The sequence below is a fragment of the Pseudopipra pipra genome, chromosome 1 (assembly GCF_036250125.1).
Source record: "Pseudopipra pipra isolate bDixPip1 chromosome 1, bDixPip1.hap1, whole genome shotgun sequence".
Taxonomy (NCBI): Eukaryota; Metazoa; Chordata; class Aves; order Passeriformes; family Pipridae; genus Pseudopipra; species Pseudopipra pipra.
In genome coordinates this window covers 112,529,768-112,669,467 of record NC_087549.1, presented here as the reverse complement: position 1 = coordinate 112,669,467, position 139,700 = coordinate 112,529,768, and the positions used below count along the sequence as shown (strand labels likewise).

The following is a 139,700-nucleotide window of genomic DNA, read 5'->3' as shown; positions in this document are numbered from 1 at the left end:
AAAAACCTTTTGATTCCTTTTCTCATAATGACCTTGATGAATCTTAATGAACAGTATCTTTGGTTTTTGAATAAAGAAAGAAGAATAAGAAACCAGCTGCAGCCTTGTGAACCATCTGTAAGCATCCTTTCATAATCTACTCATTTTGGGAGTGGAGGGTTGTCATTTTGGGGGTTGTCATCATTTTGATGACAACACATTATTAAAAGCTGGTTTAATGATGATCTTGGGGAATCAGCTCAGCTATTTCTAGCACGTGAAGACAAAGCCTTCCATTGCTCCTGATTCGCTGTTTGTTGCATATAAATTCTTTTTTTTTTTTCTGTATCATTTGCATTCCTGAGTTCCATTCCATTTCTTCTCCCATCCAAATGTATTTGTTTTAGGGCACTTAGTTCAACCGACTGTATGGTCAGTCACCTGAATCTGCTCAGGTCAGGTGTCCATTTAAAGTGACAAGTTAGCTGGATTGCTTACCCCACAGAAAAGCATATTATTCTTATACAATCAAAGATGAACATTTTGAAATAGAAAATAAAATGTCAACCAGTCCTACACAAGTGACTAAAATGTAATGCTTGCAAAGAAAGCAAACCCTGGCTTGTGTACCATCTGCTTCTGTAAAAACAGACATACAAGATTTTTTTTCTTTCTGCAACATTTCCAAGAGCTGGGCTCTTGAACAAGCTTCTCTTCTTGTGACATTTACTGTCATGCTAAAACCATTATAGCAGCATAAGTGATATGGGCTATAAAATCCCCTAACTGCTTCAAAGTCCAAAACATTGCTTCTAAATCAGACTATGGGCAAGGTTCCCCTCCAGGCCTGCCCAGTGTCTGTGGCATGGTAACTGGTTTCATTGGTTCCTCTGCTTCAACCCAGGGGACCCATCTTAGATCCACTATTTTATATCCTTTTTTTCCTAAGCCTACCTCTTTGGCTTTTCTTCAGTTTTCTCCTCAGCCCTGTCCTCCTTTTTATAGTTCCCTTCATCTCATTCACAGTCCCACTCCCAAGGTATAGATTTAACCAGGTGCCATTTTCCCAACCTTTGCCAAGCCTGCGGAACACATATCTCTCCATCATTTTCTTTGCTGCAGCACCTTTTTCTTCTCCCCCTACAAGTATCCTTGTTCAAATGCATTTAGTGTAACTAACTGTATTGATTTGTTTTGCTTGGACAGAATCTACTCCCAACTGTCCATTGAGCTTGAATATATGGAGTTAAAAAACAATGACTAATATTGGCAGATTCATATATGAATACTAGTTGCTATGATCATCAGTGAGTTTCTAGAAACTAAAATATTATGGATATGAATAAAGTGTTTGTTACAGCCACATTTCTGCAATGCATTTATGGTATCACATTTACACAGGATACACAGCAGATACTGCCCCATTTCCCTATAAGTGACAGCAGCAACATCAGCAAAGGGGATGGATGATTATACATCCCAAGAGACCACAGAACTGCATCTGCTCCCTGTGTAATGCTCATACAGCTTTGGATGCTAGAATATCAAAAGACCTCAAAATATCCTCTGAAGAGACAGCAAAGAGTGAAACAAAGAGAAATCTTAATGTAAAAAAATGGAGGTAAAAGACACTGGTGGCTGCAATAAGATGTCTGCTTTCTTGCATGGTACTTTGCCAGTTCATAGGAACAAGATCCACCCCTCATTTCTGTGCATTCTTTGCAAGGTCCAGTAAACAAAGGGCTTCTCCTCTCCATCCTGAGCTTTCATTACCTTTTTCACTATTTGTATTGATGTCAGCAGATTGTTGTGATGCCCTTTAGCTCAACTCATCACTTCATCAATCTTCTTGGACACTTTCTTCCTGATTCTTTTCATCCATGTTGACTAAGACCCCTTCTTCAGTTTCTGCTCCCAGAGAGCTCCTATCTTCATGTCCACCTCTTCTCCTCAGGGTCAACTGTGAGAACTGGCAATGCAGGCAGAGCTGTCTACAGAATTTGGGGCCCTCTGGGCCAGCATGAGTCAGGACAGTTAAATTAAATTAAGTTTCTAGGCCATTTTTGTGACAAACATTTTATTTCAAGGGAAAAAGCACTTTTTCTATTTGTTTCAGACTAACATGCTACATATTATGTGTCCAAAGAATAGCAGCGAAACTGTTAAAGGGTCTAGAGCACAAGTCCTGTGAGGAGCAGCTGTGGAAGCTGGTTGAGTCCGCATCCCTGGAGGTATTTAAAAGATATGTAAATGCAGTGCTTAGGGACATGGTTTAGTAGAGGACTTGGCAGAGCTGAGTTAATGGTTAGACTCAATGATATTAAAGGCCTTTTCCAACCTAAGGGATTCTATGATTATGGCAGCATACAGTGTTAATTGCCAAATTTAGGAAGAGAGCTCCCTAGGCTTTCAAAAAAGGAAGTCACAAACCACATGTGAACTGTGCATTTAGAAGACTGTCAGATGTGATTCTCCTCAGAGATCAAGAGTGCAGTTTTTTGTTTGTTTTACACCGTTGCAAAACTGATTTTTAATAATCTTAAAGTATCTGCTACCCTATGGTTTTCTATCATTACTGACCAACACGCCCCCTCAAAGTAAATTCACAGCCTAAGGCATGAGAAAATCAGTTTGTGTAATGCTCCTACCTTCTCATACATTGCTCATGAGAAATTCTCTTTGTTTTGGGTAATGACTGGATATAAACATTGCTTTTTCTCTTTCAGCATTTCACTGATGGCTTCTTTGAAATACTTTAGACAGCTATTTGTTGGTTTATGTTTTTATTCCATTACTGGAGCAATAAAGCTAGTAATGTGACTTCAGTTTCTGAATCTTCTGCCTCATACATATAATTCGGTGGTAATAACAGTTTTCAGGTCCACATCATCTTGTGAAGCCTTGAAACAAATAAAAATTTAATTATAAAGCCGAACCAAAATATTTTCTAATTTTTTTATTTCCCTTCCTGAGACCTAAAGCCTTATACCTTGCTTCTCTTGTCCTAAGAATCAAGAGCTACATTAATCAATTAAAAACCCTCAGGAGCAGCCTTCCTCACATGGTTATGAGCCAGCACAAGTTGTAGGCACATAACTAGGGCATTGGCAGATTGCTGGGACAAGCAGAAAAAGACAGCCTCTTTGTCTGCTTTGTTATGCCCGAGTTTTAGAAAGCCAAACTAGCTGGTGTGGCAAGGGAGGGTGTGGGCCATCCATCCTCTGCTGCTGAAATTAGAGGCACTTTCCAGGAGTAACAGTGACTGCTCCCATCCTTCTTGCTTCCCGACCTTCAGCTGCAAGCCAAGCTCATGGAGTTTTACAGCAAACTCATTCCATTTTCTTTAGCTGTGCCTGCAAACATACGTTATGTCCTGGCATATATTCCATTGTCATAAAACTGGACACAAGAATCTGATAAAGAAATACTACTCTCTTACAAGAAATTTGCTGTTGTACTCAAAGAAATGCACCATCTCCAGTGAATGGGGATAAATTTCAGAAACTACTCCTTGGGACTTACTTAATCCTTTAAAAATTGCTATGTGAAAAACCGCGCCACATGGAATATTTCTGTGTGGTTGACAACTCTAAATGAATGTTTCACTTTTCATGGCTCAGAAGCAATTGCTGAAAAATTGCTAGATCAGAAGAAGAGATTCATCCCCTATGTTTTGTAAAAGTATGAAGCAGTCCTTGTAGCAACATTTCTGTCACCTTTTTGTGCTCTTCCAGGAACGGAACAAATTAGCTGAACAATTCTAAAATCCCTAGATAAAATCCTTTCCCTCGCAACTCCATACGGGTCAGGTTATCTCCTTGAGTAGATCTGTGGATGAAAAGAGTTCTATTAGAGCTCTTTCCAAGTTCACCTGCCAGCATTGTTATTCACTCTTGGTTTATTTTACTGACTGATTTAATATAGAAAGTTCTTTTTTTTGCTTTGTATGCACTAACATTAAACTGCAATTGTTTGGGATTGTTCATAGGCTCAGAAATGCAATTATAGCCACTGAAGTCCGTTATACAGAACGAGAAGCCTGTGGAAGAAAACAAGCAGCACATGAAGGAGTAGAATGATCCCTGCAATAGTGATTTAACAACCATTTCTAATTTGCAGACTCACCCTTATGTAGTTCCTGCTTGAAAGCAGCCTGCACTAAATAGGCTGTTTGTTTGCCAAGTGAATAAATACAGAGAGACTTAATAAAATCAGTGTTTTGATTCCAACAGATTGAAAAGCTTTTTCTTATCCAATATAAGGGAAGAGAACTTCTTGCTAACTGGAGTGCAAAGCTGGGTCTAGAGGGGTGTGAGGTACACATTAATTGAGATGTTCCTACAATCTTGACTGTGTTTCATTATCTTCATTCACTTTGATGGTCACAAGTACAGTATAATCTCTCTAGTTCATGATAATAATGATAAATAAACACCTGCTGTGAAAAATGCATCCAGTTTTTGGTATAACTCTGAATTTTCCTTTTTTTTGTTCCTTTTGTCTCAATATTGGTACCCTGACTATTTATGACCTGCAGAAGGGTACATCACACACACCATTTTAGTATTGGCTGATGGGCTTATGAACCTTTCAGGGCAGAGCCTCAGGCTTATGTGCCTTGAGTCAGCCCTGTGTGCAAGTATAAGTGCCAGAAACAATATAACATCTAAATGACAGAGGTCCTGCCTACAACTAGAGTCTGTTATGTTGGTCCTAAGCAGTCAGCCCTGTCAACCATAGGATTTTTTGCATATGCATATTAAAGCCGGATACATCAAAGGCAGCTGTTGCATTGAACAGCCACTCACAAGAGTCCTACAAACACTGTAGTTACTTGCCTGGCCATATCAGTAGTACAAGCACAAAATAAGGAGGGTGATAATTTCATATGAATGCTTTAAAAGCTGGTGTCAGTTTGGCTACGTATTTGTTTCTTTGTCTCCCCCAGTCAGTGATCTTAATGGTATCCTATCCCACCATTGTTCCTCCAAAGCCAAATCCACTTTTTGGCCCCTCAGCATGGCAGTCACCCTGCACCATCTCACCTGTCTCACTTTGCTCCTCGCTCAGCTTCTTCAGCTCTTCCCACTGATTGTGCTGTTCTGGTGAAATGGTTTTCCTCCTCGAATGAGTCACACATGTAAGACCTCTTTCCAAAATGTTTTTATCTGCCAGTGATTGCAGATTCCTTTAAATAAATTCAGGACAAAAAAATCCTCTCCTTAAAAAGGCAACTGTGTGCACTGAATACTCTGTGGCAACAGACAGGGCACTCTCCTCTGATATTCCCCCGTCATGGTCTGTCCAGCAAGCTCTCTGGGGGAGGGATTATCTCTGAAGTGGAAGGGGCATAGTGCCAAGAACAGTGGAGCCCTCATTTGGCCAGGGTACAGGATAGAACTGTGACAAAATACATTAATCATCATAAACCTGAAACGAGGCCCCATGAAACCACACATGCTTTTAGTCCAGCTGACTTCGGTTAAGATCCATGAGCACAAAAGCTGACCTCCCTGGGGTCGCTTCACATCAGTGCAAACGATTATCACCCACAGGAAAACAAATCACTTATCTATGGTTTCCAACTCATATTATTTGACAAGAATTGATTAGCTTCATTTTGTACTGAATATATATACAGCTTTTTACCTAAACCTGTATACGCAAAGATTTGCATGTGAGAGGCTGCCAGACAAGCATTTTCATTTTGACTTCTGTCTGCTGAGCAAGGTTAACTGTATTTTGGGAGTGTGCCTATGAATACTTTAGTACAGCATTTCTCAGTTTGCTTCTCTTTCTTCACTTCAATAATTCAAGCCCGCTTTCCAAGACTAATATAAAAGAACTAACAGATGTACTGGATCAGACAGAAGGTGGATGTGTCTTCTCTCTAAGCATCAGTAGGAGCAGATGTCTATGAGAAAGCTATTGGGACTGGGCTACCACACATGGGTAATTCCTCTGAAATAACCTCTCAATTGCTGCCATCTCAGACCTTAGAGACTTCTTGAGCCAGATGTCATATCCACTCTTAATAGCCCCTTGTGGACCTCTCTGCCCCTGAATGTATTTGATGGCTTTTTGAGCAAATGCTTGTGCAGCAGGCAAATCCACCAGGCGCTTGTCTGTTTCTCAAAACTTCAAACCCAGCTTGAAGGCAAGAAGGGGTCTGGTTTAATCAGCTTGGCTCTCTCAGTAACTTCCAGGCTTGCACAGAGAAACATGTCTAAAAAATGTCTTTTTTTAAAATTCTCTGAGATATGCTTAATTCTTTCCTAAACTGAGACAATTATACAGTGTATAACTGTTAGGTCATTTTGTAGGGTATCTTTATGTGTTCATACTGCTTATGATTGGGTTATTAGTTTTAGTATAATGATGAAAAATGAAAACATGAAATGCTGTAATGTTACTGCTTTAAATTCCTAAGTCTGTGTGTGTACAGCCAAATAAGACTAGAACAGCCTGGACAATAATAATTTCATATTGAACTTCAAACCCTCCTTGTGGAGTATCTGAAGGAGCCTGGTCAGAGATCATTGGACTCCAACAGCATCACAGGCAAAATCTCAGTGTGTATGTATGGTCTTTGCTTTGTCTTTTCATGAGGTGTATACAGCAGTAAAAAGAGCTTAAATGGCAGTGTGATGGGCCTTTTTGTTGAGGCTTTTTGCTGGCTCCCTACACAAGCTGAATTTCATCATTACTAAACTGTCTCATAATCAGCTTTTTTACATGGATCACTTCTACAGCTAGACCTTGGCAGAGCTTTCTGACCCAGATGTGAATTTGAAACTTCATGTCTTTTCAGGAGTCTGACTGTCATTCTTGCCCTGAACCTGATCTGTGACCCATGGGCTACCTCCTGCAGGTCCCTCTGACTACTCCTTCATGTTTGTAGCAGACCTTTAATACACACTAGATATAAGTTTGCAAGACTCTTGGACAATAAAACACATGAGAAAACTATGTGAATTAGGAGCTCTCAGGGCCAGAATTTAACAACCAACAAAAGTTGAAGTCTCAGCCTGTACAGTCTGAGAAACATAAGATTCACTTTTGCATTAATTTATATACATTTGCATGACTCTGCACAGATGTTAGAACAACCTGACCTTATGAGGAAATTGCATCCATTCCTCAGTACAGTCTCCAGCAGGAGAACTAGACCGTTAGTGCCACCTCATCCTAATAACAAACCAAAAAAAAATAGAGAGGGAAAGTTCAAACATTCAAGCAAAACCACAATGAATCCATTCTGGTCTCTTTATAAAAAGGAGCTTGCTGCTGTCACCTGGGTAGGATCAAATATTAAGAAACATTATACCTACTGCTGTCATTTGTGCCCGCAGGGGTTGTCCACATTTGTACCACTAATCACCAAAGGTGACAGACTGGAAATTAAGGGACCACTCAAATGTGAAGTGCTCTCCTGAATCGCCAGGCTCCTCAGTGAAATATATTGAGTCAGACTCAGAGGCAGCTTTCAGAAGTGAAGCCAGTGGCAATTCTCTGTAGCTGACACAATACGTATGTTTATTGAGGAAGCAAGTGGGAATAGAAGGAGTACAGCATGCTCAGGGCAAAGAAAAGTGTGTTTGTGCTCACCACATCAGACAGATTACCAAAGAATTGTTCTGTGTGAAGATATGACCTCTGTACTGCTGCCAACGGCATGGAAACATGGTATTATGAGAAGCATTAAGCACCTCGTATTTCTAAGACAAAAATGACAGAAAATACACAGCAAATTTGTTGCTCTCAGTTATTTCATCTGTTTTCACTCCTCTTGCCAAGTAATACCTGTCTCATCCCTTTTACCAGGAGACATCTCAATACACCTTCCAAATCAGTTGCAATTTTGCCTCATTTAGAGCTGGGTATGTGAAACAGAAAATATAGACAAGAAAGAATATAATATTTTCTAAAGCTTCCATTAGAATTGTTTACAGTTATTCCTGTTTTCCAGAGCAAATGGAGTTGACTTCTAGGAACTGACAGCCCACTGACAAACAGGTCTATTGAGACCATGAGAAATACTTATTCTCTTGAGGTCAGATTCTCTATTGATTCAACTCCACTGACTTTAATTGAATTCCGTAATCATAAATTTTACAGAGCTAGACTTCATAGACAAAATTAAAATTCACTCATTCTTTGCAGGTTTTTTTTCATACATTGAAGTAACAATGTGAACTGATTAGTTTATGCAACAAATTCATATACTTGTTTTTCTTTTGTGATAGCTAAAGTTGCTTCGAGATGCATTCTCTCCCTAGGGCTGGAAATGAGACACAAAAGAAGAGCCTCATGTATTCTTCTCTTCAGTCATAACATAAATGACATGCAAGGACTCTTCATAATTTGAAAATTTAATTACTCACTAGGAAACTGCTTTGTGCAGAGACTTTTAAAAAACTCTTCAAGTAAAAGTCTTTTTAAAAATCAGTTAGCTGCTAGAAGATAAAAATTTATCAATGGAATCGGTATTTTTGATCAAAACTTTCATTCAAAAACAAAAATATGCTTTTCAGCACAAATGACATTAAATCAGTCCACAGGCACAATGGTGAAAATGCAAAAATGGGCTCAGTTCAACAGGAAAGACTGAAAATGTTCCCCCAGCCCTCCTCTCTCAATAGTTAATTGCCTGTTTGTTCCAACACTGTTGTGGGAAATGGAAAGTGTGTATGTCAATCCTCACTGAAGGAGGCATGAACTGGATCTGGGTCTCTCATGTCACAGAAGAGAGCTTTTAACAGACCTTATTATTGGCAAGAAGGATAAACCACCTGCCATCTGCTTAGCTTCAAAGGGTGACTTTCCTCTGCCAGTTCTCAGAAAAAAGACCTCAATACCCATTTGCAGGAAAGAAGGACAAGCCACTCATCCTGAATGGAACAAAGTGCTTCTCTCTGACACAAAGTAAGGCTCTTCCTTCCCAGAGACAAACAGGAATTAAGACTTATTCCTCTGTATTTTCTCCTCCATTTTCCGTGGCTGACATTTATGAGGAGGATGTAATAAATCCTGTTTGAAGGCACTTCTCGCCTCCATGCCTAACGTAGAGAGCCATGGGGACTTACTAACAGCTATACTCTCCATCAGGAGATAAATGTGTGGGAGATATCTACATTCTCTGCTGGATCTGGACTTCTACCTTTAACCACTGACTGAGCAAGAACAGTAAAGCTTTTACCACAGTGTGTTGTCTCTGGATACAGGTGGTAAGGAAATAGCTATGGCAAAACCTCATTTCCTTCCCAGGGCTTGTGGTCTGGGCTCTTGGGTTAGACCGGTTTTGCCAGCTAATCCCACCCTGAAAAGCAAGATAACATGGTCTGAGCAAAGAGGAAAAAACACCTATTTTTAAATAAGTGAACAAGATTTTGTCTTCTACCAAATACTTACATTGCAAGCATTTCTTCCTAGGGTTTTTCTATGAATGCATTAGTTTTATTTCTAGATCTTCAGTACAAGACTCCATGCAGCCAGGACAGAGCTGTGCCTCTGTGAACACCTGGGAGACCAGTTATTTTATAGTCTTTGTGAATTAGAAGAAGAGTTTTAAAATGGCAGCCCCAGCTCTGTGCTTAAAATATAGCCAAGCTATTCACAACACCACCTAGATTGTGATTTGCCAGGCTGGAGATTGAAATGAGGGGAGAAAAAAGGTTAATGCATTCAAGGTGGGAAGGGCAAACACAGGTAGGATGGTGAGCCAAGCTAAGAAACAAAAAGATTTTGCTTCTTTTGAAGTAGTTTCCTTCTGGTTTTAGAATGTTAGTTAGACTGAAATGTTGGGGTCAGTTAGGAAAAAAAAAATCCTTCATATGCTCCCAACAGGTGAAAGATCTGCCACATGTCTTCCACTGAACCACTGGTGGACTCTAATTCACCTGGTGAAACTTGCTCTTAGATTCACAAATACTGAGAAACACGAGACCATATTCAGATACAAAAAGCATCCCAGAGCATCTTCCCACAGCGCTTGGAAGCTTCTGTTAACCTCCTGCCAGTGGCACTTTAAAATATAAAGTAAAACTACCCCTTCCAGGAAGAAAGAGAAGATTTAATCAGAATGGGGCCTGTTATGGAAACCAACATTGCATTAGCACAGAGACAACTACTTAAGATTTGGCAGCTTGTGATTAATATCAAATTTAGTCCAACTCCCCAGAAAGATATTTTCCAATTGATTTCTATGGGTTTTGGCTAAGGCCTGCACTACATATGCAGAGGATTGTTCCTCTCATCCTAGGCTCTCAGAAGTACTAAACAAATAGGAATGAAGTTAAAAGGGGGAAGAAAGGTCCCAGTTTTGCCCTCTTCTTCTATGGACAGGTTCAACAGGACTTTCAGGGGGTAGATAACTGTCTGATCTCTTTTAATTTGATAGGGATTTTTATAGTTTTGAGAGTAATATCATGATATATTTGAAACATCTATTCTGTCATGCCCGACTGGCTTAGTAATCATAAATAATAACTTTATTCCATTAAGAAGCTTTTGTATATACAAAAGCTGCAATTTCTGTGATTATGCACCCTTACTGTAAAAATATTGAAAAGATAAAAATCTTCTGTAGGGAAAAAGAAAAGCAAGCTGAATTTTCTGTATTGCTGCTGCTCACTGAAATTTCCTTCTGACACCAGTTCAATGGTAACAGGATTGAGCAATATGCTCCACAGGAAAAGATAACAAAAAATCGATGTCTAAGCAATTTCAGGATCATCTCTGAATTTGATGTCCAACTGATTAGTTTATATCACAATGGTTCCTCAGTCCTATTTTAAGCATCTTAGAGAAGAATGCTTTGTAACCCAGTTAAAATCCTTCCTTATCAGGCAGAAATCAATATCCAACAAGGCAGCAACAACCTCTCCCAAATTTTGTTATGCTCACTATGAGAGCACTTCAAAATATTAATCCCAGGGAACCCACTGCAAAATTGAACAGGTTTTAAATAATCCAGCATAACAAAAGGAACTTCTAACAATTCATCCAGAGAAGATATGATTACCTCTTCCTAGGAAGATGCTGGGAAGAGAAGATTGCCTATTCTTCCTTCCTTCGGACAGACTGACAAGGTCTGGGAGGCTGTGCCTGTTTGAATTGGTCTTGAGACGAGGCAACTCTCAGCACTGGTGTGTCAAGGAGGGAGGCAAGGCAAGTCGCTCTTGAGAACATGTCAGTGCTACATAGTTTGGGGTAGAAGGGATAGGGGAGTTTGTTGCTATGTTGCCTATAACTCTCCATAGTCCCTTTGACCTTCCCACAATCTCTGCTGTGGGAAATATGAGAGAATAGCTCATATATATCTCATACATATATGCATACATGCATACACACATATATTTATATATTTCATATTTTTTTTTGTCACAGACATATATATATTTTTCCTGTGTGCATTGGGTCTCCTCACTTGTGTTTTTGGAGTAGGGCTCATTGGACCGTGTTGATGCTAGACACATAGGCTTGAGTCTTCACTGTAGTGGCTGGACATATTATTAATACAGTTACAGACACCTTGAACAATGGCCAATATTGAGAAGCAGATATCAACAAGCTGCATATTGCACCCAGCTTTCTTGGATTAAATCATCCTTGACTTGACTTAATTCCCCATTATACTAATTTTTCTTAATATTTTGCTGAAGTTCACTCTGCTTCTACATACAACCTTCTGACCTTTACATTAATGACTCTCATCAGCTGGTGTTTTTTTCAGTTTAGAGCAGCTCTAGCTACCTCCATTACACTCTGCAGATCTGTATTCTAACTTACCTGTATTCTTATGTCCCTGGAGTTCATTCAGTGCACTCTTCTTGCCTAGCTGGACCTACAAAGCCTAAATGCAGTTGTGCTTCTACCTTCCAGGACCTTGTCTTCAGTACTTCAAAACATGTGTTCAGCCATTCAGAAAAATCCTCACTCTCCTTGCCTAATGCACCTGAGTGGCACACCAGCTGGCTACCAGATACTTTCCCAATCTTAGCAGAAGCCAATATAGGAAAGAAAAATGAAGGCAAACTGGAAGAGAGGGATCTGGTCTGAGTCAAGCATAAAGAAGCTCACAACAGCTTGAAAAAGAATAGAAGACATCTGCTTTGTTGATGTTTGCACAGCAAAGTGTTCACAAAGGGAATGTTTCTCATCCCTCTCCCTCTCAAAAGCAGAATAGATACGGCACTGTCCTACAAACATTGCGGGAATAAAAATGGGATTCTCCTGTCCTGATCAGCTAATAACATTTTATCTGTGGCTGCAGAAAAAAAATGAATGCTGGAAAAAGTATAGCACAAACTGAAACTTAGGGGACTTCACAATCGCTCTTGTTTAGCACCAAGTGTTTTAAATGATCCAGTGAATCACTACAATCACTCATGGAATGGGCAACTAAAGGGATGATTCTGTCATGTGTTTGAGAGATAAAAGGTACATAGATTTATCTATTTGATGTGCCAGGACAGCCAAGGAGAAATTTTGTACTGCTTAAATTAGAAACAGACAGACCCTGTTTTTTTTCCTCAATTGCAAGAGTGATTAAATTCTGAGCTAATTAAACTGGATAGTAATTACTTGCTTGTTTTAATGGGTCCTCTAAAAATTGTACCGCTGTAGTCATCATACCAGTGACTGCTTATAAAATGCTTCTCTTTTTTCCTGTTGGGGTTCAAATGGAACTCCTGGGGGCTCTGACACTTGCATCCTTTGCTGCCCAGACCCATTTCTGTTGGTAGCCAGATGCCTCTGGGCAGCAGAGAAGCTGAAAGCATCAGATAATCAGGAACAAAGAAACCTCCAGAAACCTGAAGAGAGGGAACCTCAGTGACCAAACAAAATTCTCCTGTTCAGCCAGTGAATCTGACAACATCAAGAGAAGAATATTGTCTCCAAGAGGAGGCAACTGTGCATGTCCTGGTGTAAGGTCAGTTTGTAGTTTCAACTGCTTGGCCCATGCAGCTGCAGGGCTCATGTGGGGTTGTTTAGATGGCACTACGGGCCTTCACACCCTGTGCCTGGAGCAGGGTGTCTGAGCGAGGACAGCGGAGGACCATGGCTTGCCCCTCTCCCACTGCTGCCCATCTTTGGCCTGGCTGATGACCACAGGATTGGGAGGGCAGAGGGGGAGGATACCAGCCACTTCCAGTGCGTCACCCTCTCTCCCCTCTTACAGGGAAGTGAGTAATAGTGTTTTCACACTCTCCTCTGCTTATATCCTTGCTTGCACTTCCTCTGTGAACCGTCCCACACAAAACCAGTCTTTCCTCAGGCAATACCACTCTCCCTTCAGTGGGAGTTTGAGTGGAAATGGAGCAACAATCCAGATTTGTGTTATAGCTATGGGAAAACAACTTCATCCTCATAAGAGTTTGGTTGTAACCACATTTTCATATTAGCAACCTATTTAAAGCATAAAAGGAAATGTCTGTCTTCTGGTCAGCTGTGGTATCTTAGGCTGTGTTCTAGCCAAGGAGTGCCAGATAAAGACTGTGTATTTTTCCATTAATTAAGATGCTTTAATTAATTGGGACAGCTAATTTAAATTGGCTCTAGGAGTAGGTATAGCCCTCAAGAGAGGAAAGTACAATGACTGCAGTTAATTCAGAATAGATGAGGAAAAGCTCTGATTTAGGAAAGGCATTCAATCCTAAAGACCAAAGCATCATGGGATGCACAGCTGGTCATTTAAATGCATCAGGTTTTATTTTATTTTTTTACAGATAGTGCTTGTTTGTCCTTTCAGGAGTTACAATCACAGGGTTTTTTCCCCTGTGATGTGACCCCAGCTAGATTTTTGCCTGGACAAAAAGATACTTTTACAACTCTGTATTGCCTTCATACAACGCAATAACTAGAAAGAACACCCCAGCTGTGTCTTTCCAGTTCTGCCATACTGCATTTCCCCCAGCCCTGAGACAGTCGGGTCCTTAGCAGTTCTTTCCATTACTGCCTTTTTTTCCACCACACTGAGAGACTACACCATGTGAAAAACCAACATGCTGATGGCACATACCAGGCTCACCCAGCTTGTTAGAGCATGGAGCAGGGATGAAAGATGTGATCAGAAGCTTAAAAAGGAGCAGGAGATACAGGGCTGATTCTATAAAAGATCACCTGGTTCCTGATTCAGAAATGGGCTAAGAGCCTTTCCAAGGAGGCAAGCTGAACTAAGGGTGCAGAAAACAATCAGATATATTTTCTTTCTTGCTTGCACAAGCACACGTCCTATCAACAAAGGAGGTAAGAGGGGAAAACAAGGTGTAAATTTTGATCAGCCATTGTGATTTATTCTAGCAATAGCTTTGCATTTTAAACTCCCTGATGTGTTTATTGCTGCAGGAAGAACTTGTTCTGCGGAACAGGTAAGGCTGTCTGCAGGTGCAGACAAATCTATAGATTACTGTTCTCTATATTGAAACATGCAGTAATCTGGCATGTTAGAAGGATTTTGATGCCAGATACCGAAAAGAAAGTGTTTGCTGAAGAGTGAAATGTTCCAGATAACAAAAAACCGCCAAAGCCAGGATAGAGCCCTTATCACTGGTACAGGTGTGCAGATAGCAGCTGCCTCCAAGCCCAACAAAATACAGCTATTTTAGAAATAGCAGCAGCTTCTCCTCCTTGTACAAACAGCTGCAGTTGGATGTTGTTGAGCATGCCACAACATACTTTCTTTTCCCCCACACTGACATGAATCCTTCACATAAGATATGAAGCAGGATCCCAAACCAGTGACTTGGATTTCTTGAGACTATGTTTCTTTTTTCTTTTTTTCCCCCCCAGGAAATACATTTTAAGGTTTTTGCAGATCAGCTGATCCAGTTTTCTCCAGGGAGAAAAGAACAAGAACAAGAAACTACACTTGCAAAAATCCCTGTGGGGATAGCCACTGTACATTCAAATATGAGTGTTGCATTCCCCACTTTTCACCCTGTCAAACATTGTAAATCCCTGTTAGCCCTATATGAGGTACCTCACTCACCACCTGAAGAACCCCAAATAGCTGGACGGCATCAATGTGAGGCTGACAGTTTTCACCAGATTTTTCAGTTCATCATTTTTCCAGAAAACCTGAATTTGTTTGGGTGTTTCTTTGCTCATGGGGGGTGGCTCATAGTAATCTATTGAAAAACCTGTTTGCTGCTAAATACACCAGGAAGGCCTCTTCAAGTAAACAATTAAACAATTACAATGAAAGATATTAAAATAAGGCTTCTGTGATATGATAGGATTGATTTAAGAGGGTTACAGGAAGCTGGAGCCTACTGTTCTGTGACAAATGATTTCCCTGAGAAAACTCAGTAAGTGGAACATAATCACATAATGGAATTGATCTTGAAATACCACTAGCTCCAGGGTTTGGAAATCAGCAGCCCCCAGTGACCTTGAATGTAACATCTTTATTCATGATCTAGGAAAAGAAAAGGTAAACAGCGTCAAGGATAAACCAATAGACAAGAAGGGCAATGTCAGGCTGGTTTAGTCCATGGGGAACTCAAGCAGAAAGAGATCTGATTAGAGAACTGAAGTGGGATGTTACAGGCTACATCAAAACCCAAGTCTGATGAGTCATTTAAGGGCAGGACAGAATGGAGACCTGCAGAAAGGGAGAGCAAGGCAAGCAGAAGCAGAAGTAAAACTCAGCTTATTGATGTGATTTAGGGTCACATCAGAAGCACACTTGGTGCCCACCTGACTCTAAGAGCTCTAGAAGCCCTTTGCTTCTCAAACACTGCTGCACTCAAACATCATCCCAGAGCACAAAAACCAAAAAACCAAGAGTGGAAGTGCAAACTGTGCTTTCCCACCCCCTTCATTTTGAAAAATGTTAATGCTCATCACAAGCTGTCCCCTGGGGCCACAGGTGACACCAGTTGTCCTTGAGGACAACTCTCATGGTGGCAAGCAGGTAGGAAAGTCTGCTTCTCTCCATTAAAACCAGTGTATTTGGGGCCCCAGAGACTGGCAGTGGCTGTGGCTCCAGAAGAGACTGATTTAATTCACAACTAACATGAGGACAAGGAAATGCCAGGACTCTGTGCTCATACGATGAGCAAAATCAGGAAGGCTACATTGTGGTATCCTCAGGCTTGAATTCCATGACCAAAACTGAATGGGTAACTATTGTTCTTTAAGCAGCTACAAAATCTCTGTTCCATGCTAAATAACAGCACACTATTCGTCTGGATGTGGGCTGGAAGAAGCACCACCTTTTCCCGTGTATAACAGAATGAAGAGATGGTGAATGAGGCCACAGCATTCTCAAGCAGCAGCTTTATATCCCTCCCTCAAAATGCTCCACCAAAAACACAGCTGGCAAAAAAACTTGGACCACGGTTAGTGGTACCCATGGTTTCCCAGCGTCCCCCTTACTGGAGGATGGGGAGAAGCTGCCGTCCCAGCTAAATACAGCCTGTAGGAAAATCCGGAGATGGACAAAATGAGTGATGGCTGCCTGATTTGGCTTTTCCTGCCAACCATGCCCAGCCTTACAGCCTCCCCGCATTCCCCGTGGAGCGACAGTGGCACCTGGTGGTCAGGTCACCCTCGCACTAGCCAAACTGATTTTTAATATTTTTTTGAACGCTTGGTGCAGTGGAAATGACAGAGGAGCACTTGGTAAAACGCAGTCCTGATTAACTAGATTAGTGACAACTGCTGGCTGCAATTAGTCCTGTAATGCACTATTTTCCTATGTCCCTTGTCATGCAAGTAGTGCAATTCACAACCTCTTGTTGCAGCACACCCACTGCATGAGCCTCCCTGCCTACTCATTATGCTCCTGCAAGTGGAAAGGAAGGAATGAGGACCTGTTCTAGCTTGAAGAAAATATTTATTAATTTTTCCTGACTGCTTAAAAAAAAAATAAATATTCAGGGCTTCCTATGCAGGCAGAGATAAACTAAGTCTGTTTCCAATCAGCTACCAAATGCACATCCCTAGAGATGCTTAGGCCCACATGTGCCTTGGAAGAAAATATTGTTATTGTCCTTCTGTCTGTCATTGAGACATTCTGTGCCTTGGCAGGACACGACTTCTGTAACACCCTGAACTCTGCAAACCCTGTGAATAATAGATGTGCTCTGAGGCAGAACTTCTGCCAACATTGCTCCTAACATCATTGACTCGTCTAGCAAGCTGAATTTTTGGTGCAGAAGGGCCCTTTCTGGGAGATGAACAGAAAAACAAGCCCATACAAAGCACTGAACCTGGGACAGCCTGTTACTATCGAATTAAGATCTTGCAGCTGAGGGATTTTTGTATGACTGCAGGGTGAGTGCTTCATTAGAGATCAGAGACTGAGGGATTGTCTCTTTACTTCTGACAAACATACTGGAAGCTTTTTGTAGCTGGACCCCTGTCTCTCCTTGCTGTCTAAGAGAGCTGTGCTCGAACTGCTGTCTTTCCCTGCTCAAGACTTATTTTTTGCCCAGCTGCGCCCTTTCCTAAAATTCACAGGAACATACTGTCTCAGAGAAGTGTACCTCTCTTCAGGCTTGGTAGGAGTTTCCCAATGTGTTCAGCAGCCCCTAGGATGGGCAGTGAAGGATGATACACATTCTGGTGTAGGCATACGGTGGAATAGCACGATATGTGCTTTCTTAAGAAAACAGACTACAAACTCTGGGGCTCATTAAACAAAATCCATCTCTCCATAGCTGTTGTTCTACAAAGAAATTATAACAGCAAAGATGAGGCAATTATACAGCAACTGCCACAGTGCAGAAGCCACCAGGGCTGGCTTTTCTATGGGCCAGGCCCACCTTCCCAAGCACCATAATGGCACTCAGAGAGGTATGTCCACCTGTTTGGCACTGCTCCAGCACAGGCAGCAACTGAAGAAAAGGTGACTTTATGTGACCACAGCTGTCAGTTTTAATGAAGGATGGGATCTGCAAGTACAGCCTGAGGATGGCTTCTCTAGCTTTTTTAACCTGAGATACCCACAAGGTAACAGAACAATACCAGGGATGGGGCACTCACAGCTTCTCTGGGTAACCTGTTCAAGTCCCTCATCACCCTCATGGTAAAGAATTTCTTCATAATTTCTCATCTAAACCTACTCTCAGTTTGAAGCTATTCTTCCTTGTCCTGTCACTTCATGCCCTTGTAAAAAGTTTCTTTCCATCTTTCTTGGAGGCTCCCTTCAGGTACTGGAATGCCACAATTAGGTCACCTCAAAACCTTCTCCTCTCCAGGCTGAAAAATCCCAATTCTCTCAGCCTTTCCTCGCAGGAGAGGTGCTCCATCCCTCTAATCATCTTAGTGGCTCTCCTCTGGACTCACTCCAACAGGTGAGAAAGTGAGGAAAACACTGCCAAACCCCTAACCACAGTTAAGTTCCGTGCAGCTGAGCTGGACCAGATCTTGTCACTGGTCAAAGATCTGCTTACACAGAAGAGTAGAGCAATGGTAAGCCACAGCGTGAGCTCAAACTGCTGTTGTCACACCAGTGCAATGCTCAGAGTCAACCTCTTTTTCTGACACACAGGGATTTTTCTGGTTTAGCTTATGTCATGCTAAAACGAGTTTAAAACAAGTGAAAAAACGGTGCCGCTTTTATTCCTCAACAAAAGCATCCGCACAGGCCACCAGCCTAGTGGAAGGACTGAATTAGATGTACCAGTAATTGTTACATTTCTGCCCAGAATCACTCGGTGGGGATCCGTGCCGTGTTTTGCGAGATCTGTGCAGAACTAGGAGGAATAGTACAACCAGGGCCTGTTTTGACATTCACGTCACGTGCTTCTGCAACAGTTCTAGCACTGCTCTTACAAACAGGGAAATACTACTGCCTTTTTCCATCCCAACACCTCCCAGGTCATAGCTGCCCTCAGAACTCAAGAAGGGCATCAGAGTTGCTTCTGGGAAAGGATGTGTCTATGAGACACGTTCCTGCATTTTGGCTGGTGCCACGTGATGTCTTCTGCAGGCTGAAGGTTAGCACCACAGAAATGCTTACAGACTTAGCAGTGCAAAAGGAGAAGTATCAACTTAGTTTTTGTGAAATACATGGCATTCAAATGTAAAGCCATAGGGTTAATACAGGACTGGAAAATACCATCTGGAACTGACTTTATTGAATACTTTTCCTGTGCTGAAAAAGAATAAAAGGAGAAATAAACAAGAGTGCTCTCAGCCTACAGAAGGCAAAGGGATGGGAAGAAAGCAAATGAACATTAAACTGTAAATAATACTAAATATTAAAGATAATAAAAAAACCCAGAAATGCATTGAAAAAAAGACACTGAATAGCAGAGCTGCCTAAAGACAGCAGGATACAGCCCTTTAATCTGACAGTCTACATTTGATAGTTATAACTTTCATGGGAAAAAAAATCTTAAGTTCTTGACAGACTCGAGAGACAACGTGTTTGGTGAGACACAAGTCCCTGCCAGAGGCAGATGGCAACGCAAACTGGTCTTCTGGAAGGAGACATCACTTCTGTGGTGGGAGATAGTAATGCACCCCGAGACAACAGGACACAGAAACGCCACACTGACAAATCCTCTTGACACAGCAAACTAAGAGACTTCAGTATCAGGGGAAACTATTTTGATAAAAATGTCCTGTAACCATTTGTGTTGGATCACTAGAGAGCTGCTGTCATTCAGAGGAGCTGCATGAGGGAAGTAAAACACTAAGTCATAGTACAGAAGACAGATTTGGAATGTACTTACACAAAGTTGAGCAGAAATTCAACATTTAATTGTTCCCACTGTACATTCATATACAAGATAAAAACATTGGGCGCCAGGTACAGTCTGTGCAGTACAACCCAGCATTATTCCTTTGAAACAAGATGTATTTGGCATGATTCATTAACCAGTTGTTGAAGTCTCACCTGCAAGTACTTGTAGGCCTGTAAGCAGAGTAGTTGACCTCACAAGCCAAAGTGACTAAAGCCAGCTGCACACCAGGACTGCATGCACTGGAATCTGTTTGCAAAAGCTCTTTCCCACTTTTCATGTATCCAGATTTCATACACATTAAATTTTTAGAGCCTTTTTTTTTTAATAGATCCCATACGTTTTGTCCTTCCGAGAGTTAGAAGGAGCTCAAGCAGCAAGAATCTTGTCACAGTCTGTCCGTACAGACTTGAGCTCCAGGAGATACAAGTAAAAGCAAGACACAGATACACGTCCTCCTCCTTCCAACATTTGATCTGGAGGGGGGATTCACATGACCATCCTTTCCCTTTGCCCCTTCTTCCACCTCGGATGGCACTGATCACACAGTGACATCTCAGGACCACACCAAGTGTGCAGCAGCCAGGGAGAGCTTGGGGCTGCTTCAGGATGGGCCCAAAACTCTGGCATCAGGCAGAGCCAAAAAAAAAAGGTAGGTGGACACATGCACAGACCTAGCCACTTTAATAGTTCATCTCTCCTAAATGACTGCACATTCTATAAAAACAGAATTGCAAAATAAATGATGGATATCCCTCCTGGTTGTCAGTGGGGCTGAGCCACAAGCCCCACGGGTGGCTATTCTGTCAGGCAGGGTGGGGAAGGAGGCTGGGTTTCTGCAGGACAGCGTGGTCCCTGTATTGTAGAGAAGGAACAAGCACAGCAACATCATGACACCTTGTAAAATCATTTGCATTCATTTGCATGAACATGAAATCTCTGCAGACCCCCAGACCTTGCACACTGTATTAAGCAGCTACCACCAGCTGTAACCATCTTGCAGCAAAAAGGTATAATTTCGATGAAATACTAATTGCAGAGCACATCCTACTAGGGCTCCTCAGGGAGGAGAGAAAAGCTGTGGGGGGGACTGCACACGCAGTTCATTTGCATCAGTTGCCCTTATTATTCCTCCAGGTTTTCTTTTTCTTCTTCAATATCAATTATGGCTCATGCTGTGACAACCATGGGGTGTAGAGGGAGTGATGGGAAGTCACACTGAGTGACTAGCAGACATTTCAGCAGCTTTAACTTACCCCACTGCATTTTTTCCTAATTTCTTATTTTTTACTGATTTCCCTTTTCTTTCCCTAAAAACCTAAGTCAGATATGCTCAGGAATATATTGCATCTAGGGATAAAAACGTGATGGAAACAAATTCCTGCTTTCTGTGCATCAGTAATCCTGTTGATCTTCTCCATGGACAATACACAAATAGCTGTGGATATCCAGAGCTTTCACCCATGTTTGGGAAGGTCTGGAACAGGAGGCGTACTCCTGACTGCTTACTCTGCGCAGGTTTTGTAGTTACATGCAAGGGGAAACAATGCTTCCAAATTGTTTGGGGCTTCAAACAGGTTAACACAGGTCTCACATCAGCTGCTCTGGAGATCACTTTTGACTCTAGAACTGATTTAACTCAAAAAAACCCCCAGGGTTTCATTTAACACCCTCCTCTCCTGGAGTTAATTTTCCTGAAAAAGTCATGAACCAGAAGTGTGAAATCTAGGAGCATGACCAAAGCCCAGCAGGTTTCTACTCAAATTGCTACAGGAAAGGTCCTTCACCCTGTTTTCTCAATTGGAAACTTATTTTCAAAGCAAGGTCTGCCCATAGTGACCAACTACTTTCCTACACACGTACAGCCATTTGGCCATGATTTGGACATACATCAGCAGAAAGACTTGCAAAGCTTTCCCTCCAGACCAAACTCAGTTCCATCCCATGCTGCCTTGCCATCAGACTGGCCACGCTGCACTGATGACACCAGGGAGACTCAGGCTTGAGCCCCTCCCAAGGTCATACATGCCACATGCCTCAGCAGCCCTGCCTCGGGCATTTTGTCCCTTTTCTGGCTCATAGAAAACTCTTTTTCTTCCATCTCATGTCTGTGAATATTAAAACAAAGAGAAATCTAAGTTGTGCCATCTCACAGTGCTATGGTGAGAAGCTACAGATAGTCTGATTTGTAATGAGCATTTGTAAAGATGCTTTTGCATCTTTTTAGCACCAAAAACCTATTTATTTTTTTCTCACAGTAGGTTTCAGATTTAACAGTCCCCCTTTAAAGTATGCTTTGTATACTCTGTAGACACAGGAGCCCTCATTTCTATGAGTTGTCCAGTGCTCTGCAGTAGATATTGGCCATCTCACTGCCCACTGGCTCAGGGCACACAGTCCACATTTGTGTGCTCTATCTATTACAGTTTTAATAAAGGCTTTAATAAAAAAAAACCTTAATGAAATGTGTTGGGAATCAAGGTTTATATTTTCCAGATAGTTTAAAGCCAAAGCTGACGGCAACACTGACCCACACTGGCATTGTCAGCCCTTCCAATTCAAGTCTTATGTCTATCACCCTCATGAATAGTTGAGAGGCTCAATGTTTTGTTTCCAAATTGCCGTGGGCCATGCTGGGGAAGAAAGGGACTTCAGAAGTGCAAATTGATTGACTCAGTTCGATTAAAAATAATCACCATATCTGGAGTTTACCTAGATAATTCAAATAGCATTTGAATCAAAATCTAGACACCATGCATACCAAAACCATGCTCCTGGAAATACTGGCTACTGCTCCTTTGTCATAGAATAGGTTTGGTATTCAGTACAGACTACAGAAAATGGAAACCTCAACAGATTTTAATTTGAAAAGGTCTTCTTGGGGGATTAAATACTTAGCATTGTAAGTGGCAGTGTTTTAAACTGATTCTCCTTCCATAAATGTGACTGTAATTTTGCTAACTGTCTTTCCTAATGAAGGTTTCCACATGCACAAACCCAGACACGGGATCAGGGACTCGGTCTTCTCGTTTGTCAGTCACCTGACTTAGCTCCTAACATTTAAGTCTCGGTTTCAAGAGCATGCAAAAGAACACAAGCTTGAGGAGAAAACTTTCACCTTGTTCAAAATCTACATGCTTTTCGAATGAAAAAACATCACAATTGCTGCTGAAGCTCTCGAGTGTTGAGAAAAAATGGCACTTTTTTTTTTTTTCATGCAGAATGTCAAAAGTTTCAATAATTTTAAAAGTATTATGAAAGGCTGTTTGGGGTTTTTTTAGAAGAAGGTAATTTTGAGATTAAAGAGTAACAATTGTTACATGCTTCACTATAATTCTTATGTAAGATTTTTCTGTTTAGAAAGAAATGCCCACCTCAGCTCACAAGGGACAGCTCATAGCAAGCCCAGATATGTAGCACAGTACACACTAAGGCCTGGAAAACGTGCCCACCAGCAGGGTTGGTCCCTGGGGTTTTAGGGGTCCCTCTGGAAGACTTTCCCGTGGGATCCCTGCTGTCTCACAGCTGTCCCCTGCCTCTTTTCTTGAGACCAGCAGAAACTTAGTTATCTTTGAAACCTTTTCCTTTCTGGTTGAAATTAGCCAACAGTCCAGAAGCTGATGGAAGATGAGAGAGAGACACTTCTCATGGAGTTTGCATTTCCTTAGGGAAAAGGAGCTAAAAGCATGTACCAGAAGCAGATTTTCAAAAGATAGGATTAAACTACTTCTTGTTGTAAGGAGTGAGAGTGAAGTCTTGCTGTATAGTCCTATGACCTGTGTAACCCCTCTCACTTTACAATACTTGTTCCTACATAAGAAAAATAATCCCTAAAAATGGAAAGCTGCTAGTCAGGAAGGATCAGAATCACATTTATCACTTTATGTGCTTTATGATGAATCTGCCTTGCCCAATGCCTGTGTTGGGAAAGCAAAAGCAGGGACTCAAATTAAGTGCTGCACACATCATTAAAGGAATTAGCTGCTTTCCCTTCCATATTGCATGAGCAAGGATGTGCCCAGAGAGGCTGAGCACTGTGCTGCCAGGGATCCTGTGCCAAATCCTGCAGCAGCTGCCTCTGCTCAGGAAGCCAGCTCAGGCTGAGGGCTACTTTAACAGCTTTAATGAGTGGTGCCTCACCATTAATTGTTACGCTGTTGTTCATTACAGCCTTTCATGGTGGTATTATACATATGTATGTATTGCTTCAGCAGCTCATGCTTTGGGGTAGCCAGCAATCAGGGCTCCTCCTGCCCCATTCGAGCATTGCTTATGTCAGGGAAGGAGAGGAAGTGCCTCTATGTATGGGTCTGCAGTTCTACCTGTGCACACCCCCCATCTTCTCGCCTTTTGCATGTTCCCAGCTTACTCTGCTCTGAGCACTCCCAGCTGGGAAAAGCTGCACTATTTTGCTTCTCAGTGAATGCATTTACAAATCATCACTGCTTATTTCAGAGGCAGCCAGGATGCCCATTTCAGTACCAGGGGCCGCAGGACCTGCTCGCTGATGGCATGTTCCTCCCCACAGAGGATGCTCCTCGGGAAGCAGCTGAACGGGATGTTTTCCAGCTACCTGTTTGGGCTTGCTACAAGCTGTCCCTTGTGAGCTGAGGTGGACATTTCTTTCTAAATAGAAAAATCTTACGTAGGAATTGTAATGAGGCATGTAACAATTGTTACTCTTTAATCTCAAAATGGTCTTCTTCTAAAAAAAAAACCCAAACCAGCCTTTCATAATACTTCTTAAATTACTGAAACTTTTGACATTCTGCACAAAAAAAAAAAGTGCCATTTTTTCTCAACACTCGAGAGTTTCAACAGCAGTTGAGATGTTTTTTCATTCCAAAAGCATGTAGATTTTGAACAAGGCGAAAGTTTTCTCCTCAAGCTTGTGTTCTTTTGCATGCTATTGAAATGACATACTGACAAACGAGGTGACTGACAAACGAGGACACCTAGTCCCTGAGCTCACGGCAGGGTTTGTGCGCCTCGCCCCCGCAGCCTCCACAGCACCCGCTCCGCATCCCGCGGTGCCGCGGCCGCCGGGGCACCGCTCTTCCCTGCTCCCGGATGGATGGAGGAAAGGCACCCTCCCCGTTCACGTCCCTGCCCCGCCAGGAGCCCGCATGAGGCGTTCCCGAAGCGTTCCCGAGGCGTTCCCGGCCGCTCCTGCGTCACGGCCCCGCTCGGCGGCGGAAGCCGCGAGGAAGGCGGGGCGGGAGGGCGGTGTTAAAGCGGCAGCGGGGCCGCGCTGGGCCGGGCCGATGGAGTCGGACGGCGGCGCGGAGGAGCCGGGGGGCGAGAGCAGCTATTTCCTGTACTACGCGTACGGCAGCAACCTGCTGCGGGAGCGGCTGGTGCTGCGCAACCCCTCGGCCGCGCTGTGCGCCCTGGCGCGCCTGCAGGTGCGTGCGGGGGGCGGCGGGGCGGGTGGGAGCGGGGAGCGGGAGCTGAGGAAGCCCGCATGCCCCGAGGATACCCGCATGTCCCCCTGGAGCTGCGTGTCCCCCACGGCTGCGTGGGGTCCGGTGCTGCAGCCGGCCGGTCTCTCCTGCGGGTGCAGGGGGAGCCCAGCACGGCTCAGGCGGGGGGGTCAGGATGGAGTGATGCTGGAGTGATGCCAGGCTCTTTTCGGTGGCGCCCAGCGACAGGACGGGGAGCAGTGGTCATAAGCTAAAACACAAGGAATTCCGCCTCGACATGGGGAAGAACTTTGCTTTGAGGGTGGCAGAGCACCGGAACAGGCTGCCCAGGGAGTTCCTGGAGTCTGCCTCTCTGGAGACATTCAAAACCCACCTGGACGTGTTCCTGTGCCACCTGCTCGAGATGACCCTGCCTTGGCAGGGGGGTTGGACTGGATGATCTCCAGAGGTCCCTTCCTACCCTAACGGTTCTGTCCCATCGCCCCTGACACACCTGGGGCCCGCTGCCAGGGCTGCCTGCAGCCGAAGGAGCGTTTGGGATAGTGCCACCGCTGCAGGGTTATCTGACCGGGATTAACCTTCCAGGCTGCCAGCCATTACCCTGCGTGTAAAGCACTATGGACCTGGAAACATAAAGTAACAGGAAGAAATTCTTTGCTGTGAGGGTGGTGAAGCACTGGCACAGGTTGCCCAGATAGGATGCCCTATTGCTGGCAGTGTTCAAGGCCAGGTTGGATGGGAGTCTGAGCAACCTGGTCTAGTGGGAGGTGTCGTCCCCTCCCACCCCCCGTGGCAAGGTGGTCTTTAAGGTCCCTTCCGACCCAAAGTATTCTGTGATTCAAGGTACTCAGCTGGGTTTATGGGAAAAGCTTCTGCCAGTTTTAAAAGGATGATGTTTTGTTTAAAAAAATCAAAATCTCTCCTTCGTGTCATCCAGTCTGGGTACAGGTGAGGAGCCCTCCCTTGTGAGATATATCGGGCACATGTGAGATGTCATGATTTCATCCAGCACTGCACATCTGCAGTTGACACGTTCTTATGCGCTTTAGGGCAGTTCTCCTCAGTCTGAGTTATTAAATGCTAGTGTATCAGCTTGGCTTTAGTGTAGGCTTGGAAACACGAGCTTGTGGTCATTAAGCTGTTGATACACAGACCTGTACAACTGGAAGGATCCTTGGAGGAGCAGAGCATCAATTGATACCACTTAAGGATAACTTGAAGGTTCTCTTGGGGTAGCTGGCAGGAAATAGTCTATGTTGGAGTGTATGAAGAAGTTCTGAAACCTTGTCATTAATAAACCCCCTACAGTCAGATAGTTGGTATCTCTTGGGACTGTCAGCCTGGCACGTGAGGCCTGCACCTGTAAAGCATGTGGCACTTAAAGATACCACTGAGCCAAATGTGCCAGAAGCCCAGCACCTTGCCAGATTAGACCTTGAAAGTGAGAAGGAAAGCAGGAGTATTGCACACTTATCTTTGAATAAAGGAAAGCTTCAGCTCTCCTCCTGGCTTTCAGTTCGATTTCCAGGTTACGCAGTTAGCACCTCTTGTCATGCTGCAGGTTGGCTGTTCCAGAGCAGGCAGACAGGCCCTGGTTTCTCTAGCCAGCCTTTGACCAATTGCTATGTTCCCTGCCAACACCGGGTGGCTTCACTCCCTTGCATCCAGCTGGAAAATCACTGATGCTTGGGAGTGAGGAAGTGAACAAAGGTTGGAGCTGCTTCCTATTAATTCCTCTATGGTAGTGCTACATGGGCTTAAAAAAAAAAGGAAAATCAGCCTGTAACCAGAGTACTTTGGATGCTAAACTAAAGTATTAAATTAATTTCCCTCTGGTTTTACTTTTTACAGTTTTTTTAATCTTCAGCGAAAAGCTGTTAAGAAATGGGATGTGTAGCAAGCACAGAAAGGGGTTTACACTGGTACTTAGAAGAAGGACCAATCTCTTAACCCAAGAAAGTATCTTCTGTGGGTTTTTTTCTCTCTTCCGAGCAGTGTCTACTCCTGTTGCCCACATGGTGGGGAAAAAACAAACAAACAAACAAAAAACCACCACCAACCTAGACTACTGGGAGAGTATTTGATTCTGTCCAAATATTTCCTTGGTGCTGCCCTGCATGCACTTGTCCACATCTGTAGCTTCAGTCTGTCATGTGACTGGACTATTTACTTGTGTGCAAATAACTTAGTGCATCTAAGTAAACTTTCTTCCTAGTGAAATTAGTTTAATAGGGGACATTTTATGGGGAAGGAAGATGTCTCTATTAATGGAGTAAACAGTGTGACTTGGCCAGGCTGCTGATTGTCACACACACACAAATTGATTGTGTCCTGATCAGTGCTGTTCTTCTTTGTGTAAGCCTCCAACTGCTCAATTTTTTGCAACCTTTATATATCTATTAGGATATATAACAAGAAGCTGATATGTCTCAAAGGGAATATTGATATATATATGTGTATATTTCAAATCAAAGTTATCTCCTAGCTTAAAGCATGGTGATCAAGAGAAATAAGCAAAGCTGTAGGGCTGCGTAGGTTTGGGTTTTATTTTTGTTGTTGTTCTTAGTCCTTTTTGCCCTTGCCAGATTTTGTTGTTGCAGTTAAGCAGGTAGCGTTCCTTAAAGCTTGTTGGGTTTTGATTTGGGTTGATATTTTTTTTTCCTCTTCTCTACTGCTAGGGGAGGACCTACAAATTGACTAATAAGTAGGAAAAGAAACTGAGTGTATGGAGTCAGATAGGAAATTACACTCATAAAATACAAGAATCCGTTATTCTCTTGCATATATAATAATATTGAAGTATACTTGTAAGAAAAAGTGATACTTGATTTCTAAAAGAATGTTTTCTACTTGCAAAAACCTGAATAAGCTCACTGAAGGAGGCATTTGCTTTGGCTTAAAAATACCCAAAAATGTTCCAGTTGGGTGATGAGGGATGTATGTTATAATTGGGTAATTTTATTAGTGCATGAGGACAAGTCCCAGAGCTCACCATCCTTTAGACTTCTTTTCTATTTTCCTGGATCCTGCATAATAGCATTTAAGTCTCATAAGAGCACCAAAAGCTGCAAAAAAATGGGCACCAGGTAGGCACTTTTTTTGATGGGAACAAGAAGGCAGTAGACAGTTCCCTCCTTCTGGTAAGCACATCAGCAGTCCTGTCACTGCTAACTTGGACAAAAGTCAAGCTGACATTTCTTCAGCACAGCTGTGTTTACTGGAAAATTAGGTATGTATGCTACTCTTGAGAAAGGGCTGCCTCCACTTTCTTCTCACTGCTAGAGGTTGGTTGCTGTTTAGGCCAGACAACTAGGAGGTTTGGGTGTTGATCCAGGTCTCTGCAGACCAAGCCTTTTATCAGTGGTGCTCTCTGCCTAACCTCTCTTCCCGTTGTCCCAAGGCTGCCATTTCTCATGGGGAGGTGGAAAAAGCTGACTTCAGCCCATCACAAGGTGGGAGCTGGATCATGTCCTGCCTGTCCATTCTTCCTTCTGTGGCCCCAACTGACTGCTTGTAGACTGTCCTTTAGCTGCCCTTTTCACGTCAAGAGTAGCCAACAGCCCTTAGCTTAAGTGAAAATTGATTCTCTGCGTTGGTTTCATTTGCAGGATTTTAAGCTCGAGTTTGGCCATCATCAAGGCAGGACAAGTCCTGTCTGGCATGGAGGTACAGCTACCATTGTTCAGAGCCCTGGAGACGAAGTATGGGGAATAGTGTGGAAAATGAACACTTGCAATTTAAGTTCGCTGGATAAGTAGGTGACTTAACTTTTGCTGTCTTATACTGCTTTGAATAGCGATTGAAAAGTCATAGGTAATTTTTGATAAAGAGCTGTGTGGAAGCTTTGGTGTTGGAATCAAGATGATGCTTTTGATTTTAATCTGTGAATTTCACTTGACGTGATGTGTATTGACTTCTACCACTTCTGTGATTAACATGGCTTTATTTTCAAGCTAAAGCTACTTAGGGGTGTTTTAATGAGCAGCTATGGACCTTGATTTGAAGCTGATATATTGGTCAGGCCCTTTTTAAAAAAAAAAAAAAAAACAACACAAAAAACCAACAACAAACCCTGTCTTCTCAATTTCATGCCCCTTAAATGACTCTAAACTCTGTATTTGTCCTATGTCATTTTTCCCATTGTTTTAGGGAGAATTTCCTTCCTTTAGACTGACATCAGTTTCTATCTCTATACATATGTAGACTTCAGTTATAGCAGAAAAGGAAGGAATGAGGACAAGCCTTTGCAGGAGAGAAAGAGATCTTTAATACAGGCAAAGGGACCTTTTGAGGAGGTTATTTAACATGTCATGTCTTCTAAGGACTCAAACTTCTGTGAGCTTGAGGAAGATCCAAGCAGGGAGCTGGGCTGTAATTGTTTCCCTCTTTGAATGGGAGAGCCTGCCTGCACCTTTACAATGCATGGTGGAAACTGTTCTGTCTGTGCCTGGTAATTAAGAGAAGTTTAAGGCTCCCAAAACTGAGCAAGTTGTTCCCAGGCTGAAGTGTGGAGGACCACCTGGGTAAACAAAGCAAGGAGTAGCAAGACTTCTTTCAGGGTCTCAGGCAGGACTAAGAACATAATCTCCAAAACTTTGTCTGGTGCCATGTGCTTGTTGCAGCTTTTGGGAAGTGCCTGCACAGTATGATGCTTCTGGTACACAAGGATAGTTTGTTCAGAGCAGTTCATCACTGTCAATTAATTCCAGTAGAAGTCTGGGCGAGTGAGAACAAGGAAGCAGGGCGTAGTAAACTCAGTGAAAGCACTACAGTATTACTGTTCTCCTGCCTCTGGTACTGTTGCAGTTTTGGTTATGGCTGCACTGTGCTGTGTGGACATCTGCCTACAACCCTGGCCATGAAACTTGGTTCCAATGTGCTTTTCATTGCCTACAGTGAACCTGAAATACAGAAACAGTTGCAAGGTCTGTTAGCACGTTATGGGAATGGGCAGTCTCAGCACTCTTGTTCTGGCTGAGAGTGTTAATCCCAAGCAGAGCAGGTGAGCATCTAGTTGGTGGGCAGGGCTTCACATGTCTGTGCTTTATGATCTCCTGAGTTCCCCTGCTGTTGCTTGCACTAGCACTTAACATCCTGACCCTTTTCTGCTGACCTTTACTGAAATCTCCTTATTTACTGTGCTTTCATAAAGCATAAACTTCACGAGTATGATAATCCTGTCCAACAGCATCTGCTTTTGATAGTAGCAGCCTGCTTCTTTTCCATGGGGGCAGTATTATGATTTCCAGAAGTATTTACATGCTGTTTAGAGTTGACATACTGCAGAATTGCAAATCCCTGGCATTTGTTTGACAGTGGATAAACTCTAATGCTTGCTAAGATGCTAAAGAGTTGAGTGCTGTAACATCACCAAAAGCTGCAGGATGGACACTAGCACTAAAGATTACTTTTTCCTAGCTGCCTCACTGATGCCATGGAGGTGAACTGGAAATGGAAGGAAATGGGATGTGTTCTTGGCTTTAACAATGATAGTCCAAAGCGTTCTTCTAAGGTTTGCTCCTAACCCACCTCAAATGAGCTTGCATGTGTTCTTGCTGAAGGTCTTGAGGTTCTCTGGCTGCATGCAAGCAGATATACTTGTAAGTCCTGAAGCAAGTTATTTCCTGGAATTGCCATGTGTCAAGAAAAAAGAATCACTATTGCCCCCTCCCTGCTTTTTTTTTATCCCCTAATCTCTGTAAAGAAGTCTGTGCTTTGTTATCCAGAAGCAGAGGAGGAAATGTATAACTAATGCTGCATGTAACTAATTGAAATACTAGTAAAACAATGTAACATATAGAAAACAAATATGGGAGAGGAACCTTTTGCTTAGATGGCTGAATCCTTTGGGTTCAAATGCGTTTTAGGTGCTGTCCCATGGACAGTTTTACTTTTTTTTTTTTTTTGTCCTCCATACTTCACAAATCTACAAGTTACAGACTAAATCATGACCCTTATTCCTCATAGGTCCTAGGATGTTACTTAACAGTTTTCTTGTTCTCACACAACCATGTGACTTATTTTGTAGTCTGTTGGCCTTGAATCTGCAGTTAGCTTCCAGTCTCTACTTGCACTTAACCTACTCACGTAACGTGGCCTGTGTTATGTACGTTAAATAACTTGAAATGGGAGTCAGTCTTTGAAAAAAATATGAATTGTCAAAATTATATTTGACGAGCAGGGTTAGAAACCATGCTGTGACTCCTATCTAAAGTTAATTGTGCTATAAAGTCTGTCTTGTATTGCTTAAGCTTCTTGTTTACTTCTTACTCTTTCCTCAGATTTTTAATGGTGGCTGAATGCCAATAGTTAAGGACAATAAGTAGCCTTGGTTTTGAGTTTGCTTTTGTTTTTCTAAGACAGCATGATTTTGCTAATAAAAAATAACCATGTTTTTTGCCCTGACCTATCTCATTTTTACTGTTCACGTCTTGTGCAAATTAAAGAGTATATTGGATTATTCATTGGAAAGTGCATTGCAAGAGTTGTGCAAATTTCCCCTTATTAAAATGTAACAGAATGGGCAAGATAGTTTGCAATTGTTTCTTTGTCTGAGTGGCAGGTAATGAATAATATGTGCCTGACTCATTAATTTTGGTTGTGTTTCTCTTTCAGACTACCAGTATAGAGTAATTAATTTACAAGTATTCTCTCTCTAACTTTGCAAGTGACCCACTGGTCATCTTTCTTACAGACCTGAAATGATAAAATTGAATGCTGCTGCTTCTTTATAAACTTGTTTTCGGATGTGAAACAAGTTTGCACAAAAAGTACTGAAATATGTTTTGCTTTATTTGCTTTTCTTTGTCTGTTAACAGCACAGACCAATGTCCTGCCTTAAATTCTATTATAATAAATCCATCTGTTTAATTGCACACTTTGCTTGAAAAGATGCATCAGTTACTTGGCATGAAAGGAATATATGTCCTTTACAGGCAAGAGGGAGTTGAAGATGGTTTTTATGTCCCAATAGAAGTTAATGTCTACACTCAAGCAGGAAAGGTGCTGACCTGTCGAAGCTACCAGATGAAGGACTATGTCTGTGGTCCCCCTTCTCCGCAGTATAAAAAGGTAGGTGTTGCATCACTGTAATTTTGGAAGAATGAACAGAAATTTATAATGCAGTACTTCTGTCCTATTTAACAAGTACTTTGCTTACAGTGGATGGAAGGCATGACTACTCTACTGTAAAGGTATAACAATTGGTGTGCAATGTACTACTGTAGTCGTGCTCACAGAAGATTGCTAGCTCTTAAAAGCCTAGTAAATCAGTTTGGCTTTTTGGCTTAGCTACGCCTTACATGAAGCCTCTGTTTACCTCGTGAGTTAGTTATGACTGACACAAGGATTTCTGAAGGATGTTGTTTACATATATGCAGCAATTCTCTGTGTTTGAAAAATTAATGTACTCCACTGAAAGGAAGGACAGAGGGAAGCTTCTCTGGAGAAAACCCAGCACCTGACTTGTAGTTTCAAGGACGTGGATTATCCTTACTGTCTTGTGAAGCAGTTGCTATCATTTAATACAGGAGTCCACTTGCTGCCTTTTAGCAGATGCATCATCAGTATATCGCAGGACTCCAGCAGCCTTGCAGAGCACTGCAGGGTTCCCACTTGATGGCTGGTGAGGCAGAAGTGTTTCAGCACTGTTCTGCAATAGACTGACTCTATAGAGACACATGATCCAGTCACGCAGCAGGCCTGACCTGCTTAGCTTGTGAGATCTGATGTGGGCCCTGCTTGGGTGGCATGACTGCATGTCTGAACAATGCAGCTACTGGCAATTGTAGATACATATCACTGTAGCATGTTGGCTTTTTCTACCTAAAGCAAAGAAACCGGGCTTGAGCCTGTTAAATTCCAAGTGTGCCGCCCTCTCTGAACTGAGGAACTTGCTCCTGTGAATCAGCTTCCAGGAGCATAGCTAAGGCCAGCTGCTGTGGGACTGCTGAAGAGAAACTTGCTTAGAAAGCAGGCTCTGCTATTCCACAAACCTTCTCCCTGCCAACCCACCTCTTGGCAAAACAGATCTTCAGGGATTTTCAGGAGGTTAATACATAGTCTGCTGCTGTGTGGCAGCTCTCACTGGTGCTCTGTAAGAGCAGACCTCCACTGTTGGCAACTTTATCTAGCTAAACATTCCCTCTTGCTGTTGTCAGGATCAGTTGTTAGTTCTGTTCTTACCCCACTGTCCCCAGCTTTTATTGAAGTTAACCAGGCAGGAGAGCTAAAAATTTATACAGGTGACTGCATCAGCACACAGTGACCAAACTTCATCCATCTTCTGTCGTGTGCTTTTTGTGGCAAAATTCATTCTTTCTAAACACCTCATCCTTTAAATTCATGCTGTTAAATGCAGGAAAGAGTATTTAGAATACTCAGTTCTGTATGCAAGCTTGCTGCTGTCTCCTTCAAGCCCTGGTTCCTACAACTTCCTCTTTTGCTCTCACTGTCACATCTTTTCTTCTGCACCAATACTTAAGTTTATTTTGTGTGTGGCAGGAAAGCTGCGGTAACAAACTAAGGAATCTAACAAACTAACAAAGTTAAGTGTCTGTTTCTGTTACTCCTGTACCTGTCTAGGTACTCACTGTTGTGCTGTGGATTTGAACAGCTTAGTTTTAAAAATAGCTTCAGTAATATATGCTGCTTCTCACTCAGGTGTGATACTAAGGCTGGCTAAAGGCTTAAAAAGAAGTTCTCATCCTCACTGGAAGAAAGAATGAAATAACAGAATAACAGCTTAATTGTAGAATCTTGTGCACATTAGTAACACTCCAGATTCTTAGCAATAGTACAAGCCTTTTCAGAGTAATTTTGTTCACGCTGTTCTGGTGTTCAGTGGTTTCCCAGAAGCCTTTGGCTATCCTCGGGTACAAATAGTGTTATTTGGGGGTAATTCTCTTGTTACATTCTTTCTATATGCGTAAATGTTTGGAGGAGTCTTTCTAACATTATTACTGAAGTCTTTTTTTTTTTTTCCCTTTTGATTATAGGTTATCTGCATGGGTGCAAAACAGAATGGCTTGCCAATTGATTACTTGGAGAAATTAGAAGCTATTGAAACTAATAACTATGCAGGACCGGTGCCAATAATGGAAGAGATTGAAGCTGCTATTAAAGCAGAGAAAATAAATTCTGCATAGAATACCTCTGCATTTGCTTGGCCATTCACCTTGATTTAGATACCTCTCCTCACTGTACTGATCAGCAGTTTCTTTATTTATCAAGAAAAGATGAATTTGTTGTGCATCTACAGTAAATCATTAGATATAATTTGCAGTCTGAAGACAAGCTGACATTGGTAACTTCTTTTTGTATGTATAGCTTGAGTACATGCTGAAGGTTTTGCAGATTTAGAAATTATCTTTCTGTAATTGTCATGCAGTGCTGCACACAAGTTTGTGCTTCATGTCCTGTTTACTGACCTTTTTAACTGAAAAAAGGCCATCTTGATGAGTTTTGGCACCTGTTACTTTCTGAGGAATAAGGGCTGCAGGATCAGGCCCTTTGTTTTTAAATGATGTATACACAAATATCAAGAATTTCAAAGATTTATTAGGTGTAAAGTAAACTCAAAACTCTAAACCTTTTTCTCTGCTACTTCTCTTAATGGTTTAAAGCCCAGCCTATCTGATGCTGTGGAGTTCCTGTTTATATAGTTAACCAAGAAGGAAAAAAAATATTTTTTTAACTCCTTCCATGTGTTTAAGTGTTAGTCCAAAAGGAAACTCAGGCCTGAAGACAACATTCAACAAAGGATCTGGGTCAAAGCATCATGGCATCCTCCTTTCTATGTTTAGTAATCATCATAGGTGAACTGGTTAGCTATAACCAACAGACTTATAAAGAATTCATTTTAGTTAAATATTTCCAAGTTTTCTTAAATTACCTTTTTGTACCTATCTAGGCCTTGGTGTCATGTCCAGTGAAATCAGAAAGTCTCCTGTGAGTCCTAGCACATTTGTTTTGTGGTTTTGTTTGTCTATTAAACCCCAAATGAACAGAATTTGGCTTTTTTTTTTTTTTCCTACAGCTTTGACAATCTTGTGCAAAACTGAAAGCTTTTGTAAGATACAGAGTACTTATCTTCATGGTACTTGGCAACCCCTGTAGTTAGTCTATGGGCAACAAGGAGAAACTGACAACCTGGAAGATGTCAAATCACTGAACTTTGGTTTATCTTCTCTAGGGTGTATTTTTTTCTTTTGATGTACAGAGGGATGTAAGATATAGTCATTGTCACTGTGTGACTGCTTAGATAAACAATTGATAAAGCAACAGACTGACTGTGTCTTCTCTGTATAAAATACACTTCTGCCAGGTATGTGTAAGTGCTGTCCTGATGTCATATGCCTGTTTCCAGATTTGGGCATGGTGGCTACTGTAAAACATGGTACTTTCTGTATTAGCACTGTCTAGTCTGAAACTGAGTAAATAAAACTGTGATTACCAAAACCCTCCCCTGCCTGTTCAATGCATGCTTCAAGAATATCACAGAATTGTTAGGGTTGGAAGGAACCTCTGGAGATCACCTAGTCTAACTCCCCTGCCAAGGCAGTGTAACCTAGAGCAGGTGACACAGAAATGCCACCCAGGTGTCTCTAGAGAGGGAGACCCCATGATCTCCCTGGGCAGCCTGTGCTGCATATATAAGTGAAAGCTGGTGATGTGGAGATGCAACTGAAGTCTCCCTTGTCTGTGTTTTTTTAATGGATATAATGTCAGTAGGGAGGGCAAAACTGTGTGAACACACCCCTCTGCATCAGCACCACTTCTTTTGCTTTACCCTTACGTGCTCCTTTGAGCTTTTGGACTTTTAAATGTGTGCTTCACTCTTGCAAGAAGAGGGTGCCGGAATATTATTTCTGTTTTCTTTGTGGGGAATGGGGATTGACAGAAGGTACTTAATGCCTCCTGTTGAGGAAAATGATGGGAGCTGCAGAGGGACCCCTGGCGCTTCTCTGGGCGTACGGAGGGAAGGGAGGTGTTGGCGAAGGGGAAGCCTTCGGGCCATGCCTGCGCGAGGAGGAGCCGCTTCCCGCCGGGGCGGAGAGACCGTGTGTGGGGCGGGAGTGGTGGGAAGCAGGGAAGCAGCCGTGGGCTGGCCGCCGCCCCGCTGCTCCCCGCGCCGCCGTCCCTTCGCCGCCGCGGTGAGTGCCGGGGAAGGGCCGGGGGCGCAGGAGGGTCGCTGGGCTGCGGGTCAGCGGCCGTGCCGGGACAGGGATGGAGGGTGCGAGCCCAACTTTCTGCTTTCTGTAAACCAAAGTTTGCGTTACCGCGTGAAAGGCTTGCGAGGTGGGAGGGAAAGGGCTGCGCCCCGACGGCTCCCGCTCCTGAACTGAAAATTTGAGGGATCCTTTCCGTTTCCTCCGGACGGTTCCTCCCGCGGGGGAAGGAGGCGGCAGGCAGTGTTTCGCAGGGAGCGGGGAGGGGGCACGAGGAGCAGCGCCCGCAGCAACTCGGCCAGGGGAACGACGGCTTCGTACAAAAACCCAGCAGCGCTACCTGGAATAAATGGTGTTCCAGAGGCTGGTGGGGATGTGGTGTTCCTGAGGGCTGGTGGGGAAGGGTGGCGAGATCCCACGGGCGGAGGAGGTGGGATCCTCCTGCTCTTGCGCCGCCTCGCTTTCCCCGTGAGTGACGGTAATTGGGTAAAGTAAGCCATTAACTTCCCCGAATCCATGCGCTGACTCACGCGGGAGTCGTTTAGGCTCCAGTGCTTTGAGGGAGGAGGGAGCGATTCAACTGGGCAGGGAGGTGCCCCGTGGCTGCGGGGAGCCCGTGGCATGGCCATGATTCCATCAATGCCGTGATTCCATCAATTGCAACTTTCGTGGTAGAATTCACTGCTGGTTGAATGTGAAAATAGTAAGTAACAGTAGAAAAGCGGTTCCACTTTTATAGACACCAGTGAGTTGCCCCTTCCTCCTCTATCTCTTAAAAAAAAAAATCCCCAAGAGTTCTCTGGTTAGAGAAAATTTCTTTCCTTTTTAGTAGTGGCTTCTCATTATTTATTGAAATTTTCGCACCAGAAAGGAGTTATCAGGAAACCACATAAAATCTCTTTGGCAGGGGCTTGTTAATGCATCCAAGCACTGTATATAAAGTTCTGTTTCTATACAAAGTAATCTGTTACAATATGTAGTAACAAAACCTGTGAGGGATACAAATATTTCTGTCAAAGCCTGTGCCTTTTAAAGAAGAGCTTGTCATTTTACCAGTTGGAGGCAGCAAGAATTTCTTCTTTTATATCTGTTGCTCTTCAAATACCTAGGGATGGCTACTAAAGCTTATGCTACAGTCAGAGGAGAGAGAGAGGGGAGGGAGGAAAAAACCCATTGAAAGACGCTGATCTCTGTGACCCCAGAGCAATGCAAGATCACACGAACTGTAATGGATTTACACTGACGTGATGCTAACATATGGCTCCCAGGGCCATTTATTGACGTTTAGCATCAGTGATGATAGTTACACAGAGATTGTGAACTAGGGTATGATGAGTGTGCTTTAACTCACAGAAATAGAATAATTTAAGATCAGTACAGGGACTCTGTACAAGCTCTACCAGTGCACCATTTTTACTATAAAAGTAAAAGGCTGATTTTTTAATACCCTTGGGAAATGCATTGCATTGCTTCTAATCAGAGCATGCAGACTTTTAATGTGCCCATTTGCCTCTAATCTCTTCATGTTTTACTGGTAAAAGTAAAATAGTAAAATAGCTGAAGTTCTTCTAAAAGTGAGAGCTGCTGTGTAGAAATAGATTGTGTCTTATTCAGTTGTTATAGTCAAAGACTGACTGCTGTGGCACACATGAAATAAGATGTGGAAAATCAGCCTCTCTTCTGTCTCTCCCAGTGATAGCAAAAGGTTGAGTTTAGACTGACCTGACAGAGTCCAGATTACCAAGCATGGCAAAGTCTTCATTCCTCCTCTTGCTATAATGACTCTGCAGTGGGGGAGCTGTCACTGTAAAATAGCTTTTCTCAGGAAACAAATCTGACTTGGAGACACAAAGGGCACAGACTTTCATATGAAATGGAGCACTGTTTTCATACAGCTACCTCTCAAAGAATAATTGCATTTTGAATACTGCAGACAGAAGGCTATGTCAACAGGGACTCCACTAGCCCTGGACTGGCACTGAGGTTTCTGTGTGTGTGCTTCACTGTTGTCCAGCCAGAGCTGGCTACAAGGTGCTGTGAAAATCCTGAAGATATTCCAGCTACTGGCTGCAGATACCTAGGTAAGTAGCATAGGACTTTATTTCATGTATCAATTGGAGGAACCGTTTTCATCAGAATAGCAAGACTACAGAAGAAGTATTATTAACTGAGTTTTCAGCTCTTCAGATATCTTCTAGTTTGGTCTTAAATCAACTTCTTTAAGAGAGAGTTGTTTACTAATTTGCTCCTTGTATTGCCTTTACTGCTTCATCCTACACAATCTCCTTGGGAGCAGCCAGCACAATAAGGAGTCAATTCCCTAGTTGACCCAGAAGTGGAATTGTTTTTTAGCTATTCTATAAGATCCTTCAGCCTCTTTATCTACAGCATTTACCTTTGATAAGACCTTGTTGTGATAAACCAGCATATTTTTTGCTGCCAGGGGGCTAGCAGCACTGGAAGTTGAACAAGCATAGCAGTTTTCTTAGAAGAAGAACAAGAGAGCTTTGTGAAAAGAGGATGTTAGGGGGGCAGGGCCAGGAAAGATAGAAGGTATATATGCTTGCACAATGCTGAGAATAGAGGGAACTCAGAAGGAACACTAGATAAATGTGCCAGTGCCTTCATGAAGAGGCCATCACCACTGCAGCTTATTCACATGGTTATATGAAATCTTGCTTGTAAGAAGGGGTGCTTTTACCGTACCTCTTACTGTGACAAATTTCATTTCCCTTTTTCATTTCCCTCCTTATCCCTGGCATGCCCCCTATCTTGCTTCCTCTTTGTTATTCTCAGTTAAGCAGGTTTATGATATGCATCTCTTGCCACACTTGATGTTGCTTCTCACATCACTTCAAACCCCATCAACACTTCATTTGGTCAAGGCCCTTCTTTGCCTTTGCAGCTGGTGAGTAAGCACTCTGCTCTCTGGTTCTTTTTAATCTCCTCTACTCTGTTTCCTGTCTTCTTCACCTGACCGACATTGCTGTCCTCAAAAGGGCTAACTGAATTGCCTCTCCAACATCATTGGCAGCCTCTTGAGTAAGTAATTGTTTTTTATTTTTCCTCTCAGAAGCAAGAAGTCCATTCTGTGCCCAGATTGGAGGCTTTTCCCCATGAGTGTTTCTCATGCTATCTCCCCATATTAGACCCCCTCCTCGCTCAGGTATCATCTCTCTTGTCTGTCTCCATTCTCCTTTAGGTGTTTTGCTGTTTCAGCTACTCTACCAAGCTTGCAAATCTTTCCCTTTCTCTTGCTCATTTCTCTAAATAGATGTGTTCACAAGCTATTGCTGTTAGAGCAGGTGATCTGTCCTTACCTTTTCTGAAAGCCTTAAGGTGGCTTTCAGAAAAATTATTTTATACATTTTAGCCATTTCAGAAATGGAACAGTTCCAGAAATAAGGCAGTAGTTCTCAATAGTGGATGTTCTTAGACCTTGATCGGTGCACTGATGTGTCTCACATTGGTGTATGTCTCGGTCTTTTTTAACAGCATCCCCATGACTGATGCAATATCAGTCACAAGAATTGCACTGGAATTGAATCCAGCATCTGGAGTGCCTAAGATAAGGCAAAGAATACCGTATGCACTCTGCCAAGGAAATGTTTTCAATGCCTATTTATAAGCTGCATAAGCATTTACCTTTAAACATACTAGATGTATAACCTAGCATTGTAACACCAACATATCCTTTAACAAGAGACTTAGTACTTTGTATCCTTCTGATCCCTTACTGAAAAAACTCATGTTAAAGCACTATGGAAGCTGGGACTCTTTGCAGAAAAAGAGGTGAAGCACTTGCAGATAAGCTGGAGAACTCGTGGTGTCACACATTGGCCTCATGTTTAAAAAACAAAACAAAACCCAAACAAACAAAACCAAAGAAACAAACAACCCCCTCCCAGAACACAAAAAATCAAAGAAACCCCCCAACCAAACAATAAAAACAAAACCAACAATGAAAAAAAACCACGCCCTAGCAAAACAGAATCATATATATGTCAGAAGCTTACAGTCAGTGTGCTTCTCTAAAAGAACAAGCATATTTCTTATGATGATCAGGAAGAACTTTTAGATGCTGTTGCTCCTGGAACTGCTATTGTAGAAAATTTTTGTGTTTTCTTTAGTCTGAGTAGTCTGAAGTTTCTTCATAGAGCTGATACATTTTGCTACAAACATACACATACCTGCCTCTGTTCCAGCACTGATTAAGGTGTTCAGCTGTTCATCTGATATGGCATTTTCTTAGTCTATGGATGGTGGAAATTTCCATTTTTTCTTATTAAAAAGGACTGATGAAAAGTACAATGTACTCCAGTACTGGGTGGTGTGTATTTTTGCCTTAATATTGTCACTGAAAATATCACTGAATAGGTCATTGTACACAGAATTCATATTGCTGGTTCTGACTTCCCTGCTTGGCATTTTTCCTCTTTCTCCTTTTCTCCTCAATGTTTAGCCTTACTCTCTATACATACATATACATATACATATACATATACATATACATATACATATACATATACATATACATATACATATACATATACATATACATATACATATACATATACATATACATATACATATACATATACATATACATATACATATACACACACACCTTGTTGACTGCTTTCTTGTTTCTTCACTCTCCTGCAGATCACCCTGTGTGAAAGGGAACATGCTCTGTCCTGCAGCATATGTATGCACACCCCTTCCAGCTGCAACCAGGTTTTGTACTGACTTGAACTTAGATGCAGGGCAGACATCTTTGAGATGTTCTGATCATTCTGTATTTTCCATGTTCTGTCCTGCTGCTGTATTTCTTCTTTCTTTTTTTACCCTCTTTTTAGATGGAACTGAAAGAGTGAAGAAAACACTTCTATTTGTTTTGTACACATGACAGAGCTTTGGTTCATTCTTATGGTTTTCTGAATGTTTGTCTCAGTTCTTCTCACAAAGTAGGAAGAAAGAAAATGCATTAGAATAACGTGGTCCTAGAACAGCCAAAGTAATTGGGGGATTTTGGGCAGATGCAGTATCTTGAAAGAGAAGGGTCAATATTTCTATTGCATATTTTAAGGTGACTCTGTCTCTTTAACTAAAAACCTGCAAAATCTTTAGGGTAAATGATGTTTTCAACATTGTTTGACCTTCATGGTAGAGTTCGTTCATAGAATGAACTTTCTGGAACAAAGAGATGTGCCAGCGTGGCTTCTGGGAAGCTGAGTGACTCAGAAATCGGTCTCTTCATCGGGTGGGTCATATGGATGGCGTAATGAAAGGTTGATTTGTCTGAGTAGATGCAGTCAGTTACTGAAGTGGTAAGAAAGTCAGATCACTTGGTTACATTCCATTTGTTTGAAAGAGTTTTGCCAGTTTTGGAGCTGGATGTGATCCAAAGCAGTTGTGCTGGAGGTTTGCCTGCTCTGGCAGTCTTTGGAGAGCCCAACTCTTAATGCAGTTATCTGCATCTGTGCAGGTCAGCAACCATAAGTTAGGACCTCTCAGGAATTCAGAGGAGCTAAGCTAATTTGCCTTGCAGTTGTGGGTGTAGATAGGTAGTATCACTAAAATGCAGTCTGAACATGCATAAATTGTGTTTTTCTCCAACATCAAGCAGGAGAAGCTTTACTGATGCAGACTGCAGCTTCTGATATGGAAAACCCATAGAAATGAGTTTGTTTCAGTAACAGGTCACCTAGAAGAATCTGTGAGCTGGCAGGGATCAGTTATAGCTTATCTGGGGAGCGTTTGGAGAGTTTGCCATCACTGTAAACGTCTTGTGAGAATTTTATTGCATCAGAGTTAGTACCTTTACAGAATTGTAGAAGAAGGGCTTCATCTTTTGTTTTCATTGATCTGACTGCAATCAAAATCTAAAAATATTCTTCCAGATATCCTTTGAAGCACGAGTATGTTTTAACTGTCATTGGAGCATGACAGTAATTTGTGTTGATCATGCAAATTCTCATTGTCTGTGTGGAGGTGATTCAGTTGTGATCTTGCAAGAAATTTGATCTTTGCATGGGAAATCGTATGTGCAAGTTTGTACCTAAATAGTACCTAAATGAACTTATTGTTGAATTGTAATTACAATATAAATTCATGCCTGCTATATGGTATATTAACTGCAATTTAAAAAAAAATCCTGCTTTAACAATACAATAGAGAGTAGTCTGATCCTGATTCCTCTTGCTTTATTGCCTTGTAGAGAAAAATGTGAATAAATGGCCATCTAAAAAGAGCTCCCAAGAGATGGTGTAGAGAATAAGGACATACACCACCTATGTATTTGTAGACAAGGAGAGAGCATTCATGCTGAAGAGTATGGTTTTCAAAACAACGTCTCTCCAGCAATTAAAGGGTTTCCTGAGCCCGTAGCTGTCTGAGTTAGAGGACCATGTTTAGTCTCTAGGTGTACATACAGGGTCTGAGGTCAGGCATTGTGTTTCCACGGAGTTTAAATTGGTGTCTTCATTAGAAGCTGCATTGTGTGCAGTTTCTTCCCTTTATGAAGATGGAGGTGCATTGTATGCCCAAAGAATGTGAGTTGTGATACCATTTTCTAGGCCTAGTTCATCATATGAGGAAAAAGTCTCTGAATTCAGTTATTCTGTGCAATTCCTGCTCAGGGAGAGGTCCAGAATTTTTGTGTGTCATAAGAGGTGGGATCCTGTATATGGACAATCACTTATTTTTAGTCCTTTCTGTAACACTGTTCTTTTTCAGATTCTGAAAAATTATTTTTAGCTTTTATAGTTGCTCACCTGAACTTGATAAGAGTAACCAATGCAATGATACGTTTTCTGTTTTACACATCAGAACCAATAGCTTTAGGAGTCGTGAAGTGCTCTGTGCCCCTAAGAGGTGTATTAGCTCTGAAATCTACAGCAGCCTTTTCACTGTTAACAGCATTTTACTCTTTGCTTTCTTAACAGGAACAGCTGATCGATGTTTTTTCCACAGTCTCACTACTGCCTCTCAAACCAGGTGCCCTGAAGCTAAATTCTTTTCCCTAGTTTAGCTAGAACTGTCTGAGAGTTCACAAGGCCTTGCTTTCAGGGACAGGTATCATATTGTCAACACTGAATACAGGGTCTGTTGTTGTAACGAACTAAAACCAGAGTTAATTGCTACTATAAATTAATTCCTCCTACAAAATTAATTGCTATGAAGTATAATTTTATTCCGTTTATGTCCTTGTCCAGATTATGTTTGGACAGATGCCCTCCTTTGTCTATTGAAACATGAAAAGCTAATAAAAAGTATTAAATTATGCACTAAGAACAGGCAATTAATAAAGCAGATGCCAGTGGTATTGTCGAGGCAAGCTACAGTAAAGTACTGGTACAGAAGAGAGACTGCCTGTTGTAGACATTTTATTTTCCAAAACCTGGCCAAATAAATGGAATTACCTAAGGAAGAAACTTTATTAAAAAGTTGGTCATGATATTACTCAAAGGTTGGAAGCATTCTTTGATGTCTAGTTGAAGGGTATATGTGCGTAGGATAAGGTTTAAATTGAGGTTCTATGCAATTACGTTTTACAGGCTCGATAATGTGAAAGACAAATATCCTGTCCGGCTGAACTTAACTCCAAGCTGACCTCTCACTGCAAGTGGACAGTTTCTCAAAGATGAGGCTTGGTGGAGCAGCTTCTCACTACCTCAACTATGGAAGGCCAGCTCTGTGCTAACCTGGACATTTCTGTGAAAAAACCTCCAGGAGCAAGCCCTCCATCCTTCATTGCTTTGCTGAAGGTACACCGAGAGCTCCTGGTCAGTAGAATCCGAAACACTCAGTGTTTGATTGATAACTTGATTAAGAACGACTACTTCTCCACTGAAGATGCAGAAATTGCTGTCCAGTTTCCTACTCAAGCAGATAAGGTGTGATTTTTATTTCACTAGCCACTGAAGCTTTTGGTTTCTTTTGGTTTACCACCAGGTTTTATGGGTTTATCTGGCAATTTTACATGTAGTGTGTTTTCTACCCTTTGTTATTTTGGAGTTACCCCATCCCGTTCCTTCTGGATGCGTGTCTCCATCACATCTCTTTCCAACATGGCTGGCACTGCTTGTAGTGCCCATTGGCAGCTGTAAGAATGAGCAAGGTGGTAATTGCTGTTTTGTCCCTCCCAGCTGCAGCTTTGTACTCTGCTAAGGAGGTGTCCACAACGGTTATTAGAGTGTTGCAAGGAGAATCTGCTTTAGGATGCTGTGGGACAGATCATCGTGCTTTTGGAGGGACAGGAATTAAATATTGTTTTAGAAGTTAATGACTGTGTTGTCTGTATGCACACCTTCCTTTCTCTTTAAAGACCTATGTGTGTTGTAAATGTTATGGAAAATTGATATATCCTGGCACATTCGGGATTTTAATTCATCTTTGGACATCAGTAGCAAAAATTATTTCCTGGTCTTTCATTAGGAGAAAGTTGCCATGTACACAATTGCTCTTTGCATCATAACTTGAAACAGCTGAGGAGATTGTTTCCCAGACCAAACAATCATGCAGCTTCAGAATCCTGTCACAGTTAGGGGCAGGCAAATCATAAAAAATTCAGAGACCTTGGACTTCACTAACAGTGCAGATTTTCATAGAATAATCATTCTTGCTGGCACATTGAAATGGTAACACAGTGCTCACTCTGTGTATAGGGTCAAAGCTGAATAAATGCACACTGTATGATTATCTCAATTTCTTATTGTTCAGCATAATATGCATGATTGTTGTAGCAAAGCTGAGGGGGAGGCCATGCATCAGGAGTCTAAGCAGAGACAGAGAGCAGGCCACAGTAGCGTAAGTGAAGCGGACTCTGTGGGAACTTCTCTGGAAGGCATAAAATTGCTTTTTAGAGCATACAAATTGTCAGAAAAAGCTCCATGTGTTTGCTGTGCTGCATGTACCTCACCCTGCTTTAAGCTCACAAGAGACCACAGTCTCTGGAAAGCCTCTGTGTGGTTTAGGGCTGAATTCTTCATTCATTTCCAGCAAGGGGACCCAGACATTCCAAATGTGCCCCCAGATGATTGCTCTGTCTTGCGGAGGGTCTTGTACTAGGATTGCCATGTTTTGGTGCACAGAGATCACACTCTACCTTGCCTCTAGAGGTAACACTTAGTCTTGAACTGCTCCAGCCACTGCCTGGTAGCCATTAGTTTTGGTGACAGCTGCAAGGCCGTTGTATAGACAGAGCCTGAAGAATTGAATTACTGTGTTAAATGGAAGAGCTGTTGAGTTTTGGCTCAGCGTTAAGATCCAGAGGGGAATTCTGCCTACCCTGCTCTGGATCTGGATGGATCCTGAGGTAAACCCAAATGTGACTGGAGTATTTATGAAACAGAGGGTGAATTTAGGGCATTGAGAAACCACTCCCTTTTTTTATTTTAACCAGCAAAGGATTTAAAATATACCATCTAGCCAAGCTGAGGAAATCCTTTGGGTTCCCTCTTGAGGAGTGGTATTTATCCGTTTTGTTTCTGGTTAGCATATGATTTAGCTACAAGTTCAGACCTTCAGAGCCAACTCTCTTGCAACATCCAAATACAAGTAGCGATTAAGTTCTCTGATGGTTCAAATTCAGAGCTAGATTTTGCGTTCATGTTTTTGAAGTACCAGTTTTGATTTTTGTCCCCTGCTCCAGTCCGGAAGGGATCCTAAAGCAGTCACAAGTGTTACCGTCATCAAATGCTGTGTTATCAACGATCTTTCACGTGCTGTTTCTTCAGGTTCGCAAAATTCTAGACTTGGTTCAAAGCAAGGGAGAAGAAGTTTCAGAATATTTCATCTATGTCCTGCAGAAAGTCACTGATGCTTACTATGAACTTCAGCCTTGGCTGGACGCAATAGGTTACGAGCCTTCAGAGAATATTCGTAGTAAACCTGTGGTAAATACAGATCCAGGTAAGGTCATACATCTCTATCCCTTCCCTTAGAACTACCTTGCTATGGAGGAAGCTCCAATCAGGTGACAGAAGAATAACTTCATCTGATGTCATAAATGATCCTATTCTCAGCAGGAAGTAGGACGAGATCTTCTGAAGTCTCTTCCAACCTGAGTTATTCTGTGATCCTAAATGATGAGCTATACTGAAAGTCAGAGTTTAGGTACTGCAGAAATAAATTATTTCCTCCTGAGAGGTTTTTTCCTACTACATAAATACAAGACTTACTTTGTCCCCATCTGAAGTGAAGTTTCTGGTGCAATAAAAACACAAGCCAACATTGCACAATAACTGAGACTCTCGTTTTTTTGTCATTTAAAAAAAATCTTTTGAGGTGCCTGGGACTTGGTTTCTAAAATGCATGCCTTCTATTTACAGTAATATAAATGACCAAACAAGTCAGGATAGAATTGCAGGTAGAGTATAAATAAAGTGAAAAGGCTAATCAGTGACTGACAAGTTGAACAAGCCTTTGCAGCAAGTAAAGCAGCCTTTAACAAAGGGTCAGGGGCTTGGCTTTGAGTCTCAGCTGAAAGATAGCAACCCCTTAAGCCAATGCAGCATCAGTAGTGGCTTTCAGGTAGTGGCGACTCAAGTGACCTTTCATTAGCACCTGAATTTCCCCAATGAGTGCTGATGGCAGCACAAATAGAACTAATCTGACAAAGAACTGTTTTTACGTGAGAATTCCTTTTGCTTATTACCCACTCTGAGTTCCCAGGAGATGGGCCATCGTCTACATAGGCTTTTTAATAGTAGTTTACTGTCTTTTTAGTTAGCAGGTATTGCCAGAAACTCAGATATGAACTGGGACAGGACTCCAAGTTTGTTATGTCGTACGCTCAGAGGGAGGAAATGCTGCTTGAAGAAATCTACTCTAACAGCATTATGGAGCTGGTCAGTTTTACCAATGAGAGTCTTGGCCAGGTGGGTCAATTAGAAGCCCTTTTTGATGATACATTTGGACTAATTAATGAAGATGGCGAGACTGTTTATGTCTGTGGTGATGCAGGAATTGGAAAATCCATCTTGCTGCAGAAGATACAAAGCCTTTGGGCCAGAAAAGAATTGGACATAGGGGCCAAATTTTTCTTCTGTTTTCGATGTAGGATGTTTAGTTGCTTTAAGGAAGATGAAGCCATATGTTTGAAAGACCTGCTCTTCAAATATAATTGCTACCCAGACCAGGACCCCACAGAAGTCTTCCATCACATCTTGCAATTCCCTCATACAGTTCTTTTCACGTTTGATGGCTTTGATGAGATCTATGCCAACTTTGATCTCAGTAGTGTACCTGAGATATGTTCACCCCATGAACCCATTCACCCCTTGGCACTGCTGGTAAGCCTTCTCAGGGGAAAGCTTCTTAAGGGATCCAAGAAAATTCTTACAGCGAGGACAGGAACTGAGATCCAAAGAAACATCATTAAAAAGAAAGTGTTGCTCCGTGGTTTCTCCAGCAATAACCTGAAGGAATACACCGCTATGTTTTTCAAAGATGAGCGGCAACGAACACTGGTATTGAACCAGTTGGAAGCTAACCCCAATCTTTGCAGTTTGTGTTCAGTGCCTTTATTTTGTTGGATTATCTTTAAATGCTATGAACACTTCCATTCCGTGCTTGACAGCCATGAGCTTCCAGACAGTTCTGTTACACTGACAGATGTATTTTTGCTCATGGTTGAAGTTCATCTGAACCGATCTCTGAAAACAAGTTTGCTGAAGAACAGCATCAGGAGCCAAGCAGAGATGTTCAAATCAAGAAAGGAAACTCTTCTAGCTTTGGGTAAAATGGCGTACAAAGGGTTGGAGAACTCCTTCTTTATCTTTGAGCAGGAAGAGGTCTCCTCAGCGAACATCTCTGAAGAAGATTTGCAATTGGGCTTTCTCAGGACAGTTAAAGGTTACAGTGGTTGTGACAGTCAGGCCACTTATGAGTTCTTGCACGTAACCCTTCAGTCTTTTTTCACAGCTTTGTTTTTGGTTATTGAGGAGAAAGTGGGTGCCAAGGAATTACTTGAGTTTTTCAATGAATGCTCTTTCACTGAGACTGCCCAGCCTACTTGCCTTCGCATACCTTGGCTGAAGAAACAACTAGCAGGGGAGGATCCTTTCGGAAATAAGGAACACTTTAATTTTACCAACATGTTTCTTTGTGGCCTTCTTTCTGGATCCAAGCAGAAGCTCTTCAGGCATTTAGTTTCACCTGCAGTCCTTAAGAGGAAGAGAAAAATACTCATCACATACCTTGGGGGGAGCATGAAATCCCACCTGAAAGGCTACACTCGGTCCAGGCTTACAAGCTACAATCAGATCCAGGTCCAGCCCAACTTTGTTTGGATGCTGAGGTGCCTTTACGAGACTCAGAGTGAGAAGGTGGGGAAGATGGCTGCCAAACGCATGCACGCCAATTACATCAAGCTGGCGTACTGCAATGCCTGCGCTGCCGACTGCAGCGCCATCTCCTTTGTGGTGCATCACTTTCGGAAGCGCCTGGCTCTGGATTTGGACAACAACAACATCAATGACTATGGAATAAAACAGCTACAACCTTGTTTCAGCAAGCTTGCAGTGATCAGGTAGGAGTCTTTGTAAGCAGGTCCTTTCTTATCCTTGGTTAATTTCACAAACTGGTGAGCTGAAGGAATTGATCTCGGAAGTAGAAAAAGGTGGGAATTACTGCTGCTGGAAGTTAAAATTGCAGATCTTCTGAAATCTTCATTCATCCAGTCATAGGATCAGGGATACTCTGGGAATTTGGAAACTGAAATGGAAAGGGTGATAAGAAGTCCTTAGAAGCCAGGACTGTTTAAACCTGTAGGTTTAGTCAGCTTCATCTCAAATTCTTTTGTCTCAAAAGAGGATTTTTATGAAAGTGCTTAGGGGAGAAGAAAGGAAACAGAATTGCATCCCCCATTATCTGAAGATTGCCTGAGCCTACCTCTGCCCTTTGGTCATATGGGGTAAAGAAAGGATCTACTACTCACAGTAACCCATGATCAAAAGCTCTGAATTTCTTGCTTTTCCATCCTGCCAAAATGTCTGGCTTTCACAGAACAAAAAGCTATCATGTAGTACTCCATGAAAAGATGTAGCTGAGGTCTGTAGGTGAGATACTTCCCTGAGGTGATGTGGAGGTAGGACATGGCTGTGATCAAGGAGGACATGGTGTGATCAGGGAGAACTAACTCCACCTCTAACATCACAGACCATGTTGTTTCACCCCCAACCTTTTGAGGTTGTGCTATGTAACTATATCTTATTTGTCCAAACATTTAGGTGCAGAAAATCAGGAACTTCATATATATATATTTTTTAAAGCTCCTTCAGCCCATGAGAATTTATTTTTTTTAACAACTGGATTTATTCCTCCTGTTTGGCTGTGCTCTGCCTTGTTTTCCTCTAAGACTAAATCAAAGCAAGTGACTCTTGTTTTTTCCAGTTAGTTGCAAATTGACTGGCCTCCCAAGAGAAAACAATAAGGAAACTTCTGGGCAAAATGCATAAGTATGTAAAACAAAAAAAAAAGAAGAAAAGACCAGCCTTTCATTCTTTGTCCCTATTGTGTGATTATGCCATACCCAGTATGATCTTAGCACCATACCTAGCACCAAACTCATCTGTTAGGTTGCCTTTTTGTCTTTATGGATCTTCAGATGTTAGGACTTTCATTTCTAATGACCAATTTCTGCAGTCCAGGAAACGATGTTTCAGCAGCTTAACTATCCCTGTCAAAGAAGCAGACTGTTCTGATCTATAGAAATTGGCTAATTTCTCCTACGTGCTCATGCATTCCAAAGGGACCCTGTTACTAACTAGCAAAGGCCAGGGAAGTTGTTGATGATAAGGGACTCTCAGCAGTGAATGTTCAGCTACTGTTTGTGTAGTAACTAAAGCTGATCAAAATGTTTTCACAGGGACAGCTTTACACACAAAATGTGATTCATCAGAATTGGAATACTTCACTTGAACTTGTCCATTTAGTCAAGGTGAAAAAGCTTGAGAAGTTACCAAAAAAAAGCAACAAAAACAACAACAACAAAAAAACCACCCAACTGTGAGGAGAAGTATTTTTATTCTGTGAATGACTGACGTTGATTTGTTTCATGTCTAGCTGGGACAACAAAATTAGAAATGTCTAGCACACCCATGGGACTGCAGTTCTATTTTCTGGCCAGGGCTTTTCACAATCTTTATTCTGTGAAGCCTGAATGTGTTGAGACTTTCAAGATGCCTGGCTTTCACTAGGTACTCAGAGAGAAGGTTGCAAGAGTAGTAGTCTGCACAGCTTGATTTTGCTGGGGTGTTAGGCAGACTTTCTTCCTGAAATCACAATAAGCGCAGGAGGAGGTGAGATGTTTATCTGGTGTCTGACTTCCTATGTTTTATTGTTTTCAGTTCTATGGAAAGGTTCCAGAGCATTACCTTGGAGATTTGAAGCTTTCTGGTTTTTATTGGTTTTGAAGTGAGCCATATGAAACTAAGCTCACATTTCCCTTAATGGCTTTTAATACAGACCTGTTAAAATATCAGAGGAAAATGCATAGACTTTCAGTCATTTGTTAACTCATGGGTGATGAACACTTGTAATCTGTATTGATTTAAAGTTTCTTTTCATTCCCTTCATTCCAGGCTCAGTGTAAATCAGGTCACAGATCATGGCGTAAGGACCTTGTATGAAGAACTCTCCAAGTACCGAATTGTGTCTTTCTTGGGGTATGTACCATTTCGGACCAGAATGCTAGATATTGAAACTAGAAAATAAAACTCCAATGCTGACAGTACTAATGCAGCAGAGGTGGGGTGGAAACTACAGTTACCTCCTCGTTAACTGACCATAAGCAAAGCAGCATTTTGTGTCAGAAATTATTCAGCTGCCACCCTGTAACAGTTCACTGTGGTCCGCAGCTTCGTCTCCCATCACACTGCCTCATGGGCTGGCCTCCTGCTGACATCAGACCCTTCTGTGACACAGTGCAGACCACTGTCAGGTTACTGAATTGTGTGGGCATCATAGTTTTATACCTAAAGCCTTCTGATGTGGAGGGGAAAGAGAGTACAAGCAAGAGAGCATGTGCTTTGTAGCTAGGACCTGTTGTTTTCTCTACTGATTTATTTCAACTATGCAAAGCAGATAGAGCTTGCTAGGGAGTAGTATCAGGAACATAGATTTTCATGTGTCTTGCTCATGGTACCAATTTCTTTCAAGACCTTAATTAGTCCTTAATCAAGTTAAAGCTGGAAGGCATGTTAGCTCTGACTGCCAGCTCTTGGTTAAGTAGCTACATAAAAATGACTTTCTGAAAGGTGAACATGAATACCAAGAATAGCTTTCTTCCTCAAGTGCCCTAATGTAAGTACAACTGCTCAGGTATCTGATCTTCAGTAATATTTACAAGGGGATTTTATGACTTTTAAAAGACCAAAAGTACGTTATAGTGTTTCCTTTTTCGACTTATCTTCTGGCAATATTATTTCTGTACTAACACAGGAATAAAGGGAAGCTTTGTTTGCTTGGGGAGATTTATTATTAAAAAAATATATAAATATTTTCTCATGATTTGCAGTCTGGTCTCCTTGTATTTTTTATCCAGCCCTTCACAATATGAATTATATATCAAAATAGAAATGCAAGCAACTGTGAATATGTACAAAGCCATAGAAAAAAGATAGATGCTATGCGTGCATCATAAAATATTCAGGTTTTAAATATTTAACAGCAGGAATAACCTATTTTTACCAATGTGATTTTTCTTTAAGCTTATACAGCAATCAAATCACTGATGTCGGAGCCAAATATGTTGCAAAACTAATTGAAGAGTGTTCAAGCCTGGAATATGTTAAGTATGTTGGATCTTTTTTTCTTTTCTCCAGATAAAGCAACTTGAAAGGCGAGGGAGAGTAGACAGAAGACAAAAATTGTATTTGAAATAAAATATAATTTAGGTTGCAGTTGTATGTTCTTTTGCAGGGGATGGCAGCAGGGGAAACACTTGAATCCATAGTCTTTTCTGGAATATAGCAGTAAGTTAAAGGAATGCATGAGACCTGTTCTTTACCTAAATCCAGTCTGAGCACCTGAGCAAGGCATAAGTTGTGTATGAACCTTGCTGCCACTTCCAGTAGGCAAATTCCCTTGTACCAAGGGAAATTTCCTTAGTACCAAGCTTCTTAGTATCTGCTTTTTCATGGGCCACTGGAGTCAGGCTGTGCTGGTGTCATAGCTCAACCCAAATTTACATGGTGAGTTGTTCCCTTTAATTCCTAGAACTTCCCCAGATAAGAGCATCTGGCCATGCACAACACTGGTTTGACATAAAGGTAGATCATTAACCAATGGTTTAATTGTGACCATAGCAGAAAACAGAGGTAACTGCAGCAATGTCAGCTATTGGTATGAGTGCAGCAACTGGCAGCCAGGGACTCTTGAGTTCTAGTCCTTGTTCTACCACTAACTTGATCTGAAACCCCACTATAGCCACATCCTTCACACTTGAAATATTTGCAGAGTTTTGAAACCCAAGGGCACTTTGGTTCTTTTGCTGCTTTGACACAGTGCTTTGCTTATTTAATCTCACTTTCACAAAAAAACCTTGTGTTGACAGATGGTTACTTTCAACTCTCATAGTAATCCTAGCAATTATTTTGAGACAGAGTGCATGTTCATGTGCCTGAAGTCAAACAAGCCAATTTTATGTCAGTGTAGTGACTTGAGGGGTTTGGGAGTTTGGTCTGTTCTTTACATCCATCTATATGCAGTTATCCCTTCCTTGAGCTCCAGCCATTTGATATCCACATAGGCTAAAAATAGAAAAGGCCTTCTGTAGAATGCCAGCCAGAGACACTCACTGCTGCATTGACCTGTGCCACTGCCTACAGCCCATGCTTAGAACAGAAAGACACGAAATTATCGCAGTCTGTGCTTGTCAGCTGCAGACTCCCTTGAAACCACACAATCACGAAATATTCTGTTCCCTGTGGCATCGTGAAACATGCTGCACTTAAGTCATGTGCTCTGTAGCAACTCCTGATACTATGAACTATACTAAAAACTAGTCTACGGTCCTTGCCTTGAGGATCAGTTCCTAAAGCTCATTTCTAACACACTGAGCACCAAATCCAAGATTCTACTGTAATATTTCTGATTTGGAGCACTGACATGCAAAATAAGCAAAAGACAATATAAAATTTTGGTTTTTAATCAAAAGTCAAGTGTCTGCAGTATTTTTTTGCTCTAGGTTAATATTTGATAACTGTAGCTAGCCTCCAGAGTTAATTAGTCTTAATTACTTGTATGGCTTTCTGAGCTGATGTTCTAATAGCTGTACAGTTGTAAGTGATGTACCTCATCAATTCATGTATTTTGTGCAGAATAGGAGCAAACAAAATAACTAGTGAAGGAGGGAAGTGCCTTGCCCAGGCCATCCAGAAGAGCAAGACAATGTTTGAAATCGGGTAAGTTTGGTGCTAAGGAGCAGACCTCGGGGCTCGAGTTTGGCAGGGCATCTATAAATCCATTAGGATTCCTTTTTTCATTCTTACCTTCTCTTCTCCTGCTATTCCTTCCCCCCTCAACAACAGCATTAGAACAAACAAGTGTAGAAGCACAGCCATATTTTCCATGGAAAAGGAGAGCTGCTTTGTTGTTCTTCAGTTCTCACAGTGTTTGGTTTGGGTTTTGGTTTCTGGGTTGGTTTTTTTCACTGCTCTGTCAGAGCCTTAAAGGAGAGACAAACAAGAGGACAGTGTGTAAAGATAGCCACTTTATGGCAACACAGGTCCTCTAGAGATACCTGGCTATTTTTAAGTCTGTGTGGTTTTATGACTATTGGCACTGTACCTAGTTATTGAGTGTCATTGTTACATTGTCAAACCGTCTGCATGACATCCTGATAAAGTTGTGAGCTGAGAGAATAAAAAGGAATTCACATCATCCACCTCTAGTCTGTCCCTAACTGGAGAGTCTGCTATTACTGTAGGTCTGAACGTACTCTAAACCTTTAGTTCCTGCCCTCTTACTCGGGAAAGGTGCTAGGTTTGATTTATTTTATTTTATTTATTTTTTTCCCCTTCTGGCAAATCCCAGTTTCTCTTTTCACTCTACAGGAGAACATATTTCTTAAAATTTAATACTCAAATACGTGGCATTAAAACCTCTGTTTGACCATTTTGAAAATTATAGTAACCTTGAAATATGAAAATCAGATCTGAACAATCAGATTTTTGGCCTTTAATTCTGTTCTACAACATTTCAAAATACAGTGCACAGCCTGCACACTTCCATACAGCTGGGTCTGCTGTGCTGTACTTGCTGTAATTTCAGTGAAGGACTCCTATTTCCTCCTGTGGAGGAATAATCACTCCAAATGGATTTAGGATAGCTCAATATTCAACGTTTACAGAGCAAACTGCACTGGGTCTGAAGGACAAGGAAATTCTGGGGAACTTACTGGAAGTCCATGTGTTTAGATGCCACAAAGCTCAATTGATTTTAAAAGAGCTGCCAACTAATTACCCATCAATCTGAGTGTGGCTCTGAGTCATCAAGCCATGATCTCTGTAAAAAATCCAACGACTTAGACCTCAGCAGAGGTGCTTTCAAACCTCATAATAGAGGGTGAATTTTCAAAGTGGTTAGTCTGCATAGAAAGAATTTAATCAGATACTCCTTGTAAACATTGATCAAATCTCCCCAGCTTGTACCATGTTACTTTCTCTTAAACCTTTGCTTTGTTTTGCCATTGGAAACACTATTCCACAAATGTGTGAAAGAGCCCAGTGTTGTACTGTCTTTGTGAAATTTTGATCTTTCTCTTGGCAGCTGTTGAGAGAGGAGATGTCACTTGGGTATAATGCTGAAGTGACAGTAACCATTTTACCAGACTATTTTGAAGGAGAAAAGGAGCCTGTAGGGTAGTTCACTTCAGAAAATCTCCTTTTTGGCTGTGAGTCCCCATGCAGTTGTGCATCTGGGAGTCTTTCTGGGACCTGTACTTTGCACTGTGTAAAGGCCAGTCTGTGCCCAACAGGTAACAGAAAAATCACAGCCAGGATATGGGAAGGAAACACTGAGCAGAAAATGATAGGATTTAGGACTTGGTGTGTTTCTCACATCAGCTCGCTGTACGAGACCTCAAAGCATCTTTACCCCATAAGGGTAGAGGGCTGCAGAGGGTTTTCCCAGTGCAGCAAGGTGATCCAAAAAGCACTCCTGCTGCAGCAGACTGTCTCCTAGAGCTGCTTCTGTGCTGTGGCCTTAGGGTACTGGTGAGTCAGCAGAGGCTGGTGGTGTGATGTGCAGGGAGTGGAACATACCTGGCTCAGCAGGGAGGGTACCTGCCAGGTGTCTCACAATCCTGAAAGACTGGGAAGTAATCAGGGAGGAGGGGAGAGGAGAGAAAAAGGGAGAATGCAATGCCAGTAGTCAGTAGGGCAGCACAACTGATATCTCCTGGTTTCCTCTCTTGACTAGGATGTGGGGTAATCGAGTTGGAGACGAAGGAGCAAAGGCATTTGCAGAGGCCCTGAGGAACCACCCCAGGTTAACAAACGTGAGGTAAAACACTGTCGAAACCAGGGAGCTTGTTGGCTTTTCCATCATGCTCTGAAGCAATGACTCTCCCTACCAACTGAGAGCTTGGAATGCCATCTAATATTGCAGCCTTTGCTGTAACCAGGAGGCTTCTGGTGCAAGCAAGAGTCCAGATTGAGTCAAAAAGCCCTGTGCAGCCATTAAGCAAGTTAAAAATACTGCAAGACTGGCATTCTTTCCTCTATCTGCATGTCTTCCCCTCATGCTGCACGGAGTTCTTGGCATTTATGAAAGCACATGGTCAGTGGGTGCCATTTTGATCTGGGAGCACTAGCAGAAGGATGTCACAGAATCGGGCTCCAAGTGAGCTCAGTGTTAACAGTTCCTATTGCGAAAGTGCAGCAGCTTCTAACAAATTAATTTTTAGGAGGATAAACTTGATGGGGACTGGGACATTCTTACATTTAGCCTCATCCTGTATACTCCAATGGAGCTACAACACCACGTATTCAGTGCTACTGCTAATTCTCACTGGAGTACAGTGAAGCATCTCAGACTAGCCTTCTGGAAGCCCTAACGTGGGAGAAGTTGGAAGTATAGCAAAGGGAGAAGTCAGCACTGTTAAACAGTCCATCCCCTTCCTCCCAAATACTGGCTGGGGATTTAAAGATGCATATTGTGGCAGCTGCTGCTCCTTTGGAATCCCTTCACACAGCTGGAGCACTGTGTTCAGGGCGATCCTTTCCATTTGTCTCCCAGGTCCACTGGCCTTCTCAATGAAGGCCCAAACAAGGCTCCTTAGTTTCCCCACAAGGTGGCACATGGCACTAGTTTCTTTAGAAATACTCTGAGAGTTAGGGGATTTCTGGAGAGTTTATTGCTACCACTTCAGATCCAGGGATTTCAGAGCTGGTGTCTTGTCCTTGTTTCTGCAAGTGGGTAGTCGAATTTAAAAATTAAAAGCTGAACAGGTGCAGTGACCTAAATATATTTGAACTTAAAAGCCATCTGAAATAGTCATCTTCCCATAATTGCACAATCCATCCAGACGCATCAGACTTGAAAGAAAACATTTTGAACTTGAATCAGAGCTCAGGGATTCTCAGAGAGCAAATGTGCTAATGAATGTGTTTGAAAAAATAAGGAGGAGTAAGTGTGCTATCTCCAGCTTGGGTTTGCTGGCACTTGTGCAATGTGAATCCTCTGCTCTGTATTGTACTTGCACTTGGGTTTATTTCTTATCTTCCATTGGTTAATCTTGCTCCATGATTAGAATTCATAGTTAGCACCAGTGGTAGCTTTATGTGAAGATTAAGGGAAGATAATCCCTACTGCTTCAGTTTATTTTATTTGCCTTTTTTAGACCCAGTCATTATGGACTGAGAATATCTAGTTTCAGCTGAAGCTAGGAGGGACTCATGCTAATACATACTTGTGTAATTGCTCTACTTGATTCCATTTTATACCTTTTTTGAGACTTTGAATTATTTTGAGAGGGGAGATGCTTTTTGAATTTTGAAAGCCTGGAACATAACTTTAACTGGATGATTTTGCCAATGTCTATTCAAAGAATGAAGGGCAGACTAAGAAATGTTTGTGGTTTGTAATGGAAAGTATTTACAAGCTCATCTCTCCATACACAGCAGAAGGTGTTGTATTTGGAAGATGAATGAGGTATTGGGGCATCTGAAGGACTGAAAGGACAAAGTGCCCAGTTCGTACAGGGACTTGGGATGAAAAAAGCATGTAAAAACCTATGTACTGCTAAGTGTAACTTTTTGTCCTTGTTAAAAGGCTTGACTCTCAAAATCACTGGGTGCAACTCTTCTGTCAGTCTCAAGAGCACCACTTGCTGACAGCAAACCTGATGGCCTCTATGATAGACCTGCACTCAGGCTGCAGCCCGTGAACTGTTCTCACTTGTAAATCATAAGGACTTACTGGTTTGCAAAGTATGTGAGCCTTTGAAACACACAAATGCTGAACTGTACAACTGGGAAGCAGATCATCCGGGATATTCACGAGTATTTGGCAGTGGAAGGGCCAAGTAATGCTGTTTCTTACACATTTGTATCTTTATTTCACAGTCTCGCATTCAATGGCATCACAACAGAGGGAGGCAAAAGTATTGCTGAAGCTATGCAACACAACAACTCCGTGAGAATATTCTGGTATTTGACAGTGTGGTCTCCTTCTCCTCTTCTTCTTTCTCCAGAGAAAACTGCAGCCTAATTTTATTTCCTCCAATCGCATCACCCCTGCTATTCTCCCTTTCTTCTCTCCCTTCCCTCATCCGCTATGCTTTCACTACCAGCAAGCTATAAGTTATCCCTTTGGAAAAATGTGGGCATGAGTAATGGATCAGCAGCACCTGTCTTTTGGGACATATTCTAATGACCTAATGTTATGCCTCACTCTGCTCCCTTCATCTTGCTTTCCCCTTTTTCTCTCATTTCCATCATCTGAAGTTCTTTGTCCCCAGTTTTTGCACCTCTTAAGAGTTGTCTCTACCTCTTTACCTTTTCCCATTACACCTCCTCCACCTTTTAGACACTAAAGCATCTTGAGAAAGTATCATTAGAACATTGCTCAGAGAAACTAAGATCTGATACTTGTCTTTTTTACCTCCAGGGCTTCTCTTCAGTATCTCTTTGTGTCCAGCCTTTACAAATTGCTCAGGGCAGGAACAGCCCTTTGGCTGTCTAAATCTAAGTCACAGTCAAGCTGGAAAAACAGGGGGCCAAAAAGTAATTACATCCTACGTGAACATTTTTTCTCCCACTTAGGTTGACTAAAAACGAGCTGGATGATGAGGCAGCAATGAGCTTTGCAGAGATGCTAAAGGTCAACAAGAAACTGGTGCATTTATGGTGAGTTACATTCCACAGTGGCACAGGCTCTTTGGCAGTCACTACATTAAAGCTTCACCTTCCAAGGCTATGTAGGTCACAGTAAGCTTTCTGTCCATGGTCTGGATGCAGCTGACTGGTTGTAGACAGTTCTAACAGGAAGTTAGTAAAGCTACTGTCTAGCATTTTCAACCTGCTTTTATAGAGGGTAAAGTTTAAGCTGTTTGTGTGTCCTGGTAACTTTCAAACTACTGATTGATTTCATCTCTCATTAAGGGAACACTACTGGCCTCAAACTCAAAGATTTCAAAAAAAAAAAAAAAAGACATAACCAGACAGCTAGAATAGAATAAGGTTATTATGATTATTTCTATTTATCATCATACTATGAAAGTAGCTAGCTCAGCTCTTACCCTTCAACCAAGAACTTACATGACAGACACTTAAATACATGTTGCATTTGTCTGATGCTTTCTTCTAGGGCTAGAAATACACTCATGCAAGAAATACACTCATCTCTAAGGCACAAATCCCCAGGAAACCAGGGATTATTTCTAGCAATCACAATGAGACTTGTTACACTTCTAAGAAAACATAACGTTAGCTTTTCTAATCCAGAGGTTCACAAGAATTTGTTGATGAATGGGGTTGGGCAGATGTGGGCTCTGAAACAAATAGCCATCCATTCATTTCAAGCAATCAAGAGAACATAAGAAATGGAGTCCCTTTACAGGCTTTACGAAGACTTTGCTAACCACACTCTAGCACACTGCCTGTATTAATCCTAGTTTCCACCCGTTAGGAAGCATGCTGGTTGTCATGGGTGCCAAGTACTTGCAGCCTCTTTTGAAGGCAGCAGAAGCTGTGGTGCCCATCACCCTGAAAATAAAAAGGAGGGGGGGAAGTGCTTGATTTCTTTGCACACAGCTGCAGATATAATTCACTGAGTAGTTTGGTTTGAATTCATAACGAAATTTTCCCCAACCAAAGCAGATACATGTCTTTGCCATGACTCTCAGTATTGTCCATGGGTTTCTGACAGTAGATAAATTTATATCCTCCTTTGTTGGTTACACCACTGGATACCTTCAAAAAGCAGTGACCTAAATAGATAGTTGAACTTGAGGCAGAATAAAAATCTTTTTCCAGTAGCTGAAAGAATCTGCTGGAACCCTTTGCATTTTGATTCATTTACCAAGTGCAGAAAGTCCTTTAATGGGAAAACCTATCTCCCTCCCTCCCTCCCTCCCTGAAAGATTGTTCAATACACTGCAATTTTCAGCCTCATCCTGAATCCTGAGGGATTCATGCAACCAGTCACATGGAATGGTACAGCTATGGGGCTCACCATGGTAGACTGAAAGGTGAGTATTGAGTTAGGATAGACTGATGAGACTTTTTATACTCATGCAGATGACGAGACTTTCTTCATTTTTAACTCGGAGATGGTCTACAGTGGTTAATAAGAGCTACCTACTGCTTCATCACTTGGGCTACCTGAGGATTTTATGTGTCTTTTGTTTTTCCCTAAGCTCAGATGAGACATAATTTTTAGCTGCTAAGTTGGCTTCACTGGGACTGGCACCTGCTCATGCTGGAGTCAAAATCAGTGCTTTATTTTTCAAAGATCTTGTTGATTTGATAAACAAGACAGGAGGATTTGGCAGCCTCTGGATCATAACTGCTAAAACACTAGGCCTACACAGAGTCTATAGTCAGAATTTTCTGTACATCACTTAAAAATGTCTCACAGTGGTTTTAGTAAGAAAAAAGAGCTAAGAGGTTTGTCTCTTTCAGAGAGTCCAAATACCACAATCTTGTACCACTAGTGAACAGTTCATAGCAGAAATTTGTCAGCTGTGTAATTAAGCTCAGTATCTCCAGAATGCAAGATTAAAAGGAAAAGACTAATACTCAAATGTGGGGCATTTGGCCAATACTGTGTACCATTCTCCTGGATAAAATCATAACCATCTTCTTGTGGCAGACAGCTTTGCTCCTTGATGTCAGGTTGAGCGTAGGTTATGCCTGCGCTGCAAATTAGTTTGCATGTTAGTTTGACATGAAATGCTTTCTTTTTAGGCTTATACAGAATCAAATTACAGCCAAAGGGGTGAAGTGCCTCAGCGAAGCTCTCAAGGAGAACACGACCATTAAAGAAATCTGGTAAAGATCCCTTCCTCAAAGGCTCACTTGTAAACTTTCCCTTTAAAACACTACTGGCCTTACTATTTTCCATCCTAAAAAATTCAGAGCAAGTTTATGTGAGGCAGGGGTTGTAGTTCCAGCTGTGGATTTCAAATAGGTAAAAAGCTGCTGCCATTTAAACATTTCCTTTTTTTTTTTTTAATGAATTTCAAGCAGTTTTCTTAGTTCACATACCACTGATTTGCAGAACATGTGGATTTGCAGAACCAGGGCCTAAATTTATAGACCAAGTTTTGTTTGTCCTGTTTTTTCACTTTTAAACTTCTGAACGTGCTCATGCTTTTCAGGACCTAAATCCCAACAAGCATGAGATGGTTATATTTAATCAGCATTACTAATTTGGTTTGTAGAATTTGTGCTTGGATTTTCTTTGGGCGGTGCTCCAAACACACTGAAAGTGCTAAGCTACAAGAAGATTAACTTTTTGTAGGATTTGTTTGTTTTAGATTAGGTGGGCATCACATAGTCACACGTGTGCATTTAAGGCAGAAAGCCAAATACCACATTCCTTTCTTCACCTCAGGGAGCTCAGAAGTCAATAGAACTGAGCTGGTTTTAGCACTGTTACTTTATTATTGAATATGAAATTTATTTCTAAATATATATATTTGTTTTACTGAAAGGACACTGAATTCTTGCTTAAAAAGACAATGACTCACTGTCTGACTGGTGTATTCCCTGGAGCCACTGTCAGTATTTGTCTGTAGAAGAGGCATCAACTCCCACTCAGATAATTCTAAATCTTCAAAATGAAATCTGTCTTTTGATTCTGGCCTGACTGTTCAGAGGCATTCATTAACCCAAACAATTTCATAAGTCTAATGGTTTAATAGATTTCAACATTTCTGTAAGCAGCACTTAACCAGGCTGCTTATTTTCAGGGGTGTAAATATCAGTGTAGATTCACTTTACATAGCCAGAATTGAAGATTTTTCTATTGGTCATTTCACATTAATAATGCCTGAGCACTTCACAGAGTTTTCTTCCCCTGTTGTCAGGGAAGACACAAAATGCTCTGAGGACTATTTAAATTTCTTCAAACTAGCCCACTGCATGATAAGAACCTTTGTCAGCTATATGGTGCTTGCTGAAATGCAAACAGATGGGTTTCCAACACCGAGTTTAGTTACTGGAGTTTATGTGTGCGTTCTGTTTTTATTTCTGAAGGAGGAGCCTTGTTCCCTGTACGTGCAGTGGGAACAGCAGTGCTGTAGCCGGCCTGTCTGATGCCAGTTCCCAGCTGCATGCCTTTGAGAAGCGTGCAGCTCACACAGCATTGCAAACCTGTGATCTCTGCTCCAAAGCCTTGGAAAAATAGAAGATGGGCAAGTCACTACCTTACTTTCACATCCCTTTTATTTTTCCCCTCCAGTTTGAATGGGAACCTGATAAGCCAAGAAGAGTCCAAAGCTTTTGAAAATGAAGAACGGATCATTTGCTTTTGAATGAGGACATTTTGCCAAGTTCATTTAACAAAGGTTACTCCTACACTTGGACCACAGAGTTTATAAAGGTAGAAATCTACAGGGCTCATGGCAGGAGAGACATACATGATTAGCTGCCTTTTTATGAACATGCTGCTCTCCCTCAGCTCCATCCCTTATCCTGCTTGTTATTCCTAATCCTTTTGGTGAGTGGGAAGTTGCCTGGGTAAATAATTAATGTTTGTACAGTGCTTTGAAGATGAAATGCAAAGTGTTAACAGAGTAAATCCACTGTTATATGCATTTTGATAACTGAGTTTAGTTTTATTCTGTACAGTGATGTAAATAATTTCTAACTTATTTATATCCATAAATATACGCACACACACATATATATATGCAAGAAAGGGTGCAAGATGCACAAATTCCACCAGCTCACAGTATTACCTGCCTCAGAACTGAAAATTAATATCTGTAGCTTTACTGGAAACAGTATCTATACTGTTGGTATGAATGTTTTCAACATGAATACCTTCCTCCTGCCTAGAAATTAGGCCTCTGTTTCTCCACTGACTACAGGCAGCATTGTAGACATTGCGCTTTTTTTTCATTTGGGTTTTTTTGGGGGGAGTAGAAACGGATACATCAGGCTCAGGTTACTTTCAGTAATCTTTTTTTCCATATTGAAGGCAATCCATTTTCTTTTATACAACCAGAAGTCCTTACTGCCTTCACTGCAAAACCATAAAACTGTCAGTAAACCACTTTTGCTTAAAATTTCCAGAGGGCTGCATGGAAACGGCTACCTCCTGTTTTCACAGTGTTTGTTCTGGGGAGGGGGTCTGGAGATAAATGTGAAAAATTAATTAGCAGGCTGTTCATTGCCTTGGCTCTTGGCCTAGACACTATGATGGTGGCAATACACCAATATTACGTTGCCCAGGTTCAGTGGGGAGGAAGGACAATTGACAATCACTAGCATCAAGTAAAAATCCCTTCTCCCAGCAACATGTAAGCACAAAGAAGGATTGAGATTTGCTTGGAAAGCTTTTAGTCTAAGCTTGAATTAGGGGAAAGAGCAAGGCAAGAGGCAGGTAGTAATAATAAGGACTGGCAAGAAAACATTATCCCCCCCCAAATAATTATTTTTTAGGGAGTGTGACTTTAGATGCTCTTAAAAGAAATCAGTTTGCAAAGGAGTGAGGTATTGGATTTTTTCTTTTTTTTTGGGGGGGGTGGAATTAGGCATGTTTTGTAAATTCAAACTACCCCATGGTGTAGGAACCTAAAATGGAAAAGCATGAGCCATTTTCCTTCCTTCTCCTGTGTTACCACCTGCCAGAACTTTGAGAAACAATTCTCCAGTAGCTGACTAACCCACAAAATCTTGGTAGGCTGGAAGAAGAATCTCCAGTTAAAATGCCAAACCAATGAACCCTCACCTTCCCATGTCCCAAATCTGCCTCATGAAAGAAATGATGAGAAAAGGCTTGCTTTATAGATCATAGCTTCTCCATTTCCTACATGGTAGCTGACCTTTCCCAGCCTTCCCATTCTGTCTATTCCCTTCAGCTCCCTAACACATTTTAAAATACTCATAAAGTTTTTCACAAAACCTGCAGTAAAAAAAAAAAAAAAAGTAAAAAAAAAAGAAGAAAACCAGCTTAGTGTTTATTATTTTTCAGTGTCTTTTCTTCTGTGCCTGTGGAATCAACTCTGATTTTTCACAGGGAGACAGATGAAGTTTTTCAACCATGCTAGAGGAAAGACAGCTAACTTGAATGATTTCTGCACCTGAGCCATTTGTTTACTGAAGCAAAAGGGCACACAGTTACAGATGAGCTGGATTTCAATTGCCAAAACATCTGCCAAAGCAAAGCCTTTAAAGACTTCTCAGTGACTTTAACAAATCAGACACTCATGCACCTTGTCAAAATGTTGTGTTTTGCCAGCCCGCTCTGATGGAAAGGAGAAGACACTGGTGTAAGGAAGGGCGTTCACAGGAGGCATCAGTTGCCTGTGTTGGAGGGAAGCGTGCTCCCAGTTTGATCTAATCACAGAATTATTTGGTCTTTTACCAGGTAGAAAATAGTTTAAAACTCCAGCTCCTGTCCTTATTTCACTGATTGACTAAAACAGCCTCCCCCAAGCTTTCCAATGCAGACACATCTGCCCCTCTTTTGGTTTAGAGCAGTCTTTGGCGCTATTTGTTGCACAACATTCTCAGCCCTGTTGCAAATCCCATTCTATATCCCCTGGTTGTTACAAGCCAGGCATCCAGGGTGGTGTTTTCAGGGGCAGCAGCATTTACGGCGCTGCAGCAGTTAAGTGCAGCCTCAGAGTAAGCAGTGGCAGGATCAAGCCCAGCTCCATGTAAGACAGAGTTTGGCACAGATTACGGTGCCAGTCATAGCCACTCATTTCAGAGGTGATTTTGGGCAGCTGCAAGTGCTCGTTTGGACTGGGCTGAAGGTCTGAGCACAGCTCAGTCCGGGTTTAACAAAATCAAGGGGTTTCCTAGCATCCAGCTCCCAGCTCACCTAGAGCTTCACACAGCACATCACAACTTTGGGAGTCATGCTGGGGAAACTGGTTGCTGCTCTGGAAGCAGCCAGACACTCCTTGTTTATCAGCACAGCATTTTTGGCTGAAGCACTTTGTAGCCTTACTGGCCTGTTTGTAGAGCGCCTTGGAGCAACACATTTGCAGCTTGCAGTGAGAGCCTCGTTCATTCAAATTCAAAGACAACTGTAACTTTAATTTTAGACTTGTTTGTAATTTGCTGAAGCCATCTCTGTACACTGCGTCATGTTTTTCCACTCATCCACTGTGATAATAAACAGCTTTGTAAAGAAAAAGCTGCCTGCAAGTGCTTTGGCTTTGCTAAGCCCTGTCAAGTAGACACTTGGCTAGATCAAGACAGGACAGTGACACCCTAACTAATTCTGGCTGCAGACGAGAAAGAGGAGCTGACGCAGCTAGAGAAGGCCACTCACAGCTGCCACTGCCCCTAAGGGACCCTTCCAGCAGCTGGTGCACCGAGGGAAATCATGATGGTGGCTCCGGGACATGCTGCTGCCATGCTCTGCTTCCACAGTCCTCTGGCCACACTGACGGCAGAAGCTCTTTGTGTTTCCATTCACTGCTGTGGGCAAAGACTTGCTGGCTTGAGGTATTACCACTTGTATGTGGTTGGTGCAAGCTGTGTGTGTTTACTGGTGCCAGAATAACAAAGTGGCCCTCAAGGGAGCCCTGCTGCAACACAGTGCAGTCCTGCCCCCGGCACACACTACCAGGTCTTCAGGAAAGGATGTTTTTCTGAGCCTGGTGCTGCTTGCTTGTGTCAGACATGCATTTCCAGGTGTTGGACCCCAGCTGGACTTGCAAGGTGGTGCAGCCTTTGCTCTTCCACCACAGCCAGTGCAGGATACCAATCCCATGCCATGGGAGCAGCACTGATGCTGAAGAGAGTGAGACACCCACGCCTTTTCCCTGTAACTTCATTCTGCTCCCTTACCTCAGTTCAGCAGAGGAAAACAGGAGACTGCTGCAAAGCTGTACAAATGGCTGCGGTCGAGAGCAAAGGCATCAGAGCCAGGAAACAGCAGCAAGGGATGGGTTTGCTGTGAGGAATGAGAGGGCACTACAGAGGCTGCTCACTTTTCAACTGATGCAACAAGTAATCTCAGCAGGAAAAAGCTACAGCTGTAGTCAAAGGTCTTGACTGCTGCTTTAGTAGGTAGAAGCAAAATGGCAGGATTGTGGTAGGTGAAAATGGAGGCCAGGCTGGGAACTATCTGCTGCACTCGAGGACTCCAAGTTTACTCACAGAAGATGGTTTCTGCTTGCTTGCTGAGGGATCTCAGTTACTCTGTGGGATAGGTGAGGCTTCTAAAAGCACAAAATAGCAATAGTGGCAAGTCCTTCCTCATTTCTCTGAGTGGGGGCAAACCGAGAGGATGCAGGGAGCACTACAGGTACTGGGGAGCCCGCCCTTTCACCCTGGGAAATTGCTGTTTGAATACCCTGCGAAGCTTGGCAGTGCCAGGTTAGTCAGTGTTCATTCTCCACTCCCAGAGGTAAAGGAGAGCTGAGGGCATGAACTGCAAAGGTTTGAAATAACTGCCTTCAGGTACGCAGGGGGACGTGAAAGCAGGGATGATGTTTCAGAGCAAATAGCAGCTTCAGAAGCATTAAGTCATGAGAGATCACTGCAGGCAGGTTGAGGAATAAAAACTGGTTTTATTCAGCCAGGGGCAAAAACTACAGCCATTGCTTTATACTGGGAAAGCAGAAGATGTCCTGTGCCCTTGTACTCCTGTGCAAACTGGGAGCCCCTGGGGTGACAGCACTGGCAAGCAGCACATTTCGGGCAGGGCTGATCCCACATCACCCACCTGAGGTCAGTGTCTGCAGGGGTCAAGCAACCCATTATGGTGGCAATACATAAATTCTTGCCACGCACAGGGCCTGCAGCCACGGCTGGCACCAGGGCTGCTGACAGAGGGGCTCCCAACAGTCCCAGGAGGCTGTGCTTTGTGCAGTGCAGGCGAGCCTGGATTTGAGCATCTTGAGACAGGTGCCATGCTTCCCTATCCCAGCCCCCAGCATAGGTAGGCTGGCTCATGAGGTGGCTGCCGGTGGCACAGCTGATGGGCCACTTCCACCACTGGAGCAAGTGGCTGTGCCCAAGAACAAACCAGCCCTGGTGTGGAAGCATCCCCTTTGCTCCCATGGGGCAGAGAGCTAGAGTTCCAGCTCCAGCAAACCCTTTGCAAACAAATAAATTATGCCCAACCTCTTGCATCCAGGTATTCATCTGATACACTGAAGGCAGCAACTTAATTATCTGCTAAAGCCTCGCAAGCCGGGAGAGTTGGACCTCACGGGCTGGAGCAAATGAAGCTGTCAAGCTTTCATGCTCCCATTACCTGCCAGATTCTTTAATCCTGAGTTTAGCAGATGTTAATCCTGGCCCGGGTGACTTGTGAAGAGGAAAACTGCTCCCTTTAGAAGACACCTGGGTCCGCTGAGGCAGGAATCAAGTGAGGAAACCCCACCACCAGATGGGGAAACAGCCCCACGGTGGTTGTTCTCCTCAGTGACAAAGCCTGATGGGGCTTGGCAGAGTTTGTTTGCTTTTCCTGCTGTTTGAAGCTGGTTTAAAGAAGCAACTAGGACGGGAAGGGCGGGGAGGGAGGTTTTGTTAAAATTTAAACGCAGGTTCAAACAAAGAAATCTGTAAACAGGGTGAAAACGAAAGTAGGGCAGAAGCTCAGCACAAAACATGACTCAAAAGATAACGGGCCAAATGCAGAGGTACCAAGCACCTGCAGTTTCCACTGAGCTAGCTGAGGACACGTCCCTGTGCTCGCGATCTGCCTTCTCTACGCTCCTGCCTTTACGAGGAGTGAGTCATCTTGCGTCAACTGAGGATGGGTTTTATGCAATTATTTATTTATGTCAAACCCTCCTCCCTGCCTCCATGCATCCCTGATCTCATCCCCCTCAGAAAACAGATGCTTTATTAAATGAGGACTGGAAAACTCCATCTCACTTGGTTTTTGCTAAGGCTCCTTGTTGTCCAGTGGCTGGCTGGTGAGGAGACAGCAGGCACAAGCTGCACAGCACCTCACGAGCAGTGTACTCACGGCCTTGTTTGGCTTTTTTGGACACAGACATCCCCCTCCCTGCAGGGTGGAAGGAGCTGGGAACCTCCTCTACTCAATAAATACACAGAGGGGATGTTTGCAGACACCAGCAGGCTCCAGCCTGCACCTCCCCAGGCACAGACAGTGCTCAGGTGTCATAGCCTCAGGAGGAGAATAAGACCTTCCAGCACAGCGCAGTCAAAAGCCAAGGGGAGAAAACTTCCCCGTTCAGCTCTAGCTGCTGCAGGGGACTCTCACCCCCTCCCTGCTCTCTTTGCCGCAGGCTGTGTATTGTGTTCCCCTTCCTGCTGAAAGCAGTGCAGCATCCAGAAGTGGACATGGACAAACAACAGCGTGTGGTAGCTGGAGTTAGACACACACACACACACACACACACACACACACACACACACACACATATGCAACATCATTATCTATTGCTGAGAGTTTCCAGGAACAGCCTGGGGCCAGCACAGCATCCCAGTTCACCCTGCAGGGCAAGCAACTTGGGGCAGAGGTGGCATGTCCCATGTCCCAACTGTAGGCAGGAAGGTAGGATATGATACCAACAGATGCCACTAATTTAAATTTCACACATGAAATCCTGTACCTACTGAACTAGAAGGATTTCCAGCAGATTTTCCTGATGCAAAGCCAAACTCGGCTCTAACTGGTTATCAATTTCTTCCATAATACAGCTCAAGGCTGAGGAGAAAAACACAGAAATTACTGGCAGTGAAGGGATTCAGGCTTTCCAAAAGGCAATCAGGGTGGGGGGGTTGGGGTGGTGGAAAAAAAGTTACACTAACAAGAGATACAAACATGTTCCTCAATAATTACATCCAACTGTCTCTCAGTGCAGACTTGAATAATTCATGCATTAAAACTATCATCTCCCACAGGGAGAATTGTGATGGTCCAATTGTCACTGTGCTCTAGCAATGGATTCAGCTACCCCCAGCCACACCAAAAAGCTTATCTCAAAAGTGGAGCAAGCAAGGATGGACACCCAGCCTTGGAGAAACCTGAGCCATAAATCCATGCATCACTGACAGTCCCCCTGGCTGGGACCAGCACCCTGTTGGGTCGGGATGCAACACACCAACGTAAGAGGTGGCATTTCCCTCCCGGAGAGTGAACTCCTTTCATTTTCTCCCATGTTCTCCACATAACCTTGGTGAAACGTGCTTTCGTTTTGTTAAAAGCACCCGCAGATCCATTCACAACTAATGTGGGTGGAGAGGTGTTAAAATCTCACTCTCCCCGCAGGAGACTTACACTGTATACTATCTAAAACCACATGGCTCATCTGTACTCCTGTCCTCATCTCATGTACTTTTAGCACAAAGGCTGCAGGTCCTTAGCTGGTGCCAGGGCAGGCAGGAAGATCTGAAGTGATAACGCAGCTGGCCAGGTCTCTCACACCCCCAGCTCCCTGCTGCAGGCAGCGCTGGAGGCAACCCCACTCGTTGGGTAGCTGCAGCCACTGCCCCCGCAGAAAGTTTCCAGGCAGTTGCCATAGCAGTGCCCCACCCTTGCCAGAGAGAACGATTTAAAGTCCTCAGTGGCTCTGGGCAGAAATTCCCTCCTCCAGCACCACGTCTCTGTGGGAGCCTGTTATAGTAGCCTCCTCCCAACTGTTTAGGGACAGACAGGAGAGTCTGGGTGACCATCGGGGACGAAGAAATCCATGCACTGCCCAACCATGGGTAAGCTGGCAGGGAGTCAGTTTTAAAGAGGAAACTATGAAGTGTTTCGGGAGGAAGTGAGAGTGGTATTTGGGTAGAGGAAACTGAAGGAAAGAGGAGTGTATTAAGCTACCTTGATGCTCTGATGGATCTTCCCAGATCTCAGGTGATGAGAAAGGGCTGTTTGCTAGCCTCTTCTCCTCACTAATTTTTTTTCTCTTTTGAAACCACCCATGAGATTCCCCACCTTCCCAGACCTGGCATCTCTAATGTATGCTAACCTTTAAGGCCATCACATCTGCTGAAGATCAACAGAAGACACATCAACCAGAGACATCTTGCCTCAAACCACTCCAGGAAAATAGGAGCTACATCAGCTATGTTCTGTTGAGATTGTCCTTGGCCAGATGCATACATGCCTGTCACATCACTGCTTGCAGGACAGGTGAAGAGTGAGAGGGACTTGGAGGAGCCAGAGGCTGGCCCAGAGGGTCTGCACTTCTACCTGCAGGACTGCAGACAGGTGAGATACCAAGCTTTTCTACCTGTGACTCTACACCATGCATTGCTTTTCCTTCCTCTGCTTCAGCTCAGTCTCCAGCACAGACATACAGGAAGCTCTGTCCCACAGCAGTGCCTCTTTTACTAATACTAAAAAAAAAATCCCAAAAACCACCACCTGAAAGTGTGAGGAAAACTGTGCTTCAAAAGATTTATTACATATATTTGTACATATTTTACATGAATGGAATGTTAAACATACAACCTAAAAATCAATAAAAAAATATTTTCATTCATGATTATGTACTGGCAAACCACTGAAAAGAGTACCTTAGAACAACTTAAGTCAACTTGCAATCATACTGCTCAATTAAAAAAACCCGAACAAAACAAACAAACATGTTTTACATTAGACATTGCAAATTACATTCCAATTTCTGCTCTGGGTAATGAAGGAAGATATCTTGTCCATTACCACTGCACATACGGGTGGCATTTCAGAAGCTAGCACGGAGTTCCCTCTAACTTGCTGTGGGCAGGGTTAGCTCTGTAGGAAGAGGCATATAAAAAAGGGAATGCACACTCTGCTCCCTACCAGCAGGCACCTGCCAAAGGCTAGGAAGAGCCAGAATGAGATTCACAATCAAGTGATAAGGTTAACCCTGGATCACCACTGTGTCAGTGTGACATTGGAGCTCTTAAACTTTGTTACAAGTAGATTTTAAGTAGTTCATTAAAGCATCCCCTCTACAGCTAAGTCACCTCCCTTCTTCCTTGAAAGTAACAGTGTTTTGGCAATATCACTGGAGAGAATTCTTGACTGTATGATAACAAATACTCCAGGCTTCGTCTTAATATATACAAGTAGAGCACAGAATCAAGCTTTGATGTCTCTTCCTCTTAGCATTTCACACCTTGAGAGCTTGTGACCAGTCATGTTGAGAAGTGTTTACTACTAAATAGAACAAATTAGCAATAAAAGGGACAGATTTGAGGGAAAACAAGAGGAACTGGATTCAGCAACAAATTATGTTCCTGCAATGTCGGGTTACTTACATTTGAAATTCTGCCAGAATCGAGCAAATCCTATTTATTGTTGCAAAATCTTTGCCAAAGCACACCCAAGGGCAAAAGTCTCTCAGACAAACACACATAGATTAAAAGCTGCCAGAAAGATCAGCTAGTGGGCTGGCTGCCTTCTACTTCTTGTACACTGGCAACTTATTAGATCAAAACCAGAATGAAGTCCAACCTTTTTCAGGTGCAGGGTATTCCTACAGTAGTTTACCTGAGCAAGTCTTCAACAACTAATAATGCCCCACAGTGAGGTCATTTTACAGCTTATCCCATCATCAGCTGTGATGTAGTAATTGAGACATGACTTTACAGCAGCTTGGGAAGCTAGCCTACAATGTGTAGTAAGATAACCAAATGCAATCTGAGAGTAAGGACTGGGTTGGATTTTTCAACCCCCAACAGGCTACAACATCTTCAACTTGATTTTACAAGCAGGTTAATTTATATGGAAACAGAAACATCAAGAGTTTTACATTCAGGAAACAAATCCTGGACACAGTTCTGTCGTGACCTGCTCACACAGAATGTTTTGAATGACAAAAAGTTAAGCAGTACGAGCTGCATGAAAAAATCATATTTGGCTGGATTGTAGGAAACCCATAACAAGCCTCCCCTTCCAGTTACAACCTCTTACATTATGTTTGCTGATGCCAGTGGAAAGCCTGTCCAAAGACTGAGGGAATATGGCCTAAAATATAATGTGTCTTCAGCTAAGAAGAGAAGAAATTGATACTAAAATGATTTTTAAGCTTGGAAGGGTGGAAAGTAAATAATAAAATATAGCACTCATCAAAAACTGAGATAATCCTCCACTGGCAAAGGTGAGCTGGAAGATCCCATAGCAGCATTTCTGCATTCCCAGGTATATGGGAGTCTCTCAGCAGGAAACTCCCAACTGCCCAGCAAAATTAGAAGATACAAAGCAATACCAAATTCGCATACGAATGTTCTCTTTCAATGTGGGAAAGCAGCTAAAATCCACAGAAATTCAGAGAGATCATGGCTTGTACCAATATGTGTTTTGCTGCTGTTTCTGTAGAGAGAATAGTAATATTCAACCACCAAGTTCCTTGCTTTTGGTGGAACACAGTAGAAATGGAGCAAGTTTCTGAAGCCCACACATGGAAAAGGCAGCATGCCAAAAGCATCCATAAGCACATCTTATGTATTAGACATTAAGCATCCAGAAACACCAAATATCCACATTTCTGAATAAAAATTACCTTTCTCATATTTGTTGAGATTTTAGTCTTCTGGGAGTCCATTTTACCAGCTCTCCAGCCTTTCAGGAAAGACTTAAAAAGCCAATGCTCCTAACATTAGGAAGTAGGATGAATGTCTGAATCTTGACATTCAGTCATAAGCCCCCTTTACATCATAAAAGAGGGGGAGTAAGGAAAAAATCCAAGGTCAAAAGTACATACTCAAGTTTTTGTACATCACCTATATGTTGTCCATTTCAAAATACCGCAGTACACTTAACCTTGAATATGACAGCTACCTTGACTACAAATAAGACCATCTGGTTTTGGCCTTATTCCTCCCAAAAATAAAATATCAAAAATTTGTGGTGTGCTTTGTATTTTGCTTTTACATCCCACTGAACTCATCATTGAATCCACACGCTGAAAGAAAATTAGCTACCTCCTTTAAAAGGGAAGTGTTATTATAGATATACTGACTCATAAGAGATAGGACAAAGGGTGCCCTGTGCCAACAGTAGTGTGACTCTCTTGGTATTGTAGGGATATGGTTATATACAGTTCAACTCACAGCCACCTCCACTATGAACTTCAAAACACAAGTTGCTACTGAAGAGACATGGGTATGTTACAAGTTCAGAAAAATCTCACATTTCAAGACAGTGTCGAGTCTACTCTTCCCCTGCTGGCAAGCAGCATGTTTATGGCAGACCTGAGTATGGGAATTATTTCACACCTTTACATACTTAGGGAAGATATAGGCCAGATGACAGAAAAATACTCTAAAACAGCACAGAATTGGCAATCTCAAGATATTTACAGGCAAAGAAGCATATCGCACCATAATATAAGTTATTGCTTCTTGTGGACAAGTGTGGTTTTCCTTGATCAAGACACAGGAATTGTTTGGTGTTTTATTTTCCCCTTCTGAAGCACAGTGACTCAGCACCCCTGTGAGGATGTTTTCAAACTGAAGGTGTTGCCTATGACTAGAGCTATGCCTACAGCATAGTCATCAGCAACTGATGGTGACAGAAAGCTTACCTAGGTGAGTTTCCACAGGTGTTTTCAAACCCAAGCATCACTGCCATGCTTCCAGGGTCATTCTAGGCTTGGTCTCTATTACAGGTTTTGATACAAGAAAACCCCCCAGAGTCTTTCAGAAGAGATTCATGGATACCAAGAATGTCAAACTAAGGCTGACCTCATGTCAGTTCCTCAAATAATCCAAGGTATTGCTGCTCTACTGTGCTGATGGAAGTAGCAATGGACTCTTGCCTGCAAAACCATGCACAGTGCATTGGCTTGTGGCATGCTTTTCTAACACTGTTCCTAAACATGGGACAACAGTGATAATGGCTGGGTCTTTAAATCAGCTACTACCATGAACTACCAAAACTGAGCTCAAGTTGTAAACAGATTCATGTTTATAATATTTACCTACTTAATCCCCAAGCCAAAGGCTATCTATGACCTCAGAGCCCAGGACATCAAAACACTTACCTACCCCCTTTACATTGCTACAGGTTTCTGTGGGCATAAAGCCAACAGCAAACATTAAATCAATGCAAATGCAAAAGTTTTACTTTCAGAAGGTATCAGGAATTTAAAACATTGAAAAAGTGGGCCTGCAGGCAACACCACTATTTGAGTATAACAGGTGCTGTAATTCCTCATCCCCTCCCTCCCTTCCCCAAGATAATACAAGGCAACACAAATATTCTTGTTGAGAAAGGGCTCTTTACAGGGAACAACTGTACATTTGATGTGACTACGGAATTGAACGTGTGACAAAATGATTCTGCTCCCACTGAAAAGGAGAATACAACAGGGCCCCATAGTTACAGGTTCCGCTGAAACCAGTGATGCAAGCCCAAAAATGTAGAAACTGCACTGGCAACTATGACAATTACCTAGTTTGGACTCCTTTAGATTTGCAGCATAACAAAGGCATTTTACAGAGCAACATTCAGGAGAAAATGTTATCCAGGGAAGAACTGCTCTTCAAGCAAGATGGGAGAGTTTAAGAACACGCACTGCACTTGTTCTCCAGATAGCAGCAGTTGCTCCTGTTCTTTGCCCTTTTTGATATGAATCACAGTAGCAACAGAGAGAAATGTGTACTTAAACAAAAAAAAGAAAACCAGAATTATTTATGTACAAGAAAAATGTTTGAAGTATTGTGCAACTTATTTTAACTATTGAAACTCACTATGAATGCTGTTGCTAATAAATATTCATAAACTCTTCCCTGTGCTGTGAAATTCAGAAACCACTACAATTAATTCTCAATATAAAAAGTATGCTTCTAAGCCCTGATATCTGTTCCAGTTTATTGTCTTTTTTTCTCTGTCTTCTTTTATTTTAACTGTGATACTTTATGGGAACTAATATCTATACACAGTTTTACTTGATGTACGCACCCAGAGACATCCTGTGTTTCGTGGAGCCTTGGTTATAACAATATAATACAGTAAAATAATAATAAATTAAACAAATGCAGATGCATTAAAAAAAAAAAAAAAAAAACAATAACCAAAACAAACCACACTGTCAAATGCTGGTCTCCACATGAAGAGACCAAGGGTTTAGATGCAAAGTACTACAGATCCTGCCACCAAAAAAACATTCAAACAAGGAAACATGAACTTGCGCATGTTTTAAAAATGAAACACAAATCCCACCTCGATGTTCTCTCGCCTGTGCCTATAAAAACCTCTCGCTGTGCCCACATTTGCAGTTATTCATTTACACCTCAGGAGGCAGCCTGGAGATGAGAGTAGTACAATAAAATAATTACCTGAAACATCTTTAAAAAAATACCCGTTAAACAAATTACCTTAACTGGCAGCACTTAAAATTGGTAATTCTTTTCTTTTTCCTATTTTAAAAAAAGTTGCATAGCTGTAAGATTTTGCTTTGCTGCATTTTTTTTTGTAGTTTTTACTCACAAGCAGTAAAAGAGACGTTTTAGTTACTTAAATAGCAATACAATGTGCAGATCTCAACAATCCCTATAGCTTGATCAATATAAATTAGTTACCTGTCTTGGTTTTACTCTTTGGACTGCATTGTGACAAAGGTTTAGTTACAAAATTTTGAAATATTCCTACGCAGAGCAGTTTATGTTTTCTGTTCTTGAAAAAAGTGAAGAACATAAAACCGGGTGTGAATTCAGTAAATTAAGGTCACACTATTAGAATTTATTTAGTTTGCCATTTACTATTCTTCAGCCAACGAGAAGGTGAAAACGTTTCCACTCAGATCCGGGGCCATCCTCCTGCAAGGGTCTCAGACAGCACGTATCGAACATCTCCGCTTCCACTCGAGGCAGTAGGAAACGTCCAATAACTCGCTTCTTCACAGAACCAGAAGTTAGGCTGAAATTAGGAACTTTGGCCTTCGATACAAAATAGTGTCAGTAATGTCTGTGGGGAGTCGATTGTTACAGGATGTGCAGCATTTTCAAAATCCCTGTATGTCCTTTGCATGAGTGTTTGGTATACTGAGCACTACTGGCAAGTAACTGGTGTCTGCAATGTTTTTTCCATGTCATTGTCCGTCTTTGCCTTTTTCAGCCACAAAGAACTCTAAGTCTCAAGCCAGGCATGCTGTGTTCAGCAAGGGAACCTCACATCTCCTATGTTTTCTGATCAGTGGAAGCAGCTGTTGGAAAAGCAGAAGACAAAGTACCATCATTTCAGCTATTTCAGTACAGAACACACTCAAACAGCATGAGCACAACCACCGTGTTTTCCTTCCCCTTTTTCCTAAGCCCCTAGTTATCATCATCTCTGCTGTAAACAAAGCAAACAGAATTTAATATGAAGTTAGACACCCACGAGCATGTACAGAGACAAAGGCATTCATGAACAGCATGTAGGTTTCTGCCACAGTCAGTAGTTGGGGGCAATATAGGAAATGCATTTGTTTATTAATTTTGGCTAACACAGCCCTGAGATTAAAACAATTATCCCTGTAGCAGGATACCTTCCTTCAGGTTTTCTCTGCTACCCCTGCAACAAAGACTCATGAAGCAACATGAAATAATTGCACAAATAAATGCCAGTTTCCCTCAGAACAACAAAACCAAACCCTCAGACACCAGCTAGAATTTCAGATACCTCTGTGTCTCTAAGAATTATGATGATTGTTAGTGTGTTTTGCAATGCTTAGGGGCTTAATGTAAGATAAAGTTTTCGAGCTAGTCAACAAAAAGAATAAACCTATCCTTTAAACTTTTGACACTGATTGCAGATCTGCAATCATTAAAACAAAACATAAGCTGGAAATACGTGAACCTCCGTGAGATGGGATGGATAGAAACAGGTCAACATTTTTTATTTATTTATATATTTTAAACATTCTGGAAGGCATTAACATGAAAGCAGTTCTGAAAATATCTAGTTTTAACTTTTCCATATGATTCCAAAAGCTTCGTGTCAGAAATAAATGCCAGTACTCATGAAACAATCCAAAATTACACAATTATATTATTTTAATTTTGTTTCATTTCCATGGAAAAATATTCTTTAGAAGTTAATGGCTAAAGCTTTAAATTGCCATTACTTGTCGCTTTCCAGTACTAAAACTGGAACACAATATTTCAGACCATGCCATGTTAGGATGCAGAAACCTTTTACCTATATTGCAATATATGTCAATGCTTACTGATTAATATTATAGTTCTGAGACATAGTAGCAAATTCACAAATGAAAAAAAAATTAGCATAGAGTTACTCCAGATAATCAAGATATTTATTGTTGAAATGTACATGTCTAAAAATAAACATTACCTAAAAACATGAATCTTGTCTTAATCAGATGGATGCTCAGGGCAAGATCGATTTACTTCAAACCATTCATCTATGCAGCTGTTGGATACAAAACAAAAATGAAAACAATTGACATGAATATCAGAAACATTTAGCAGTAACATATGAATATAAATTGGTTTCTCATAATTTCAATGACTAGTAGGATTTTATATTATACAAAGTGTATCATACACACACATAATTGGAAAAATTAATAACCCCAAACCACAATAATATTTAGATATTAAACGCTGTTGAAAAACTAAGTTTCTTAAGTGTTAAAATTTTCTCAGGAAGCATTTTACGAGTTGCTATTCAGTTTTTTTACACAGGTTACTTCACTATTAACATTATCATCTTGCTGATATAATTTATTGACATTTTACTTCCCGTAGTTACAGACACTTGTGAAAACAAAATATGAAACAGGTTTAAAAAGCATTCCCCCTCCTCCCTGCCCACATCTATTAGCATTTGACAAAACATAAGCACACTAAGCTCCTCAGCCATGATGTGCACTCCTTCCCCACACAGGTGATTTTGCAAGAATGAGAAAATTATAGCAGGGAAATATAACTTCAAATACATGGTGAAGATGCAGAGAGATGTAATTTAAAAAAATCTCTTTAGGGTTGCTGCTGTCGTTTCGTTGTTGTTTGTTTTTAAATGTAAAAAGCAACTAAGTTTTAAAGCTCCTTTAAGTACTCCTTAAGGAGTTATCCAGTAAATGCAACCTTCTCATATTTTATATCCATCCCAAGGAATACTTGCCCTTTATGATATATGCAGAGGCAAGGCAGCCGTGCTATAGTATCTCCTTGCTGCAGCTCTTCCAGGCATATTGCACACTCCCCAGCATCTTTACTCAGCACATCCTCTGATGAAAGAGCACAAAGTGAAATGGTTAAAAAGCAGGCTACTACAGGCAAAATGTTCCTTATTCAGAACATCAAGGACAGCTACAGAAAAAGGTATTTCTTGTTCTGCAGAAAGTCCTGTCAAGGTAAAGTTATGTGACACACCAGGTGATTCATGATGAGAGACCTCTTAGCAGCTCAATTTACAATATGGCTATGATTCTATTTCTTGCCTGAACAATACTGCCATAGCTCAAAATGAAGTCCTGTAGGAAGACACCCATATGGAGAAAAAGGGTACCCATAACCAACAGTCAGCATTCCTTTGGAGTTTATACTGTGACGGCAGATCTATAACCCATCTCACAGGCTCTGAACCACACAGCCACAGTAGACAAACACTGTGTTTGCCAACCCCAAGAGGTGAATATCAGAGAAATTGGGTTCTGGATACAGATAGTATGTAATGCCTCCAGGACTGCTTTGAGGATTCATGCTAAGTGGGTTTTTCTTAGCTGTACTTTCTTCCTTACGCTCAGTTTTCAACATGGAGGCTAAGCTCAAGCCTGAATGTAACATTTCTCTGGACAAGGCACTGTAGGTAAGTAACTAGATAAAATTGTTCCTAACTTCTAAACACTTAGTCTATAATTTTATTTTTTTTTTAACTCTCCTAACCCATCTGGCATTCTTTTACCAGCCTTGCTCATAATTTCACACCCTCCACCTCTTCTCACCATGTAGCAAGTTCTACATCCCATCCACCTTTTTCTCAGTGTAAAGTATCCAACTGTTAGCTGTAAGAATGGGAGATTTTCATCAGGGAAAGATCAGTGCTGTATGGCTCCAATGACCCTAAACTCCTGAAGACACTGAATTTTTTGCAGCACTATCAAGTCCCTTAACAAAGGAGGAAAAAGTAAGCTACTAGGAATGCAAAAGAGTTGGCTTTCGAAAAGAAATTTCTGGGAAAACATATTATTTTTAATAAAAACCTTCTCTCTTGGACACTTCTCTTAGCCAGACTGTGGGATGCAGAATTCAGTCTTAGTATGACACAAAGCAGGAGATCACGTAAGGCCCTGTTTGCCAGAAGCAGATTAAAAGTCCCAGTTACACACATCCTCACACAGCCCACAGAGCACTCCCAACACGGGACCACACAGCAACCAAGTTGGCAATGCAGTCTCTGGCACAATCAGAAAGGTGCACACTTGGCAAAATAAAGCCCACCTGTTCAAGTTTCCACAGTTTCATGGGAAAAGGTTCCCCTTCTTTACCAAAAGCACCTAAAGCGACTGTTTATGGAGAGTACCCGTTTCCAGGTATGACTGAGAAACCAGCACTCTATGCTGTTCTCTCCAGTGGCTCCAATACTCACCACTGGCTTTCCAAACACACAAAATGACAGACAACTACAAAGCTATCATGGTAGCAAAAAAAATGAGAGGAAATTAGGTCTACATTGTTTCCATTAAATGACAGCAAGCTGTCTTGCAGGTGCTTGGGTTTCTAAAACAGTGCTTATTTCAGTCTCTGCTATATTCATTGGTTATGCTAAAAACACCATATAATGCCATCTTCCTGAGGAGGTGTGAAAAATATATAACATGAAGTGAACCGTTATAAAGAAGAATATTCAAAACAAAATAACGAAGAAAAGTTAAAAAATGTATTTCAATGTGGTAACATTATTAGAAGGCATTGTATTAAAAAAATGCTTCTGTTGTTCTATCAGAAGCTGTAAGCTTCTGAGAACATTAGAGATACTTCAGAGACAAAGTAATTTAAAACAATACAAAAGATTTTAAGAACTCTGTCAACTTGCCCAGAAGAGGGTGCTTGGGATAAATACTTTCTTAAGGTTGTTTTTTGGTGGCTGTTGGGTTTTTTTGTTTGGTTTTGTTTTGTTTTTTAATAAAAAGATATTCCAATCTCTGACACCAGGAGGCACATGCTGTCTCCAGACAGCATTGTCCTGCTACAGAGATATTAATCTTTGCCTGAGGCTCTCAGACACTACCCTCCTAGACCGCCTCTTTGCATAAGAACTTTGCCAAAAGTCCTATGGGTAGATCTGCTTTCTTCCCACAGTTAGGCTGCAGGAAGCAGCACCATTAATAATGCAAGCATGTATCATGTACACAAAGCATACTTAATAAAAGCAGTTTTTTTCTATGGAGTCCCTTTATCAGATCAGCAACAGCTACCTAAAACAAAATGGCCCTAAGATACATCCAGTGTATTAAACCCCAGCCTTGCTCCCTCAGCACTCTTGAGAGGGAAGCATTTAGTCAAGCTTTGATAGCAGAAATTAAAAAGCTGTCTGATAAAAATACAGTTCATAAAATGAAGCACTCGTGTGAACTGCTTTCCCATCATTCTCTATTGTACACGTCTGGCTTATCCTGCGCTCCCCAGATTGCACAACACTCGGGTCTGAACTCCCGCTGAGCAATTTAACAATGTTCTGCACCTTTGGCTAACGTTAGGGCACGATGCCAACTTAAACATTTGTATCTCCCACCAGCCCTGGCGCAAGTGTCTGACACTCCTTTTATTTTCCCTCCAGTATTCCTGTACTCTCCCTCTTGCCAATACTGGCCCTACTGCCCAAGTCCCTGGCGAACAGCTTGCCGCCCTCCCTGGCTTCACCCCAGGCTTTCCGACTGGGATGAGCCACCAGGCACACACTGGGCTTTGCCTAGTCACACTAGAGGGAGTTGGTATGAACGCTGATGACGGCTGGCATGGACTGGGCCTCAGAAACACGGTGGAGTTCTGCCACCCCTGCAGAAGAGATTTTGTTAACAGGTTTCAATGCTCCTCTTCCTCTGGAATAATGAGGAGTCAGCATTCCCTAGTTCTTATGTTAACCTTATTAATCCTGCTAGGCTCTTGTGCATAAATACTGAAGGAATGACTACCAAACACCCAACTGCTATAAATGTCCACATGTAACTTGGCACTACCTATTAGCAGACTCCAAATCCATGTAATCAAGCTCATAATTAATTACATATGTAGAGTGACGACAGCTAAATCAAGTCTTTCATGGATCTATGACACTTTGGGTCTGCTACCTTTTGACCATTTTAGGTGATTCAGATCATCAGTCCAGATAAAGAAAGAGGAGTGAATAATCCTGTTAGACCTGGATCTGGTCAGAATATGTTCTGTATTTATTTCACACTCCTGTATCAACACTGGTTTGTATCAGATGGAAGTCAGTTTAAGGGCCATTTAACAATGACTCTTAAACATATCTGTTACAGAAAAATCTGTAAATCATTTTGCACAGAACCACTGCAGTCTGAACAGTTTTTTTGTTTTCATCTTTTCCTTCAGCGGAGTGATTCAGCAGCTACACATTATTTCTTCCTTTTTCTCTTAAAAAAACAAACCAAACAAACAAAAACCAAAAGAAAAACCAGTGAAACAGTTCAAAATTTCATCAATGTTATGATTAAAACATTTATATCAGTGTACTACCTAAATGGAAGTGGGAAGAGGAAACAAGCATTTTTCCATTTCACCCACATGTGGGTACATACACAAATACCACACCTCCACATCCATCTGCCTTGCACCAAATAGGAGATAAACACTCCTACGCCTTCCCAGCTACTTGAACAAGTACACACTAGCCAAAAACTGGTGTCAAAGATGAAATCTGGCAAAAGAGCATAGTATTTCCCTCCTGAGTCTGCTCAAGTACTTCTCCCTCCCCTCTCTATCTCTACTTACTACTACTACTGTTTTAACTTCTGGTTGTCAGTGTTTTTTCCTCCTGAAATTCTGCTTTTACCTTCAGTGGAAAATAAATTCTACTCCACTCCTGCATTTATAGCAAAATAGGTAGTACTGAACTAAAATACAATCATCTTGGCAAATTTACACACACTTTACCAATTAAAAACTTTTTCTATAACTTTTGAAAATATGTCCAACAATTAAAAAAGCCATTAACTCAGCCATGGTTAGGATTATAGGCAATGTCTGTGATTAAATTGTCTTTAAACTGAGGACTGCAAAAGCACATGCAATACATACCTTATGGAATGAGTCATTAAAATCTGTGCTCCTGCTTTCTGTTTTTCCTTTTAAAACACAGATATAGCCCTAGGCTCAAGAAACACCAAGTCACAAATCATGGAGACGTTGATAGCATTTGGGGAGATATCACTTTATAGCTGCAGTATTTTATTTTTCTCTAGGCATTCATTGGAAACAGAAGACCAAGTTAGAAACATCTCTGACCTAATCAAATAAAATTTTTTTCAAAATACATGTATTTTTATTAAAATTTAAAACATTAAATGTCCATGGAAGCTGCCACCATAACTAGCTTAACAGTGAAGGGCACCACAGGAGTCCACCCTTTCAGGAATACAACAGACACCGAACTGAAACACCTTTGGAACAGTATCTTATCAGAACTAAAACTGGTAAAACAAAACCCATAAGAGGTTAAAAAATATTGATAAATCTTCATTAAATGGTACATATTACCATGTATCTGTTACACATTCATTAATTTTTGAAGCGGATTACTAAAAACTGTCTTAGTAAAGTACTAGAGACTCTCTTTGCTTGTTTTTAAATGGAGTATGTAGAGCTCAAGACTAATAGCCAACATGTTCACAAGTATAGCATAAATTCACCCATATTGCAGAATTTATTCTACATTTTTACTGATATCACAAGTAGTCAAGGAGAATCTGCATGTTCCACACGTATCTTACTATTCAGTAGCCAGCAAGCATGTGTGTATGTGATTAACACATTCTTGTTAGATGTCACTGACTTGATTTACTAAATCTTCCTGGCTTCTGCTGCATCTGTTTTTTCCCCTCTCCATTTCTTTCCAGCTATCTCCTACTACACTTTCCTCCTCTTCACACTCATTTCCCCCAAAATATCACTGTCTCGAGACCCATATTTTCTACCACTCCTCCTATTCTCCAACATCTTATTTAATTTACTGTTGTAATGCAGCCACTGGAGAAAGGAGAAAGAATAATATTATTAGCTATTATCTGATGGACAGCCTTCTTGTACGGGGTTAATATCCTTGGAGAAGCAGACACTGGAATGGAAGGAAAACCATTATGCAGGATGTGTTTCTTTCATGTAGCTCAGTAGCTGTCTTTGCAAACCAGTATTGGCTGCAAGCAAATGCTGCTTTTCCAGTCCATCCTAAGCACTAGGAGAGCAAGCAGCTTCTTTGACATTCCAACTGTCTTTCAGTATTCTGACTGCCACAAGAGGAATACTCTTGATTCGCTAGGGGTCATTCTTGGATGACCAGGTCAGCCATCCGCTGCTGCTCAAAAGTTGAGGCAGATAAACACTCTGAAGGAGAGCTGATTCTTTAGTGCTCAGAGCTCTCAATAGCAGGAAAAAGATCATGCAGTTGTCACTGCAGATGCTTATTTTGCCACTCAGCTTTCCCAGCTACAGTGTCAGTCAGTAGACAAAGCAAGGTAGAGCTAAAGCCATCGGCTTGGTTCACCAAGGAAGATTGTACCTTCACAGGCAGAAGTTAAACTTGTGCTGCCCTCAGCAAGGAACACACCTTCTGAAGAAGCAGTGGATTTCTGACTAAAAACATTTCTTGTTGTTCTAATACAAGCCAGCTCCTCTAAATTGGATGTAAAAGGGAAGATTTTCAACATCTAGTGTTTTCACTTGTACCACAGCTAAGCAGTTTTCAGGATTCACAACACCACAAAGTTGAGTATTCAGCTGTCCTGAATAACTTCAATCCAAATTCTCTTTTATGCTGCTGAAAAAAAACTAACACCCTTGTGCTAATCAAACAAGCACAGGTTGCAACATTTTGTGTGCTTCTGAGAGGCACAATAACACCATTTCATGACTCATGTGGTAACACATAGAATTTAAGCAAGCCAAAAACGTCTTTCCCACCACAATACACAAAAACTTAACATCTGTAAAACAAACTAGTCAGCTACAACAAATGTGACACTTCATCAAATACTGACAAAGCATTTGATGAATTGCTGGTGACGATGTTGTTTGGCATCTCACTCTTCACCCCTTGTCACATGGCAGCCTGTTACAATTTCCTACTCAAGAGTCCAAGCGTTACCCTTGTTTTCCCCTTCCCTCTCACCTTGCTCAGAGTTGGTTCAAGACTGAGAAAGCTATATACAAACAGACACCCATCATGAAAGACTTCCTGTGCAAACGTTGCCTACAGTCTTTGGTTCTCCCTCTTCTTAAAACACAAAAGCAAAGGGGATGAAGCATACAGCAAAGTGAAAGTCGCACAAGAAAAATATTTACAGAATAAGACCAAAGAGGCAACATTTGTATCGCAACACCAGGCTGAGCTAGAAGGAAGTGGCTGCAGAAGTGTAACTGTTCCTCAGATAACCCACATTTGAAGAACTGGATTCAGATTTTCATGGGACATTCTCAGCTTTCAGCAGCGAATTCTGAGAAACAGCTAGAGACTTCCTGTTCACAGATAATGATCAGGTGTATGGTGGAGAAAAAGCACTCATTTCTTGTCAAATAATGACAGAAACCGACATAGTAGTGACAGAAATACATTTCAAGGAGCAGGATTAGTATAAAACAGTCTAGTTTACAAATGCATCCAGGTAGCTAATTAATATAGAGGGGAGAAGGATTTGTGCACTGAGGAAAACAGTTCTTTCATAAAGAAGTTTTGCTTCAGTGGCCACAATGGAAATCTATCTGCAACTGTATGATACATAGAGTCAATACAAGCTACAGTTCGGGTGGGGGAATAGAAAATTAAACCCCAAGTTTAAATAACACAGTTTTAATACAATGTCCAATTAAGATACCTTGGTCTTAGACAAAGCCATGTTTGCATCCCAGGACTTGCAGTGAAAAGCTAGGCTTTGAAAAAAGACCAGGTAGTCAGTGAAATAAAGTTCCTTGCTTCCAAGCAACAACATCCACAGCCACTCCTACCTATGCTGTTGGGATCAGTGTAACAGCTTTCTCAGTCCATATCTGTACTGCTGGCAGAAAGTGTTGGGGTGAATTAGGTATTCATACAAGAGAAATTTTATCAGCCCAATTAGACATGAAACATCTTGTGCTCCTGTCTTGAGATTTATTGCCAGAGTGTCTATACATTTCCACAGTGATTCAAGATTTGCTCTCAGGAATCTGATTGACTCTGAAACTTCTGCTTAAGCTACAGTCTTTCCAACTTCTGTTACTAGGTATGTTTGCAGTTTGAGATGCCCTTAGACATTAAATCTTTTCAAGATAGCTAAACAACTTTCTCCTGTTGCACTGACTTCTAAAGATAAGTTCCATTCATCACATTTGTAAGTACCATGTCCTTAAATTGTCAAGTTTTAGTCTAGATACAGGCCAAAGAGCTGCACCTGTTCATAAATTAACCACAAATAAATAGTCTTGTCCTCCAGAACATGATGCAAAGACACTGTGTGTCAGCCTTACCCATTCCGTACTAAGTCCCCATTCCAACTGAACTGATGTATATTTGTGTTTTGAATGACCCAAGGGATACCTTGTTCTTGAATAGCCTTCCTTGGCATGCTGTGTTTTGTTCCCAAGGCTTCCCCCTCTCCCTTCGGAAACATTACTCCTAGGAAATTATAACACCTCTAAATATTGTCTCATCAGGAGGTAACTGGGAGAAAAAGGTCTTGAATGCAGCAGTACCAAACTAGTGCTCCACCGTGAAACTCCATCACGAATGGTGTACCCCAACACATGCCTTCTGAAAGAAAGCTGCTTATTGCAACACATGGAATAAAGAAGCTGTCTTCAGTATGTTTTCTTGGTTTTTCATCATTATTACATGACCTCTTAGGTTATTGGGAATTAATCTTGAATGTCAGGAGTTAAAAGCAGCATGTAAAGGGGCAAACCCACAAGAAACAAAACAGCAGCAAAAATAAGATACCTTAGGAAACAGTGTAAGAAAGTATCACTTGGGGAATGCGTCCTCCTTGGCTCCATCAGGTAAGAATGATTTACACTTCTCAAGGCTGAGTTTACCATCAAAGAGGATCTTACACCACAAATATGCTACAAAAGGAGGAGTGGTTGATTAAATGGCCAGAGGCAACCAGCATGTATTGCTGACAAAGAGTTTGCTTCTTACAGGGAGCTGGAGAGAGCTTGGATGAAGGAAACTTACAGAAGCAGGCAAGAAGGAATACCATTGTTTGATCCAAACACATAGATCTTTTTTCATTTGGGTGTTTTTCCTACTCTTGAAATTAAAGACCCAAATACTCATTATATTACTGGGATAGTAATAACCTGTAGGTAGGTACTTGTTAGTACAAGAAATACTATATCTCTCTGCTTGCTAGAATAAATTATATCATTTTTGTTCTTCGTGGTGTAAAACAAAGCAAAATATTTGAGCACTACTTATATTTGCTTGCCAATCCGTACCAGTACTAAGAAACTATGATAGGTGAAAAATCAATTTAGACCTGTTGAAAATTTGCGATTGTAATCCAGAGATCCATTTCAGAGGTGGCTGAACAATACAGCTTCCCCTTGAGCAATGGGCAGAGATTAGGTCCTGTCACCAAGCAAGGTACATTCAAGAGAAATGAGAGGCCTGAAGTCCAGTTTGGCTTGCATAGCAGATAATTTCTTTATCAAAAGTTAAAAAAACCAAAACAACAAAAAATAAACCAAAACCCCATACCACACCAAACCTAAACAAACAAAACAAACAAAAAACTACAAACAAACACAAAACCATCAGCCACACCACAACCAGTCAAGCATATAATCCCAAGAATATTTACCTATAGTAGCTTCTTATGGTAGTATGGGAATCTGTGTTAATGATTTCATCAGGAAAAGATCCTTCTGTGGTCACGAGGAGAGTGAAGAATTCCTTTCATACTGTGCAGAGACAGATCTCTTCCAATAGCTTTACAATTGGAAGGAAGACTTAACTAAGACGTGTAAGTCTGTTAAAAGGAGCAACTTTTCCAAATCACAACTAGATGCTACCGCCAACAGCATTCATAAAAACTGGGCAAGCACAAGGCAGAGCATGGCTGTGGCAGAGTAACTACAACAGAAAATGAGTGTCTCTGATCAAGCTGAAGGAAAGATCTAAACTGGATAAGATCTTGCAATTGCAAGATGTCGATGTGGCTGTTCAAAAAGATCCCCACTGAGGTTAGGAAATACCTTTTGCTTTGTCAGCTTTTTTAAGTGGCTAAATTTATTTTATCCCTAACACGAAAGGAAACCAAAAAGATTGCAGAACACAGTTTTTCCAAATGGCAAGTCTTCAACCATTCACCATCACTGAAACTACAGTCAGAAGCCAGAGAAATTGCTTTGCAATGATTTTCAATTAAGAAGTTTCATTCTTCGTGGTCTGCAATGAACCAGGAGTGTGATAGAGACATGCTGGCCTAATGAAATCTGTGAGAACTCTCATCTGACAGAAGGCAGATGAAGGAAGCCCATTAGAAAACTTCACAGAAGGAAAGGATAGGGCAGAGAGGGAATAAAGAGAAGCAGCTCAGATCAAGTTAGCTATCCTATTACTCTGGGCAACACTGGTTACTTTAATAGTGACTTGTTTTGAAGTTGGATGAAGGATTTGATTCCATGTTTTGTTCACTTTGTCCTTTTTCAGGTTCCTATTCCAGGCTTCTTACAGGTGCCCTGAGCACAATGAGTTTTGCCAAATCTTTTTTCCAGTCTTTTAACACTGGCCAAGTAACTGACTCATTTCTTTGCAAGCTTGCAGAGGAGTTTAGTTTGATCTGATGCAAAATGAATGCATAGGGAGCATCACTAAGGAGGATGGCATGAAAGATGAAACTAGCCTAAGGTCGAAACAGGAGGAAGGGAGAAAAAACAGTTGTGTGTGACTAAGACACTATTCTTAGGGAAGATATGATGTATTACTGAGCAACACACAATGAAAACACTGGTGCCAAAACTCAGCACGCATGAAGTCTGGCTTATTAACCCCACTGCCAGGTGCTAGGCCTACAGGGTGCTTTTCCCAGCAGGCTCAAGATCAGTCTTCTCCAAGTTAAAACTGAATGTCTGGTGTTAACATGTATACACGGGACAGGGATATAAATCACTGCATAATTTTTACTTGTCTGTCTTTAGTGTTCTCAGCAGACAGACTGCTTTTTCCAAGCTATTCCTATTTTAAATGCAATTATCCTTGTGATATAGATGGAATGCAAAACATGTCTGAATGCAAAGGGTTCTGATAACATCAAATAATGAGTCAGAGTTTTCAAAGCTATCTCCATTTTTCTTCTCTACACTAACCCATTATCCACTATTATAATTTATTCCAGCAAGCACTGAGATACAGTATTTCTGGTGCTAACATATACCTACAGGTTATTACTATACCAGTAAGATGCTGAGTATATGGGTCTTTAATTGCAAGAGGAGGAAAAAAAACCCACCAAAAAACCAAACTACCCATAAGCTTTCCTTTAAATTTTAAAGCAATTAATTGAAATACAAGACACCTATATAATTTCAACAGTATTCAGCAACTATGATCATTCACAAATAATAACACAAAAAGATTAACATGGGAGATGTGTTTACAAAAACAAAAGTCCCCAAAGACAATTGTCCAGTATTTGTTCCAAGTTACATGCCCACGATCTGGTAGTATAGTTCCATGACCATATTAAAGTTATATTTTTCTCCTATTTTTTTTCAATTTACAGGCTAGCAAAACAATTGGACGCCACTATGACAACAAAGTATTTCAGGTAATAAAGCCATAGATTAAAATAGACTTCCTTGGAAATGGGGAGGAAAAAAAAAAAAAAGTAAGTGTTAATCAAACAATTGTTCACTCCATCTCTTGATTCCAAATAAATAAACATTATTTATGGGCTAAAAATTATCAAAGAATACTACATTATTGCTTAGCTACACAGAGGCTATCCAATACCTAACATTACATGAAGACTATCTAATGAAACTTCACACAAGGAAGGAGGGCACGAGGAACATGGTCAAAATGATGAAAATTTGACATGGTTTTAAATTACAGATAGCTGTTAGTGCAGTGTTAAAATGAAAGTTGATATCTCTATGAGGAAACTTTAATAAGGTTTCCTAAGTGTTAATATAGTTCAGCACTAAATCTAGTGCTGAACATACAGTTGAAACATAAGAATAAAGTTTCTTATGTTTCAGCTGTATGTTAAAACTTGGGGTTATTTCTGTAGCCGAGCAAATCTGTAGCCACGTGAGACAAAGTTAAGCAAACTTTGAGGAGCAAGGAGGTTCCTCCAGGGAGGCTACAATAGGCAAGTCTAGTATTTTGTACCTGTGTCAGTAGGCAATTTAGAGCCTGGTCTAGAATCACTGGATTTTGCTAAAAATACTAGAAATGGGTAATCTTTTCCCCTGTGTAGGCAGTAATAATAATCCCCAGTTTAGAAGTAAGAGTACTCCACCACAGTAACAATGTTTTCACCCAGGTTGTTTCTGAAGCTAGGCTTGTTTTATCACTGAAATTCCCTGCAAAAGCTGGATGGACTTCTTTTCTACATTGAAGGGTTGAGTCTGCAACTCAGAAGCACAGACTATTTAAGTAATCAAAAGGTAGCTGGTTTTAAAACAAGATTTTAATATGAAGAAAAAAATAAGCTACAAATGACATTTCAGGCAATACCTGCAAATTGATCTGCCCTCGGGGTAGTTTCTGAGCAAGGAGAGTGCCCCTTATTCTTTTGTATTTCTTTAGGGAAAAAAAAATCCTGGTCTGCAAACAACCTGTACTAGTCTCTGTAAAGCAGTGAGGAATTTAGGGAAGAAAACACCATGAAATTCCTGCACAGATCACTCCGTCTCAGTGAGATGTAGTTTGGCATTTAGATTTTAAAACATAATGAATTCAATTACTTTGATTTCAAAATCCAGCCAATGAAACCCATTCTCTAAGATTAGAAAAGGGGTATTTTCAGGGTTTTGTCTCCACAAAGCAACTTAAAAAAAAAAAAAAAAAAAAGAAAAACGAAAAAGAAGGCAGGTTGTTGCTAGTAAATGACTAAAATCTTAAGGTTTTAGAGGTATCAGCTTTAAAGACTGCAGAATTACCATACAAAATTAGGAACGTTATTTCCCTTGGAGCTAAGTTCCCAGCAGTCACAAGACTGCAGCAGTTGCAGACACGATTTATGACATCCTCTGAATGACCTCTCAGAGCTAAAGACTGATTAAGTGTAAGGCATGGAAGGTAGCTCCTGTCTGCCCGCATCACATGATGCGGAGTCACGGCGCAGCGAGCGCTCGCTATGGAGCGAGCAGGACCGTCCCTCGGCTCTCCGCTGCAGGCAGCACTGCGCAGGCATTATGTAAGAGAAACACGGTGACACAGCGCAGAGGATCGGGTCCCCCGATCTGAATCACTCCCCGTGTCACCCGTAGATGTTCTCTGTGGCGCTGGTTCACAGGTGTAGCTGTAATTTTCTAGGACAAGAATTGTCATTTGACTTGAGCAGCACTGTCAGCACAAGGGAAAGACAACGGCAATATCTGAGGTTAAGGAGCAGCTTATAAGCAAAAGAAACAACTTGAGCTATTCAGCACATGAATGATCCCACTTTATTTCAGAAACAAGCAGGGTTGTTCTATAGCTGTCAAAAGCTTTACTGTATTTATCCAGTGCTGCATATAAAATATGCCCGTGACACAGGTACGTATTTATATAAAGGCGATTCCAGTGTACTGAGAAAAAAAAATTATTGTCCCACTCTCCAGAACTAAGTATGAGGTGACATTGCCGCTATTTTGGCCATGGCTTTGTCACAGGAAGTTCAGTCTAGCAGATTTAGGCCTGGCTCAAGGGAAAGTATGCAGAGAATCACCCAACCAGATATCCTTCTCTTCAAAGGTTCATTAAAGAGTAAGTCACATGCACAGCAAATCAGAGAAAAGTTTAAGATATTAATAGGTGTGATCTCTGCAGTGTGTCCTTCTCAGCAGGATCCAAGCATGTCAACTTTACTTCATTACAGAGAGAAAATCCAGCATAACCTATGTAGCATCTCCAATCTGAACCATGAAAGTGAGCTGTCATACCTTCTTCACAAATCTATACCTCCCTTTCTCTTGTGTGAAAACTAAAATAATAAACAATATTGATACCTCAACCACCCCCACTAAACCTCTGAGATTTTATTTTACCATGATAAATGGGGCAATTTGCAGTTCTGGGAACTGCTGCTCCAGACAGTCAAAGCACTTCCCTCTCAGTTACACTGTGTTCCCGTTTCATGAGCTTTCTTCACAGCCACACCATTACAAACACACAGCTTACTTTCCTGACTCCATAGAAAAGAGTGTGGAGGAAAGAGACAAGACTATGGTCTCTAAAAGCGCTGCAGCTCCACACTATCACAGACTGACCCAATTCATCCAGTGACTGAGGCTGAAATGGAGTCACTGAAGCAGGCCCTACCCCTTTTAGGAGGCAGGCACAAATTGAAATGGAGTGTGGTTTTTAGTGACATCTGTCAGCATTACTCTTTCAAATGAACAACCTCCCTTCACAGAAAGCTGAACCGTAACAGGCTGCTTTTGCAGTGATGCTCTTTTGAGAGGCACCACAAACTGCTGAAGGAGAGATGTGAGATGGTGGGACAGAAATACAGCTTTACTGAACAAAGGGAGGAAAAACTACAGTTTGACATTGCTCCTCTTGGCAGTCTGGTTTGGACAAGTAGCTATCCATGGCATACATTGGTGAATACAAGTGAAAGTTTCCTCTTTGTTCAAACATTACCAACAATTCCCAAAGGGATAAAGTATAAACCAGTCAATATATTTTAATCAAGGTCTTCAAACACAATTTTCCACCTTAAAATGACAATTCCCTCCTTAAATATAACAATGATGTACAAGACAAGCTATGAAAGTTTGGGCTGATATTATATCCGTTCACAGAAGAACAGCTGTGCAAATGTCTGAGATGAAAATTTTATTTGTTATAGTAATGTTCTACTGTCACCACATTAAACAAAATCTCAAAGTTAAACAGCCCTACATAATTTCAAGAACTACTGAAGAAAACAGTTTTAAAGCATTAGGGACACTGAATGAACCTCCTACATACTCTGGAGGATGTTCAAGAGTACATAAGATCAAAACAAAGAGTAAATATCACTATTTTAATTGCAAGCACAGGATAAGTTATTTTTTTTACATGTTCTGTTAAACCATCTTTTAAAGGTTCTTCCCCTGCATCCCTGAGGACAGAGCACAGAACTACATAAGGCAGAGCAAGAAGCTAGAAACTTCTGAAGAATCTTGTTAAACTTTAAAAATGGAAGAGTTGAGAAATTCCATGGAGAATTTTACACCTTGGATAAAATGGAAAGAATTGGTCTGCCTTAGTATTATTTTGTACTGCTCTGCTGAAAGTCTAGTCCTATTAAAGGATGAAGACAAAGAGGAAGGCTTAAGCTTTTCCAGGCAGACTGGCAAGATGCCCTTTTGCAAGGTCTTTCAGGGTATGATCTCAGGAACCCTGGACGAGAAGTGAATTTGAGGTTAGTAATTCCCTTCATTCCAGACTGAAGTTTTGAGTGCATCAATCAAAATAGTTGAGAGCATCATCCCTGCAGAGTAAAATACTCTTGGGTGCACAGAAGTGACCAAGAAAATCAAGTCACTGCAGTGGGCAGGACTACCAGAATAATGTATTTTGGTGGTTCAAACATCAGATTAAGGTGCAATATTTTAATTTTGTTCTACTGAGCAATATAAACTCATCAAGTTCTGGCATAAGTATCTTGCCCCAAAGATGTTGAAACAGACAGCAATCAATAAAGCTTATAACTTGTGTTAGAAATAAATTAGGTCAGCCCCATTCACAAAGAACATTTCCAAAATATTTTTATTTAGTCCCTCAAGTGACTCATGCCAGTCTTTAAGTCTCTACTTTTGATCAAAATGCAAATGTTATGGCTGTCATTTCCATGTTGACAACTTCTCTACCAGGATTACTGCTTACACAGATTCCAGCTCAAGATTCTGACACTTGCTCACAGGCAGGCCTCGGCATGTGGCAGTCCCAGCAAGAAATGCTTTCCTCACAAGATACAACCCAATACCTCAAACTGGTTTAGAATAAACAGTGTATTTAAATCATGACAAAACCCTTTGCATCCTTGCTAATCTGAATGAGTTGCAGTGCTGTGGCCCAGGTCAATTTGAATTCACTTAGACGGCACGGGAATTCCTGGATAGTTGTGCATGGTATTAGATCAAACATCCCAGAAAACAAAGTACATGGCCAGATAGGAAGAGCACCCAGAGTTCTGCTCGTGTTTTTCCTTCTGGTACACCTATCTGTCTGTAGGTACACCCACAGACAGAATACAGACAATATTCTGCCTGTAACAGTTTTCCACATACTAATTCTTGATTTCAAAGAAATTGGATAAACTCCTAATATAAAATTATATCTGTAATCCCTGCTATCTGTGATGTCTGATCTCCTGCTCGTTTTTAGTATGATAGGTCTAAAAGAATTCACTTGTTGTAATTTAAAAAGAAAAATTACAAAGTCCTTACTTCAAGTAAGGAAAAAATCCCCAGCAGTTCATGCACTGGGTGTCTCAACATTCTTCCTCTTTGAATTACACTAGTAAAAGCTTTTCCCCTCAAAATGAACCTCAGTAAATATGTTGGCCAACAGTCAGACCCACTGCCATATGTGAATTAAATGCAGAACGGTCTGAGTGAAAGCAACACTGATGTCAAAGCAGCACCACCCCCGAGCAAGCGGCTTTGAGGAGATCGGCTTAGAAAGTTTCCAGTAGAACACCATTCCAACAGAAAGTGCTGACTTGATGAAACCCAAAATATTCCACAGGAATGTGCTAATTCAATCAAAACTTTTGAAAGAGGACAGGCCGGCTCGCCAAGCCAGCCAACCAGTCTAGTGAGCTGACTGGCTCTCCCCAGCTCTCTGGGGTCACTGGCTTCCCCATCTGGCCAGGTGCCAGGCTGCTAGTCCCTGCTCTCAGAGGGGCCCTTTAATAATAACAAAAATAATATTGTCTTGCAAAGTGTTCTGAGAAACAAACAAAGGAATTTTAAAATGAAAATCAGAATTATTTCAGAACGAACTGTAAGGTTTCTTCAGAAGGAATTGGGTTCATTTGTTGCAAAGCATCTAAAAATGATGCCTCTAAAGTCACAAGTCTCTCATGCACCTTCTCAATTTTTTATAGAACACTTTCAAATGAAAAAAGAATCAATACTGTAACAACACAAAATGCACAACAATTATATCCAAAACCTAAACTTCACCAGATAGCTCTAATCATCAGCAAGGAATCAAAGGCATGTTGCTTCCAAAGCACTGAGTAAATTCACATAAATGCTCCAGCCCAACCAAAACATGGGGCTACACTGTAAGCAACACCTTCTGCAGAGTAGTCCTGAAGTGGGCTCCCTGAGTAACTCACCATGGCAAATTTGAACAAGGTGGTGCAAGGAGCCTCATTTAACACTTTGGAGAAGCTCAAAGAAATAGGTATGGCTACAGAATATTTTAGCAGTGTTTTTTAAAAACACCTGTCAACTAGCAAGTAACCCACTTTCTTCATAAAATTGGTTAACCAGTGCATAGGACCTACTCTAGCTTCCCAGCAACTCAGCAAGTAACAGTATTTTCTAACTGTTAAGAAAAGGAGGACTCTTTAAGACAGTATCACCAAACAGTACAATGTTTTTTGCACAATGCCGTTGATTTAACCAGCTTTTGTATAAAAATTCCTAGATATTGGTTCATATGTGAGCACCACAAGTAGTTTAAAGAGATGTGGAACAAAGTTCTACAGAAAAAAGAAAGAGCTCTTTTTACATGCCAAATTGAGTCAGCAATAAGATCTCTGTTGCAGGCAAGTCATGTGATTTTGAAAGAATAAAGCTAATAAAATGTACCGATTTATTTATATGAAAATCAGTGTAACTTCCAGCATAGAACTGGGATAATTTTGTGACCACTCTCTTTCAGAAAACACATGTAAATCAGACAGCTGCCCGAGTTTGCAGTTCACTGACCCTTTCAACTGCCAAATGCAGTGCACAAAGGTAGCTCAGAAAGCAATTAGAGATTGGCTGGGAGGACTCATTAATTTTTTTAAACTTCAAATCACAACTAAACAGTCTTATAACATTTTTCTGAGGGAGACTATATGCCTCAGACTCATATTTAAAAAGAAGGAAAGTTTGTCTTCTCAGAATGACAAAATGCATAGAATTTGCTCCCTGGTGTTTCTTAGAAAGAACAACTAATACATTTACAGTATCATATGGAAACACATCTAGAACAGAACTAGACATAAGTACAGTTCGATCCAACTGCTCAGTTTCTAAATATCTCAACATCTGCAAAGTCTAAGGCTTCCTTCAATGTGCAACACAAAACTCAGAGACAAAAGAAAGTGAGGTGGAAAAAAGGAAAGAAAAAAAAAAGATATTTTTCCTGCTAGTGGTAACAGGACTGGGAATGATCAGTGACCAACACAATCAAATGGTGCCTAGTTGGCTCTAGTTGAGTATGTATGGCACAAGGCCAAGAAAACAATGAGAAAGTAAAGTATAAAGAAATGCCTTCCATTTTGGAAGAGGGTATCAAAAGTTGAGCAGCATCTTTTCTTCTCTCAAACAAAACTTGAGATGCCCTCCTTATGGCCTATGACAAAAAGGCAGATTCATCACTAATCTCACCATGGCAAACAGCAAAATAGACAAGCAGAAAAAGCATGTATGCAGTTCTGGTCCTGAAATCACGGCAGCGTTACATTACCAATCTGCTAGTTAATTTGCTTTTACTATCCTGATTAAAGGGACCACAACCATACCACAAAGTAGCAACTGAGCACTGCACAACTCTGAAGTCATACTCTTGTTTTCTTTGTGTTGCAGTAATCTGAATAGCCAGCTATAGGCTATAATTTAAGATTTAGTCCATGAGTCCAGGAGCTAACTAACTGGAGTCACAAGGATCAATGCACACTTCTATTAAGTGTTTATAAGAATGAGACCATACTTCTAAGTAAGTGTCTCTCTCAAACGTGCCTACCTAATTTAGCAGTTTTCTTCTTCCGAGTTTATATAACCATTTCCTAGAATGAGTTTCTGAGGCTCACTGTACAGCAGACACACTCCTAAATTGAGAAATGACATGTTGCTGGTCATAACTGCACAAAGTTAACAAGATGGCCCAAAGGAGCTCCAACCACTACTGTGCCAGTTGAGAGCAACAGTTCAGGAACGAAAAAAAGAGCCTGAACACACGGCACTGCTGTGATACAAACACACACCATAAACGATACTGAAGGAGTACCTTACGTAATTGCTGTATCTTTCAACAAAAGTCAGTCAGTTGAGTGCACTCATATGTACATGCAGAAAGCAGCAGGGGTAAAGGATTTCAGTCAGTCAACTCATAATTTGTGCACATTCCATCAGCTGGATTACTGCCAGTGCTTGTTCTCTGCCAGTCTGCCTCCTCCTACTCCACCCTAACTGATTCCAAGAGCATTATCCACCTTGACTGGGGTGACTAACCTGCTTCTCTTCTCTCCAACGTCCAACATCCCCCAGTACACAACTTATCTTGAACAACGCTCAGTCCAAAATTTAAAAAGGAAAAACAAAGAGAAAAAAAAAGCCCTTGCTGTTAGATGAAGTCAACCTTCTCAAATATACATGTGGTAACAACAGGAAGAAAAAAGAAATATTTACTTTTCTCAAGTGCTGTGCTGTGAAATGGATTTCACAACTCTAAGCATATGATTTCAAATTATTTTTGCAATTATTGCTGTCTGGATAAAGAATAAGGTGGGCCCAACCATTCTTCAAGACTTGTTCCAATAAAGAAGTCCAGTATAGAGTACCATAACAGCAAGGTGCCTGGAGGGTCAAAGAGCCATAATACTGCAGGTTATTTATGCAATAAATAACTTATGTTGGAAGTGACCTCTGGAGGTCTTCTGGTCCAGCCCCTCACTCAAAGCACGACCAAGTTAGACTAAATTGCTTAGGGCCTTGTTCAGTTAATTTCTGATCATCTCCAAGGATGGAGGTTGCACAGCCTCTTCGAGCATCTGCTACTATGTTTGACCACCCTCATTATGTGACGTTTCTATTTTACATTGAATCGGATTTTTCCCTGATATAACTTGCAAGCATCAGCACCTCCAAAAAAACCTCCAGCTCCCTCTCTTCTACAATTCCTTTCTAATTGCATTCTGTTCTCACATCTGATGACTGGTGAGCAATAATCTCATTGAAGAGACATTGTAAGATGTTCTGGTGGTAGGGCAGCTCTGCCAAAGCAGGCGCTAGGATTTCAGTAAAATTTTGAAGTCCTAGTTTCCTGAAGCCTTTTTGTGTGCTCACCATAGAACTCAGTGTCAGCCTAAGCTACAGTGATAGAAAGGTTTGATCTCAGTGGCAGAAGTCCTGTTTGCCTTGCATCAAAAGTTGCCTAGAAGGAGAGTTTAGTAGTAGAGGAAAAACAGCTACTACAGGTGGTTCATTTGATATTGCCCAGTTTGATCAAAATAACAAAAACACATATATCTACCAGTCCTTATGAAGTATCACATATGCAATCAGCTCAAGAAGGAGGAAATTCTTTAGTTCCTTCAAGAAAGGGTCATTTTCTTGAATAATGTGCAAATGCACAGTGTGTCAAGTAACAGTCCTTAATAAAGTCCCCAGGAAACTTGACTGACCCACCTCACTACTTGAGGTAATCACGAGAGGACATGTAAGCTACACATATCTCAAGTGGACACTAAATGCACACTGACCAATGGTCAAAAAATGGAATGCATACAATCAAATGAGAATAATTTTATATTTTCAGAACACAGTGCAAATTATATTGGCACGCAGTATAAAAAGACCAAGTTCTTAAGCATTAATTTGAAAAAACTACAAGCAAAAAAACATACCTAATTTCTGAGTTCACTAACTAGTTACCAGAGTATCTTATTATGCAAAGAATTATTATCACAGTAATGTTTAAAATGAATAAATAATTATCAGCTTACTTCTTTCTTACCATTGTAGGTTATCCTTGGTTTTGTCAAACACATCACAAGATGTAAATCCATTTCGTCAGAAGATACAAATTTTGAACATACAGGGCACTTGAATCCTATGAAAAACAAAAATATATAAGTGTGAGTACACTCAACCATGTAGCAAATACATGTATTCAAGTCAAAAAGTTATTCTGCACACATTAAAAGAAAGAAAAAAAAAATCCTGGAAGCTTTTCAGCTTTGACCTGATATTTCTTACAGGAATATAATTCCCTTGATTTCAAAAGATCTCAAAATGGACCATTTTTTCCGGAAATTATTCTGTTGCCAATTGCAAACATGTCAGCACCTCTGGAATGCAAACTTTCCCAACAACCCTAAGAACAGTTTAGGATAGGAGCAAGAGGATAATATGACTAGTAAAACAGACATTAGAAATGTGTAGAGGACACAGCCATGAAAATCTGAACTTGGGCAAGACCTCTGAATTAACATGTCTGTTTTTACCAGGAATTGCACTGAAACTTTAACCAAGGATCTCAGTTTTACATCTCATCATACAAGCAGCAGCATCTTTTACCAGGCTGGGGCACTGGAAAAACATTAACTCAGGGGTGTTGCCTCACTTACTGAATCACTAATATTTCCTGTAGCACTGATTTTGTTTGACTCTCTCATCCTAGCCAAGCATGACTTGTTGAGCTTTTGAGGTCACAGCCTCAGGCAACATGGGGTAAAGAATAACCAAGACAATCTGGATTGTGATGCAACTGCATAACAGTCTATGACAAAAGTGCTTAATATCTAAATTTATGTCATTGCCAAAGACAGCAGTCTTCCAGTTAAAGGACAAGATCAGCTGGACAAGATTTACAGTCCACAGAAAAGTCTGAGAAAAGCCTGATTGATTTTGATCCGCTGAATAATTAACACACAAGTGAGAGACAAAAAGCCACCAACAGGGGTCTTGATCCACAACAGTTGTTAAGGAGCATCCTTACAGGTAGGTTGCCCAATAGGACAACATTCGGCAAAAACATCTAATCTATGTCCACACTCAGTGCACAAGCACAACTTTTTCTCTCATGCTGTTGAAAATAACGATGCAAGCCTGTATAAAAGGCCACTGCACCTTCCAGCAACGTGCCCGTCCGGGCCTGCTCCCACATGTTTTAGTTTGTTGCCCCTTACTTCTGTACTTTTAACCTTGGGAGTCCACAGTGAACCGAGTCAGTCAAGGATGACAAGAAACTTGATGCTGCACTTTCAAGTTACTGATGCCTGAGAATTTTCATCTTTACTGTTAATTATTATGCAACAACTAATCTGAAGCATTAGCACTTGATAGAAGTACTGCACCTCCTTTATCAAGACAATGATTTATTCCTTTAGTGCAGCTAATAGGAAGCAAGTCAAAGAGGACAGCTGGTCATAACCATAAGGAACTCAGGGCAGCAGCTGAACATGTACTGGAAGCCATTTCCTGAGGTAAAGTACAGTTCTGATTCCTCCCATTTTAGTCATAAGCCATTCATATCTATTTCTTCCTTGTGTCAATCTTACACTTCAGTTTAAATACTGCTCTTCTCTCCATATTTTTAATCCTCCTCCCCCAACCCACATCTTTACAAACAATAGTTACAAACAGGTTAGTAAGCATACAACAGCCAAACACATCTTTTGGAAAAAAAACCAAACAAAAAATTTGAAAGGACTAATTTACTTGTAGAAAGCTTTATCTGTGACATTTCAGCTACTGTGTAGCCTCCTTCCCTGAGGATGCATCTCAACATGACTAAAATTGAAATTAGTATCTCAGTCCTCTGAACACCCAAACCTCCCATTACTGTTTTGTTATGGGTTTCCTCAAAAACTGACCACGGGTAAATTTTCTCTCCATCTTTATCAGCCTAATGCAGCTGATTACCAGGCTTTGACTAGACCTAAGTCCCATGCATTACTCTCATTTATAATTGACAACGTAGTTTGATGTGAAAAAGCTGGTAACTTCCTTCTGTGCTGCAGACAGAGTCCTGCTGTGACAGAAGGGAGTATTTGCATTAGAGCAAGTTAACATTTATGTTCATGGCTAGTTAAGCATGGAGACAGTCATTAACAGGTTCCCTCTGCTTTCTGGACAGAACTCTTCTAGTTTATTCCCAGGGTCATCAACACACGTAATTGGGAGTGACAAGGGGCAACGACAACCACCAACAGGTCCTTAGAACCACTGCTAAAGTTAACAGTGTTATTAATAAAGAACATACATCCTGCATTCTATCAATATAGTAAATATTTTATCGATACATTATCTTGTGGCTTGTCCTGTGTCAAAGGAGGATCTGAAGGTAATGGTTAAACAACTACAAATATCCTCCTGACACAGCAAGTCTGGGATACCTGACTGCTGTAGCTCTACTCAGCATGTGGAACTGAAGTAGCCAAAGAGTAGAGGACATCATACTTAACTAAGCCTTAAGGACAAATTAGCTGACAGGGGTAAAGGTATATTTGTGGAAAACATGTTTTTCCAGCGTCCAGAATCAGCTGCATGGCAAAGACTAGCATAATAGCAGAAAAAGAACCTTGGGGTCACAACACTTGCTGAAACATTTTTCAAATACAAGTGAAATCCGATTTCTCATTCTTTCACAATGTTCTGCTGCAATAACCAGCTCCTGGATTTAGCCATCTTTCCTAAAAGATGTATAGTGTATGTTTTGTGTGAAGGAAATAAATATTTCTAACTTGCTTAGTAACCCCAAAGAACAGATTATTCTGACTGCAGAGACAATATTTACTTTATTTTAAACTGTATTTGAAAAATATAAATAAGTGAAAAATCAACACTGTCCACAAGCCAGTTAAAGGTTCTTAAAAAAAAAGCTGGTATTTTCCCACATTTTCTCAAATCAGAAGGCAATAGTTTCACGACCCAGTTTACAATTAAGTACTTTGTAAGAACAAAGATTCTATTGTATCCTGCCCAGCAGGCTAACAACATTTATAGCCTATGTTTGTTACCATCAGTCTCACGGAACAATTCCAATAACTTAAAGAAAGTTTCACATGACTTTAACAATCAACAACAGGTCAGAAATAACTTGCACTCTACATGACTTGTTTTACTAGTTTTGTAGATAAACAATGCATGCACAGACATTTGGAAAACAAAGAGGAAGTAGTTATCAGATGAGGTACTATCACGTGAAGTGTCTTCTAAAAACTGTGACACTTAACTACTTGCTCACCCTATTTACAAGGAGAGCACAAGAGATAACGCACAGTTCTAGGTAAATATCCATCTCTTATGAAGGTGTCGGTTTCACAGTATTCCTTATGAAACCCAAGATGACAAACTGTCACCTTTGTATTAGTGTTGTCACTGTCAGCATATCACTGCAAAGCTGTCCTTCCTTCTACCATAGTAGAGAACACGCCAGTGATACAACCTAAGTCAGTTGAAGAACTGCCTCTCACCTCATTCACTACATACAGAAGTACAGCAGGAAAGAACTGAGCACCAAAACTGAGCAAACACACACTTCTAGCTGACTTTTCCAACTGCATCCTCAACAGGCAGGGAACCAAATTCTTACAGGCTCCCAGCATCTAGTTTCACAACCCTGACTACAATACTGAAAGTAACACATTACTTAAAACAAAACCAAAATCCTGGAAAAAAGTACAGTTACAAGAAATGGAGACAGAACAGAAAGCTGCAGTACAGTTACTAGAAAATCCCAAGGTGGCACAGAAAGTTTGAAATAATTAAACCTGCCTAAGTATCAGGACTTATATCAGAGGTGAATTCTGTCTTCTCATTCTCTCTTGCATACATCACTTTCTTGATAACATCACCATCTTTTGCAAGTGAACCTCTAGTTAGCCCAGAAATCCCATTTTCTCTCACATTCATCTACCAAACCTACGATTTCCTTCTCTGGCAGGCTTGGAAACTATCCACATGGACAGGTCAATGGGTGGCCACTCACTCTATCCGTACCAGTTTCAACCTGTTAGTGATACCTTACTGTGTTTGCCATGCTTTGCAAACATCAGGCCGCTTAACTTCCTGTTCAGTGCATAGTGGAGCAAACATAAAGCATCCAAATAACAAACTCCCTATAAATTTTTGCAAAATCATACTGGCACTTATTCTGGAATATCTAGTTTGTGGTGAAAAAAAAAAGAAGAGCTAAGAGCTTCCAGACAACACAGTGCAGTGTGTCACAGAATTGCACATGAAGGAAACATGTTAAAGCAGTATTAGACTTGCACAGAAGAATGGATGATTATTTCTGCCAATATTAAAGAGTTGTGGCAAGAAGTAAGCACAAATAAAACCTGCAACAACACAGAAGACTGAATCAGCCTGATCAGAGTAACCTTTCAGCAGAAAACATCAACTGGAACACTGCCAAAGCCAACCTAAAAGTATAATGAGAGCAGCTGCTCCTTTAAAATAATTATGCAATATATTAGTATTTTAAGTCTTTGTATCCTTTTGTTTTCAAATAAGATGGATAAATCTACTTTGTTTTGCATTTAAAGAAGTTATAAGAAAAGATAAATCCTTGCATCCACACACTTTCTCTAAGATGTATATCACAATAAAATGCCTGACAAATGTTACTTATATATTCACACTTCTTCTTTGGTACTTCGAAAAAGAGGTATAGACAATCTGGTAGCACAGCAATCAGTAAATATGATGGTATGAGGGTGGTATGCAAAATTACTGTCACACAAATAAAGCCTGCATAGTAATGCTAAAAGGAAACAACACAACACATTAAAAAAAAGTTCACTATTTCTTATGTGTTCAATAGACATGAAAAACAGGCAGCAACTGTGCTCAGTATAAAACACATGTTCACACCAGAAAGTGTGTGCCCTTCATCTTTTTCCCGTAGTCTGAAAAAAAACCAAGTTACTCTAATCTTTCCTCACAGGCCCTGATGTCTAAACCTTTTATTCCTCTTGTTGTCCTCTGGCCTCTCTCCAACCTTACTGTATTGCATTGCCAAGAACTGGGCAGAGCTCTCAGGCTAAGACTTCACAAGTCCTAAGCAGAAATTAATAGTTACCTATCATATCATTCCACTACACCTGGTGTTAGATAGCTATATAGACATCCATCTATACATAGAGATATCTCCTTTGTGTGTGTGTATGAGGGTAGGTACATTTTAAACAAATCAACAGGTGATTGGCTCATTCCTCTCATGTCCCACAACAACCCCTAAATCTTCAGCAGAACTGGTACTAGCCAAGTCCTGGGTTATAATAGTGTTAGATTTCTGCTTACCTTTAGTAATTCTCATTTGTCTTTTTTAATCAACTATGAACACTCTTCTAGCATGTTAAAAACAATGCTAGAATGCTAGCATGCTAAAAACAATGCTTCCACAAAAAAAAGCTGACTGAAAACAGACCCAAAGCAGACCACTGTGACACTTCATTCGAATTGCTCTCCTAGAGCAGCTGCAGGACTTTTTTCCCAACTATTTCAGCATCCACCTACTTTTTCACCTAGACCATGTTCCCTAAGTTGCCTAATAAGAATATAAAGCAAAATAGCATACACATTTTTTAAAAGGCAAAGTATAATGCCTCTACTTCTTCTGGTTCTTCATTTTCTATTCAATTGTATAGAAGACTATGAAGTGAGATCGTAGAACAGCAGAAAAATAAATGGAAATACTTCAAATTCTTGGTAAAGTAACAGTCCTGTTCAAGCCAAAATTCTGTTACTCCCTTCTGGAAAATAATTTGTAAAAATTAAAGAAGGAAAAAAAAAGAAGGTTCAGTAAAGACTACATGGTCTATAAGTTATAATGTACAGAATTCTGTCTTCTCATCAGAGAGCTGAAGTGGAAAGATAGAATGAATAATTCTGTAAGCTCAAAACCATGAAGCCTTGTACATGAAAGCATATTACTTTAACACAGCTCACATCTTACCCAGCAAGTTTACCCTAACCATCAAAGAGAATATGAAAATTATTTCATGGTAAATTCAAGAACAAAGAACTAACATTTAAAAAATGTCTAAGTTAGAAGGAAAAATAAAAAAGAGTATTACCAACTCCCAGGGAACCTTCTACAGGTGAATTTCTAGCTGCTGTAGCTGCCAATACAAGTGGCCACTCCAAAAAAATTTGCCATTTTATGTACAGAAGTTTTTTTGCTAAGGAAGAAAATGTCTTGGTGAAAAGATACATCAAGTTCTCTAGCTTCCATCCTTCCTTATGTTGTCAATTGTCTAAGCCATGAGAACATGCACCATCTGGAAAGACTTCTGGAGATGAAAAGAAATAAAGAAATACTTCCCTGAATTTAGGAAAGAATAGGAAATCAAATAGAGATGAGGAACAAAATACAAATGTTCTAAGCTCTGTCTTTTATAGAAAACTGAATCAGGATAAGCACAAATAATATCTTCTTCTCAGCTCTTACTGATTTGGGGCTCATGATCTGGGGCTCATCATCTGCTCATGATCTTCTTCCCCACTTTTGTACCGTAAAACTAAAGTAAACAAACTTGTGAATTCCTGGAGGGGAAAAAAAGTATTTTCTCTTGTATGTTCCAACTTAAAACTCCCACAGCATTCAGTGGGAAAGGGGGGATATATAAAGTGGGAAATAAAAACAAACCTGAAGTATTTTAATTAAGGAGCCCACAGAATAATTAGATAAAATATGTTAGGATAATAATTCATCTCCTGAGCAAAAAGTTATGATTGACAGTTATGATATAACTTCTTCAGCTCACTTCATCTTCATAATTGGGAAATTGAGATCTTCAGTAGGAATCACTGAAAAATAATACAGTATAGAATGAAGAAGAGAATTTGAACAAGACACATTATTTATTCATAAATGAAGCCTTTTTTCAACTGCACAATTTTGAGTGTCTAATATCAATGTAAAAGTAACATGTGATGATGATTATAATTGAGAGCTACACACTTTTAGAAACTGAATAAATACATCCATTAAAAGAGAGAAAAAAAGGCCCATTCTAAAATATCTTGCAAAACAGGAGATGAAATTACAGGTGGGAAAGACCCGTGGAAAGACTGATTTCAACTCAATACAGAAATAAGAAGAGCTGTTATTAGAGGAACAGCTTTCTAAGAGTGACATTTCAGACTGATGCAAGCACCCAGTGGGAGGAGGAAAAACCTTCTTAGCACCACCTGTGTTTGGGAGTGCCACCCCCCTACCTGGCCATCCCATCACCCACAGGGATCTGTAGTCAAGCTATATGAGAGGTTGCTCAAGTCCCCTTCACACAGCCCTAGAGTCTCTGCACTTTCAAACTGACAAGCACATAAACAAGAACAGTTTTTAAAGTGACTTGTAAGTTACTAATTCACTCTACTTTATTACCTTCATTTCAGACAGTCACACCCCTCCCATCACAGATCCACACCAGAAGTTTCTCAATGGACCAGAAGCAGCTGAAGACAGACAAGTGTGAATATAAGCCTATGCTGGGTGTTGCATTTGGCAGATTTAAAGGCAAGAGCAAGCATCAGTTTTCATGCAAAAAGGCTCCACCCACACCCTAAAACCAGATGATTTTAGCTTTTTGCTTACTATTCTCGAGAAGTATATTTTCAACTAGCAACCAAAAACTCAACTTAACAACAAGACTTTCCACAGAAGAATACCATTCATTTCCATTGCATCTTTCCCAAGGGAGGGGAGCAGGGGAGAGAACCCAAGGGAACACACTTCCTCTCTCTCTTTTATGTGGGTGTGATGAGTCTCTTTCAAAATGACTCAGGGGCAACAAAGATGCTTTTCCTCTTTCTCATGTCTGTTCATTGCAGATCTTCTGCAAGCAGAGATAAGAGCAAAGTCCCCTTCCAGTCACACCGGCAGAGTAATATCAGTAGTACGGGAAGAAACTAATCCTGTCACCAATTTAGAGGCTTCTGTACACAAGTGGGGGCTCTTGCCACTGCAGTGAAATCTTATGGACCTGAGCTGTTGTCTGAATATGCAGCTCAGCCAGGGGTGATACATTTTGGAGCCAAATTGACTATCTTATTAAGAAAACAAGTAGCCAGAAAGCATAGTCAACAGTTTGCGGCACAAAAGTATTTTATTTACACACAGCAGACAAGATCAACCTGTCAAACAAGCTCAGTTCTTGCATTACCAGATGATGACAACTCACCGCAGGCCAGCTTGGAGGTCTGAAAACTTTATGCAAATGAAATGCCTGGAAACTCTTACTTCAGAGATATCCCATACTCCTATTGCTTTTTTCCTCATAACTCACCCATCACAGTTCAAGGAGGAAGAATTCTCTCTCATTCCCCATCTCTCCTGAACCTATACACTTGTTTTTTTTTCTTTCTTCCTTAATTTTGCTACTCCCTCAATTTTCTCTTATTGCCCAGAGCAACATTTTCCTCAAACACCTGAAAAAGGTCTTTCATCATTTCACAATGCAAGTTGAGGAAGACACAAAGGACAGCTGTGTTCTACTGCCAGAAGAAGGCACTTCCTGAGTAACTGAGTAATTTGGCAAGACAACTACAAATTTTTAAGTGCAGGGTACCAGTTTGTCTACACTCCCCTGCCCTACTTTGCACTGTCAATAAAGTCACTACTTTCAAAAACATACTAGGGTTAAAGAAAGAGTTTCCATTAGAAATCACATAATTTAAAAGAGAATATAGGAAGAGCTGCTCCAAGATCAGAAGCAATAATCCTAGTTTTTCAAAATGCAAAGACGTAAATATCTTGAAAACTTGTGCTGTACATCGCAACAAATCTGATCAAAATTACACGAAGCACGATAAGAGAGGAGAGAGTGGCTATACCATGCTGAGAATATATTTAATGATAGCTAAAAGGGAAGAGGTATGATGTGAAAATGGCTGAATAATGGTTAACAAGGATGACTAAACTGAACACGTGAAACAGAGCATCTTGTTGGACGCAGAGAAGTCTTCTGAGCAAACTGGCAAAAACGCATACGAGGTCTTATGAAAAAAAGAAATGGGAGAGACAAAGTAAACACTGCACTTGAAACGCAGCAGACAGGAACAAAGGAGCAAGCCCCAGGAGAAGGCAGCATCTTAGAAGACAGCACAGATAATGATGCTGCTTGAAAGCATGCAGAAGACAAAGTCTCTCGGAGAATCTGAGAACTATCACTCTACTACACAAACAAGACGATAATGGAGACCTGAGAAAGCACAGCATTTACAGACAATTGGTCTGTTGTCTACAAAGTTTTTACCAAAGTAAGTGAGGGCAAAAAAAATAAGTCCTCACTAAGGCAAAACTTTGTAAAGTCTGATTTAGTTGAAATACTTACCAATAACCTACTTGTTCCTGCAGAAATAGAGGTAGCAGTGGCAAAAAAAAAAAAAGGGGAAAACCAATCAATGACAAAAAAGTCAGAGTACAAAATAGAAGAGATTACATCTGGGAAGAATATATGCAAGTAAAAACTTAAATTAGTATGTGGGATGTTCCCAGGAGTGTATTTATTAATTCTAAACATAATAATGATTCATTTTTTGACAGCATTATTAAATTATATACCAAAAATACTTATCATTACATTTGTTACTCAGTATAACATAAAAATTTTATCTATTAAAAGTACAGTTTCAAGAAAGTCAAGGACAAATGTTTCAATGTATATTTGTTTTCTTGTGCTTTTCATCTCATTTTTTAATCACACATACCAGAATTTTTATTACCTAAGCACAACAGCAGAATTTCCTGTATTATTATATTCTATATTTTCTCTCTAACTCTCCACAATACCAGTCCTCTACAGGAGACACCAATTTCTTAATTCAGCAGGGAAACTTCTAACCTGTGGACTCATTTACTTTCATTCACTTGAAATTGGTGAGAGTAGAGTAGGTATGGTTGTTTCTTTGTTTATTTGGATTTGTTGGAGGGGTTTTTTTGTTTGGGTTGGGTTTTTCCCAGGGTAAAAGTATGGCTTATTAGAACTGAGCTTATTAGAAAAGTCCAGGCTGAAAAATACCATTCATCCTTAGCACAAAGGAATTTTGTTTCAGGATTAAATTTTTATTTTAAAGTACTGACGTCTCTGCTTACCATAAAGCAGCCTTTTGTTTTTAAATGGAAAATTCAACTAGGAGAATTTCACTCTGCATTGACCGCCCTATTCTTCAAATGTGGAAAATATTTACCTTAGTGTATGGACTACTGCCGAAACTAGGGTGTTGGAATAAACCAGCCTTTTAACATAATTAAAGAGAATATTATAAAATGAGGAAAGGTCTAAGGGTTGGTTACAGAACACGTAATTTCAAAAGTGTACACTGGAATTATACCATTAAATCCCTCAGTATTAATGTAATTTAAGTGTTTAACATGAATTATATACAAATTTTGATAAAATGTGAGAGCAGTTTCTGGAGTTTGAATGACACACATTTATGTAATATAATTACTAGTTTTGCAAAAGTTCCTCTAATACAGAACCTTTTAAGAACATTTGTGGATGTACCATCATGAAGAAAAGACACAAAATGCCTAATAAGAGGAACAGTAAAGAAGATGCATAATTAGTTCAGAAGAAGATAGAACTGAAGTCAGAGACACAATCCCCCAAACAAGTTTTCTTAACTATTGTCAATAAAAGCTGAAGAAAATCAAGCTATTGACTTACATGCTTTAAACATATAAATCATGACATATTTGTCTTTATTTTACTCTTTTACCTCTATTAAGCAAGTACATAGCACCCATACCATATTCTGCAAAATCTTCCAGAACATCCATAAATCACAAACCAACGCAACTTTCAAATGACATGCTGCATCATTCCTACCACAGCAATTAAGTGGTAGGAATGTAATTACCAATGTAATTCTCACCTTTTCATGTGTAAGATGTCACTGTTTGAGCAAACTGTTAAGAAATATTTTCTGTATCACTCACGTATTAAATAACCTTTGTAAAGAATGCTACTAAGCATTTTCTATTTTTTGCTGTTTGCCACTGCTGCGTTGGTCTATCTGTCAAACTGTTGACAAATTTGATTAGTTACCTATTTTAAACATCTATGCTTAGAAGAGAAACATCTAGTTTACATTAACTAGATCATGCTAATAAGATGCGTACATGCATTGCATATACACACACACAGAGCATAACAGACTGTAAATAAGTTTTAACAGGGATGTACAGTTGTAAAAAATTAGACTAAATGGTATTTTGACTTTTCAGCAGTTTGAAAAATGACATCTTAAATGCTTTTACTTATCTAATTACAGACTTTATGTAAAATATTATATGCTTTCATTGCTTTACTCATCCATAAGGCTACTGAAGGTAAGAGAACCTGCAGCTATTTAAGAAGTATGTTTTGTTCTTCCCTGTTCAAACACAATCACGATTTGTTTTGTGATATACATATATATAAGAAATACTCATAAAAAAAAATGAGACACTGTCTCGAGTTTGAATACCGAGACAGCCTGCAACTGCAACATGCTAATAAATTATATTTTAAGAAGAAAAGGTGTTGGGGTTTGTTTGGGTTTTGCGATTTTTGTTTTGGGTTTTTTAGTGACTATGATTGCTCCTATTTCAGGAATGTCCTTATTAAATCAGTATCACAGCATGCCACATGCTGCAAATATATTTGTGCGCATATATGTATTAGTCCCTCCCCCAAAGAGCTTACACTCCAAAATAGACACGGAAAGGCAATGGTTACAATGGGAACAATGTCACCATTATATACTTTAGAAAGGCAGTAAGACTCGCCCTGCTTTACACAGAAAGTCAAACAATTCTCCTAAGTCTCTAGGTGTCACTTTATATAAAAATGCTTATTTGCCTACAATGACATTGAGAAAGGGGCACAGAAAAAGTAAATCATGACCTAAATTTGCTCTGCTTTTCCATGTGGCACTGCCTTCTTAACCAGAGCCTTACCTAATGAGTTAGCAAGGCTCTACCACAGATCCCTAAATCCAGTGACTGTGCAGTTAAAACATCTATAATAAAATGCTCAATGAAAAGAGCATTCTGGGTTTTGCAGCATAAAGAATGCCAGAGTTTGAGCCTGCACTCCCCCCCAACTTATTTATATGTTCATCCCTTCACCTTCTTAGCCGGCCTGCCAGGAGTATATACAACAATTCAGAGACTGACAGGAGCAAAGCAGCAGCCAGAGGGCAATGACCAATAAGTTGCATTTAAGTAAACCCTTACATGATATAAACAAAACAAACCAAACAAAAAAATACCCACACCAAAAGACTGTGCACTTCTAGAAAAAGATACAATCAAATGAAGGATGCACCCCAAATATGTACTATATACCTACTTCAGCAGTAAAAACCTTACTTGAGAAAATAAAACTTCTATGATGCATGTTAAATAACCCAACACCTAGCCCTCCTCAAACAATAAGGATTTAATTCTGTTTAGACTCCAGTTTTTTTAAAGTGCAAAGCACTCATTAAAAAATAATTTATAAATCTTTTATCACTTCATACATCTAAAGTCCTGAGATGACACTACTCAGGACTATTACTACTACTACTAACCAAATATCACAATTATTAGAGACACAGATTTATATGTATTTTCCCATAGTAGCTTTTCATTCTAGGTTGAAAAAAAATTACAAATTTCCAAAATCTTCTGTGAAGAAAACTATCATTTTCAAAAGGCACTTGCAGTTAAGCTAACCATTGTCCAAACAAGAAAGATTTTATACTGCTAAGTATTTGGGGAATGAATTGTCACATTGTTACTTTTCACAAACCAGGTTTTAAGAATTAACAATTACCATAATTTATAGGCATTTTGTTGTTTCAAATTAGATCTCCTCCTTTATCTAAGAGGAACATTAGTCCCTCAAAAAGACTCCTGTTTCAGTAGATAGAAGATTTACTTTAAATGTCTTATAAAAGTCCCCATGATGCTCTTGAAGGATAAATCTCTCACACTTAAACCCCGTTGCCAGTTTTCTAAGAAGGCTTTCTTATTTTGGAGTTTAGGAGAGGTCAAAGGATCTCTTTCCCTCGTGGACACCAGCTTAAAATCCCCTCAGAAGAAGCCCTCAGAAGGCAGGTAAGTCCACTGCACACAGATGAGTGCAGTAACAGCAACTGTGATAAATTTCACAGCATGACCACCAATAAAACAGCAAGATTAAGCCAGCTCTGGTGAAAAGACAGACCTATTTCTGCTCTTCCAGAGCAAACTCTATCCATATTAAAGAGTTCTGAGAAGTAAGCCATAGGCAAGTAAAGGACAGTCTCTGCCTCCAGGCTTTGATGTTTTATCTTTGCAACCTTTTTAAAACTTGCCTTTAACTATCATTTTCAAAAACACCTAATAAAAGCTTCTAAGGGAAGCCTGGTATTGCTGTTGGTCATCACAAAAGCACACTTTTCCTCTCTCTCTCAGAGGTCTTGCCATACCTGTCCTTTACAGCTGTTATATCAAATCAGATATTATTAAACTGGGAGATGTGTCAATAAGAGAAACCAACTTTTATGTTTTTTTTTCTTTGAGATGAAGCAATACTCAATACAATTCCTGACTCTGGGCAACGAGAATGCCACTTAAATCACTAACTTATGTCTTTGCTTTCCAGAAGTGTGTAGACATTGTACCATTCATTCTATTAATCCTATAATCTACAACAACAGTTTCTGGTTTGGAAGACATCTTTGCAGGGCAGTGGGCAGGCTACAGAAAACTAACAGCTCCCTAATCCTTCAGGGAGTTCTTCCAGCTCTAGGTTGAAAAACAAGTGAATGCTGAACTTCTTTTGTGAACAAGAAGACTTCAGCCTGACACACTGTCAGGTACTCTGCAAAAATGTGGTGGGACAGATTGAAATTCTGCTCCTGGTGTAAAACTAGTCCTTAGTTAAACTCTACTAAAAATGTCCAGAAGCTGGCCTAAAAGGGAAAAATAGATGCAGTTGTAAGGGTTATGTCATACACATGGGAATAAAGTTATTTTATACTGAGAATACATTTTTGGGTAGAAGTCAACATAAACATGAAAATTGTCCTTCTTCACTATTGTGTAAGTAGGACAATTTTTATTGACACATTCAAAACAATACTGAAAATTAAGCTCTTAATTAAGGAAGGGCGTTCACAGCACTTAACATCTACACAATGACTTCCAGAAGAAAAATAAAAACTTCAACTCATTACCCAGATTTCTACCTGCAACAAAATTCATACGGGTTGCACTAAAACTTGAGACAGACTGCTCTTGTTACACTTTCACCCTCTAGAATGATACAGTGACAGCTTCAAGGGGAAAAGCCAAATCAAATGTTTCAGACACACTTGTGTCAATGCAGCATGTTTCTAACCTACAACATAGGCAGGATCATAAATCCTGCAGTATGCTATTGTTAGTCTTGGTCTAGGCTGGTATGTCAAGAAGTTGAGGGTAGTACCATCTAGAAATAAAACAGCAAGCCTTCTGGAATCAATTCCAAGTACTAAAAGAACAATACGGTATTCCAATCTATTAGTACTCTGGCAAGAAGCTACACAAAACTGAATCTTTAAAACCAATTTAAACAAAAACTCTGATCTCAAATGTATTAATACGGACAGCTACAAAGCTGCCTTTCTTTCATAGACAAATGGCTTGCACACAAGCAAGTTATAAAAGATATAGGAACGTCTTCTAAAGTACCAGTTATGACAACTTCTATTACCAATTCCTACTCCCACAGGGACAGTTTTACAGGAAAAAAAACTAAAGTGAGGCAAGGAAAAAAAAACCTTTAAACTACTAGCTTTTGTCTTGCACTGGGTAATCTGTTAAAGTAGGCTTTAAATTTATTTAACTGTAAATGCACATGGTGGGTTCCATCCCCAACCAAGGAAACACGAACAGCATTTCATTCACTGTCCAATCTCCACGTTTCTGTAACTACCCAGGGGGAATAAGCTGTCCTTATACCAAACTTAAGAAATCAGAACACCAGGGAAATAACTTCCTGAATGTGATTTCAACAAAAACCTTTGACATATAAATAAAATCATGTTACGTATCATCTTTCAAACGAAGCAGGTTTAAGGGGAGGAAAAAAAAAACAATATTGAAAGGTGGAATGCAACCCTGGAAATCACCCAACAACTTGCCACACTTCCCAGATATATGGCAGAGGTCCAACCTAAACAAAGCAAAGTTACCCATGTTAGGGACAAGTGGTTGGGAAACACATCTTTTCCAGGACACAGAGAAAACTCTAACACTAATTTTTGTTAAATGATACATTTCCATTTTTCATTTAGAAAATGTACTCCTACAATTGAAATAGCAAAATCAGTTTATTTTCTTTTCCTCATGAATTTCACTTTATTTCTTCCAGTAGGGAGGGAGTGCAAGAAATGCACATGGGTTCCTTTTTCATTTGTTTAGTAGAAAAATTAATAAAGTTGCCAATGTTCTTATAGAAGCTGGTATATGGTACGTTAGTATACTGAAAGATCTTCAGCATAAAAAGGAATTACTATTTACTTAGGATTCCTACCTCCAAGGAAAATCCTGCAAGACATTTGTGAAAAGGTAACAGTAAGTAGGAAAAAAAGCACATACTATCTTAAATAAACTGAAGTTAACAATATTAAAAAAAATATTCAAAGTGCATAGCTCTTTGCAGCAGAGTCATTAAAAAAAAAGGAAAAAGGTCACTAAAGTATTTACAAAACTTTGTTTTCACACATGAATCAAAGTATTACTGTGTTTTCCATCTTGGTTTTGAAAGCCATTAAGTGAAATTAATTATTTACATGTTTTGTTCTTTTTCCTCCACACAAAAGATGGATCTTCTCTTGTTAGCTCAACATTACTGGATGCAAAACTATCCCTTTTCAAAAGAATATCACCTTGTAGATTTTATCTTTTTATCAAGAAAAACTAATGTTATTTCAAAAGGTTAATCTTTGTTATCTTTCAGTGAGCCTCCTATTACTCAAGGCACCTTTCTAATACTAACTCAAAACTTATCAGAAGTTTCTCCAGATTTTAAACATATAAGATCAAATACTTTAATCACCTCATTTAAAAAAGGCAGTGTCACATAGTGTAAAAGAAAAGTGAACAGACAGTGTGAGAACAGAAAGGATCTGCATAGCTTGCTTTTTCTTTTTCTACTTCCACTTACTGTAAAGAACCAAGCAGGGAAGTCAAGCTGAAACTACAAGCCTAACAAAACTTTAGCAGAAAATGAGAACTAGCTCCAGAAAGTCCTTAAACCACATGAAAAATAAACAACAGATATGAAACTAAGAATAAGGAAGCTAGCTTATCACCATTTTGGAAAGCTGTGACAAGAGATCTATTTTCTAAGATAAAAATGAGCAAACATGAAGATTGAACTTCTGAAACCTAAATAAGATTTTCTAAAAAAAAAAAAAAAAAAAAAGGCAACACAGAGGAACTGCAGGCCTATGAGTCAGACTTAGAAAGAATTACAAAGAGCCAGGGAAGTGTATCTGGTCTACTCTCAAGGCTATGAAAGCTGTTTTCTGTACCACAAGGTACTGGGGCAAATGAGAGCCTATCACAAACTCTTGGTCTTTTAAATACAGTTCAGTAGGCTAACCAGAAAGCTTTGGGCCAGCATGGTAGGTACAATTCTGTAATTGCCGCGGTTTACCTGCGGGCTATCGATAGCCGGGGCGGCGGGAGCACCTGGACGGGAGTGGCAGCGGGACGAGGCTCCGCCTGAGCTGTCCAGGGCGCGGGTGCTGAACAGGTTCTGCCGGGGGAGGGACTCCCCTGGGGCGCCGGCTTCTCCTCTCCTTGGCTCCTCTCGACGGAGGGTGTATTCAACCCCGAACAATTTATCCTTGATTACTAGTCTTTTGTTAATCCTGCTATTAAGTGCAGTTAGCCAAATACCACAACAGTGACACAAACATATATGAGGTCTGTCTTCTCCAGCCAGGCCAGAATCAAGCCCTTTCAATGGTTTTTACTCTAGGCCTTTGGGCAAGATTCATGGCTCAAGAGCACAAAGATAAAAATTTCAGTTTGTGTACCAGGATGATGAGGTATATGCAAATGCAAAAACCCCCTGAAATTCCCCTCTGTTAATACAGCACCAGTGCCAATTTGTATAAACAGTCACAATGGTACTTTTGTCTGTGTTACGGAAAGGTTTTTCGCAGCCCAAACAGCTGCTTTGAGTTTTAAAGAATAATTGCTTCTGGCTTTCTTGTTTATACAAGAAGCAGCAGCTTCAAGTTTACTAGCTAACAGAAACAATAACACTAGATCACTCTCTACACAAGTCTGTTTTTAATGAATTCTCTTACCAACCTATCCTCCTGAATCTGGCTAGGCATGCAGCCACTGATAGAAACAAGCAACTTAAGTTTTTAAAGACAGTTACTTTATAGTTCAATGATGTTTTCTTCATTACCATCCTGGTCCTTTTCTGTCAGACACATAGCAAACTGGGGCTTTCTACAAACCTAATTCAAAGTAGGTGGACAAAAAAAATGAGAGATACTGAACTCTTAACAGTGCAATAAATGCCCTTTCACTTACATTTCCAAGTTATATACCTCAATGAAATTGTATATAATAGCTAGAAAGAGTCACATACAATTAAAAAGGAAAAAAGAACCCTTTATGCTTGTAATGAAGAAAGAGCTACTTGTTAATAAAAATGCATCAAATGCAAATTTCTGCATTCAAAACTGGGAATCAGTTGTGAAACACTAAGAGTAATTTGTTCATTAGGAATTTTTCCAATGGCAAAATTAGTTGTCAAAATAAAATACCTGAGGAAATAAATGGTTTTCCATTAAGAAAATAACAAAGAATAGACAAACATCATCACTCGGAATGGGCTAAACATAGCTGATCCTGCATTCCAGTGCCAGGAAGGAACTGTTAAGCCCAAGTTCTCTTCAAGTGCTAAGAACATCAACAAGGAAGCTTTTGCCCACGCATCACTCATTAGAGTTAAATCTGTTTTTGTAACCCTTTTTGGGTAAAATTTTGGGGGGAAAGTCATTCTATGCCTACTAACTTAAAAATAACCATGAAAATAATTTAAAAAGTCAAATGGCTTTCCGACACACTCTGTAAGAAAGGAACATGCAATGTTTAAGTATTGCATACAACAATAACACTTGTATCTTTCCTCTGTATTTACCTCTCTATGGACAAGTACTTGTGGTGATATTCCTACTCCTCAGTTATTGCCATAGCATTTACTGACTTTCAAAGATAGGAAAGCACCATTAAAATTTGTTTGCAGTTTGTAGCCTTCTGCAGAGAGCTACAAATCTAACAATTTAAGGATCTGAATACTGAGATTACAGAAAGAGCTCCTTCCCTTCAGAAGAGGGAGGAATCCTAGTCAGTTATAGATGACAATTCCAGACAAGTGGGATTCTGCTCTTCAAGGCAGATTTGTGAGTATATCAAAAATTCTGCACGTGTAAGATTCACTGACTTGAGTAAAGCTGTCTTCAAGGTGTTTTAGCTGTACCAGTAGCTTAAAAACATCATACCTAGTACATTTATCATCACCTCCTGAAGGAGCACAAGGCTAAATATGTCAGAGAGAAACTACGGGAGGAAAAATGTAAGAAAAATAAGGTACTGTCTTGAGGCTTTTCTTCCTTTCCTATTTCTATATGAAATTTCACGTCTGAAATCAAATTGCAAGCGTGTAATTTTGCAAATTTACAAATCCTTAAAGCATAAACAGGAAACCAATAGGATTAAAATTTAATACGTTGACATTTAAGTTCCAGGCTTTAATGCCTTGTGCTATATGTACAGCATATTTACATGGTTAGATCTTTGGGGAAGCAAGTGTAATCAGTTTTAATGCATCTGTGCTTCAAAATACTGCTAATGAAAATTTACATCACAATTTTCAGTCTTGGGGAAATGCAAGTTAGAAATACTGGAGACAAGAAAATACCTAAAAATAGATCCCTAAAATAAAGAATTTAATCAAAATGGCCTCTTTTCTCTTTGATATAGAACTTTAGAATTATCTATTTCAGTGTGTTTCTCTTCAGTGTCACTCCTCCATTAGCACTACAGGTATATAACAACTTCTAGATAAAACTAGGATAATGCAGTTAAAATCCAAATTGGATATACCACCCAAAATTGTGTCTTTCAAGTAAAAAAGGAAACAAGTCTGAAACTCAAGCACTGTTTTGACTTTAAATGTATTTTTAAGATCCAGCTAAATCAGTATTTCTGCACATTTATTTTTGTTTTCAACAGTACTTCAGTTACTAATAAAGGTGTTGCAAATAAGATGACTCATCCACGCAGAAAACAGCATAAGGGCAGGAAAAAGGAAGAAAAGAGGAGAGGGACTCAATAAGTGACACAAACAGAGCTTTAGTGTCACAGTACCGTAGTTTAAGAGCCTGGAAAACAACTGCATCAGCACTCATATCCATGTATCCTGATTCCCTCTAAGTAAGAGTAACAACACTACCATTCCACAGAGACGTTTTCTCCTCCTCTTTCTTGCTTACAAATTTGGGATCCTTTCCAAAGGATTTCCTGTGAGGGTAACATTTGCTGGGGTGCTTATGTTTTTCACTCATTTTAATTCTGCATCTTTGTTGATAGCGTCAGGCCATTGTTGAATACAAGCATTTGGTTTTAAACATATTTCAAAGAACGCTTGCATGCTACAGCTTACAAAGTTTTACAGTTAAGAATAGGCTGCCATGGGACACTCTTAAACAGCCCAGAGATAGCACAAATCCATGATGGGAAAATGAAGAGAAATAGAACCCCTAGAGGTGCATCTTATAACTAATATTTTGCAGCACTTTGGAAAATACAGAACATGTTACAAACATTACAGCTAAATACAAGTAGAAACGTTTGACTACTTCCAAGCATTGAAGAGGCTTCCTCATGTGGACAAATTATGCATCACTCTTGCGTTCCTAACCTGCAAGCTACAGTATTTGCTGAACAAAACAAGGGGAAAACCAGAATAATCACCAAATTGTTGTCATGTCATCTGGACCAGAATACCTTCAGGTCTCCCATTCTCAGTTCATTATAGGAGAGCTAGTAGGTACAGTAATTTCCAATACTATAATAGCCACGTAGCCCACATTCTCTAGTGTATGTTTTCAGCATTGGTGAGGTACTGGAACAGGTTGCCCAGAGAAATTGCAGATGCCCCATCCCTGTAAGTGTTCAAGGCTAGGTTGGATGGAGCTCTGAGAAACTTGATCTAGTGAAAGGTGTCCCTGTCCATGGCAGGGGGGGTGGAACTAGATGATCTTTAAGATCATCAGTGTAGGATCCATGATCCTACATTAGCCCAGCACCCTGTTTCTCAGCATAGTTAGCAATCCAGGTGTATCACCAAACTAACAACATGGTTGTATAGCTTTTCAGACTCAGAAAACCAACAGCACTCAGTACCACCCTGCATCCTCCTTCAGTACCAGTCTATACCCTCCATACTACACTTGCCATTTTCATTAGTTAAAGAACAATTTGTGGTATGGCAGAGATGGAAGGAACAACTTTTGGATAGCAAAATACGAGAATCAATTCTCCAATACACTTCAACAGGGATCCATTTTTGGATGCTTTTGGTTACTTCTAGCTCTGCTTCCAAGTATGTGTTTTTCATCAATAAAATACCAATTCACCTAAGATGGAGGTCAATATCATTAACCTATTATTAATAATCAGGCAACAGCCATACATAAGCAAGTATTTTGCAGAAAAAGATTGACACGTCTGTTACAACAAATATAAGGCAAGTCATTCTTAGCATTGATAAAGACTATTCAGAGTAGAATTTTTTCCAAGAGTTGAAAGAAATTACAGATATTAATTTCTACTGACTATTCTAAAAGCAAGGACTACAGCTATGGTCCTAGAAACCTTTTGCTCTGACAGTAAGTAATTTAAAAGGTCAAATATTGAACACGTTTTTTAAAGAATGATTTAGCCACTGATCAAAACTACAGCTAGCCAATCCCTAAAAGAGAAACAACACTAGCCAGAATTTAAAAATTAGAATGCTTTTGAGAACCACTCCATGACCTCAGATTCTATGACAGCATAAGTATGTGTGGATAGGAACGATCTCAACACTGCTGTCAGTCCAAGCAGTCTTCAGCAGACTTAATTCTAGCTCTCTTTTCATAAATTAATAGATTTCCCCAATGTATTAAACAGTTTAACATCAAGAAATTACATCATCCAAGCTTAAAACTCTTTTATACATTTCTTCAAAATAAAGTTTTAAAGCAAAATCTTTAAATACATATAAAAGGTTGGTTGCCTGGACACCTGTAGAGCGAAGTCATATACACCAGCCCAGCCCACTAGAAGGAACTTTTGCCCTCCAGCTCTAAATGTGTTCATCACCTCCTTTTGATCTGATCAGCCGAACACAACTGTGTGCTTTACAACCTGGGCCGAACCAGTCATCCATTTCCCCCATTTGCACAACATAAAACACATTATTTGCATTAGACTTCTTATTTCTTTGTTTGCAGCAGAACTAGTCCCATGTTTCCACAGAACATTTCCTCCACTCCCCAGTTTTATGCTGTCACTGGATCTTGATCTTATCAAGTGTGTGTAAACTAGTTTATTCTGGTACACAGTTTATTATGCTAGCAATGGAATCTGTATTTTCTCCAAAGCAGAAGCTATTTCAGTACTGTACTTCATTTTCAATAGCATTTTCAAAATCTTAGTTTTTCACGCCCATGGTTACAAAGAAGCTCGGTATCATGTGTCTTTGAAAATGTTATCACTTACAAAACACACAAATTCACAGATATGAGACATTCGGATATAAACTAATCCAAGGCTGAGCTGGAGCAAACATACAATTAAAATTAACTTAAGAGTAATGTATTTCAGTCCTTAAGAAGCGAGGCAATGCCTGTACACTTGTCATCTAGTATCTAAACGTCACTCATCTAGTATGCAAATCTTAGGACCGCCAAATTAGATATTCAAAGGGTGTTTCTTTGATAGCATGCAGCCCTTTTACATATGTGATTTTCATGCTGGCTTCGTTCATGTGCTGTTCTAGTAGATCATTTCTCTTTAGCCAGCAACAGCCTTATGGCAGTATTGCATGGGTGGAAAAGGTATTTTCTTTCTTTACACAGTACTTTAAAAATAAAGAACGAGTATTACAATTATGTTTTATTATTTTGGAACTGTAATTCACTAACAGATTACTAGAGCTTTAACAAAAAGCCAGGTCTTCTTTGCTCTGCCTTGTGCTTGGCCAGTCAAACTAATTGTCATTCACAAAGCACTACTCCCATAATAAAACAAAAACAAGTATCTATCCACACTGATCTGACTACCTCTAACAACTATACCCACATGGATAAGGGAGTGAAAAAATCCCCAAACCAAAACATTCAAGCCAGCCCTAATTTACCATTAAGGTTGAAAAATCACAACATTCAAAATTAAAATGAAGACAGCTGCATAGCTGATCCTGTATTTAGGCATTTTACAGCTGAACTCAGTCATACTACCTTTCAGGAAACTTCATCACAAACAGCTCTGAAGATGAATCATGATTATCCGGTTTAAAAAACTGTAGAAGCCCTGAGTCCTGAGCCCACTCTGCACAAGCATAGTACACCTTCCAGAATTCAGAATGCAGGTGTGTGACTTTAAACTCCTTCTTCCCAAAGGACAACACTACACACAAGAAAATGGACAGCAAATTCTGAGGTCTGGCATCTTAGGCTAATTCAGTCCTCCTTGCTTTAGAGTAGTCTGGTCACCCTTGCTGATACAGCAAAAACAATGAGAAGAGGACTGCTCACAGTGGAAGCAGTTAAATGACCACAGAGAACTGCATTTTACTATTGTCACTGTTCTTTATATTCTGGAGATCATTCATCATTATCTCTCTGAAATTTGCTTGACTGATGATGCTCTGATCTATTTGGTAGCATCACAGGATTTTCTCAAGATAAGCAAGATTTTTTTCCCCAAACTGGAACTTCAATCCATATTCACACCCAATCCACACTGAAGAATATGAGGAGTGATGTTCTTCATTCCACAATAAGTAAAGCTTCTAATAGCTGCGGGAAGTCAGGATTAAAAAGTAACATGATTTTATGGAACTATCTTTGATTCTTGACAGAGAGACAATCTATATTGTAAGTTTTCTGAAAAACTATCACCAGATTGGTCCGGATTTCATTATAACAGAAATTTAAGATTCTCAAAAGACTGCTTGTGTGTTCAAGCAATCTGCAGAAAGCACCTCTAAGCAGAGTTTTCTTTTGCTGCACACGGAAAACTTCACATCTATTACTGTATGCTCTGGCAGTTTTTATTTTAGCAGTACAGAAAAACTGCATTTAGGTGACACTCAGCACAATTCAGCAAAAACCCATCCTTCAATTCTGTGTCATATTCAATACTAAAAGACAGATGCATCTGTATTTTAATAAGACATGGGGTCTTCCCCTTTTTGCACTGAGTCCTGACAATTTGAAAAACGTGGTAAATGCCTTAACTACATTTCAACTCAAAAAATTGTATATACACCAATACTTTAGGAAAAAAAAATCCAAGAGAATCATAACTAGGCTTCATTTTTTTCCCCAGAGAACAGCCTTTATGCATGTTCAAGCAATGTGCTAGTATTGACATAACAAAGGCTGTCATTTACTAGTATTGATAGCATTCCAGATGCTAAACTAACTTCCCTATCTAAAAACTTCACCTTCAACTTTTAAAACCATAATGAAAATGCAGTATAAATCAATCTGACAAAAGGATTAATTATGGGAGCCCAACGAGGAAGTGTTTTGGAATACCACTAGTTTTAAAAGCCATTTACAGTTAAAATGTTACCAAATAATTGCTTTATACAAATGACACTTCATATGGAAAGCCAAAGAAATTGTAACAGCTTGTTTTTTCTTGCCATTATTCTTAGGTGAATTTATTATAAGTTACTAGAAGACACGCATAGTGCACGCCAGATGAGAACTCTGTATTTATAGCACACTAAGTCAGTCAGTAAACAGAATCTACTAAAAATATCCCCAATGGTATGCAGCACACCCACCCTTTAGGGACACTTCACAGGCTGTGGTGGTCTGATTTTTAGACAGAGCAGACAAGCAAAAAGAAAACACCCAGGTAGGTCAGTTCCTAAAGACAACTAAGAGTAAGAGTCAAATCCCACACAACACTTGGTATTCTGTTTGGCAGGCAGTCAGACACCCTAAGCCCTATGAGATTTTCCTATGTGCTTCCTGATCTCTCTAGGTCAATACTATTCAATTTCCACGCAGAAAATAGAAGCATGTCCCGAGTGAAAGTGAGAACCAGCCTCATTCTTTCTATGGCTTACCCTCCCATTTTTGCAAGCATCAGGAATTTGAAGCCTACCAAACAACAGACATCAAAGAGATCTGGATACACACCGAGACATCCTTATGAAAGTCATAATGATCATTTACAAAGGAAAGATGGCTTTGGGAACACAGGCACTTGTTTAGGGATTATATAACCCCAGATAACAGACAGCAAAAACACTTTCCTAGATGCTTAAGAAGTGCTGTTCTGGTTTTACTCAGGTAATTGTGATTTTATACAAATTGTTTTCTTTTGATTGGTAAGATGCATGTCTTTAAAGATATTTCACAATAAAAACTAAGAGCATTCAAAGGTTTCTCACTTTCTTTTCATGGGTTAAACATCTACAAGAAAAGCACGCTCTGCTACCAAAGTAAATGAACACAATCTGTAGAAATTACCATACGTCTCTTCTGAAACCAATTAAGCTATTAATGGGCAGCAGACACACTGCAGAATATATTTAAAAAAAATATAAGATAGGTTGCATGCAAATAGCAGGGAAAACCTACCCAAAAATCTCCATAACGTTATTCAAAACTTAAAAGTTTCCTGCAAGAGTAAGACAGCAAATCAAGAACATTTGCATGATCAAGTTTTCCATGAACAGCTGGCAAGAACAGGAGAGGAGAACTTACCCAAACAGATGTGTAGGCAATGTGTTCTAAAAATAGTTTTGAATTTCTAGCAGTGACAAACGGCTTTCTTTATAAGACAAAGAAATTACTTGGGAGGTTGTTGGAGACTAGTCTGCAATTATGTGACAAAACATGTCAGAATATCTGGGCAAGATAGGTATTCAGAAGACATTAAAGAGGAAGGCCTTTGTTTGAACTGGCACTGCAAAGGCTCAATCAGGTATCATCACTGCCTTGATAGCCAAAAGAAATATTTATATACGCCATTACAATTAGGTAGTTTCCTTTTCTTCAGATGGTTAACTATTTACATTTCTCCCACAAATGCGGTGTTGCTATTTTTTATTATTTGGCTTCTTCTAACCCCTTCTGTTTACCATGAAGGAAGAGAAAAAAAAGAAGCCCTTCAAAGAGCCTCTATCATACACCTCAGTCTTTACTTCACTGCCCCAGGCTCCTTATCACAGAGAGCTGTCTCCAACTGAAAGAAATGAAAGATGGCTCCCAGGGGCTTCAGGAGCACTACTAGAAGCTCCAAACAGTTCTTTCAGCTCACTTTGTCCAAACACTTAACATTTGAGACTAAAAGCACTCTCTAGGTTGAGCTGAAGGAGGCAGCTGGTGGTTTTGGAACATCTGCTACTTTTTCTTGTCCCCTTTTAAGGAGGGTTTACACCTTTGCTGCCAACCAGGAACTGTATGCTACACACTGAATGCATGCAGAACAGAAGAGCCCACTAAACACAGGAACAGTGAGACCCTGAAAAGGAATTGGATTCCTCAAACCCTTTAGTCAGAATAGCTCTTCTGAAGCCCCTTATCAATAGACTTATCCTTGGACTGCCTTCCTAGCACATTGGATTTTTCAGTCTGTATTTTGGTTAAGGGGATGTTAATACATTTCCAAAATCTCCCATATCTTCAGAGACTGCAAAACTGACTCCTGTCTCTCCTTTGGAGTCAACTCATTGGTATAACTAATAGAAAATGAGGCACACATCTATCTCTTCCCTCTCCAGCTATGTGGTTGGAAAGTTATGTGTATGCATACAGACATGTTTGTATTTCTCTCAACTTTCAGACTGATCTCCATTTTAACCTTCTGCAATCAGCACACTTCAGCCAGCCTCTAATTCTTCCAAAGTGGACAAACATGGATATGATTGTGTTTCACTGGCACAGCCAAGTGAATAGAAACAAGTCAAAACACCAAAGCAGAGACAGCTCCTTCACTTTTACTGTTTTACACCTTGTAAGACCTATGAAGTACGACAGCAAAACTATCTCAAAATGCACATGGGATTTTTTTTGTGTTCACAACAGCAAATAGAAATGTTATCATACCTTTAAAAAAGGGCAGAATTTGTTATAGCTTTCATTAGACTAAATCTTTACACTCTTTCCTCATTCTGAATGGCTAGGAAGCAATTTAGAGAAATACATCAAAGATTCACTGGCCTTCCTCAAACATAAAAAAAATTCCAACTGCCAGGAAGATACATCTAGTGGTACCAAGACATACAGGCTGAAACTACAATAGCAAGTTTCACTGCTTCTAAGGTGATTCACATGGACAGGATATCCCAACAGTCTCACTGCAAGGCTCGCTTCACAGCACTTCTCCCAGTTCAGGGGGCGAAAACCTCAGAGCTATTCCAACTCCTTTGGCTGGTAACATGGGAGCAGCATTGAAGTTTGAATTGTTTAAAAGTTTCATGATTTCTCAAAGCAACAGTACTTGTGTCATACTGGAAGAGAAGGGTAAGAAAGTGAGCAAAAGATAGTAATACTCTCCAAAAAAAGGTGTGGGAAAGATGAGAACCTCAAGAACGTATCCAAATGCATCATATAACTAAACAGATCTGATGGGAAACCAAACAAGACGTGACTTTCTAGTCAGTTTGAGAGATGTCTAAAAAATTTCTTTTCTGAGAATTCACATCATTCTTCTACTGATACCTGCTTCCTACAATCCAGTTAGGAATTCAGGTTATAACCTGAGGCTTTCATAAACTTTTTTTTATAGAATGAAGAATCGATTCATTAGTTCTACCAGCTATTATTACAAATAGATGCTACTATAACATATCTATAAATTTCTACCCATACTGTGCAACATACATTTAGTAGCTAGTGATAAATCCTGCAAAGTACTTCATAAAGAAATGTCTGATCATTATTTGGCTTAAGAAGTACATAACAAACTTCCTTCTCCTAATAAGAGATGCAACTCTTATGCACATGCAACTTAATCTCCAAATTATTACTACAAATCTTGGCATATGCCTGAAAGCTGTTAACAGTTGTATCTGACAACACTATATATTTAAAAACCTGTCTATAAATACATGATAAAAAATTGTATATGACTGTATACAACACGATCTGAGATTTTGATAATATTCGTACAGTCTCTGCTCAATCAACTTGAATAAAGAACTGATGTGGAAATTAAAAAACTCTGTGTGAGTTTCTGCTATCTTCGGTTGAATTTTTATATATTATTCCCTAAGATACTCTTCAGACAAAAAAAGTTTAAAGCCTTTGTGGTATTATAACAACATTCCCAAGAGCAGCTTTAAATTTGAACACCTAGGCGTTTTCACCAAGAATTCTCCCAGTTATGACCACCCAGAAACAGGAACACAAACGCAAAGCAGGTTCTGAGGAGCTGTCAACATTTTAAGTGATGGAAGTAACACATCAGCAGTTACCCAAAACAAAAAAAATTTCAAAAGACCATCCATTTTTAGCTGAACCAATTGCTGCAAGCATCACCGACAAAAACAAGGCATACTGTAACTACAGCAGAAGCTTTGCTGCAGTGCTGACAGTGTACACACCACTCTGTAATGCCTAAAAACACAGTGGAAAAACTAACTGTGGATCTCAGGGTCAACCCTTCTACACACTGTTCATAACAGAAGGTAAGAATATTTACTTTGGGGAAGTCCCATTCACTGAGGAACAGAGAAGGGAAACTACTGGTCAAAATTCCTGATAAGTGTTATCACCTTAAAGGAAGCTGGAACTTATTACTGTGCTGCAAGAAAGCTCTTGAACGTCACGCACAGGTTTGGCCCCTGCATCTGGGAGTGCCATAAGATCTTAAGGAATTTGGGTCTCACTCTACTTAATGCTCTAAGCCTACTTCAGGCATGCTCACAGCACAAAGCTAAACACGCATATATTTGTTTTGTGAGACCAAGGCCCCTAATTCCTGAGTGAATTGAACTCTCCTAGAGATGAGGCATAAAATCACAGAGCAGTATTTATTCCACTGTATGTTGTTCATAAAACTACACCAGCCTGAGGTCAGACAGGAACATGAGACCTTCACAGTCAGGAAAGGCTTTTATTACTACAGTTCCTATTAAAGGAACATAGACAATAACTGAACGTACTTTCCAATACATTGACATAATTTTTATATTTTCATTCAAATGGCATATTAACAAGCATAGTATGAATTTAAGTATGTTACATCAGAGGGTTAGTATTTATACATTACTTCAGCATGCAAAACAACTCAGTAAAAGTGACAATAGAGGGTAATTTACTAATGGCAAATTAATGACAGTAATTTAACAAATGCAACACCCACGTGTCACTGACTGATGAAGCCAAGCAGTATGCCTAGAAACACACATAGCTGGAGATTCAGTTCAACTTACAGAAGTTATTCTTGTTCTTTTTTATTTTAATTCTCATAGAATTGCTATACAAATCCTCAAAATTAATTTTGGCAGTCTTCAGGATAAAGAGAAATAAAAAGAAACAATTCAGCTAATTTGCAAGTTACAAAACAAGGGAGGGGACTTCAAGCATGCTTATGATACACAAGATAAATGCCAGACACCACACCTAGACAAGCTTGAGCTAGTTACCATTAGGACAAAAACAATGCTTCAAGTTATTTTTCACCACGCTGATGCTACTAATGTATGATCTACAGCGGGGCTACTTGCTCCAAGCATCCAGTTCTTACAAGGAATCAAGAAAGCACAAAGCATGCAACTAAATAAGGATGGCAACACTGAGTGTGATATGGGGTGATGTATCACTGATATCACAAAATATTTAAATTGAAAAAATGAATAATGTTTCAAGTGAGTCCTTTCATAGGTGTTGCAGTGTTATATGATTAAAGAGTTGTTCATCCCAATAAGATATACTGAAATTTTTAACGAAGAAGTAGATTCACGACCATCTTGTGACCACGTAAGGGCAGTGTATCTTGAAAATTGCTACTCACGCTCTTCACATATAGCACTCCTTATTTATTAGTGAGTAGATTAAGAGAGTGTACACCGCTCCTGGCATTCTTCCTGCACTGGTAAAAGCAACAAGCTTTGCATCATTTCAGCCTCTATAGTCTTTAATATAACAATGTCAGAGATTTGCAAAGGACAAAATACACTGTAGTAGAGCAATTAAAAAAATACTATGTGCCATAGAAAAGATCAAATTCAGAGTTACTTTGAAGAGACCTTCCTGCATCTGAATAAAACTTTCAAGGTTATTGATCCTCATCACATTTACATTTAAACAACTCACTCCTGGCAGCAAGTCAGGTTGTAATATAATGTTTAAGCCAGGAGACAAAAAAGGTTTCACCTTTGAGCAACAATTGGCTACACATTCTAATAATTCCCTTTTGCTTAGCCCGAGCTGCACAATGCTCCACGACAGGGGCATCCTTTCATCACCAAGAGAAACGTATGCACCTTATTCCTCCTCAAGCTACCTTGATGGTGTAATGAGCATCCTTCCAACAAAGCACTCCTACTGAGTAGCTTAGTACTATGGTAATGGTTACGTTTAATTTCTAAAGAGAAAATATTACTATAATGGGGTTTGACAGGTTTCTGTTAAGGTTTGACCACTGGGATGAAGCAGTTTTAGAAATAGGAAATAACATCTATGTGTCTCGAAATCAACACACCAACAAGAGGCGGCAGGTTATACGGCTAAAACCTCACATATCCTGCGAGGGTCAGACCCCAGACAACTCTGCTTTGGCTAAATTCTGTTGAATTACAGAAGACAAGAAAACCAACCTGCAACAAATAGTATTTACAAACGGATCAACAAGAACACAGAAACATAGGAGTTTTACATTAGCTTCTTCTTCCCCCCCCCCCCCCCAAAAAAAAAAGCATTTGGGGAAGTTAGTTAGTACTTAGAAAGGTTAAAATAGATGTGTATACATGTGAATTATCAATTCAATGCATCCATTAAAAAAATCAACTTGCACATTAACGTTTGACCTATATAAGCAACGACCTTTAGAATAAGCAGTACTGAAAGCAGTCAGCAACTTTGAAAGCAGCTGGCAACTAACCAAGAAGATTTTTAACTTTAAGTTAAAGAACATGGGCAGCAAAATGCTCGTCCTATACAGCCCAATTCATCTCGGTATGGCAGGAGAGACAAAAACCTACTACTTGCTCCACGTTTAATATGCTTCTTAAAGAGTCTCAGCTTCTTGGTTATTTCAGTTTAGCCGAATGTTTCTCATGCCTCGAGAGCACGTGTGCCCATCCTCAAGGCTACAGGGTACCGGTGCTGCAAGCCTGTACTCCAGTGGCACGGGCAGCTATCCGGCTCTACTCATCTCTTGCGGGGGGAAGGAACAAGGAAACTTATTTTAATTTCTGTTTTTCTTCATTGACTTTCTGAACAGGGAACACGAGAACTCGGAAAGAGGAACAAGCATCAGCCACACGTTAATCAGTACCTAAAGAGGAGTTTGGTCCGATTTTAGAATAAACGGCAGAGACACATGATCCAATTAAATTCTAATTATGTAAGTAGTAGGCAAGAGTATTTACACAGGCACTGATTACAGCTATTAGAGCCTAAAGTCGCCGGCTGGAGACGCTCCGCTTCCTCCCCCGCCGCCAGGCTCGTCTCATTTTTAACTTCCCCCCCTTCACAGCCCTCCCTACAGACAATAGGAGACGCCGGCCCGAGAGTCCCGTCTCCAAACCCATGCCCCCTCCGGCGGACACCAGCGTGGAGGAGCCGCCGCTCTCCCCCGAGTGATGTCCCCGAGTCCCACCTCGGGGCCGAGAGCCGGGGAAAGACCCCCCACATTCACATCCCACCGCCCGCGCCCCCAGCCCCGCAGCGGCGCAGAGGCAGCGAAACCCCCCCGCCCGGCCGCCGCCCCTTACCTCCGAACAGGTGCGGCGAGAGGTGCGCGGGCAGCGAGCCGATCACCAGCCGAGGCCCGCCGGAGGAGCTGCCGGAGGAGCCGCCGCCGCCGCCGCCGCCCCCCGCGGGCCGCTCCCGGCCGCCCTCCTCCGGGGTGCTGCTGACCGAGTCCTGCGAGCCGTAGGGGCCGACGCTGTGGAGGATGTTTAGGGCGGACTGCGCCGCCCGGGCGCCAGAGGCCGTGGCCCCCCCCAGGGACCTGCTCCGGGGTGCCGACCCCGCGGCACCCCCCGCCGCCGCCGCTCCTCCGGCCGCCGCCGCGCCGCCCGGAGCGGCGTGAGGCGCCGCCGCCAGGTGCGCGTACCGCCCGCCGGCGCCCGCCGAGCGCCCGCCGGTCCCGTTAGCGCCGCCGCCGCCGCCGCTGCTGCTGCTGCTGGAGGAAGGCAGATCCCCGCCCGAGTACGCCCGGGTGCGGCCATTGGCGGCGGTGGGGCTGCTCTGCTTCGCGCCCATGGTCCCGCCGCCGCCTGGCGCTGCCCGGTGCCCTTCGCCGCCGCCTTCCCCGCGGCGGCAGGGGGTGGTGGCAGTCCGGCCCCGGCGGGGCGATCCGAGGCGCGGGTCGCGTCGGGGAGAGGGGAAAGGGTTCGCCGGGGGAGGGGGACGGGTCGCTCGGTGGGTCGGTGTGGAGAGGGGAGAGCCGCCCGCCGGGATCCGGCTCAGCTGGCGGCCCCGGCGCGGCCGCTGCTGGCGGGTCCGGGGCGCCACCATGAGCTGCTCGGGACGGTGCTGGCTCCCGCCGCGCGGCCTCTTGGCCCCGCCGCCGCTGCTGCTGCTGCTGTGCCCGCCGCCGCCGCGACCGCCGCCGCCATCCTCCTCCGCCGCCGCTGAGCCCTGTGCGGGGCACCGGCGGCAGCAGCGCCGCCGAGGCCGCTCGCTCGCCCGCGGCGCGCCGTGCCCGTGCGAGGGAGGCGGGAGGGGGCGGTCGCCCGGCGCAGCCGCTCCTCTACCGTGTCGCCATGCTGGGGGCGGCACCAGCGGGCGGGGTGCGGAGCGGTTACGGCGGGCGGGGGCCGCCGCCTCCCCTTCCCTCCCCGCGCCCGGCGGGAGACCGGCCCCCGGCGGCGGCGCAACGAGCCGGGCCCCCCGCCTCGCCCCGCCTCCCTCCCCGCTCCTCCCGCAAGGTGCGGGGCAGCACCAGGTGAGGCCCCGCCTGGGCTCCGGCCGTGCTCCCTAAGGTGGGTAAGGAGGTCCCCTCGGTGGGAACCTGCTGGAGACAGACACACAGACACGCACGCACACACATACACGAGGGGGGCTCGCTGTCCACCTGCCCTGCCGGGAAAGGAGTAAATGAGCAAGAGCGCGGTGCTCGAGGGCGGGAGGCGGCCCCTGGGTCCGCTCTCCCCTCGAGCCCCGGCAGGTAAAGGAGGGGCGGAGCGGTGCAGCGGGAGGCGGCTCGGCGGGGCGGGCAAGGCCGGGGCGGCGGGTGCCCTCCTGCCGCCCGGTTCTCTGCTCTTGCGGCTCCAGCAGACGCCCGGATGCCCGACCTCGGCGGCCGGGGCGGCTCCTGGTTGCTCGGCTGGGCCGCTCCCCGAGTCCCAGGCTGGCGGGGCGGGCAATATAAGGGCCGCTTGGCCCCGTCGGGAGCTCTCCCGGGTCCGGGGCTTCCAGCCTGGGCGGTTTCCTGCCAGTCTCGGCTCTCCTGGAATGAGGACATACCAGGAGACATATGGGACGTATGGGGAAACTGGACAAGAAAGATGAAAATCTCGTGTCTCTGGTTCACAGTCGATACAGGAAAATCCCGTAGACCTCAGTCTCTCACTCAGAGAAAAACTCATATTTTTACAAAGAATTGACTAACCTGAAAATTTTGGCCCAGTGTATAATATCCATGTGGATAACAGGCTTGGTTTGCTCCTGACAAAATTATCAGAGACATAAAATTATTTTGTTCTTTAAAGGTATGTGATGTTGAATGTCATGTACATTGAATTTATATAAATATGATTCCTACAATCACTCATTCAAGGAAAACTGTTTTTATGGATTACTGTCTGTTCTAATACAAGGTATGTCACCATGAAGCACTGCTACACACCGACTCAGGTCTCTCCATCATACTGTCTCTGTAGGGACCCCAATTACATTCCTGCCTGTGTCACAATGGCATAGAACCCAAGCTGATTTACAATTAACACAATAAAACTGATCAAAACCTTAATTAATACACAAAGTATTATGTAACATTTTCTGTATTACATGTTATTATTACATGTATTATGTATATATAAGGTACAAACCTAACATTTACATGTACATGTTCCATTTACATGGAACATTACATGTACACTTATGGCATATTTGATGTTCCTCCTCAGATGCAAATAGGCACAAAGGCCTCCCTTTCCCCCTCCTTTCACCATCTCTGTTACAACTGCGTGTGGTCGTGTTCTGGCATCAGTGCAGCTCAGAGCTGAATTTGCAAAAAGAGGTACCATAGTTGGGGGTGGCACAAGAAATTACTAGCCCCAACTCTTCATTCCAACACCACTTTTCTGGACAGCTGAGACACTGTGAATAATCTGAACCCCATTTAGAGGATGCTGCTGTAAACTATTGCCCGTTTCAGTAAGAGGCAGTGATTCCACAGCTGTCTCATGAACAGCTTGGTCCTTTGTGTGCTGGGTGCTGGGCAGACAGCTGGGGTCGATAATCTGCCGTCCCAAGCTATGTCATCCCCACTTGTGAATTATAAGCTGCAGTCTCTCCTAGCAGTGGTAGATACTCCAAAGTAGATCAATCATGAGCACTTTCTAGTTGTTTTCTACAGAAAAAAAAATCAGTGTGAATACACTGTCTGCTCTACCACTGATTACTTTTTAAATCCTTGTCCAGCTTCAGTGAAATCTCAGAGACATTAATTGTATAGAAAATAAATGGTTATGTAGAAGATAGAGATCCTAATGTTCCCACCAAAAGGAAAGCTACCGTAGGAATTCCTATCTTGCTAGATTCCAAGAATCTGCTCAGGCAGGGGATGTTGCAAACATGACTCATAATTTCTGCTGCTCACAGAATGCCTGTGGCATGTTGAGCCCTATTGGAGCAGGTTTAGAGGGAGCATGCTCAGAGTTTTATGGAGTTTTTAAAATTTCCACTACTGAGTGCTAGTAGAGCTGGTCAGCTGCTAGAATAAACAGCATTTTGAAAGTAGTACATTGCTACACAGTACCACAGTACTTTCTGTATTTTTTTACAGTGGATCTAAGAGTTGAGTGGGTATTAAATACAGATTATATTTGACTGTGAATAACCTTTTATTCAATTTAGGATTAAAATATAAAATCTATGGGGGGAAAAAAAGCTCTTAAGACATCTAGCCAGTTACTGTCTAACAGTCAGAAAATTACCTTTAACAGCATAGGATATGTCACAGAAAAAAAGTCACAACAACAGTCCAGCCTGTGTTCCCTTCTCAGAGAGCATGACTGTTTCCTATGCTTTTGGTTTGTTTGTTTGTTTTTTTGAAGGCTTCAGTTTTTGTTTTGTATCTAGGACATATTTGCAGCTCTCTCACTATCAAGTGTGAGTCTAAACAAGACGTATCTCAAAGAACACCTAGACCTTCAGAAAAGCAATGTGTCATGCCTCTGAGCCAGCTTTCTCCCCTCTATTCTCCCCGTCTCTCTTAAAAATGGTTGAATAGAGATTTTTCTGCATATCAAAATTTGCTTTATATCAGCAACAGTACAGTTAGGTTTTCAGGCTAACGTTTCTTCTAACAAATGTCTACTAGTCTTTTAGTCTCCTAGAGGCAAGTACCTGGCACTGTAACCTCCACCCCTTTGTTCATTAACACACTCCAGAAATAGTTTGCATAAAAAATTCCTAAGTTAAAAAAAGTAAGTAGTGATGAGAGGAAACAGTACAGAGAGAAAGCAGAATATCTTGGTGCTGACCATATTTCCACAGATTTCAAGGACTCAATGGAAAGCAGATAGTTATATAAAAATTGACTTTGATAGGCCTATATGGGTGAATGCTGCTATTATTCCTGTGGAAACATATCTAGGGACTCTTATTCATACTTAAATAAGCACTACTTGTTCCTTGTCCAGGATAGTGGGAAAAAACTGGTTTAGACAGGCAAATATACTTGCTGTTCTTTGTTACAAGCTGCATACCTCCACTTCAGTTCTGGTTACACCACCTCATCTATCAGCAACTGAAAATAATGAACTTGTTTCTTGACCAGTTTCCTTGAACATACCAAGTGGCAGGTGTGCCCTAGGCATACAAAATTAGCCGTCAATTCATAATATTGCACATTTTGGAAAATGTGTGCTGATAAATGGAACAGGGAGGGGTCTGCATTTTACTCAACAGTGAGCTATGCAGACAGATCAGCCCCCCTCTCCCTCCCTGCCCCCTTCTTTGGTGGCTTTTAAAGGGACACTGAAACAAGGATTTAAGCAAGGTTTCATTTCTGACAGAAGCATCTGACCCTGAACTAATAAAGCCAGCCAGAGTTTCATTCTGTTCAGAACTGATCAGACACTCTTTTCTAAAGGAGAAAGATTTAAAAAGTAGCAGCACAGACTCATAACATGCAGCTTAATTTTATAATAGCTAGTGTGGGCTCCTAAAAGGGTTTGGCCAACTAGATTTTCTGAGCAGTTACCAAACTAGAAGTGCACAATGTGATTGGAAGAGATCAATGCAGTTTTTACATTACTGTGTATTTCATCTGTTTAAAATAAAAAGTGCTGCACACCGCTTCTGCACAGATACTGAAAATAGACACTTCTGATGTGTTCTGTTGCTCATAGAGAAAACAAAACAGAACATTTTGTCCCTCTGAAATAAGATGTGTAAAAGAGACATGCCTTCCATCTGTAGCTAGAGTAAGCCATCCAGCAGGCGAGAGTTTTATACATTCACATCTGTATCCTAAGGGAAATAGGTCCCATATTATCCCTCTCAGTATGACCCACGAAGTATACATAAACTTGTTGTAGGAATCTCTTTAGATATATTTTAGTGTCAGTGAATCTCCAGCTAGTGACTGGTATTTCAGTGCAGGAGACCCTGTTATCCAGTATCTTAGATTTTTATTTGCATTGAATAACTTTTTGTATGTATTGACTTTAATCCTATGGAGATTTATGCGTATGCTTACACTGATGTATGAAAAACAGTTCTGCAACATGTTGTGATCAGTCTTCATGGAATAAAAAAAATAAGCAGCTTTCAAGCTCAAGGTTTAGGTCGTAAAATTATTCTGGAAATGTGTGGTGATGCGTACAAGGATAAGGAAGTTTATCCTTGCTTTATAAAAATTCTGTTAAAGCCATCTACCTTTTGTTTGAAGTTTATGCTTTTTTGAAATTTCTATCACACTGCAGACAGTATGCTTGAATTTTTACACTAGAGGTACCCGTAGAGGAAAGTGATGTTCACAGGAAAGATAACTTGATCTTAAAAATAAGCTGACATTTTGACTGGCCTTATTGATTGACCATTTGGTACAGAAAAAAATACTTGGAAATAACATAGTTCAGGAGATGGCAACTTCTGCTGTGCACTTCATTACCACATGCTACAAAGTAGTATTTTAAGAAATATACTTCAGTCTAAGATTTTTCATAGGAAAGGGCATTCACCATAAGAATTTCTAAGCTCTTCTACATTCACAGTTGTATTACTGTAACCACGGAGTACCTGTGTAGGTAACCAAATGCAATACCAAATGCTATTCATATGACCTTGCCATTTTAGTAGATGATCAGGCCAGTACTGTTACCAGTTCTCCCATAAACTCTATTAGTTTTGCTCGTTGGTGGGGATTTTTTGTTATCAGCTTTGAATCAGTTATCCTACTGTGTAGTTTACTGACCTTTCATGCAGCTATAGCTCCCCCAATGCTATCTTTCTTTAGAATCTACTGTGCAGCTCATTTTTCTTATATACTCAAGGAACAACAGAAGACAAGTAGCTGCTTAGACTATGCCCATTTCTACATTACAGGCATTTGCACCAATTCATAAATGAAGTGACATCAATGCATGTTTATCTGGGTAAGGCGTGGGATGTGAGTCCAGGGCCGATGAGCTGACATATAAAGGTCACATCGAGCTCATTTTTCTGTTTCTGTGATTTCTAAGAAGAGGGGGTGGAGGATAAACCAGCATATGGGAAGTATGTTTACTCTCTTATTTTCAGATCTCGTGTATTGGTGCCCAGCAATGCCAGCTGAATGTGGATTCAGGAGTTGGGGGAGGACTATCGGTCACCTAAGCTCCCTTTACTTGGGCAGAGAGAAATAATGGTAGTCTTTCAAGCTATACTCCTGAACTACACTAATTTGCTTTGCAATGCGGGGTGTGACCTTGAAACCCCTCTGCAACTAGAGAGGCAGCTGGCTTTACAGAGAGCCTTATCTAGAGCAGTTTGTCATAGTTAATAAGGAAGGCACTTCAAGATGTGACATAGTTAAATCAGTTTTCAGAAACTGATTTCAAGCAAGCTCTTTTACAGGATACATCTTTCGTTATTGGTACTAGTTGCTTGAATGCCAGATATCTAGAGGAAGAGGTGAGTAAATGGAAAACAGTGTTACAGAAAAATAACAGTGAAATATGTAGGAGTCAAAGCAGGTGGTAGAGCCATGTGACATTAGATTTGTCGAGTACAATTTGTATTCTCTCAGGTTCTGTATTACCTGCCAAATATTACCTTAACTTCTCAGAATCCAGAAGAAAAATTACCTTTGTCCTTATTTTTGCACAGTATTTGCTAATGTTTTATATTATTACTAATTTTTAATTAATATTCTATAGCCTCCTACTTGCAGTCTACTACTGATAAGCCTAATAATGAGAAACAAAAACACCCTAGGTAGTTACTTGCTTGGGCAGTCACACATTGCACTGACTTTGTGCAACAGAATTCAAAGGGACAGTAACAACCTTAAAGTATAATAAAAGCAAGGCATACTAATGTATGCATCAGGGTAATACTTTAATAACTAATGCATAGTGAAGAATACAAAAGCACATAACTGAATTTTTTTGAAGGCCTAGATCACAGCTGCAAGTAGACCGAGTTGGGAGGAATGTCAGAGAGCTCCGCTTTGCGTTCTCTGCCAGAAACATTTTCTGCCTCGGCTTCTGTGCATCACGCCTGGTGTAAACCAAGCACGAGGGTGGTGTAAAAGGCTCCATCTGTCGTGTTGGCTCAGATCCACTTGACAGAAGCCAGAACCCATAAGAGATGAGAAATCAGAATTGTGAACCCACTTCCTCCTCTCCCTAATTTGCCCTTCCCCAGTTTGTACTTCTCCAGGAGCAAGAGAGGCAGTGTCTTGTTCTAATTGCTGCTTGCAAAATGAGGGGAGTGGGGATGCTTCATGCATCTTCCTCAGTCCTCCCATAACAGCACAGGGACCACTCACAATTTAGACTAAAGGAATTAAAATTCTTAAAGAAAGAAAATGTTTTCCAAAGAATGGTAGAAACCAGTCATTTCACCACTTCAGAAAACCAATGTACACTTCCTGGCTGGTTGCTCTGCCTCAGGCTGGTTTCAGTTCAGTATTCAGAAAATGCCAAGCAAATAGTAAATCAAGTTCCAGTTAGAACAGTCCTTGCAACAGGCTGGTGTAGCAAAACATTTCTAGATTATGCAATGTCTTTCTAGGCAGTAGGAATGCAAAGACTCAGTCTTGTCAGTAGGTTCTTGTTGAGATGCGAACTGTTAGTTACAGGGCTAATCATCCCCATGGAGCACCTATGCAATGCTACCTTAGCAGGGTCACGACTTATCAAGATAACTCAGAACCGCTTATATTCTTTGTTATTTTCTAAACAAAGCTTTTGCTCTGGACTTATGGTAGCTCCTCTTTAACTCAGTCATGATATGGTCACAAAACAGATAGGGCCCTTTTACAGCCATATTGATCCCAGTCAAGGACAGAGTTGTACACTTTCCACGTGGAGTTCAAATAGTAAACAAAAGACTTGTTTTGTAGGAAGCACATCCTGAGGCTGGAGAAACTTGGATTCATTCTGGGTGGCAATTCTTCCTGTCTTTGACAATACAGAGCAATTTGGTATTGCAAGTCCACACTGACATCTAGTGCTGAAAAAATTGCACTAGCCAATGAGGAAACAAAGAAGAAAAAGATGTTGGATTGGAATGAAAAATCTAAAAATATAGCAAATCATCCCTCCTGCTTTATGAAAATGACAGTCTGTGGGTCTGTCCAGTGGGCAGGAGGTGCTTGGCTTCATGAACTTGGGTGCTATGGGGACATCCCTTAGAGAAATGCACAGGGTACCAGGTCTGACAGCCAGACAGCATAGCAAGCCCTGGCTGCCCCTGAAAACTGCTCTTGGGGACATGAGCAATCTAGAGCTGTGACTTATTTTAAGTTTGTTTTTTAGTCACTGCTATTGTAGGACTTGGTCTGGAGCTACATAACTAATAGACCACTGCTGCCAATGGCCTGGTAATCTTGATTTTACAAACAAAGACTTCACAAGGATGAAATGTTCTCACCTTCCAACCTGAGAAGAGAATTTCCTGGTACATTCGGAAGATTCCACACTCTAAGTTTTTTCTAGGGAAGGGGGTCATTTGTTTAACAGTAGCTTTTAGTCCTTGATATTCTCTTACTTCCAATTTTAATACAAAACATTCTCATCATTTTTACACACACACAAAAATTTGCACTTTTTAATATTTTATTGTGCCTTTAAGGGCAGGCAAAGATTGTAAAAGAAAATATTTGTGATTTTTTTATCATAATTTCTGTCTTCCATGGGAAAGTAAGAAGTAATCATAATGTACAGAATAATGAGTGTTTTTCAGTATCTTAGCTGCCAGCACAGTTCCTCCCCTGTCACCAGGGAAATGGTTAGATTAAAACCATGTGCTCTGTGTGCTTCAGAATTGAAATATGCATGTTAGTGTTGTATAAATCATCAAAGGCAATGAGCAAAAGGACAGATCCGAAGCCACCAAGATCAATGGACTTTTTTTTTCCCCATTAAATCCCAGGAGCTTTGGATCAGGTCCCAGAGGATGTCAGAGCTCTGCCAGCCCTACTGAAAAACTACTCCAAATGCTGGCATGCTATTTGGCAAGCCACAACCATAAGGTTAAGCAGAGGTTGCCAGATGTATCCTCCATGGAGAGAATCCTGGTGTTGGTGAGTACAATTTCACAGCAGGACCCAGCACAGGGGATTTCTTGTCTCTCTGCATGGAGGCAAAGCAAGTCTTACCCTACCAGTCATTGCTATGTGTGAGGGGATCCTCTTCCTCCAGAAACCCTACACTGTGCATTGAGGCACGTGGGCAAGCTGTATCTCCCACCATTTTGTACTACCTGGAGAATAGCTCTTACCTCCTCACCTTTCACAGCACAGCAAGCAACAAATGGCAGGATTTAGCCCTTATTGCCTTGTGAGTGTGAAAGTCTCAGAAGAAAACACAGTTTTTTCCTGTCTATAGGAAAAAACCCTTCCTCCCCTTATAGTCAGAAAGCCCAAGTATTCAGATATAATTTCTTCCTTCAATTTTTGCAATTTTTAATTTTTCTGAGAAATAATGACATACAAGTAAGCATGTTGTCACATCTAGGCTGCATCCCGCCCCACCCAATCTCTTGTAATCAACAACAGTATGCAGATTTTAGAAATGTTTCAGACTTTTGTGTCTGGGCTGGACAGATTGGGATGTGCAGGAAGGATTGGCAGACCCAATTAGACAATAAGTAGCATAAGTAGCTGTCAAAAAGTAAGGCTAAAGTAGGAGAAAGCATGTGGCATCTCTCACTAGATAAGCTAGAATGATTGGCATATTCAGTCAGAAACACTCGTTTTCTGATTTAATGGGGGCTTAAGACAAATTGTCTCGCAGCTGAGACCATGCAAATCAATCATTAAAATGTCAGGTTAAAGTCTGATGCCAGTTTAAATTCCATTAATATCAGTGGAGTTGCACCAGATTTATCTATCCAAATTTATAGGGTGCAAAATTTGACCCATAACAATGATTAGGAGCATGCAAAGCATGCAAAACTGTATCACATGTATAGAATTTCCTTGAAATAAAAAGCAATAGAATAGTGAAGCCAAGAATGTAGAATAGACTAGAGTAGAATAGAAAAATAAGGAAAAGGAACAGGAAAAGGAAATGGAAAAGGAGATGAAGGGGACAAAGGAAAGAGGAAATGAAAAGGGAAAGAAAATGAAACACTGAAAGAAATGCCATGAAAAGAATGCAGGAATTTAGGGAAATTCCCTGAAGACATTTAAAAACATGGGGGGGGGAAGTTCTAAATGTATATTAATAGAATTGAATTAAATCACTT

At 40.9% G+C, this 139,700-nt stretch overlaps 3 protein-coding genes and 1 long non-coding RNA gene across 13 annotated transcripts; 3 read left to right on the top strand and 1 right to left on the bottom strand.

Moving 5' to 3' along the window:
• Positions 1–24,790: 24,790 nt before the first annotated feature.
• GGCT (gamma-glutamylcyclotransferase) lies at positions 24,791–35,560 on the top strand. Its single transcript, XM_064671972.1, has 4 exons — positions 24,791–25,084; positions 28,711–28,856; positions 32,038–32,173; positions 34,099–35,560. Exons 1-4 carry the CDS (start codon positions 24,806–24,808, stop codon positions 34,246–34,248), a joined length of 711 nt encoding a protein of 236 aa, XP_064528042.1. The 5' UTR covers positions 24,791–24,805; the 3' UTR covers positions 34,249–35,560.
• Positions 35,561–36,133: 573 nt separating this feature from the next.
• NOD1 (nucleotide binding oligomerization domain containing 1) lies at positions 36,134–62,542 on the top strand. 7 transcript variants are annotated; one of them, XM_064671915.1, is made up of 14 exons: positions 36,278–39,178; positions 39,344–39,436; positions 43,218–43,269; positions 43,830–44,168; positions 46,011–46,185; positions 47,002–48,805; positions 50,859–50,942; positions 51,987–52,070; positions 53,598–53,681; positions 55,699–55,782; positions 57,846–57,929; positions 58,545–58,628; positions 60,690–60,773; positions 62,188–62,542. In XM_064671915.1, exons 4-14 carry the CDS (start codon positions 43,953–43,955, stop codon positions 62,258–62,260), a joined length of 2,856 nt encoding a protein of 951 aa, XP_064527985.1. In that variant the 5' UTR covers positions 36,278–39,178; positions 39,344–39,436; positions 43,218–43,269; positions 43,830–43,952; the 3' UTR covers positions 62,261–62,542. The 7 variants fall into 7 exon arrangements, 6 of the variants coding, with proteins under 6 accessions (XP_064527995.1, XP_064528012.1, XP_064527985.1 ...); XM_064671925.1 differs by lacking the exons at positions 36,278–39,178; positions 39,344–39,436 and adding an exon at positions 36,134–36,255; XM_064671907.1 differs by having other exon boundaries at positions 36,278–39,436.
• Positions 62,543–75,540: 12,998 nt separating this feature from the next.
• Positions 75,541–130,651, bottom strand: ZNRF2 (zinc and ring finger 2). Of its 4 annotated transcripts, XR_010434545.1 has the most exons (6): positions 129,341–130,644; positions 107,468–107,484; positions 98,140–98,235; positions 77,947–78,052; positions 77,155–77,232; positions 75,541–76,024 (listed from the first exon to the last, which is right to left on the bottom strand). XR_010434545.1 is itself a non-coding variant. In XM_064672124.1 (5 exons), the coding sequence occupies exons 1-4, from the start codon at positions 130,086–130,088 to the stop codon at positions 77,175–77,177; spliced, it is 1,008 nt and encodes a 335-aa protein (XP_064528194.1). In that variant the 5' UTR covers positions 130,089–130,626; the 3' UTR covers positions 75,541–76,024; positions 77,155–77,174. The 4 variants fall into 4 exon arrangements, 2 of the variants coding, with proteins under 2 accessions (XP_064528194.1, XP_064528213.1); XR_010434544.1 differs by lacking the exon at positions 107,468–107,484 and having other exon boundaries at positions 98,129–98,235; positions 129,341–130,640; XM_064672124.1 differs by lacking the exon at positions 107,468–107,484 and having other exon boundaries at positions 129,341–130,626.
• On the top strand, positions 98,942–105,852 carry LOC135422713 (uncharacterized). The gene is made up of 3 exons (XR_010434547.1): positions 98,942–99,125; positions 99,515–99,610; positions 105,531–105,852. It is a non-coding gene; the product is annotated as an uncharacterized LOC135422713 (long non-coding RNA).
• Positions 130,652–139,700: the final 9,049 nt, after the last annotated feature.

Excerpts from the sequence above, each read along its gene's own strand:
- GGCT (XM_064671972.1), top strand. The coding sequence starts at position 24,806 with ATGAGGCGTTCCCGAAGCGTTCCCGAGGCGTTCCCGGCCGCTCCTGCG. Across the intron at positions 28,857-32,037 it reads AATTTAAGTTCGCTGGATAA|GCAAGAGGGAGTTGAAGATG; the intron begins GTAGGTGACTTA and ends TGTCCTTTACAG. Across the intron at positions 32,174-34,098 it reads CTTCTCCGCAGTATAAAAAG|GTTATCTGCATGGGTGCAAA; the intron begins GTAGGTGTTGCA and ends TTTTGATTATAG.
- NOD1 (XM_064671942.1), top strand. The coding sequence starts at position 43,953 with ATGGAAGGCCAGCTCTGTGCTAACCTGGACATTTCTGTGAAAAAACCT. Across the intron at positions 55,783-57,845 it reads CCCAGGTTAACAAACGTGAG|TCTCGCATTCAATGGCATCA; the intron begins GTAAAACACTGT and ends TTTATTTCACAG. Across the intron at positions 57,930-58,544 it reads AACTCCGTGAGAATATTCTG|GTTGACTAAAAACGAGCTGG; the intron begins GTATTTGACAGT and ends TCTCCCACTTAG.
- ZNRF2 (XM_064672124.1), bottom strand. The coding sequence starts at position 130,088 with ATGGTGGCGCCCCGGACCCGCCAGCAGCGGCCGCGCCGGGGCCGCCAG. Across the intron at positions 98,236-129,340 it reads CTCGCCGCACCTGTTCGGAG|GATTCAAGTGCCCTGTATGT; the intron begins GTAAGGGGCGGC and ends TGTTTTTCATAG. Across the intron at positions 77,233-77,946 it reads CTCTGCATATATCATAAAGG|CTGCATAGATGAATGGTTTG; the intron begins GCAAGTATTCCT and ends TGTATCCAACAG.